Source organism: Nicotiana tomentosiformis, chromosome 11 (genome assembly GCF_000390325.3).
Source record: "Nicotiana tomentosiformis chromosome 11, ASM39032v3, whole genome shotgun sequence".
Classification (NCBI taxonomy): Eukaryota; Viridiplantae; Streptophyta; class Magnoliopsida; order Solanales; family Solanaceae; genus Nicotiana; species Nicotiana tomentosiformis.
In genome coordinates, this window is record NC_090822.1 from 109,781,698 (window position 1) to 109,925,876 (window position 144,179).

General features: G+C 36.8%; 9 protein-coding genes and 1 pseudogene across 13 annotated transcripts; 7 read left to right on the plus strand and 3 right to left on the minus strand.

Moving 5' to 3' along the window:
- Nucleotides 1–19,053: 19,053 nt before the first annotated feature.
- On the plus strand, nucleotides 19,054–27,191 carry LOC104089036 (zinc finger CCCH domain-containing protein 24). Of its 2 annotated transcripts, XM_009593848.4 has the most exons (14): nucleotides 19,055–19,656; nucleotides 21,272–21,364; nucleotides 21,454–21,768; nucleotides 21,902–21,974; nucleotides 22,162–22,294; nucleotides 22,380–22,533; nucleotides 22,714–22,797; nucleotides 22,973–23,095; nucleotides 23,495–23,668; nucleotides 23,827–23,961; nucleotides 25,009–25,104; nucleotides 25,792–26,181; nucleotides 26,448–26,491; nucleotides 26,608–27,191. In XM_009593848.4, the coding sequence occupies exons 1-14, from the start codon at nucleotides 19,150–19,152 to the stop codon at nucleotides 26,852–26,854; spliced, it is 2,568 nt and encodes an 855-aa protein (XP_009592143.1). In that variant the 5' UTR covers nucleotides 19,055–19,149; the 3' UTR covers nucleotides 26,855–27,191. The 2 variants fall into 2 exon arrangements, with proteins under 2 accessions (XP_018623943.1, XP_009592143.1); XM_018768427.3 differs by lacking the exon at nucleotides 21,272–21,364 and having other exon boundaries at nucleotides 19,054–19,656.
- Nucleotides 27,192–37,149: 9,958 nt separating this feature from the next.
- Nucleotides 37,150–42,481, plus strand: LOC104089035 (uncharacterized). Its single transcript, XM_009593846.4, has 8 exons — nucleotides 37,150–37,425; nucleotides 38,568–39,053; nucleotides 39,434–39,605; nucleotides 39,842–40,136; nucleotides 40,687–40,759; nucleotides 40,855–40,945; nucleotides 41,719–41,798; nucleotides 41,892–42,481. The coding sequence occupies exons 1-8, from the start codon at nucleotides 37,372–37,374 to the stop codon at nucleotides 42,156–42,158; spliced, it is 1,518 nt and encodes a 505-aa protein (XP_009592141.1). The 5' UTR covers nucleotides 37,150–37,371; the 3' UTR covers nucleotides 42,159–42,481.
- A 1,556-nt stretch (nucleotides 42,482–44,037) lies between these two features.
- On the plus strand, nucleotides 44,038–48,707 carry LOC104089034 (uncharacterized). Of its 2 annotated transcripts, none has more exons than XM_009593845.4 (5): nucleotides 44,038–44,196; nucleotides 44,319–44,556; nucleotides 47,003–47,178; nucleotides 47,445–47,736; nucleotides 48,323–48,707. In XM_009593845.4, the coding sequence occupies exons 1-5, from the start codon at nucleotides 44,124–44,126 to the stop codon at nucleotides 48,387–48,389; spliced, it is 846 nt and encodes a 281-aa protein (XP_009592140.1). In that variant the 5' UTR covers nucleotides 44,038–44,123; the 3' UTR covers nucleotides 48,390–48,707. The 2 variants fall into 2 exon arrangements, with proteins under 2 accessions (XP_009592140.1, XP_070044778.1); XM_070188677.1 differs by having other exon boundaries at nucleotides 44,073–44,219.
- On the plus strand, nucleotides 45,211–46,105 carry LOC138900980 (diaminopimelate decarboxylase 1, chloroplastic-like; annotated as a pseudogene).
- Nucleotides 48,708–54,202: 5,495 nt separating the features above from the next.
- On the plus strand, nucleotides 54,203–59,017 carry LOC104089032 (ruvB-like protein 1). Its single transcript, XM_009593843.4, has 12 exons — nucleotides 54,203–54,362; nucleotides 54,900–55,088; nucleotides 55,489–55,620; nucleotides 55,748–55,897; nucleotides 56,172–56,327; nucleotides 56,969–57,103; nucleotides 57,277–57,342; nucleotides 57,437–57,543; nucleotides 58,002–58,101; nucleotides 58,216–58,307; nucleotides 58,394–58,463; nucleotides 58,547–59,017. Exons 1-12 carry the CDS (start codon nucleotides 54,282–54,284, stop codon nucleotides 58,634–58,636), a joined length of 1,368 nt encoding a protein of 455 aa, XP_009592138.1. The 5' UTR covers nucleotides 54,203–54,281; the 3' UTR covers nucleotides 58,637–59,017.
- A 6,568-nt stretch (nucleotides 59,018–65,585) lies between these two features.
- Nucleotides 65,586–72,990, plus strand: LOC104089031 (4-hydroxy-3-methylbut-2-en-1-yl diphosphate synthase (ferredoxin), chloroplastic). 2 transcript variants are annotated; one of them, XM_070188595.1, is made up of 20 exons: nucleotides 65,586–65,781; nucleotides 66,643–66,869; nucleotides 67,287–67,444; nucleotides 67,925–68,031; nucleotides 68,116–68,216; nucleotides 68,300–68,376; nucleotides 68,873–68,992; nucleotides 69,088–69,318; nucleotides 69,776–69,892; nucleotides 69,983–70,057; nucleotides 70,138–70,215; nucleotides 70,366–70,425; nucleotides 70,523–70,585; nucleotides 70,757–70,901; nucleotides 70,991–71,129; nucleotides 71,359–71,436; nucleotides 71,522–71,681; nucleotides 71,761–71,859; nucleotides 71,958–72,062; nucleotides 72,616–72,990. In XM_070188595.1, the coding sequence occupies exons 2-20, from the start codon at nucleotides 66,662–66,664 to the stop codon at nucleotides 72,715–72,717; spliced, it is 2,223 nt and encodes a 740-aa protein (XP_070044696.1). In that variant the 5' UTR covers nucleotides 65,586–65,781; nucleotides 66,643–66,661; the 3' UTR covers nucleotides 72,718–72,990. The 2 variants fall into 2 exon arrangements, with proteins under 2 accessions (XP_070044696.1, XP_070044697.1); XM_070188596.1 differs by having other exon boundaries at nucleotides 65,776–65,850.
- A 1,873-nt stretch (nucleotides 72,991–74,863) lies between these two features.
- On the minus strand, nucleotides 74,864–76,066 carry LOC104089030 (arabinogalactan protein 1). 2 transcript variants are annotated; one of them, XM_009593840.4, is made up of 2 exons: nucleotides 75,911–76,066; nucleotides 74,864–75,665 (listed from the first exon to the last, which is right to left on the minus strand). In XM_009593840.4, exon 2 carries the CDS (start codon nucleotides 75,617–75,619, stop codon nucleotides 75,083–75,085), a length of 537 nt encoding a protein of 178 aa, XP_009592135.1. In that variant the 5' UTR covers nucleotides 75,620–75,665; nucleotides 75,911–76,066; the 3' UTR covers nucleotides 74,864–75,082. The 2 variants fall into 2 exon arrangements, with proteins under 2 accessions (XP_009592135.1, XP_009592134.1); XM_009593839.4 differs by having other exon boundaries at nucleotides 75,844–75,941.
- A 17,306-nt stretch (nucleotides 76,067–93,372) lies between these two features.
- Nucleotides 93,373–99,747, minus strand: LOC104089029 (protein disulfide isomerase-like 1-4). Its single transcript, XM_009593838.4, has 12 exons — nucleotides 99,057–99,747; nucleotides 97,788–97,917; nucleotides 97,003–97,168; nucleotides 96,272–96,390; nucleotides 96,087–96,167; nucleotides 94,798–94,884; nucleotides 94,634–94,708; nucleotides 94,470–94,538; nucleotides 94,303–94,383; nucleotides 94,055–94,189; nucleotides 93,805–93,861; nucleotides 93,373–93,730 (listed from the first exon to the last, which is right to left on the minus strand). The coding sequence occupies exons 1-12, from the start codon at nucleotides 99,644–99,646 to the stop codon at nucleotides 93,563–93,565; spliced, it is 1,758 nt and encodes a 585-aa protein (XP_009592133.1). The 5' UTR covers nucleotides 99,647–99,747; the 3' UTR covers nucleotides 93,373–93,562.
- A 16,530-nt stretch (nucleotides 99,748–116,277) lies between these two features.
- Nucleotides 116,278–119,513, plus strand: LOC104097745 (uncharacterized). The gene is made up of 3 exons (XM_009604361.4): nucleotides 116,278–116,636; nucleotides 116,755–116,874; nucleotides 119,248–119,513. Exons 1-3 carry the CDS (start codon nucleotides 116,616–116,618, stop codon nucleotides 119,362–119,364), a joined length of 258 nt encoding a protein of 85 aa, XP_009602656.1. The 5' UTR covers nucleotides 116,278–116,615; the 3' UTR covers nucleotides 119,365–119,513.
- A 1,842-nt stretch (nucleotides 119,514–121,355) lies between these two features.
- LOC104097746 (uncharacterized) lies at nucleotides 121,356–121,781 on the minus strand. Its single transcript, XM_009604362.4, has one exon. The coding sequence runs from the start codon at nucleotides 121,779–121,781 to the stop codon at nucleotides 121,356–121,358; it is 426 nt and encodes a 141-aa protein (XP_009602657.1).
- Between the last annotated feature and the right edge of the window lie 22,398 nt (nucleotides 121,782–144,179).

Below are 144,179 nucleotides of genomic sequence, written 5' to 3' on the forward strand. Positions count from 1 at the left end.
TACGGGGGCCTGCCCCTACTATTTCTTGATCGGGTTATAATGATTTTGTGATTTTTTTGGATTCTTTCTCTCGTCTTACTAGTGTTTATCAACAAATATATAAGGATAAGGTTAGTTTTATCCTTCCTTTGTATCAAAAGACTGTTAAAACTCCATACAATGCTTTTATAAAAAGACTTAAGTCAGATAATGGTAAAAAGTATATATCCCAGAAACTGCTGCAGGGGTATTTGAAAAAGCAAGGTATTGAGTCTCAAATGGCATGCCCATATACCCCACAGCAAAATGGAGTTACAGAATAAAAAAAGAGACATTTATTGGAAGTTATTAGGGCACCTTCTTTTGAGATGAATCTTCAAACGTCTTTATGGTCTGAAGTAGTGTTAACCTAGGTTTACCTGATTAATAGGGATATTTTCTGTGGTATTGAAAGGGACATGTACAAGTGTGAAGTCCTAATGCTAAAAATTTTATTCTTCGTTGGCAGAAACGATCCATTCCATTCGGGGCTTAGGAGAACCCAAAAAACGAAGTCTTTTGACTTGAGAATCAATGATAGATAGACACGAGATAGATAAATGATATATTTATATTTCTCACAAAAAAATTGTAAGATAAAGAGCAAATGGATCATATCCCCTATATCGAACACTCATTCATATCTATTGATAGAAAGATCTTCGTCAAATACCGGACTTTGCCTTTTTTTAGGAATTACTCATATCCAAAGCAGCTTTTCACAAGCACCCCACCCCATACAACTAGTTTGGGGGGATGTTCGCCTTTTGAATCAAACAAAGTAAGTAGTAGGGGCTTCATAGAAACTTTCCTTCTAAAGGAAAGTGAAGAATCAACCTTTAGTCAATAGGAGCCCTACTTCCCTCTTTCCGACCTCATCACTTAAATTCAAGGGCAAACCCATTTTCTAGTCATCGGGCTGAGCACACCTTTGGTACTTCAATAGGGTGAGATGTTTGATAGTGACTTCTTTTGTTTGATAGGGCGACGAAAGGCTACTTCAATGATGGAAATGTCACGACCCAAACCGATGGGCCGCGGCGGGTACCCGGTACCTTACTCAACCGAGTACCAACTATCATACTACCATAGGTAAATAAGCCGGAAAGCTGTCGTGAGATAAGTAGAATACAACATGTGATACCAACTTATACATAAGGCATACGGGCCTGCACGACCAAAATAATCACTCATACAATGAACATAGGTCGACAAGGCCATACCATCTTTTACGTACATGACATCTGTCTACGGACCTCTAAGAATACATAATTTTCATAAAGGTCGGGACAGAGTCCCGCCATACCAAACAAAATACGTCTAAATCGTACTAACCAAACAAGCAACTCTGAAGCAAATGGAGCGCACCAACATCTTCCGCTGAGCTGATAGCCTACTTGGAGGGCTCTCGACCTGTCTATCGGGACCTGCGGGCATAAAACGCAGCGTCCCCAAGTAAAAGGGACGTCAGTACAAATAATGTACTGAGTATGTAAGGAATGAAAATCAGTAAATAATAGACATGAGAGAAACATGGAGTAAAAGACTCGACATGTACGTTTGCACAACTATGTGAGTCACTTAATATTATAATGTCATGCATATGCGTATAAATGCCATACCATGCATGGGTATATGCGTTCATAACATCATCAATCCTCTAAGGGCATCCTATCATATCATCTCGGCCACTTTGAGCAAAATCATCAACGTATACCAGATGATCAGGTGGTGGTGCGTATATAACGCCATAACCTTTTACCATATCCCATATACATATAAATACTTATATATACACGTATATAACGCCATCTGGTCATGGTTCAATGTACATGTATAAATGAATGCAATGCATGAGAAGTACATCATTAAAATCTCTCGGAATGTCATAAGGCCATTATGCCTTTGAATAATATCATGAAGTAAACTTTTTCAAGGTTACGTATTTTCTAAGACCCATGAACATATGATAGAATAATAAGATACATGGGAATTCAAGAACATAGGCACTTCTAATACTTCTATGAATAGAGTCATTTATAGAAGTTGTGCATTTGCTCGTTTCGTGTCGTATAGATCATGCCAAAATGAAATAAGGGATAGCCTTAACGTACCTGAGTTGATTCTCTTGACAATCCCTATAACACATATCAATTGCTACAACACGTAACGGCAAGATCAGAGTAGGAAAAAATCTGTATGATGTTCTTAGAAAAGGTTGCACCGTACTCCTTTAGAACCGCAAAATTATACGTTACTATGATTTTAAAAATTCTTGTTGGATTCCTGGTTAGAATCTGATTTGGAGTGTTTGAAAATGAGAATTTAAAAATTTGTAGGAATTGATAAAAATGGCTAACGTTCTGATCTATTCACAACTTATAAAAATTGCTAATGAAATGTGTCTTTTCTTTATTTAATGAGTATGACTCATGCTCTTTAAGTCTTTCTACATAATCATTGTGACTTATGAGTCACAATCCTTAGATGGTTTTTCTGCCACGTTATGGATTTTGTCCAATAATTAACCACCAATTATCTTAATCAACTTGTTAATCTCCCATTAACCAAGTACTCACATAATTAAGAATTATCTCAAATTACTTAAAATACTACTCATGTTAACACACCTTATACATCATGCCATCGTGGTCATGTGGTACCTTGTATGGCACTAGTCCATAAATACTGAGTTTTTTAGCTCGGGCCATATTTTATCCCACATGTCAAACTTGGACGAAAAATTATTTTCTTTGACTTGCTTCCCCTCTCACCTTTACGAATTTACTTATCCCTTGTTTGAAATAGCATAATACTTGTAACCTCAAAATAATCTCATTCCCGAGCTTGCATCAATTTACTTATGGCGTACTTTCACGTATGAAAATATGGGGTGTAACAAGAAACAACTGAAAACTCGAGAGGGTCGCCTTTGGAGAAGCGTTTGCCGGTAACCAAAGCCTCACTCTGATTATGTCGTGAGGCTAATTGAATCTAAATTCATAAACCCGAAAATGAAAGGTTGTTCGTTCCCTTTCATCAAGTAGGCATACGAACCACTTTGCCTTAGACTCTATTGGAACAAGGCAAAGAAGGAGGCGGAATGGAGAAAGGAAAGGGACAGGTGCGGTCTTGCTTGGCGCGAAGGCTGCTGGTTCGGGGGTAGAGTACAGTACTAAAGGTCCTCGGACTTCCAGACGGCTTTTCTTTTGGGCAGGTGTTCACTGTTGGATCTCGCCAATACAACCCCTTATAGTTTTCGTTACCGAGATATCTTTTTTTTTCATTGTTCCCAGGGATTTCTTTAGGGGATTCTGCTCCCATACTGCAAACACTCAAATCTGAACTGAACCCTGTCGCTCTTCTTTCTTTCCTCTCGAGCAGGAAGCACACCAGCAACGTGCGTTGTGTGATTCTAATGTGTTTTTTGCACTTGACTGGGTGGATAGTTGACCGGAAGATAACTTCGATTCGCCCGGCCAGCAGGCGGGCGGCGTTCCCGATTCACGCCAATCCATTTCAATATTGGATTTAACTTATACGTCCTTTAAGCACTTTACAATTTCAATTCCAAATTGGTAAGAATAAATTAATATTAAATATACAATTTTTATATATTAATATTAATTATGCGTACTAAATATATACTACTATCACACATATATTTCAATTAAGAGATATAATTTAATTTTTTATTCCAAATAAAAAACTTTAATTTGTTAACAATATTAATTATATCCTCTGTGCTAGCAAAGAATATAATAATATTCCGTTTGGACTAATAATTTAATTTATTTGACGAATTAAATTCTTTAATTTAATCATCAAACAATAAAATAATTAATCCTTTAGCATAGATCGGAACACTCGTTAGTGTGCGACCCCATAGGTTCAATACTAAGCCGACAGTAAATTGATCACATCAATATACTAATCAAAGGTGGAATCTAGCAACACTCCTTAATGACCGGATAGAATGAAGTATACAATTTACTCTCAAGAACCAGTAGAAGAATAATATAGTAATTCCTTTTGTCCTTATAGCTCTGGATCACCCTAGGATATGGTTCAATGTCAAATCCTAATAGGCAACCAACTATCTGTTTATGTCAAATATAATCGACCATTGAATGACCTAAGAAACTCTTTTCTTCTTTCATTCAATTGTCCTAGCCAAGGTCTTAATTTGGTCGTTTATAATTCATGACAACATGGAGCTTAAACTCATTACCAAGAGTTGACAAATTCCATCTTGACTCATCACTAATTCTACAAGTATTTAATCGTACCCAATATCCTTTCAACTATCGCCCTAGGGCCATAGGTGTCTAGTATCAAAGCACAATAAATAACTTGTCAATTACTATGACGATCTCAGGTTAAAGGAAACTCTTACATCACATTTTTCAAGAGAATATCCTATTGGTAGTTTATGGTAATTCTAACCATTAAAAATTATCCAATGAGTCGGTTCAATGATCATATCTCTATATGCATCATTTTTCTATGTGATTTAGTTAATAAAACCAACTAATCTTTATCTAATAAAGACAATCACATAAATATTGATCTAACTAGATTACTAATGTTCAAATTAATAATCTTACGATCAAGAACAAATTTAGATTAAATTGTAAGAAACTTTACTCTCATTATCATGATCTTCATCACGATGACAAGTCTCAAAATTTAATCAAGGACCTTATCAAATTAATCAAGCAATTAATAATAACGATAAAAGAATATCAAATTCCATATATATTTTATATGAAATAACATTCACAAAAATATGTTCAAATCATCAAATATGAGATTGGATTTATGACATATCTACTATATCCCTAACAGTTACAACCATAAGTATTGAAATAGTGAAAGTTATGGAGATAATAATGGATAAAAGTAGTGGGTGTTATTAATTTAGGAGCTATGCACATCCACTGTAATCTAATGTTTTCATAACATTATCGTGATTAATGGTTTATTTATTGAGGAAATATCGTGAGATTGAACTCTCCCGTGGTAGATGTTTACTGTTGGTTGTATTTATTCACTTGGCTATATTCGTTTATATTATATTCCCGCATAGAATGAAGATTCCACCAATTATCTAATTCTTTTTGAAATTTGAACTCCAGTATGACTGCTCGTAAAGAGAACAATGATTTTTTTCTTCATTATTGAAATGCACCACTCGCAATGTGGTGCTCTATAAAAAATTAAAAACTCAATCCTTATGGATCAAATGAGTGAATCAGGAATTCCATCTATCCGTTTGATCCTTGCTTATTAAATGGCTGCACCTTCGAATATACTTTAATTTTACTAATTTTATATGAGAATATATACTAATCAATCATATTTGAACGGTAAAATTGTATGTAAACGTACATGTTATGAATTTTACTGGTTGAAGCAAGTACCGATTATAAATTTTACTGGTTGACTAGTGAGGATGCCTTCTTTTTTTCCATTTACCCTTCCCTACTAAAAATGGGTTATCTCCATCATTTATCTCTGGTTTGTCTGGTCAATATAAACAAAAAATGTTTGTGCTTTACCTCCTAGTTCCTACGACGAACTTTAATACATCCAACCGTGGACTAATAATTGAAAAGTAGCATTTGCAAAGTCATTGAAAAATAGTTATTATTTTATGCGGAGATAAAATGTGAACAAAAATACCCTAAATGAAACACGAAAAGTTCTAACATAATATGCTGAATCATGGAACTCTTGTGTGTAAACTTACAACATATATTAGAGCTCCGACACATTATAAAATTCTAGCACATTATGCTGAAATTTCATATGTAAAAAATTCAAACTCCAACATACTATGCTAGAATTTTTCCGGATTTTTAAGAATATTTTTGTTCAGATTTTATTTTTACATGAAAAAATGGCTAAATTATAATTACTTATGAAATTATAACTAATTTTCACTTAACATTTGTAAATTAGGTTATTTTTTATTTTTATATGGTGCTCACCAGATGGGCTTTCACGACTAACGCTAACCTACATAAACAACTCAATTTAGCGGCCTAGCCATGCGATGAAGTCTTCTTCCATTATCTTTACATCCTAGTTCTTATATGCATACATGCACTGAAGAGTATACAGTGGGTCACATTTAGGGATGGCAAATGGGACAAGCAAGGCGGGGCGGGGCAAATCTTTAATGGGGCAAGGCAGGATGGGACGGGTCAAAACACATTTTCAAAAAATAGTTAATGGGGCAGGGCAGGGCAGGGCAGGGCAGGGCAGGGATAGGGCAGAATATTAGCTGCAAAGTCAACAAACAACCTTGAATTTTCTCTCACTTGCATGTGCCTACTTCAGTAGCAATTAACTGGCCCATAATAACTATAAACTTAAAATAAACCTCTTTAATTTTTATAACTCGTTTTAACCGTTGTCCACATATGTATTACTGTTTTAGCCAATTACATAATTAGGCAGAATTGTAGGGATTTATTTTTAATTCCCTAATTTAAGAAATTGTAGGAGATACGTATCCCCCATTCTCTATGTCGTATATAGAGTAGTAATACTTATACAACAATTCTACAAAGTTAAACACACATTAGACATACAAATAAAAATTTTGGTTTTAGAAATAATTCTTTTACATAGCAGTACAGTAGTCGTATTTATACACATTAGGCAAATTGTTTGTTGTTGGCCATCAAACGTGTGGAACATTAATATAAGGGGAATTTAGTCTTTGATTAATTATACTCCATAACATTGATAAAAATTATATTTTATTCAATCAATATACATAAACACCTAAACAATATTTTAAATATTTCAATAGAAAATTGAAAAGGTAAAAGAAATGAAAAGCATACTGCAAAATAAAAAATAAAAAGAAAAAAAGAAAAAATAATTTAAATGGGGCAAGGCGAGGCAGGTCTTAATAGGGTGGGGCGGGACAGAGCAAAATTTTGACAAAAGACTAAATGGAGCAGGGCAGAACGGGTCAAAATTTTAGCGGGCAAGGCTTCCCCTGCCCTGACGTATTTACCTCTTTAGTCATATAGATATCACATTACATGAACAAAGAGCATGTTGGTGCATAAGTCATACATACCTCACAAAGAATTGCAAGTCTGACCACTTAACAATCTTCATTTAAATTGAGGATTATCTCTAGTATGCACATACCCTTTATGCAAAGAGCTTTAGAGAATTGAAGCATTTTTTCTTCTATATAAAATTTTTATACCATGAATAACCCTGCAAATTTTAAAATTAATTTATCTTTGTTGGTATAATTTCGTCTTACTTAAACTACATTGTTACAAAATGATTGCACTTCTTATAAAGAAAATAAGATTTCTTTTTTAACAAACATGGTATTATTCTTTGATTAAGTAATAACTAACACAAAGTACTTGCATAAAAACTAGTAGGACTCGAATCACTACTCTTGAGAATTAAAAGGAGCTTCGAAAAAAAGAAGAAGAGAGAATTAAGAGGGGCATTACGCAAATCCTTAGTAGTGGTGGAGTTATTTGTCATACGTAGTACTCGCTCGAACACCAAACATAAACCTCAGTTAAATCGACGGCAACTGTATAGATTTGAAACAAAAATGTTTCACATCAGGTTTAAAGCCTTTGGCCATCTAGGTAAAAAACAATTACTTCTATCATTGTGTTTTTATCTATTAGATCAATTAATTTACTTTTTTTTAAGGTTATGAAATAGCCTTATAACAATTGATAATAACCTGTTTTCGTCGATTATCTATATTTTATGGTATAAAAATGTTTAACTGTCAATTATAGTAGTTAAATTATTTGTTTGAAGTATTTTCGTGATAAAGGAATAATAAGAGAACAATGAAAAGTAGTACTAGTAATATATAACTGTTGTACATTCAAGTGTCATTTGGTGGGGAAATAAATTATCACAATATTAATTATTTCGGGATTAGTTAATTCGAGATTGTTATCTCACTCTCCCATAGAGATAAAAATAACACTACAATCTCGGGATAATTAATTCTAGAATTAGCTATACTACAATTTTATCTCAACCAAACATGAGATGACTCGTCTCAAATTTAATCCGCGATTAATTATTGTTTATCTCTTGTACCAAACTTGCCTGCAAAGTGTGAAGTAAATTTATGTCATCATTCACTTCAAAAGTAATTAGACATTTGAGTGTCGTAATTAGTGAAATTAGTTCTACATTATTTTAGACGATCACGAAAATATATGAAGCAATAATTGAACGGAGCATGTCAACGAAAAAAAATAAAATTGAAGGGAGCATGTGACAATGAAAGAATTTGGGACATTTCATTTATTTAATCATGGTACATCACAATATGACTACCACGTGGTGCATTTATTCTCAGAGTATTACTCAAGCATCACACTATATTATTTTTTAATTCTAGAAATTTGTGAAAGTTTATATATGTAAAGTAAAAGTGTTTTGAAAGTTAAAAATTTATCAGCATTCGATGTTTATAATAATTAATAAATAAAATATATTTATCTTTGAATCGTAAATCTATCACTTAATTATGATTAATTGATATGTATATTTACTTTCATCTCAACTACTAAAATGAAGTATTTGATTTTGGAGTAAATATGGGATGTGGATAAGTATTCAGGGGATAATTTCGTTTCCAAAGAATACAACATATTTTTATTTACAATTTTTAGAAGAAAAATTTCATAAACAAACGCCACAAATATTATATTTTGATCGAATTTTTGCTTTCCTTTTAATACTCAAGCACAAAAGAATTTCCACAAGAAGGTTCACACAACCCCTTATGACGGTTAGAGTTACTACCGCTATTTATCGAGGATCTCATTCAAAGTTTGTAACACTTCTCATTTCAATCTTTCAGCACTAGGCATGTGTCACACTCTATGTATCATGTTCCCACTTAGCAAATGCATGTATTCTTAATAAATAGTCAATATCTTTCAAATTGCATAGAGTTTTGTTCTTGGAGACGTAGAATATGAAAAAGTAAATAAAAACCTTTAAAAATGATTTTTTTTTTGTTGTCATACCAAATATAGACATCAACTTTAGTTACAACCAACATATAAATTTTCTTTTGACCTAATTTTAGCGTTTGGTCTTGAGTGTTTTTCTCATGAATCATTTAATTGGAGGAAAATGAGTTCATTAGGAAATTATTTTTCAAAATATTTAAGCTAACAAAACATGAAAAATTTAAAAAATATTTTTTAAAAAATATTTTTCTTCGTACCAAACGCACCCTAAGTCTTGAGTGTTTTTCTAATGAATCACTTAATTGTAGTGCAAATTACTCGCTTTTGTGAAGTGGGAGAAGAAACCTAAGTTTTTTTTAATTTCCTTTTTGTACTTAATCGTATCATTTCATACTTGAATTTCTAGGTGAATACTTTTATTAATTGAGGAAAAAAAGATAAAAGGGTGAAGGAACATGCATTTAATATGCAAAAATTAGTAGGAGAAAATTAAATGAAATATTGAAGAATTTTCTACGAATCATTATAAGCCCACATGTTTGTGAAGGAATTCCGACCAATTGCATGTTGTACAACTCTTTACAAGATAATAGCAAAAGTCCTTACTACTAGACTCAAACTAGTTGTGGACTGCTTGGTTGGATCATCACATTCTGCTTTCATAGCAGGGAGGAATATCTTAGATAATGTCATAGTGGCACATGAACTTGTCAAATGATATTCCCAGAAAGGTTTGTCTCCAAGATGTCCGGTGAAAGTGGATATAAGGAAAGCATATGATTCTATTGAATAGGGTTTTTAAAAGCAATTCTGGTGGAGTTTGGTCTTCCAGGAAAGTTTATCAACTTAATCATGGAGTGTGTTTCCACAGTGAACTAAACTATTATGATCAATAGGGGCCTTACTCCTAAATTCAAGGCAAAAAAAGGATTAAGACAAGGGGACCCAATATCCCCCTACATGTTTATGCTGGCAATGGAATATCTAAATAGACCTTTGAAGCAATCGAGGCATAATCCTGACTTTAATTACCACCCTAGATGTGATAAGCTAAAGTGAGTGCACATTTATTTTGTGGATGATCTGTTAATGTGTTGTAGGGCAGATGAAATTTCTATAAGATTGATGCTTCAAGCATTCAATCACTTCTCTGACGCCTCGGGTCTTAAAGCCAATCAAAAAGATAGTTCCTTGTATATAACTGGAGTCTCACAAGCACTGAAGGAGCAAATTTTATCCGAGACGCAATTCTCATTAGGGTAGACCCCATTCAAATACCTTGGAGTACCTCTATCCTCTCGGAATATCAACATACATCAATGTCTTCCACTGGTAGAGCTGATGACAGCCAGAGTCAGGTATTGGTCAACAAAAATCTTATCATACAGTGGTAGAGTGCAGTTAATCAAGAGTGTGCTATTTGAAATGCAAACTTACTGGGCTCATATTTTCCTACTGCCCAAAAAAGTGCTACAACTATTCACTAGTGTTTGTAGAACCTTCTTGTGGAATGGGAATGCTCAAGCATCTAAAAGGGCATTAGTGGCTTGGGAAAAACTATATATGCTAAAATCTGTCGGGGGTCTAAACATAATTAATTTCTTCATATGGAATAGGGCAGCTATATGTAAACTGCTTTGGGCAGTATCATTAAAAAAAGACACTCTTTGGGTTAAGTGGATCCACAACTTCTCTATAAAAAATAAAGAACTGAGTAGTATAAAGACTCAACAACGAGCATGTTGGATTGTAAGGAAGATAATTGATACTAGACAGTGGTTGTTAGGTTGTGACCCTCAACATGAATTGCAGAAATTTGTCCAAGGAGGAAAGTTTAGTATCAATAAGGTATACCAATCCCTCACCCCTAACACCAGAAAGTAGAATGAAAATGTCTGATCATGAAGCTAATGTTACCATGACATCAATTCATTATTTGGCTTGCAATACAACAAATATTAGCTACAACTGATCGATTTAAAAGATGGAAGATACATGTCCCTTAAGGAATGTGTACTATGTAACACTAGTACAGAGGAAAACTTAGCTCACATCTTCTCTGCCTGTACATTCCCTGCTACTATCTGGAATGTGCTACTGAAATGGATGGGGAGAGCACATACAATTGGGAACATGGACGGAGGAAGTTAAGTGGATAACGAGAAAAGTGAACAACAATAGAGTGCGAGCGGAAGTGTTGAGTTGGCTATTTGCTGCAATAATTTATCACATTTGGGGGAAACGCAATGCTCGAAGATTCCAACAGAAGCAACAACACACCAAGCAGATCATTAGGGAGATTGTACTCCAGCTACACATTAGAGGACAACAACAAAGTAGACGGAGGAAGATACTAAATAGTTTAGATAGCTTTCCTTGCTAGCCATAGCGGATAGATATAGAGTTTAATTCTGTCTATGTGATAGGTAAAATATAAAATAAAGGCTTTGTTCTTATAGTCCAAAAAGAACAAGCGTTTGTAAATATATTCTTGGTTAAATAATTTTTTTAATGTTTGACCAAAAAAATAAATTAAAGAGAACGACATCTATAATAGAGAGAGAAAAATGAACAAAAAAGAAAATACATACATAAAAAGCTACTATAGTAATGATTTTGGGAAGGAGAAGAAATTTAGAGATGTTAGTGGGGCAGGGAGGTTGTCGTGCGGGTTCAATCTTAACTTGCGAAAATTTCAACCCGCCCCGCACCGCACCGAATAATAAAAATTTTAATTTTTAACCCGCCCCGCCTCGGCCCGCATAAACCCACACTGCCCCTCCCGTATAACAAAAATTTTCTGTTTTTTTAATTTTAATGAGTAATTTTTACCCTATTATTATATTATGTCTAAAGCTTCCCGTTCTTATTTACATACATAAAATTATGAGAAAGAAAAAATAATAGTTTGATTTGATCTATGGGACATATTCAATTAAAAATTATCAAAAAATTAATGCAATCCATTACGTGATTTATACTATCTAAGAATTTTTAGTGAATTGCAGAGTTCTTTTTATACAAAAAAAAGAGATTTTTGTGTATTTTGTTTGGAGCAGCTGAACAAAAATAAGATTTTGTATTCATGAAATTATATTAATCATCTTTTGGATTTTTAAGTCTTTCTTGTCAAATTAACATTTTCAGTATTAAAAAACAGTCAATTTTATATGACTGATAACCAATGGAAGAACAATAATTTTTTTAGAAAAGCAACAAATTCACGATGGTATTAGTCAAAAGTACCTCAGCCGCAACCACCCCACAACCCTATCAAGTTTTAAAAAATGTTTGCACCCGCATAAGCCTAAACCCACCCCGCATAAGTTTATACCTTCTCCGCCCCGCCCATTCCCATTCCCAGAGGAGAAATAGATGAATTATAAAAAAGGGATCTAATAGTAGATAAAAGCTAGTACACTAAAAGGTCGTTTGGTATGATGTATTAGGGGAAAAAAATATATGTATTAGCTTTGGCCTTATTTGGTAGTATTTTTTAACTTATACATAGCTAATACTTGTATTAGGTATACAACAAATTCAGTACTATTCTTATACATAGCAAACCATGACATTGGTAATATTATGATTTTTAATACATGAATAAACATGTATAAAGGCAGAACTACCCTTTAATACAACAAACCAAACAATCGATACGAAATAATCTTAGCATACTAATCTCAGCATAACTAATTTAAGCATTAGTAATCCCATCATTACAATACATTTTTATTTAGGCAAAACGGCCTTCGGGCCACTTAAACTAGTACTCAATTGTCAATCCGGTACAGAAACTTTGTGTTTTCCCATTTGAACACCCCATCTCAACTATTCGCACATCAATAAATACCTTTGATCATTGACTATGTTTATGTGGCAATATCATATGTGATATGGCAATGCTGTGTGTAATTTACGCAAATTAGACGTGTGAGTTCAGTTTTTTGATGTAAAAAAAATTACTAAAACATAAATAGAATTAAAAATAAAAAAATAAGACAAAAAGTAAAAGAAAGAAAAAGAAAAAACACGTGAGTTCCAATGTCCCCTTCTCCCTTCCTTGTTCTTCCCATCCCTCACCTCCCCTTCCCATGTTTATTCTTGTTTTCCATAATTCTCGTCCCCTTTTTTCCCCTTCCCTTTTATTTTCCTCTCCCTAATTAATTCTCTTCAAACTTTCCAGTTCTTTCCCCCATTACTCTCTCCCTTCTTTTCTCCTCAATAAGTCAAGCATTGAGATTGTTTTTTCATTAAATACAATGCAAATAACTAATTAAGTTATTCCTAGATCACCTTCTAATTTTAAGAAAAAATACATGTACCAACAATCTAAGTATAGATATGAGCGTCACAATTCTTTTTTGGTCAAAAATATTTTCTGGTGAATTAACCCGGTCAAATCGACTCATTTTTTCTGATTTACAAATGACTAGATTTGAAGATGAGATTTGGGTTTTAAAATTTTATTAAGCTTTTTTTCTTTCTTCTTCATGTTTTTCGTTTCTGTATTTTAGTTTTGATGTTTATAAAATGGATTGTAGGTTTCCCATAGGAAAGATGGTGGCAGTGTTAGCGACGGCATTGCTGTTGGTACGCCGGATCGGAGTTCTGAAAAAAAATAAGAAGAGAAGCGAGAAGAGGTGGTGTTTCAATGGAGATGGTAGAACCCATTGAGGATGGGGTATTTTGAGAAGCATTTGGTAAGTTGATTTTTAAAAAAATTAGGACTCACAAATTACACATGTCAAACTATAAAAGGCTAATTAAGTGACGTGTCAATTATGTCATCACGACTGAGAAACACGCTCAACTGAGTGTGCCTATTGATGTGCGAATAATTGAGTTGGGGTGTTCAAATGGAAAAATACAGTTTCTATACCGGGTTGATAATTGAGTATAAGTTTAAGTGGCCCGGATGCTATTTTGCCTTTTATTTAGTACTATTTTCATACACCCTGACCCTACCAAACGACAACCCCTTATATCTCTAACCAATAGTGAAGAGTATCTAGTTTACAATTAATTTTCTTCTTGTTTTATTCCCAATGAATTTACAACTACAAATCAAAGAGGTTAGGGATGGTTATTCAAAGTACAATCACATGTAGAGTTTTGTTTAAAAAATAAAAGTATTATAAATATAATTGTATTTAAGGTGAATGTCTATATTTTAGAGAGATTTTAGGGATTTTACTTGGTGGCTAAGTTACTCTTTCCCTATAAATAAAGTTGTCCTATTCCATTGTAATTGTCCCAAATCAATAAGAATTCTCTCTCTGTACTTTTCTTTGTAATGCTCTTCTTCTTCTTTTATTATTTTATAACACGTTATCAGCACGAGACTCTAACCAATTGAGTAAAAGCTTTGGGATTGAGCATAATGATTGCCAATTATTCCATGAACTTCGTTCATGATTAAATTCTGGATTTAAAGTAAGTATTTTATTTTATTTTTCTCTTTTGAATTCTTAAAATTATATAATTTGATTTTAAATACAAGCAAAGACAATAAATTTTGATGCTAACTCTAATAGAGTTTGTAAGAAATTATAACCACCAAAAGTGGTAAAATTTCTATGTCTTGCCATGACCAAATTCATGTATGATTGTGAGAACAAGAAGTAGAAACCCGTCCCATTGAATTTGTTTCATTCTCATTATCTTAAGAGAATGTGGTAGCAGTATGTGATACGTCTGAAAGAAGACAAAATTATTATTATGAATGTATCAATGGATGTGGACGTGGCAATAGATAAAATTAGAATCGTCATCATTGTGGTAATGAGAACAATAAGTATTCTCAAAATAATCCTTCACTGCGTGAAAGTAAAATTTGTCATCGATTTGACATGAGATTTTGTAAAGTACATATATATGATTATGATCCATTCATGATGTGAATGTGACAACATGTGATTTATGAATACATATTCATTCTTGGAAGAATATGAACGTGCTAGTGGTAATAAATATACCACACTCACCTCTAGAAGGAGGTTTGAGATGAACTAAGAAAATATTTTATTTATTATGGCATGAATGGTCATTGGTCACGTACCTATTATAGAGTCAAAATATTTTGGTAATGTGATTATTAAAGGACAACAGTAATGCAATAAACAGATCTTGCATATAATTTTGACCATGACCATAATGTTATAACTTTCTCCTTAAAAGAGGTATTCACCATATGAATGTTAATAAATAAATGGCAGTACAAAATTAATTGAGAGCTCTAGAAGAGCCAATTATACTATTTTGTGTCGTAGTAAGTCTCAAAGAAACTTATTGAGTTTCTAAAGTATTCGCGAAAACGGTTGGATATATTGACACTATAAATAATGAAGATTTAATATCTTTATATTACTACGACTGTAGTGCGGGAATATGTATATATGAATACTACCCGCTTTATTGCCTGATTTGTATTACACAAATAAAAAATATGGCAAAATTACATGACACAGTAAATTGGATGTTTATTGATATAAAATCCATGTCGCAGTAAACTGAAAGTTTAATTAACAATTGCGCATGTCATAATGTAAACCTGAAATTTACTAATACATATAATTTTATCAAGCATGGCTTATTGAGCAATCTTGATTTAGATGCGCAAAATAAATGAGAATTATCATGGGTAAGTATTGAGGAAGATTATTTATGAATTCTCTTGTGTTGCTTGTTCTCGCGATTATTATACCAAATAAAATTGGGATTGAATTCCTTGAATTCTGAAATTTATCAAATATGAATATGGGCTTATTCACCTGCTATGTATACCACGCAAGATGCATACATGAGATGGTTACATGTGCGATTATTATTAACCCACAACATGATGTTTGTGAGGTAACTTGCTAAATAATTTAATTTAGAGCATAATTTCCAGATTTTCTATTCAAGACATTTCATCTTGATAAGTTGGTTTACATCACAGCTGGTTTAGCAAAATGATTTATTGAGTGCCTCCACTTAATAGTTAAACTATTGCTTACGAGAATAAAGTTATCTATATTAGTTTGACATACGTTATACACGAAAGTATATTACATCATCCCCTCATAAGTGATTCAGGGTCAGGATGTGCGGTGTATATTTTGATTAACACCATAATGCACAAAGATGAGTTCCCAAAGTTGAGGAAGCAAGTTAGTTTTTCCATGAGGGGTAGACAGGATAAACAGTTGAGAAAAAGTTATGTAGAATGAATTATCATTTTTACATCTAGATCCTCGAATAAGATAATATAAACTTGAAGTTCATAAAAAGATAATTCATCTACAATATATTGCAAAGCATGCAAGACGCATTTGCTGACTCAAAGAAAGTAACTATATTCTCACTGAAAATGCTCCTATTAAGTCCTAGAAGGACAAAGTCTATGGTACGGTTAAAACATATAGACAAATCAGTTTCAAATAAAATTCTTGATAAAGAAGATGAGCAAATGATCATAGTAAGGAGGCAAGTGATCTAGAAGATCACATGACATAATACTTCATAAAATCTCAGGAGAGGTTTAGGTACCAGAAATGAATAAAAAGATCTCTATGTTATGTCTCTATAAAAAATATATTGGAACCGATATATAATGTTCGTCGACGACATATATGATAACGCTAAATATATAAGAGGATCTTAAGTCTGGAGAAATAATAGATTGGTTTCATATGAAAGACATGTAATTTTGGACATGTAGTTCAAACACTTGAAAGTATAAAGTCAATGGTGTGTGCAATCACTTTTAACTATTTTATATGTCTAGCATGATACGAAAACTTGATATGCATCTGAAGTCTATTTATATGGCTTATTTGACTATACTTATATGATAATCCCCGAAGGATTTCAATTGCTTGAAGCATATACAATTCTTGATCTTGAAGTACCATGTCCTTAGTGCAATTTATGCACAAATGTATCTTGCTATAACTGTAAGGATGATAATGTGATAGCGAATTTTTTTTTTACCTCCACAGAGATATTGAAAAGGCCATTCCACAGCAGTTTATGAAGACATTATATATTTATCAAGAATGATGTTCATTCAAGTTAATATGATTGATTTGTGTATCAAATCTCTACCAACGATATTTTGAAGATGGTGCACAAGATTGGAATGCGAAGGCTCAAGGATGTGAATTGATGCTCTCATCATGGGGAGTTAATACGCGTTGTACTCCTTTTCCCTTACAAGGTTTTATCCCACTGGGTTTTCCTTGCAAGGTTTTTAACGAGGCAACCAAAAGGCGTATTTCTAAATATGTGTACTCTTTTTCCTTTTCTAGAATTTTTTCCCACTGAGTTTTATTTTAGTTAAGGTTTTAACGAGTCACATTATCTGTTGAATAGACATTCAAGGGGGAGTGTTATAAATAGAATTGTATTTAAGGTGAATATCTATATTTTAGAGAGATTTTAGAAATTTTACTTGGTGGCTAAGTCACTCTTTTCCTATAAATAAAGATATCCTATTCCATTATAATTTATCTTAAATCAATAAGAATTATCTATCTACATTTCTCTGTAATGCTCTTTTTCTTTTTTATTGTTTTATAACAAAAAGAAAGATATTGTGCCTGATTCCTGTGTCGGTTCAATGTATCCCCTGTAATTCGTTAATAATGATATCCTTTGTTTGGCAAACAATTTTGCTTTTGGAGGACCTCACTTACACCTAAGAATTAGACAAATAATAATTTATCGTGATTAATAGTTTATTTATTGAGGAAAACGACGGAGATTGAACTCTCACGTGGTAGAATTTTACAGTTCACGCAGTAAAATTATATGTAAGCGCACATGATATGAATTTTACGGGTTGAAACTTGAAACCAACACCAATTATGTGGATGTCTTTTTTTCTATTTACCCTTCCCTACGAAAAATGGGTTATCTCCATCATTTACATTCTCTTTTGTTTTTCGTTTTTAAACTTTCATAATTAATACGCTGGTCTGTCTGATCAATGAAAGTAATAAAATTTGTGCTTTACCTCCTAGTTCCTATGACGAACTTTAATACACCCAATTGTGGACTGCCTTTTCTAGCTCAGTTGAAAATGAACAAAAATAGCGTCCGCTGGTCATTTCTTGGCCATGCCTTTGATAAATAGCTACTATCCTGGAGTACACAAGTGAAACTCCCATGATGGCTATTTTTCTCAGTTATTGGGACTGAAAAGTAGCTATTGTTGAAATTTTACCCAAGAAAGCCCATATATGCTGCTCAGCAGATGGGCTTTTACGACTAACCCACGTAAACAATTCAATTTAGCGGCCTAGCCATCTTCTTCCATTATCTTTATGATTTTTTTCACTTTTAGCCCATACCAAAAACTATTTATATTTGGTAGCCAAAAAAGGATATACAATTTGTATAAATTTTATATATAACATGCATAATATATATATAGTTTCGGCTATTATTTTAATAACGGCAATATAATGTCGTTTTCTCTTTTATCTCTTTACATCCTAGTTCTTATGTGGGTACATGCACTGAAGAGTATACAGTGGGGCACATAGATAGCACATTACATACAACAAAGAGCATTCTTTGCTGGTGCAGATGTCATACATACCTCACAAAGAATTGCAAGTATGACCACTTTACTATCTCTATTTAAATTGAGGAGTATCTCTAGTATGCATATACCCTTTATGCAAACATCTTTAAAGAAATGGAGCATTTTTTCTTCTGTATAATTTTTTTAAACATGAATAACGCTGTAAATTTCAAAATTTATTTATCTTTTGTCTGTATAATTTAGTCTTACTTAAACTTGATTATTACAAAATGATTGCACTTTTTATAAAGAAAATAAGATTTCTTTTTAAAAAATATGGTTATATATCTTTTACATTTTTTGAGTAAGTAATAATTAATACAAAGTACTTGCAAAAAAACTATTAGGACTCGAATCACTACACTTGAGAATTAAGAGGAGCTTCGAAAACAAAAAAGGAGAATTAAGAGGGGCGTTACGCAAATCCTTACAATGGGAACAGTAGTGGTGGAGTTATTTGTCAAACGTAGGACTCGCACGAACAACAAACATAAACCTTAGTTAAATCGACGGCTACTACTGAACCAAACTCCTAAAACCTCACCGCCGTCTTCCCCAATGTCGACAGAAACCCTAAACCCCAAAATCAACGGCGAGGATTTAACAGAGCAACTCCATTCCCCGGAAACCTCCACCAATCCAACGGTTGAAATTGCACCAACGGAAAAGCGAAAGCGAGAAGAAACAGAAACAGAAACGGAGCAACAACAGCAACAGCCAAACCCGTTATGGAAAACGAGTCTTTGCTCTTACTTCCGAAGAAACGATAACTCATGCAGCCACGGTGATACCTGCCGTTATGCCCATGGTGAGTCGGAGCTCCGTCCCCGACCCGATAATACATGGGACCCGACTTCTGAGCGGGCGAAAAAGATAGCTAAGAAGGATGATGGTGGCGATAAGGCAGAGAATAAAGAAGAAGAGAAGTGTCATGACGTCATGATGACGGAAGCGGTAGACGATGAGGAGGAATGTAGTTCGTCGGGTACTGGGTTGTCAAAGTGCCTGGTTAATCTTCCTATGAAGTGGAGTTCGGATAATTTAAGGTGTTTCCTTAAGCAGCATGTAAGATTCTTGCTCTTTTCAATATTTCTAGATATTAAAGTTGAAAGCTTTTGCGCCCCCCCTACTTTGGTCCAGTGGTAAGAGAACACCAGCTGATATGGTTGGGCTCATTATCTACCGAGTTTCAAACAGTACTGGCTCTCCGGGGATTTTATAATTAAAAAATGAAATCTTGGTTTTGCATTTATTTTCTAAACATTTTTCTAATTCCCAGTTTTAAGTAGTGGAGAACCTAAGACAGAGTTAATTAAGCTATTTCGAAGCATGGGATATATGTTGTTCTTCTAAGCGTCTACCACTCGGTCATTCAATTAAGGAGCTTGTATATATTTGAAGTTTTAGTTCTCACTAATCAAGAATGGGTAGCTATCTTCACATTGGGTGTGAACTTTGTCAGTTTGAGTTGGTTTTGTGAACTAGACATCTTTATAGATTTCACTGCATTTGTTCTATGGTCAATAGGATACAAAGTCCATCAATCAAAAGATTACTTGTTGGAAAAATGGAAACTATGAATACTTTGGAAGCACTATGCTGGAAGTGCAATTTCCTCTCTTTGTGACCAAAGGAGCATTATTTAGTTTCTGCAAACTTTTCTTCTCTGGGGAACGCTAATGCCAAATGCAACTTTCAACATTTTCATCTTTTTCCAGACCAAAGAAGCTAATGGAGAACACTTTTAACTTTCTACGGGCTTTTCTTCTTGTTGTATGACTTTTTTCAAAAATGTGTTCTAACTCCTAGTATCTGTGTTGTGCTGAAAGTTAAATACTACACATATGGTTAAGAGTTGTGTCCATTATGATGTGTGAAGAGGAACTGGCAACTGAGTCGACTGGTCCTCAGGGAGTTTTAGAAAACCAAACACTATCTTGAAAGAGCTAGTAGATTTTATTTTGTGTGTGCGTGCGGGGGGTGGGGGGTGGGGGGGGGGTTTCTAGGTGCCTTTCCCTTGATTTTATGTTGAACATTGGTAATATAAGAACATTGTCAGCGCAATACAGAAACTGGCAGGTCTATGTTTTCTCCTTTCATGTATTCGTCTTTGAATCATCCACCGCATGAGGTGATCAGGTGATGCAATGGATAATTCATTTCCAATGGTTCTCCGTAGATTCTTCGGAAACATACATTACTTTCTAAAGCAAATTAGCACATAGATCAGTCCTTTATGTTGGTTATGTTCCTGGGACCCTATATTATCCTTTTTCTTTTTCTAGTAAAGTGAATGCAAGTGAAAATGGCTACATGTATGTTGAACATACCCTTTAACATAAGTTTCTTTTGTTCATCCTTGCATCCATGACACCGCTAGAATTCATCATTGCCTTAAAGAGCGGCTGTAGTTTTGTAGACCACTGGCAGTACCATCGTTAGCATCTGTAGAAGTACTGATGTTTGCTCTATGGTTGGACAAGTCTGCTCTCCTGGAAATCATGATTCGGCTTCCTAAAGAAAATAATCCCTACTCTTTACCTTTTTTTTATTTATTGTTCTGTTCTTTGTGGATTTACCCCAATAGTGGGATTTTACTGGGTTGTTGTTGTTGTTGTCCTTTGTGGATTCTTTTTATAAGGGGATGAGTGTTAGTTGGAATTGACTCCTTAAATTTCAGGATGTTACTTTTAAATCAGCAAAAAAGAAGAAAGGCATGGTTGTAGGATTTGTTACTTTTGAAAATGCAGAACAAGTGAAGAGTGCTCTGAAGGTATTCCAATTGTTATCTAAATTTGATTAGAGTGACATGCAGTTCTGCAATTATCAGAAACATTTATTTTTCAAACTCGAACTTGGCAGGAGTTGAATGGAAAGCTTGTTGGAAACAAGAATTTGAAGGTTGGAGATGTCATTCCGCGGCCATTTGAGAGAAAAGGTAATTCGGCAATATCTTCATCTCCGGCCAGTCAACAAGGTGAAAAGCAAACCCCAACTGGGGACAGTTTGGATTCGAATAAAATATCAGATGAAACTGAGGCTGAGGACCCACTGTTCAGTGATTCAGTTTTGAAGGGTAGGAGTGTTCGTGATGTGGTGACTCCTCTTGCTAATATACCATACGCTGATCAGCTGGAGCAGAAGAAGAGCTCTTTGATGCAAACTCTCAAAAAACTTGTTAGGATATCGTATCCCTCTATTCCATATTGTTATAAAACCGCTCAAAACTTTTGACTTCCTGAATTACCACTTTCTCAAGGTTTGTGAAAATAGACTTTTGACCACTTTTTCTGTTTTTTCATATGGACAGACTCGAAATGCACGTAAAGCCTGTCCAAATGGTGTTTCACTTCCAGAATGGATTCTCAAATCTAGGGACATAGGTACACTTAAATCATTTCTTTGAATTGCATCGACTGCATTGTTGCTCTATGACTATATCTGTATAGTTAATAGACAACTGATTCACTTCTGTTCACTGAAATCATGTGGAATTAGGATGCTATTATTCTTTTATAGCATTTGATAAAGAAATGATATAACCTTTGATCCGATCATTTCTTTGAGCAGGTGGTCAACCATGCAAACTGGAGGGCATAATTGACTCGCCACTTATTGAGGGATATCGTAACAAGTGTGAGTTTTCTGTTGGATACTCTGTACTAGGGAAGCCAACTGTGGGGTTTCTGCTTGGAAATTTCAGGTAGATAGAAGTGATTGCAGTTTTTCAACATCTAGTTTTTTTTTCCTTGTCATTGTCCATTTAACAGGAATTACCCTTGTACCAGGGAGGGTGTGACAGCTGTTGAGGAACCTGTGAACTGCCCAAATGTTTCTAGAATTTCTTGTAAATATGCTGCTATCTTTCAAGAATTTTTACAAAAGTCAACCCTACCTATTTGGAATAGATTGAATAATACTGGATTCTGGAGGCAACTTACTGTATGTCCAACTTCTTTCTATGACCAATTAGTTTGTTCAGCCTCTCCTATCATGCAGAGATGATTCAGTGTGCATGTTGGAGAGGCTGGACAGTCTTTTCTTGCTTTTATTGGAAATGGGGGGATGCGGGTTTGTGATGCTTGGCCAACTGACTGGTTCTTTTGGGATATCTACATCCAGGTTCGAGAAGGTCGCATGCCTGGTAATAATGTAGAGGTTGAAAATCCCGATGCAAGTATTTCAGAGGTTATGCTCATTGTTCAGGTTTATGTCTTGTTAACTTTGTCCTTATTTTGTTCTTTCTTATATATCATTTTCAGAAAAATGAACAGCTCCTTCTCAAAAAGACAAATGAGCAGTTGATTTTAGTTTGTGCTTAGGACTTGCTCCTTTCCTTCTGTTTTTTTTTTTTCATTTTCTTTACTCCTGGATTGCTTAGGTTTGCACTCTGGCGCTGGATGATGCAGTAGTTAATGATGAATTCCAAAGTATGGCCAAAGCATTTGCTATTGGAGCTTCTAGTGCATCACCAACATTACCTCTTACTGTCCTGGTAGTTCAGGTAGTTATCATACATCAATTCTTGAAGGCATTTCTCAATCTATGGTGACAGTTTTGGGGGGGGGGGGGGAGGTTGAAGGTTTGGGTTAACTCTAAAATCTGGCACTTGTTTCTCACTAATATATAACAAACCAACTTGTTCAGAAAAAGGAAATAAGCTAGGGATGCTGAGAGTTAAAACCCTATTTGTCTTTGTACCTTATTATCCCTTTGTCTTAAATTTTGGTTTATGCCTATATCCTTGCTTCAAACTAGTGATCCTTTATTTACACCTTAAATCCTTCAGATGTCTTGTTTTTTACCTTTTCAAGATTCTAGTTTTTTTCATAATAGTGAAATATGTACTTGATCTGCCAGTGGTGGCTTTACGCAACCTTGATGTTGCTACTTCTAAGTGCAGGATCACACTGGTATATCTAATGTAGCGCCGGCAGATGCTTCTCTGCGCGTCCTTCCGTTTCCCAAAGGGGAAAGATATTCTGAACTGCAAGCAGATAATACAGTTGCTGAAGCAAAAATTCACGATTTTATAAATGGACTTAAGTTTTGTATTTCACCCACAGCCTTCTTTCAGGTGAGATTATTGCTTATTTCTTTCTGTCCTAAGCCGATCTTATTCTTTTCTCCCCCCCAATAACCCTCCTCCCCCTCTCTCTCTCTCTCTCTCTCTCTCTCTCTCTCTCTCTCTCTCTCTCAGAAGTTGCAAGTCTTTAAGTTCTTTAATTGGCACAGGTGAACACCCTTGCTGCAGAGAAATTGTACTCCCTGGCGGGGGACTGGGCGAGCTTGGGTCCTGATACCTTGCTTTTCGACGTTTGTTGTGGAACTGGAACAATTGGTCTGACTCTGGCTAATCGAGTTGGTATGGTAATGTTCACCACTCCATTAAATTCTAAATTTTGCTTTTTTGAAATTCTTTTGCTTCATGGTGTTAAATATTTGCCCGAATAACTCACTATATCTACCTTTACCTCTATTTTAAAAATGTCCTACTTTGATTACTCCAGGAGTTAGTAGCAATACTTCCAAGTAAACTATTATGTGGAGTTAGGCAAATAAGTGTTTTCATCTGTTATCCCCAATTGAATGTCTTAGTTTTACTTTATACATAATACTTTTTTTAAGTATGGTACATATATTAAGATAAAATTCGATAGCTTAAATGCGTAATATTTGTGGTGGTACATATGGATGGGCTAATTGTGTTTACTTTTTCATTCTGGAAATAAAATAGAGAAAAATTTGTGTTAAACACTGTGAAGGTTTCATCAGAGAAAATAAATCTTCTTAATACGAATTGAGTCGAATTTTGGGATGTTACTGAAAGCTAGATATCCAATTTGGGATGGAGTATAGTTTGAAACGAAATATGTTTGGTTAACTATGAATATGTCAGTTCAAATTCAAGATAATATAAGTTAGTATCAGTTTATAACAACAACAACAACCCAGTGTAATCCCACAAGTGGCGTCTGGGGAGGGTAGTGTGTATGCAGACCTTACACCTACCTTGTGAAGAGTAGAGGCTGTTTCCGAAAGACCCTCGGATAAGTTAGTATCAGTTTTTATTGTTTGAATTCCCCATTTGGGGACATCCAATAAAATTGGGTGGATATAGATTTGTTTAATTGTTGGAGGGAGAAAATTTCCTGTTTAAATAAGAGGTGGACCATTTGACTTACTAGGAGAGTAAGTTAAGCAGTTCGGACACGGAGAGAACTTTTGAGGGGATCATAAAATAAATAAAATATCTATAATGCTACTCTCATTTTTCTGTTAGCTTAGTATTTAGTTCTTGTTTAAGAGAAGTGCCTCTTACTTACATTTTGTAACAGGAAGTAAAATCTATATGCACATTGAATATGTTTGAATGTCTTGAGATGATAAGAAGTTTTTTCTGATCAATTTTTTCAGGTTGTTGGCATTGAAATGAATGCCTCTGCGGTCTCTGATGCTCAAAGAAATGCAGAAATCAATGGGATAAAAAACTGTAGATTTATTTGTGGAAAGGTCAGATTGGACTACATCTTTACTGGGTTTCTCATTCTTTCTTCACCCTTCCCTTCCGTATTATAGGTCTGCCCGCTGGCTGGTCATACTTGGTCTATAAAATAAGTCACTACCAATAGATTTTGTTCATATTTTTAATTTATTTCCTTTTGGTCATGGCCGCTAAATTATACAGTGTTGATTTACTGGTAGTAATTTATACTTTTTTTTTAGTCAGGTTGTGTAATTCATGTTGTTACTAAATTTAAAGTTCCATTTATAGCTTAAAACAGCAGGAGATTACTCCCCCCCCCCCCCCCACCCCCCCACACACACACACGAGGAGATTATAACAATCTTAACTTTTAGTCCCGTTTTAAGTTTTAACTTCATTAAAGATTTGCAAAGGCTTTTTAGTCAAGGAAAAAGATATATCAGGCATATTAAGTTGAACTATGTGTAAAAGCCTGATGGGTCTGGCGCACATTCTGAAGTCTATCTGGATTTGGTTTGAGAGCTAGCTTACTTTTAAGTTTTAAGAACAACCTGAATTTCAATGAGCTTTTGTTCGGTAGCTATAGCATAGATTTCTTTTGAAACAATGACTATGCTTATCTGTCCTTCCCTCTTTCTGTAGGATAGCTTATCTTTTGTATTAAAAACTATGTTACACATGTTAATTCCAGAATTTGCACCATGCGATTGCAGGCCGAGAATGTCATGGGATCTGTACTGAGAGAGTACCTTACTTCACCTCCAAAAGTAGATGGAATTCCAGATATACAAGAAAATACAACTTCCACAGAGAAGACTGATTCTATAGTTAATGCATCGGAAACAGATGAGGGATCAGGTATTGGGTCTGCAGCTGCACCTATTGGGAATACTGATTCTACGGATAACACAATGGAACCTGAGGGAAAAGCAGGCCTTGAGCGTACCAATGGTACAAGCTTGTCAGAATCTTCAGCAGATGGCATTACAGAATCAGAATCCCAACTTGGGAAGAGTTCATCAGATAATTTGACCACTTCAGTGCGACATTTCAAGAATGTTGTTGCAATTGTGGATCCTCCACGTGTTGGACTGCATCCCACTGTAAGTGATTTCTCTGCGTTCATCCTTGGTATCTGGACAAGTACTTAGAGCATAAATATACTTCTTTATGATGTTGGTCACCAGTTTTTAAGCTAATATGCTTCTGCATCTCATATAATGGATGAAGAGTTCATCTGGTTTTTGATCTAATTCAGTTTTATGTGACCACCCGTGATTGATACTACTATATGTTTCCTCCGTTATTATATGCGGGGCTTGAAATGAGCTGCTTACTTTGAGCTAATTTTTGTTCTCAATGCTTGTAGGTTATCAAACTTTTGAGGACTAATTCACGTCTAAGGAGGCTCGTGTAAGCTCCTTTGATGCATCAACTTGTCCCTTCTCCATTTTCTTATGTTATTGTTCAGACCTTTTCCAGCATTATTTCTAGTCTAATCCTCGTTTTTGTTAATCTGCTCTTTTCAGTTACATTTCCTGTAACCCTGAGAGCTTGGTCGCAAATGCTATTGAGCTATGCACACCTTCTCCAGATGAAACTGAGAAGGGTAATAACAAAAACAACAGATGGAGAAATATGAGCAGTGCTAGTCTTGCACGACATAGGACCAAATCTATGCCCAGTTCAGAGCCTTTTCAACCTGTCAAAGCAATGGCGGTTGATCTCTTTCCTCATACTCCTCATTGTGAACTGGTGATGCTTCTGGAGAGGTAAATTTATCTATTGCCTTAAAAAATAATCTTAAGTTGCCAAGTTTATGAAAGGAGATAGAAATGCTCCCTTAGATTTGTTTTCTCGATGTGGAAAACAATGAGCGAGCTTTCGGCAAACAAATACTACATATCGTTTATTAATCTTCTATTCTTGAGGTTTCCATAATATTGTGTTGTAATTGGCTCCTTATTGCTGCCATTTCCTCTTCAAGAAGAATACCTCAAATGTAATTGATACGACCTCACATAATTTGTGATGCTATAAGGATTTCCAAGTGATGCTCCGTAGTTTTGTCCCAAATGAAGTTTGATGTGTTGAATAAATTATGTTCATGGTCTTTCCATTGCAGAATTCAGATCTATATTTAGTAGATACAGAATCCTGTATTGTTCATATTTGTGGTTATGTTGTCGCTGGTTGAAGGAAGTCAATATATTGAGTCAAACTAAAAAGAAACTTGTTTACTTGAATTGGGATAGCAAATATTTATATTCATATCGCTATCTGCTCCTTCTTCTCCCTATCAGTGTATTATTCTTATTCTTAAATTTTGTTACTAATGTTGTTTCTTTTGCTTTAGTTATCTTTACTATTTTTGCTGTCAATACTTTTCGTTTCGTTAGTATTTTTATCATAGCTTTTTACTCTTATATTTTTTTAACCTGTTTTGAAAACGCTTTTCTTGAGCCGAAGGTCTATTGGAAACACTCTCTCTACCTTATACAAGGTAGGGGTAAGGTCTGCGTGCCCATGCTCTCCAGACTCCACTTGTGGGATCACACTGAGTATGTTGTTGTTGACAACAATTTTCAAACATCCAAGTTGTGGAAAGAAAATAGGCCAAATACATCGGCAATCCCTTAAAGTTGTCCTCACTTTTCACTTAAACACTCTATTTGAAGTCTGTTTCATTTGAACACTTCAATCATATCTCAAATGTGCCATTTAAACACAAAATTCATAAGTAGCCAACCATATATGACGTGTGTAATTCACTTGACAAAGTGACGAATAAAAAGGGGACATTTGGATTTAACTTGACAAATTTTTTTTTTAAAAAAGAAGCTTTTTAACAAGAACCCTACGCCACCCTTAGTCATCTTTCCCTCCTCTTCCTTCCGTCTTCATTTGCCAAAAGGAAAAAACACAGGTACCGGCATGTCCTCTTTCTTTCTCCTAATCTCCACACCCAATGAACACACCTACCACCATTTTCTTTCTCCTAATATCCACACCGAATGAACATTATTGACTGAAATTGCTGTCATGCTCTTAATGCTGCTGACTTTCACAGCAACAGCCACAGTAACGATGACCTTTAAATCAAGTGTTTTGAAGATGAAACGAAAAGCAACAGAGGAATAGTAAACTACCACCATTAATATTCCTCCACCCAAAAGTACCGATTTTGGATTTTCAGATCTGGGGAAGGGAGAAATTTATGTTAATTTTTTTTCTTTTTTTGGGTTGAAAATCCCTTCTTTTAGCTAACTGGAGAAGAAAGAATCTGAGTTGAGAAAAAAGGGAAGAAACAAAAAAGAATAAAATATTTGGGATTTTTCCGGCGATCTCCATTAATTCCGACAATAAAATTTAAGACAACAAGGTGATGGTGGTGAACTGGCGGAGGGAGAAAGAGAGGAAGGGAGTGACGTGGACGATAATGTGCCAAAGAATAGGAGGAAAAAGAAAGTTAAAAAAAATGAAAAATAGAAATACTGATCTCTCATGCTCAGAAGATATGGTTGGAGTGTTCAAATGAAACAGACTTAAAATAGAGTGTTTAAGTGAAAAGTGATGATAATTTTAAGAGATTGCCGATGTATTAATCTCTCTTGGTAGAGAGAGTAATTTGGATATGACTATTACTTGCGGATTCACATGGTATTGATTTCACTATATTTTATACTAAATACCGGTGATTTTTTTTCATCTGACCCCACCCTTACGAAAAGAAAGGAAAATTAGTCCATGTTTTTGTAGCTTCTTTATACTTGGTGCACACTTACGTCTCTCTCTCTAGTATAACTCACGGTTGAGTCAATGACTTGTCAACTTGGTATTATGATGTTCCCTATCTTTTGTACGAATCTTGTTTACACCGGGCATGTGTATTCGTTTAAGGTTGCTTTCATTCTTTTGTCGTTGGAAAATCTTGTGCTCTTCAACAGAATTAGGCCCAAAATATAGAAGAAGCAAAGGAAGGTTGATTGAATTAAGGGAAATGACACCGTGTGACCGCTCTTAAAATATAAAATGTATATATAAATACAAAAAATATATACATGTTATATACTTTTACGGTTATCATATGTAAATAGTTTTGCCGCGGATTAAAAGTGATCTTTGCCCTTGAATTAAAGGGTAAAAGAGGCAAATAAAAAGTTTCAAAATATAAAATTGACAAATGAAGGTACTAAAATACACACAAAAAATAATAATAATTGCGCATTTGGTGTTAACACCAACCAATGAGTACCGTGACATTTTTTCTACATAAACTTTTCTTGGTGAATCTTGGATGAATAATTGAAAAATAAATCATGGATGAATAATATGAATTCTCTCAATTTATTATTTAATTATGATAAATTAATATATTTTGGTGTAAACCCTGAGTTCGGTGTCACTAGTAGTTTTTCTAAGAATACCACAGCATTAGACGTTTTAGGTGAAAAGGTTAAAAAAAGGAAAAGGAAGAGACTATTTCATTTCTCCTTTAAGAAATCACATAACTCAAGAAAAGAGAATCTAAAATAAGAATATAGAACTGTAAGAATATGTCCCCAAGAATCTCTGCAGATAGAGATGCTTTAGTTTGAAGGAAAAAGATTTTCAATGGAAAATATCTTTACCTTAGAAACATTTTTTTTTTAAAAGAGGAGGGTTGCGCTCTATAGAACGATGGTCAACATAAAAATACTCTAACTTTGATTAACCTTTTAAATACTGAAATAAACAGAATAAATACAAATTATTTATACAAATCTCAGTTAATTTGAGATTGAAGTGTAGTGGTCATGACTCATGATCGACGACGCAATAAAAATTTAATTTTTTTTTGGGTTTGACCGGGTATTACAGTAGATTCATGGAGGGGTTCTCCTCGTTGCCTTTTCATTGACTAAGTTGACTCAGAAAGTCAGTTGAATGAATGTGAGAAAAAAATTTAAGAGTAAAAGACCGAGTTGACCACGACATTACTGTTGTCTTCGAGAGTTACAGCGGCCAAACTTTTAGATGGAAAAAAGTGTTTTTGAGGAGAAGCAGAAGTAGTTTTTGAGAAATAGAAAAAAATAGTTTCTCTTCAAAAGTACTTTTTCGAGAAACAATTTTAAGAAAAATATACTTAGAAGCGGTTTTCAAAAGCTTGGCCAAACACTAATTACTGCTCAAAAGTGTTTTTCAAATTAATTAGCCGAACACAAACTGTTTCTCATCAAAAATATTTTTTTGAAAAATACTCACTTCTCAAAATAAACTGATTTTAAAAGCTTAGCCGAACAGGCTAATAGTTTTAATACAACATGGCAAAGTTAAATGATTGACCTTTCTCTTAGGCCTCCCCTCCACTTGGGGCATGGAAGGTGGGGAAGTGACATATTTTGATTTCATTTTTTCGACCTATATGTGTTTAACTTTATTGTTACACGTTGTTTTCTTGAATCTTTTCGATGCAAAAAATGAAATATCTTTGACCCCAATTTAACCTACTTGTAACTAAGATGGAATCAATTTCTTTAATAGAATAATGCAACAACTTTTAGGGTTGTTATTTCCATATCTAGACTTTGACTACCTGTAAATATCACAATTCATGTGTATACTTAGACCTAATCCTACTTTTTAAGCCTAATTATGTGAGTTAGGTAAACTTTTTGGGTAGAAGAAACTTCTTATATGAAAGAAGAAGCTACTTGCTTGTGGCTCTTATGTTACAATCTAACCTTCTTGTCTTAGCTTTTCTTTGCACTTATCTAACTTTTTCTTGCTTTTTTTGCTTTTTTTGCTTTCTCTTCTTTTTCTATCACTGGCAGGTAAGGAAGGAAAAAGTTAAAGATAAAGAAAAGGTCAAAATCATACTTTACCTAGCACATTATTTCATTTATCTTTATGGAAATTATGGATATCTCTACTTTATGAAATTGGTGTCATTTGAGTTGTGATTGAAATTAAAAAGTAGGGGCTGCTTTCCTTTCATTCTTGATATATTATGGTAGTATTAAAACTACTTCATATCTATACGAGGTTTAATTTAAGGATATTTTAATTAGTTTTTAATTCTGGAGTATTTCTATTAATATTTAAATGATGTTATAACCTTTCCTGTCTACTCTCAATCACAAATATTATCGCCCAAAAAATACTCGTTCAGTTGCGTGTTAATAGTTTTTTCAGAGATAATTCAGCTGTCTAGAGGATACAATTCGAATCATAGTGTCACGAGTTTGAATCTCAATTAAAAAAAAATTGTTCTTAATACATAACTTATCAAACAATATAATGAAAAGTTAAAAGGATCGATGATCCTTTTTTATAATATGTTTCACTAAAAGAATCACTAAGTCTCTGCAAATGCAAGAACAATTCTGCTTTCAAAGATCTGTTTGGATGTACAAATTGTTACATTAGTTAGTTTTGATGGATAATCTTTTTAGAGTAGGAAACTTGTCCATTGGAACAATAAAGAAAGGAAGAAGTATTTATAAGCACTTTTTTGTCTTATATAATTTGATTATTTTGAAAGCTATTTTGGAGGGATGTAAGAATTTGGCTATATTATTAATAGCCAAGGGCTAGTCCGAAATTAATATTTTTAGTCACCTATTATTTTTTATTTAATAAAAATATTTTTTATTCATCAAAATGTTTTTAACAACTTATTTAAATTGAAAAGGTGACTACTGGTTTTAAAAAGGTGTCTGTATACGGTCAAAACCGATTAGTCCGTCGTACGGACAGGTCGGTATGATAATACTTTGATCGAAGGGCGGCTTCGTAATACCAGGTCGAGGTCCGAAGTAAGGTTATCAAGTTTCGAGTTCTAGGACCAATCAATGACAAGCTCGGTATCATTATCGAGCTCGTATCCAAATCGAACTACGGGGCGAGGCGAAATTATCGAGCCTAAGATGCATAAACCGACCGACACCGACCCCGAATCAATACCAGACTCCGAGTCAGAATCGAGCTCGAGTCAAGATCGAGAGCTCGAGTCAATATCGAGCTCACAGACAAGAGCCATTTGTAACCACGCTAGGAGAGAGAATCCTGGCACGAATTAGGGAAAAACTAGTTCTTCATGGGTTCCCCACTATGTATTTTTTATTATATCTAAAGTAGGATCCCTCCACTATAAAGGGGATGATTGTTGTTTCTGTGAAGGGACATTTAGACATGGTAACAAAAGATTATTCCTTATATCGAAAGATCAATCCTTTGAGCTCTCTTACTTCATCTTATCTGATCCATTTATTTCCTCTTTTCAACAGTTTTTATCTTTCGTTCTTATAGTCAAGATTGAATATTTCTATTTCTCTTTACGATTTGTATCAAGCTATACCACATACCCTTAGAACTACATACAAATTCAACTCTATCTGATTTTTCGGATAAACGGTGTCTGTTTGCAAGGATTGAGTCTTTGATTCTATCAGACACCTAAAGGATTTATAAATACTTTAAAACGAATTCCATCACTAAAAGAAACAAATTTCCATCTTCTTCTTTTACTGCTATCTACAATTCACAGAGTTCCTTCTCGTGAAAATTCGAGTTAATTACTGGTACTTGAATTTTATAGACTTTGTACAATCCTGAAGTAATTCTACATAATCCCTGCAACTACAAAAACAGGAGGCTTAAATTCCTTAAGGACAATGACTACACTATTAAGGCATGATTATTTCGTCCCTATATTCTACAATCCTTTCTAACACAAATGCTACAACTTGGTTATGAAAAAAGGGAAAGGAAATAAAGGCAAATTGAGTAATGTAAAAGAGAAAGGAAAACAAAGGGTACAATGAAAAGAAAATTGATGTTGAAGTTCACAAGAGAAGACTAGGAATAGAAGAGAGTGCAGTTTGATGCAAAATTTCTTCAAAGCGCCACTGGTTTTAGAATTAGATGCTTTCCAAACAGGGAATTAACCTCTTTAACAAACACTAGATTGTGTCTTTTGGAAGGAAGAAAAAAAAAGAGCAAAAGCAGAGGTTCTTATTAATTCTTGAGATAGCAACATTTGAATTTTGAATTAACTTTGTGTTTGGATCATTCCCACTGCGGAAATTTTCGAAATTCTTCAACCATCTATTTAACTCAAGTGCTTTTATCTTGTCTGGCCTTTTAGACGAATAGGTGGACAAAAAGGACCGATGCTCGTATCTTTTTTCCCTTTTAGAAAGTTAAATAAGAAAAGAGAAATGATTTGAGTTTAGATAAGATTAGCCGTGATCTGAAGATAATGAATTTAAATTCCAAAAGAGTAACAAAAGTGGAGCATACAACGATGTTGCCCGATTTCATTTTCTGAAAGTCCTCGGCAGAGAAAATGTTAACCTTTTGCTATTAATAAGAACTCTTCTAGTTTGACCTAACGAGCTTTCATTACATTAACTTATTTAACCCGTCGAACCGAATTATGAATTATATTGTCCTTTTGGATTGCCCTTTGGAGACTGCTCTTCTAAACTAGTACTTTTTTTTGAGGGGATATAAAAACTACCTATAAGAACTAACATACAAAATTCTTTGTCGATTAGTTGTGATTTATTAAATCTAAACTCATGACATTTCGAATCAAATTGTGCTCTTGAGTTGTTTTTTAGAGATAACACTTTTAATAAGTAAGTTACCTATAAGAAATGACATTTAATTCTTTTTCCTACTATTTGGTTTTGGTTGTATATCATTTGGAGCTTATATTCTAGCATGAATTTCACGATCAAGAAAACAATAATAAAATATGATATTTCAAGGAGTTTAATAATTACATAGATTATCTTGATACATCTATCTCAAAAGCTTGCGTTTTGCACAGATTTTTAGACCAAAAATAGAGCATGAAAACTGGCCTTTGAAAATGATAAAGAAGCCATTAATACAAATATATAATTTTTTGTAAATTTTAGAGTATAATGTAGCAGATGAAAAATTAGAGGGGCAACTCACATTACCTAAAAAGAAAGGTACTCGGCACATAATTAAAAGAGATGAGTTGAGTTCTTGAATAGATAATTGCCTCTGAAGTAGTTCAAAGTTTTTCATATCTTATCTTTTGACCCACTTTTCTTTTCCATTCTCGAGATGGAAAGTCAAAATTTAGGACCCTACTCACCAATAAAGGTAATATTGATTTGCAATTGCCACCAAATATATGTGGTAGGCATATCAAATGTAGTATTAAAGTCATTTTCTTAGGTTAAGGTGGTCTACTCTATGTCCAAAATATTATTATTCCCAAATGATAAATGGATGTGCTCTTTTTTGTTCCATCATCATATTTGCTTTCTTCCTACTTAGGGTGTTATTTACCACTAAGAATTACAACAACAATAACAATAATAATAACATACTTGATCTAATTTCACAAGTGAAATATCAGAAAGGTAATGTATACACAAACCTTATTTCTATCTTGTGTAGTTAGAGACGTTATTTTCGATAGACCATTAAGAATTACAACCACAACAACAATAACATACCCAGTGTAATTCCACACGTGGGGTTTGGGGAGGGCAGTGTGTACTCAGACCTTACTCCTACCTTGTGCAAGTAGAGAGGTTGTTTCTGATAGACTACTAAGAATTACAACAACAACAATAACACACCCAGTGTAATTCCACAAGTAGGGTCTGGGGAGAGTAGTGTATACGCAGACCTTACTCCTACCTTGTGTAGGTAGAGAGGTTGTTTCGGATAAACCACTAAGAATTGCAACAACAACAACAATAACATAACGAGTGTAATCCCACAAGTGGAGTTTGGGGAGGATAGTATATATGCAGACCTTATTCCTACCTTGTACAGGCAAAAAAATTATTTCCGATAAACCACTAAAAATTACTTTATAATTTCAATTCTATGTTATGTGATTTCTCACATAATTAAGTAAAACTTTAAAACCATCATAATCCCAAATTCAAACTCATACATATATATATTTATGCACCAACTTTTAAGTAAAGTTGCACTCGAACATAACCAAAGTTGTCACTCGTGCTAAACTGTGTGTTACATGCATAATTAAAAGAAGAAAAAGAAACAGATGGCACAATTTAATCATCTTCCAACGTCTCTGTTTCTTTTTAAAGTAAGACTAACATGACACTAACCAATCTAAAACAAATTATTTGCTTTTTATAATGCATTACACGTATGATAATGATCATATCAAGTGACTAATCTTAAACGAAAAGAAGTGTTTTAATTTGACACACGGGATATGAGGATCCATATACTTTCTTTAAATGGACTTCTTTCAATTCATTTCCCTTAATTAAGGAATAGTTTATTAGGCACTGCAAATTAACTTTTGTTGAAACTACTGCATTTGTTGTTACACAAATTATTTCAATATCTGCACCATAAAAAGTCACGAGAAAGAAAATTCTATTTTAAGAGCTTATTCGTAATATTTTATTTTGTAATCAAACAATTTTTCTTTGACTATAATTATATACTATGTAGTTTTAATGGGAGCAAATTAATGAATCAATATTCGAATAAGATTGAATTAACATTAAATAGTTATTTGAATTTTTTTATTCTTTTTGAAATAGAGTTTGAGCATTAGACAAGCACCCTTGTAAACATTCGATAGCAAAGGTAAGATTAAGATTGTCACTTCAACTTGGACTTTTGTGAGTGGTTTTATGCAGAATTTATGCGTGGAATAAAGCTAGTGAACAGAGTTTATGTTGGTATAATATACTAACAGCTACTCCCTCCATCTTAAATTAACTACTATAGTGTAAAATAATAATTAGGAGGTATTTTTTATTATTTTATCATTATTTATATTTTATTGGTATTTGAACAATCATAATATTACCATGTAATTGAGGTGTTTGTAGTCTTTAAAAATAATGACTACTAAGGTAAAATAGGGGGAAAAAATAAAGTGTCTTGAATTTCTAAAATGACAAAGAATTTGAGATAACTATTTTTAAAAATTATGACATATAATTTGAGACGGAGGGAGTAATAGTTTTTAACTATTCAGTGCAATTTCAACATGTTGTAGCAAGTTGTCTGCATGTTTGTCAGATAACTAATTTCATTTATTATAAACAATTATCTGCCGTTATATTATATATAACCTAATTACCAATTAAAATAAAGATTTAAGTTATATATAATGATAGTGTAAAGAATTTTTTATACTATCATTAAATTTTAACCGTAATAACAGTTGGTTACCATTTTTACCATTATCAATTGATGTTATGATGGGATTTACGCGTAATTACTTAATAAGTGATTTGATTATGTCATATTTTTTAGAGCGCGTAGAACTTAATAGAGGTACATGATAATGGTAAATGAAATTTGCTCGAAGGCCAGAGGCTGACCTACCCTTTGGGTAGGGGTCATCGTCCCCAGTAACTTAATCAATATATATATATATATATATATATATATATATATATATATATATATATATATATATATATGACACTCTGAGATGCATGCAGTTGCATTAGTTGATTTGGAAGGCATAATTTGACTTTTATGAGTTGTTTGGCCAAGTTTTTAGACGAAAAAATGTGTTTTTAAGTAAAAGCAGAAGCAGTTTTTGAGAAGCAGAAAAAAATAATTTATCTTCGAAAGCACTTTTCTAAAAGCACTTTTAAGAAAAATACACTTACCAGCAGTTTTCAAAAGCTTGACCAAACACTAATTACTGCTCAAAAATACTTTTTAAATTAATTAGCCAAATACAAACTTGTTCTTACCGAATAATACTTTTTTAAAAAGTACTTTTGAGAAAAAACTACTATTAATACACTCCCTATTTCAACTCCAACATTTGCTCAAATTTTTATGCGAGAGTGGCACCATGTCAATTTCAAATCTTGGGTCCTCCTATGCAGAAGATGGCAGAATTTAATTAGTTGCATGACATTGGCCCATGCTACAGTATGCAGCAGCAAAAAAGATAGTGGTGCAGTGAAGTGAGCCCGCACTTTGGGGAGTGGGCAAACCTGAAGAGTATAAGTAGTAGGCCAGTCTTGTGTAGAGAGCCCCCTCTTTACTCTACCTTTGCCCATTGATTGTGAAAGAGATAACATAATTTAGTTTAGCCAAATATTTATTGCAAGTGCTTCTATCTACTAGCTAACAACATTCTGATTCTGTATTAACAACAATCCCATTACCTTTTGCTTTTATTCCTGTCACCCTTTTCAAGAATTTCAATTCTAAACCAAGTGTAGTAATAGTAGTAGTAGTAGATTGTTGAATTGGGGTTGGTTTGTTTTTAGACTGTGAGTGAAGAACAGAAGGAGAAATCCATGGCTGATGAGGGTCATGTTTGTGAAAGAGAAGTTGTCATTCCAATTCCTAAGGTGATGTAACAAAGACTCTGCTTTCTACTTTTGTGCTTTTCTGTTCTGTTTTTCTTTATATCTTCTTTATTCCATAGTCTTTTGTTTTCTTCTTCTTATGGTTTGAAAAAGAGGAGAGAAATTAAGGAGAAATGGAAGGAAAGTTTCTGAGCTTATTGTTTTTTATGTACTTCTCTGGAACTGTTATTTTATCTTGGTTGTTTCTTTTGTTATAGTTTGATTTGTCTGTTTGTAACTTGGTGTTGTACTTTTTTGTTTGTTTCTACTGTACTTGTTTAAAATCCTTTCCCTCTAATCCAGCCCCTTCTTTATATTACTCCTTTTTCCTTTTGCTTTCTGTAACTTTCCATCAATTGGAGTTTCGCCACAAAAATTGATTCCCAGCCTGCAAAGAGTTTAGGCATTTACTAGCAATTATATTTGAGATTAAGAGTGTAAAGTCATGTTTATTGTAAATCCACCTTTGTAAATTTGTGAGACGTCTTACTATGTTTTTTTATACATTGAAACTTCAAATCAAATGACTAAGAGAGAGTTCTGGCAAGTTAAGAAAGGCACCTACATGAATTACTTAAATCAAAACATTGAGACATTCAAATGAGGAAAAAGAGTGAAACATTTTTTTCTTTTAAATTTGATAATCTCAATCAAGGGCAGCCTTTTAGTTGCAGAACCAATATGCTGTAACCAGAGGTGGAGCTAGGAGAAGTTTATGTGCTTAGAATTCTAGTCCTTTTAAATTATTGTGTTCTAGATTAATAATTTATATATATTCAATGAATTTCTTAAGACAAATTCAGGATTTGGACCGAAGTTACTGACTTCGGCCGAACCCGTAACCAAAGCACTAGCTCCGCCCCTTGCTGTAAGCAAACGCTGACAAAGCTGCTTTGGATCCTACTAAGTTGAGGAATAGATAGTTGTTCTATTGAATGATGTTTTTTTTTCTTTACTTTCTGTGAAGAGTTCTTCCCTGATGGCACTTTTTTCTAAAATGTGTTTAGGAGTGTTATGGAGTTGAATTAATTGGAGATGTCGATCGAAATCTCGAAGCGAATTATTTCATGTTTCACAGATTTAGGACTCCAAGTTCCTTGATCACCAGCTTACTAAACAACTTATTATTCTGCTTCCTTGTACAGATGGAGAGTTCCTCAGCGATCAATGAAGAAAGAACACATGCTAAACATTGGAGGAAACCAAATCTATCTTTGGAGATACCTTCAAGAACATTGGACGCCTCTCGGCAAGAGTTAGTTCAGATTAAAATGCCATCAACGCCTACCCCAACACCGAAGAGGGTGAATTTCCTTTTGACTCCTAGTACTGCTGATTCAAGAATAACTTCATCTCCTGGTCCCTCCCCGTCTCGTGGAAAATTAGCAATTAGGAATCTTTTCCCTAAGCTGAACTTAAAATCGCGTATGATTTTGGATGAGAAGATAACCATCCCAGATTCAGGTCCTGCAGTTGTGCCACAAGAGAAGGTATCCATTTCAAGGTCATGGTCACTTACTAAAATGTTTACGCCGCGCATTAAGAGGACGTCATCTTTGCCCGTTACACCAATTGCACATTCAAATCCAGAGTCTATTAGTGGGAGCATCAGCGGCTCTCTAACACTTGGTGTAAGTTCTCTAGACATTGGCTTGATTGATTTCATAATAGTTGAATTCTTGGTATTTTTAGGTTCGGTTATCCTAATTGATGGAAAAATAACACTTAATTTATACCACCTAAGACTACTGAAGGTAATCTGCAAAATGTTTATAACAATACTGACCTTGTGACTGGTTGCTTTTTTCGGAGACTGAGATGTCCCTTCCTTGACTCAATTTGAAGAAAAGGAGAGGCATCAATCAACATATCGTATCCTTCTTAACATTCTAAATGAGCACCATACTTGGTCACTAGAAAGGAACTCTTAAATGCAAAAGCAGTGAAGTAATTTATATATGCGCTTATTTTTTGGTGCATTCATTTGAAATAGGATATGTTGTAATTGCAGACAAAGGAAACACATGTATGCATTTCACGATCAATGTCTCTACCAGTCATTAACAAAGAAAAGGACAGAAGCGATAGGAGAGTAGAATTTTTCTTTCGAGTTATTCCTTCAACACCTCAAGTGAAGGATGTGGATTCCACAGTTCCAGCTACAAGTCCAACAAAAGTATCTGGTAAACAATTGCCTAAAATGTGGTCTTTGTTTATTTTGTTATTTTAAGCATTCATAGGCTTTGGAATATACACTTTTCTTTCGAACACCAAAGACATAAAAAGCGAGGATGAAGCTTCTGGTGTCCTTATTGTTTAAAAGGAGCCTTTGGCAAATTATGTTATGCTTATATGAGCATTATATATATTACTAAAGACGCCCACTGTCCCGATCTCACATTTGTATTTTTGTTCTCAGAGGATAATGAGCCAGATGGTGAAGATATACCGGAAGAGGAGGCTGTTTGTCGAATTTGCCTGGTTGAGTTGTGTGAAGGTGGAGAGACACTCAAGATGGAGTGCAGCTGCAAAGGCGAACTTGCTTTAGCTCACCAAGAATGTGCTTTAAAATGGTTTAGTATCAAAGGGAACAAGACATGTGAAGTGTGCAAGCAAGAGGTCCGGAATCTGCCCGTCACACTTATGCGCATGCAAAGTGTTCGAAATGCTGCAGGATCCAATAGGTTCCGGCATCTGGAAATAAATGGATACAGGTAAATATTTTATTGCCTAAGAAAACTAAAGTATCTCATATTGCCTGCTTAACAACTACCTGTCCGGTTCACCATTGACAATCAGGGTTGTTCATATATCAGAAAGTCTCCATGTTAAGAGTATTATCTTTGTGCTGGTTTACCCCAATAATATGCTTTCCCTCCTACGATATTTCAACTCTTTGTAGTGATATGCACCCTTATATTTTTCTGGAAACAATAGCAGCTAAGCAACCAAATTGGCTGGAAAAAAGAATCGACCTTTGATGTGTCACTTTATTATACTGAAATTGATGTAGATTTATAAACTAAATCTACTGATGACTTGCAGCATGAAATTGCATACATATATTTGAATGAAAGTCATGTTCTTTTAGTAGGCAAAGTTAGACCACAAAAAATTACTCTTTCTTCTATTTCCTCATTTCTCTACTTATCTCACCTTTCTTTGGAATAGAACTGATTAATACTAAAATTGATCAGATTAGGGTGTTATATATTAGCGATAACTCAACTAAATCGGGTTTCTGACTTTTGCTATACTGCACAGGGTTTGGCAGGAAGTACCAATTCTTGTCATTGTCAGCATGCTAGCCTACTTTTGTTTTCTTGAGCAGCTGCTGGTAAGTTTAGTAGGTCATAATCAATAATCTCAAGTAGAAACAGCCATCTAATTAATCTATCTTTTAGCATTAAATTAAACTTTTCTGGTCTGCAGGTTGGGAAAATGGGAACTGGTGCAATTGCTATTTCACTTCCCTTTTCTTGTGTGCTAGGCCTGCTAGCGTCGATGACATCTTCAACCATGGGTATGTCATTTATCACTAGCGGTAACATTTAAGAAGCTTTGATCTATCAAAAACATTAGTTGTGACAAAAGCTTATACACACACCAATTCAGTGAAAATCTGATTGATATTGCAAGGAACAGCTGACCAGCACTTGATGTTATTTATACTATCTTGAATGAAAAATCAACAACAAAAAACTCAGCATAGTCCCATATGTGGGGTCTGGGGAGGGTAGTGTATACTCAGAACTTACCCCTACCTTGAAAAGATAGAGAGGTTGTTTCCGATAGACCCTCGGCTCCGGAAAGATAAGAAGAAACGAGTAACAACAAGTAGTAACACCAACAGGCCAATCAGAAAATCGAAGTGAACGAAACAATAAATGATAACAGAAATATAAGAATAACAAAATACAAGACTAACACTACGTAGCACACTAATACCACTGGTATGAACAAGAAAAACAGAAAACAGTCGGCCACCTAAACTTCTACCCGGATTCTCGACCTCCACACCTTCCTATCGAGGGTCATGTCCTCGGTAAGCTGGAGCATCGCCATGTCTTGCCTAATCACTTCATCCCAATACTTTTTCCCTTAAATGAGAAATCAATTAACGTAGGAACATCGCCATTTAGTAAGAGTTTGGAAAACATATCTGAGGTATATGAATGGATTAAAAAGAAGAAAAGCATGAGCTTGACGTGTTATTTCTCGGAAAATGCTTGTCAAATATCTTATGTGCATTGTGTCTTTTTTGTATTTTAACTATAGCTGTTATCTTCTGTGCAGTGAAGCGAAGATTTGTTTGGGTTTATGCATCGGTCCAGTTTGCGCTAGTAGTACTATTTGCACATATCTTCTACTCCTTGGTAAGATATATCTAATTATGTTGGTGGAAGTTGTCATACTGAGCTTACTATATATACTGAACTGCTTAAATTTGCCATCTGTATAATATTTAGGTTCGAGTGCAAGCAGTTCTTTCGATTCTTCTGTCTACATTTGCTGGTTTTGGAGTTGCAATGAGTGGAAGTTCGTTACTTGTCGAGTTCTTTAGATGGAGAAGGCGTCGACAAGCCTTGTTAGAGCAGCAACAGAATTCACAGATGATTTTGCCTCCAGGGGGATGGCCACAGATGAATCAACCTCCAACATCATCTCGTGTTAGTGTAGGTCCTCAAAATTATCAACACGATATTGAAAATCCCGAGACATTTAGTTGGACTTAGATTGTGTTTTATTATGTTACCATAATTGGTGGCCTATAAAGCCAATAGAGAGAGTGAGGTTTGTCCATACACAGTTGTGAGACTGATGTTTTGTACATTTTAGAAACTTAATTCTACAGGAAAAAGAGAAATAGTAGTTGTTGTATTGCTGAAAGAACTGTAAAAAGTGAAATGCTTATAAGCAGAAGAGAGTGTAGAAATCAGAAAGAATTTTCTTTTCTTTTGAAGAAGCAAAGAAGCTATTCTCTGAGTTCAAACTTCTAATTACTCGGTGAAATAATATTCTGGCATTTAATTCAAACATCTAAAAGATTCTTCTACAATTACTTACTTCACTCACTACACATATTTATGCACTTCCCTTATTTTTATTTTCTTGTATTTTGACAACCTTTAGTTTTGGAATGCACCACTTTCTTTTGCTATATTACATTTTCGCAAAGACTTCTTAGGGACTGGATCAATGAGATCAGTTCCCTGTTGTATAATAACTCTCTTTAAATTCTATCTTAAATAAAAGTTCTTCTTTTCAGCAAAAAATACAAAAAAGGACTTTTATATATAAAACATGAAAAACTAATTAGTAGTGTCAATATTTACAAAAGCTCGTTGTGATTAGATGCGATATGCTTTTATCATTGTTGAATATAACTCAGCTATGCCAATGCATCAATTCTCCATTGAAATTATATGCTCCACAAGTTCTAGGTTCTTTTTTCAAAAATTTGCTACTAGTTGTAAACACCCCGAATTCCCATTTGATTCTTAATTAATAAGAAAGAAAAAAAAAAGAAATAAATAGAGTACTCAAAAAACAAAAAAAAAGTACCCGGTGGCCTTAAGTTAACTGGCGGCTGAATATCACACTTATAGCTTGTTTGGATTACTGCTGTTCTTTGGATCGGATATTCGAAAATCCGAACCGATTCGTTCAATTTCGGATTTCGGATCAGATTCAGATTGGTATAATTTTAATACGATCCGATCCGATCCGATCCGAAATCCGAAATTATTAGGACATGTATAAATTCTAAACTTTAATTCGGATAATTAGTACTTCCTTTACATTTTCGTCCAAGTTATTACCTATACAATTGATTGATTTAGCTCTATTGGCACCATAGTACTCTCATAATTGTATAAACATAAATTTTTCTTACTGTACTGTCTCTTTTACAAAGAAAATATACATATGAGTTTGCAACTTTGAGGCATAATAATCCGATCCGAAATATGAAAATCCAATCCGATCCAAACTTTAAAATCCGATCCGATATTAATTTCGGATCGGATTCGAATTGCATTTTCTAGAATCCGAAATCCGAAAATCCGATCTGAAATGTGCTAAATCCGATCTGATCCATGCACAGTCCTAGTTTGGATGATTGTTATATATCGTTTCATAATGTATCGTATTGTATCGTATCGTATCGTTTTGATATATACAATGTTTGGATAGATTGTATTGTTTGTCGTAGTTTCATAATGTCATGCAACAACAATATGAGGAATAAATTTGTAATATTATAAAGAAAAGTAAGGTACGCGGTAGAATTATTTTATAAAAAAGGTAGAGTAAAAGATAAAATAGGATTATTTAATAATAAGGAAGGACAAAATGAGAGAAAAAATAAGAAAATTGTGCGATTGCACCAAATCGGTCGTCATAAAGTACACTTTTCGTCGTTACGTAAGGACAGATTTAACGATACGATCAGTGCGGAGCCACATGCAACCAAAAGGTGTCAACCGACACCCTTCGTCGAAAATTACACTGTTTAGCTCGGAAAATTATGTATTGGCCACCGAATACCATATAATAAAATTTAACTAACAAGATAACAAACATACAAACAAGCTGTTAGGTGTCCAACCAAATAGGGCATATGTATACTGCATTTTCTTTGAGATAAATAAAACGCAGCAGAATTCGAACAGAGCAAAGTTGCAGGGGAGAGAAGACTGATGAACGCCACCACACCCACAAAAATAGCCCAAACTCTCCCTCTCTTCAACTCTCTCTTTCATCCTTCTCGAGGTGCTCTTTAATATACACTCATCGTTAGTCTTCTCTCCTTTTCTTCTTATAAGTTCTGTTTCCATTTTCTCTTAGACATAAGAAAGATTAAACTTTTTGGTTTCTTGTTCCTTTTTGGGCAGGGGTGGAAAATATTGGATTTTTGAACTTGTGGGCAAGGAGGAGGAGGGGTTTTAGTGCAGTAAGTGTGAAGAAAATGGCTTGGAGTTTGGAGAAAGGTGAAGGGAATGTGGAGACTAAGGTAGTTTCTGTGAGTCCTGCAACAGAAGATTATGCTGAAGAGGCAATTGAATCTATCAAAGCTGGGAAAGTAATAGCTGTGCCCACTGATACACTATATGGTTTTGCTTGTAATGCTTGGTATGCCCCTAATTTGCTCTTTTCATTTGATGACATGTTGAACTCAAAATAAAATAAAATAATTCATATCAGATACTATGTAGTTATGTTATTTTAAGCATGCTTTGTACAAATAAACTGTTAGTGCTCTTGGGTTTTGGTTTATTTTGTATTGGAGAGGAAAGGGTAGACTTGAATTAAAGATTTAGGCTTGGACAGTAAGCTCCTGAATTGTGTTGCAAAGTATTCTAAAGTATCTTGTTTATATTTTTGCATTAGATTCAATGTAATTTTAAATTCTAACAATATAATGGAGCAAATTTTAAGCTTTGCTAATGCTTAGACATCTGAATAATCTTTATTTCCTTAGCTTGAAAGGACTGGTTTTTGGTTCCAGAGGCCCTCCAAAGAGTGGAGGAGAAAGGAGAATGTAGAGCAAATAGAAAGGTTATTTGATAACATTGGCGACTATACGCCTAGTCTTGCACTCTCTATCACTTCCCAAGTTATTCAATACCCTTCTAACCCAACAGTAAAACTCTCCTTTTTTCAAACACATTTTTCATTGAAGCTCATTTCGAGAAATCTAAGCATAAGAGGAGTTGTATCAACTTCTGAACCACAAACTCAGAAGTTCTAGCGTTGTTTTGAAAAAAAACTGAAGATGGGATTTTGTACTGTGAGGGTGTTAAGGTTCAAGATGACATGAAACTATGGAAAGAATGCCTTTTATCTGTATAATAAGCCCCAAATTACTAGACTGTTGAGGCTTATAAGGCGGCTTTAGAAGGTTTTAATTCAATTGTTGTTTATGCCGTTAAGGCCAACAATGATCTCAAGATCTTGGAACATTTGTTTAACTATCACCAAGGTAGATATTTTTCAAGATGCAGCTGTCGTAATGGTGAACTACATTGACCAAATTCGATTCTAGGGATTTGAAATTAGTTGCCTGTAGTATTATTACCTTATTAAAAAAAATGGTTACCTGAGCATTGGAGGTGGTTTAGCGATTGATTACTATCAATTTGGAGCTTTCCTTTGTTCACATAGAGATCATATGGATAGCAAACTCGTTATTGAACCTAGAAGATCACTATTTGAAACAAATGCAACTTGGTTAACAGAGTTACTAGAGTTAAAACCAATGGGACCAAAAACTTTATGGTGACTGATTGTAGCATGGCAGAGTTCATACATCCAAGTCTTTATGATGCTTATAAGTACATAGAGCTTGTTTCCACTCCACCACCAGAAACTGCGATTTCTAGATTTTTTTTTTTTTTTTGATTTCTAGATTGTCCTGTATGTGGATCTGCAGATTTTCTGGGAAAGGACAGGGAACCCCCCCCCCCCCCTTCCCCTTCTAGGGACATTGGTTTGGTATTCACGATGCAGGTGCTTACTGCATGACTATTGTGCTCTGAAGGGTTTGTCTCTTACTGTGTGTGGGTAAATTGTTAGACATTTCATGATCAGATTCTCTCTGGTTATTTGACATCGTTTTGTTAATTTCTTGAGTTGCACATTTTGCATTAAGCAGTAGGGAATAGTAAGTTTCCTGCTTCAATTATTTTCCATCACTCTTAGGCCCCGGTGGCCACTTGTTTTGATGCTTTATCACTAATCGCTCCACTGGAATTGATAAAATATTTTATTGATATGTCAACATCATTTCTTTCATTCACCAATATGGTGCTAAAATATATCGACGACGTGTGTATGTGGGCTGCAGTTATTGATCAGAAAAAGATTAAAATGTGGGCTATTGCTGATCTTGTATCAACCCTACCCAACTATCTATACAAACAGGTTATCTTTCATTCATGAAAAGTATAAAAAAAAATAGAAGAGCTCGTTATCCTTTGAGATCTCATTGCCTTGATTTTAACATCTTCTTGTCAATTGGATTCCAAATTGTCCAGAGAAGGCATAGCAAGCACCCTTTCTGATGCTTTCAACTGATTAGAGGCTTCCTTACCCTCCAGCTTTCAAATGCCTCTTAACACTGTCTTTGAGAGTACCCAATTCATGTGCTATAAAAAAAATGCACTGCCAAAACTGTGAAGCTATTCTTGTTAGAACTAATGATCTACATATGCCCCGCATTCTTTGAATTTGCAATACCAACTTACAACAATCAGTTCCCTCTTTTTATGATTATTTACCGATGGATTGCATACCCTTAAGCTACTTTCTTGGTATTCGATATCTCCTTCCTCCCCACCTTTCCTATGAAATGATATAATTTAACTGGAAGAAAGAAATAATGGATTTGAATTTTAAACCCTATGTTTTATAGGTATTGCATTAACAACTTGACTGAGCAGAAATTTTCAAAAATTATGTTGTTTCATTGTTCACTTATTTACCTAGCAATTCATCAAGAGTCAAATCCATTTGTTATATTTACCTAAGTCATCTTTATAGAAGGTCTTATTTAATTTTATACGGTGCATTGCTGTAGTTCTGCTGAGGCAGTGAATCGTATTTATGAGATCAAAGGACGTAAGCATACAAGTCCTCTGGCTATCTGTGTTGGCGATGTTCATGACATACAACGTTACGCTGTGACAGATCATCTGCCTCATGGTTTGCTTGACTGCCTGCTTCCTGGACCTGTGACTGTGGTCTTAAGGCGAGGTTAGTAGCTTATTATATGTTATGTCCACCAAAATGTGGCAGCATGGGTATTCTTATTCAAGCCAATTTATGGTTAAATATTCTTATTCAAGCTAATTTAGGGTTAAATATCTCAACTTCTTAAGTAAGACACTTGAGTAAGGAGTTAAGGACCTAGAAGAGTCACTCGCCTAGGCAAATACTGGCCCGTATTCAGTAGTTTTGGAAGCTTTTATCTTTCTCTTATAAATCTTCTGTACTAGAGGCTGAATTCAGATATTTTGCAGGTGAGTCAAGTATCCTTGAGAAGTCATTAAACCCTGGATTAGAAAGCATAGGGGTTCGAGTTCCTGACTATAACTTCATCAGGGCAATTGCCCGTGGTTCTAGAAGTGCCCTTGCACTTACTAGTGCAAACCTCAGTGGACAACCCAGTAGCATAAACATCAAAGATTTTGAGAACCTTTGGGAGCACTGTGCATATGTCTATGATGGCGGAGTTCTTCCAGCTGGGCGAGCAGGATCAACAGTGGTGGATCTTACCAAGTTGGGAAAGTACAAGATTCTAAGACCTGGGAGGTAAGCTTCCAATATCTAGGGTGGGAACTATTGTCGAGTTGAACTGATCATAACCTTCTGAGAAGGCTTCAAAGGAGTTTGACTTTTAAATTAATGAAATTTACCAGAAAATACTTAATGAGTAAGAAGGTGCATAATAATTTTCATATTGTTTGCTAAATTTGTCATAGTCAATTCCCTTTCCCCAATAAATACAATAAGATTAAGAAATACAATATTTCTCATGCCTCCATCTTTTTTAAATGCGTTCTAGTTCTTGTTTTGTTGATTGTAGCCATGACTTTGTCCCTTTTTTATTCTATTTGCAAATCATTTCTTGTTAGAGGGACAATAATATTTTATCCTTTTTTAGCACAGAGTCTTCACATGGAATATAAGTTATTGGATTTTTTTTTTGCCTTCTAGATTTCTATCTGGGGTAATGCTCTAAATAATGTCCATGACGGCATGACTTGATCATGTATATATTCTGTGTGTACAACTACGACTGTATTGTCGAAACTTTTCTTGGTGTTTAACCATTGGGACGAGAAAGTCATAAGACTGTTGTGCGTAATTTGATGAATTAGCTATAATCTTATGACAGTGCCAAGGAAGAGACTGTTGCTATCCTTGAAAGACACTCCGTACTGGAAGATGGAACTGGAGATTAGGAAGCTATTGTCAAGTTGAAGCTGTTCACCAGAAGAGGACTTGTGCCTGAGTTTTTAAGCATGCTTCCTAAAAACATGACGCGGTTGTGCTCCCGTTGCTGTCTTCAGAAAGCTTTCTTGCTTCTATTTGAAGTGCAAATCACTTGAGAAGCACTCATTTGTTCACGTGTATATTTATTTGATTTTATCTCTGCTATGGAAGTTGCAATCACTTACTAAATAGGATCCGAAATGTGTGTACTGTTTTCTATTTGGTAGCTTAATGTAATGAATCATCTAATCGACGAAAACATCATATTTGGAACTTCTTGACTTTGAGATTCATAGTGTCTTGCATCTGACTAATGATGGCAAAAGTTTTAGATACACCTTAATGTATAGTATTATCTTTTCTTTTCATATATCAACAGGTATAGTGTCACATCTCGTAGTATCAGTTGCTTTTACTTACAGAATTTGGAAAAAGAAGAAGAATGTGCGTGTGGAGGGAAGGGGGAAAGATAATGGAGGTTTTGCGGTGATATATTTCTGCAAAAACAAGAAGCATAAACTTCTAATTTAATATCTGTTTTCAACTTCAAATTATTCAACATATATACTATGTTTCTTCAACTTCTACAAAGTTTTATCCAACAAATAAACATTTAAGGCAGAGTTTTTTCTTTTCAATGAAGCATAGTTTAGGGTGATTCATATACTTTTACCCTTTGGTGTAATTATGGGTGTTTAACGGGCGGGCTGGGACGGGTTGGACACAAAAAAAATAACCCGTCCGTTTAACGTTCTGGGCTGTTAGCGGGCTGTACTTTTTCGGGGTTTTTTTTTGTCCGTCCGGGTTCGGGCTTAGCGGGCTGGACTGGGCCATGCAATTTTATTTTTATTTTTTTTTAAGTAAATTTTATTTTTCTTATTCAATATTATTGATACTTAAGTGTTTGCAAACTTTTAAAGCTTAGAATTAAACGTTGAAGTTTAAACTTTTAAATTTGAAATTTGAATTTTATAATTTTAAAATTGAAATTTGAAAGTAAGTGGCTACAAAAAATTATTTAATAAGACCAATAGGCAATATGTAAGAATCAAGCTCCGAAAACTTTCATTTGATATTTTTATTGAATAATATATAATACTTCAAATTAAGTTGCAAGTTCTTTTTGATTTTGTTATTTTTGAACTTGCAAATTAAAAGTTTACAACAATTATAAAAAATTTAAAAAAATAGTACATCACATGTTTTGCATCATTTTTGTAAGTTCATCCATGTCAACATGAGGTTCTTGGTTTCCGGCATTGGTTGAATCAGAACCATAAACCATTATATCTCCAATTTCTTGGTCTTCCGCTTCATCTACCTCGTCACGCCCTTGATTTCGTCGTTCTGATCTTATCCAATCTCTGAAGCACACTAGAATTTCCAAAGCGTTGCTGCCCAATGAATGACGGGTATCTCCTAGTTGCTGCCTTGTTTGGCTAAATGCGCTCTCTGATGCGACTGTTGAAATCGGCACATTTAGCATGTCTCGAGCCATGGCCGAAAGAACAGGAAATTGATTTGAGTTGCTCCTCCACCAACCCAGTGGTAGAAATTCCTTTGTGCGGGGCTCTGCTGACTTTTGCGAGTAAAATTGAAGTTCATCAATATTCATGCTACTAGTTTGTTGATGTTCCCCTAGTGTAGACCAAATCAAATAATCTTCAACACCATCATTATCATCCAAAGCACTGATCCCAGATGTTGAAACTGAACTTGAAGGAATATTTGCATCTACAGCAGAAGAAGAAGCATCAACAATGTTAGCATAATAATTATATAATGTTTCTAAATGTTTGTGTAGATCAGAAATACAAGTGTCAATATCAGGAGTTTCAGTTGGTCCAATATCCATATAAGAATATAAAACAGTGATTAATTGGCGATAAGTGGTCATTTTGATAGAAGGGTTTAAAATAGCATCAATTAGGTAAATAGGAGAAATTGGGTAGAAATATTTTTTAAACTTATCTAGCATAGATTCAACAACATAAGTATATCCTTCTTTCTTCTTCAAATTATGTAGTAAAAGAGAAATTTCAGCAATATGAACTAAACCATTTGCAATAGTAGGATAATAAGCTCCAGAAAACTCAAGTGTAGCCACATAAAAGTTTTGTAAAAACTTTACTACATCTTCAATGACATCCCAAGTTCTAGATGTTAACAAACGGCTAGGATCGGTACAATGAGAATTAACAACTTCAGTTATAGGTATTCTATATTTATAATAACATTTTAAAAATAAATAAGTATAATTCCACCTAGTAACTATTTCTTCAGGCATGAGTCTTGGTTTTAGTCCATAGTGTACATATTTTTCTTTAAATGCATTTAATCTAGCACTTCTATTATTTTCTTGAATTACACCAACAGCTCTTCTAACTAAAGTGAGATCATCTCTAAATAATTCAAGGCCAATATTCATAATCAAATTATAAATATGACATGCACATCTAACATGAAATATTTCAGAAAGTGGTGGGTGTAGATGCAATTTTAATATTGTAATAGCAGCATTGTTGTTAGAAGCATTATCAAATGACACACACAAAACTTTTTCTGCAAGATTATAAAATATAGCAACTTCATGGATAGTATTACTTATAAATGCACCAGTATGACTTTGATGTTCATCATATTTAAAAGCAATAATACGTTTTTGCATACAAAAATTATCATCTATCCAATGGCATGTAAACAGTCAAATAATCATTACCATTTACAGCACGACCAATATCAGAAGTAAGAGAAATTCTACAAGAAAGACTGGCGAACAAATAACGTATATACGTCTGATATTGTCCAAAAAGCCTGAAGATATCAGCTCTACAAGTACTTCTAGGAATACCTTTAAACAAAGGGTTATAAATTCTTTGAATATAAGTAATAAGTTATGGTGAAACAGCAAAACTAAAAGGTAAACAACCTAAAACAATCATTTTAGCTAATTTTTCCCGATCTTTCTTAATAGCGTATTTACCCATTAACCCTCCAATACCCGGGTTAAGTTTTTGTTGCCCATCTTCCTCATCTACTCCCCAATCAAGAGGGTGGTTGTCTACCATGTGCCTACGAAGTTTACCCGTTCCCCTTCCCTTACCGGTCTCATGTTTATAAATATCCTTACAAATTATACATCTTACATAATTTTTATCTTCTTCTAGTCTGTCAAAAAAATTCCAACACTTATTTCTTAATCTTTGATTCTTCTTAATAGGGAGGGGAGGCCTACTTGTATTACCACGACTTCCACTCCTAATATTTTGAGTTTGACTAGCATTACCAGGTGTAGCTGGTGGTGTTTCAAGATTATCAGGTGATGGAATATCATCTAAATTATCATCTAAATCATCATCTATACCATAATTTTCTTGAAGTCGCTCATGATCTATATTTAAATTTTCAGGTGAACTTTTAGAAATATGTGTAAAGCTATTAGAAGAACAAGCATCACCTCTTGATCTTTTGGAAGTTTTCTTACTACCACATCTACTAGTGCACGCTTTTTTGGCTGCTCTAAATATATTCATTATGTAAATTAAATTAATAATTCTAAATAATAAAATAAGTGTACACCAAAGAAGAGAAAGATATGGAACGAGTGTATCGGGATTCCGAATATCGCACTAAATTTGATATAAAAAATCAAACTTCAATTGATAGATCGATACTTGATAGTTGATACTACACTTCACTTGAATACTTGATATTTGATAATAATAATTTTGTAATGGCTAAACTAAATATTTGATGAAACTTGAAATAATAAGTAATTGAGAATTTAAGAACAATAATCAATAATATCAAGAGAGAATTGAGAGAGAATTAGAGCAGTAAGAGAGTGAATTGTGAGGAAAAAATGAAGAAGAAGGAGGGCTATTTTATAGTTTTTAAAAGGTTAAAATTATAATTTATTAAATATTAGGGGTGTGAGGGCTATTTTCTTAAGGGGTAGGCTGAAATGGCCATTTCTGCAAAAAAAAGGTTGTAGGCCAACGGTCATATTTGAATTTGACCGTTGGCAACGGTCCAAAAATAAAAAATAAATAAATAAAAAAACCCCGTTAAAAACCGGGCTGTAGCCCGTTAAAAATCGGGCTGAACCGGACTGTAGCCTGTTAAAAATCCGTTAACGGGATTAGCGGGGTCCGGTACCGATATAAAAAAACTGTTCGTTTGAAACCCACTCCCCGCTCAACCCGTCCCAGCCCGCCCTCCACGCTATAATACCGAGCTGACTCGGGCTGAATCGGATTGTAAACGGGTCCGCCCGACCCGATTAACACCCATAGGTGTAATGGAGAGAGAATAAAAAGAAAGAAAGAGAGACACAAATCAGATAAAATTGTGGAAAACTGTGTACGACTTTGTCAATTGAAGGTCATATTAGGCAAAATACTACGTACTCTTTTGTCTCATTTTGGGTAATATCATTATTTTAGGTGATTGACACAAAAAGGACTTTTGGGTGGGGGGGGGGGGGGTGTCTTAGCAGGATGTTCCCAAAATTGTGATATTTAAAAAATGACCCTGGACTCGCACAAGCTCTTCAGTTTTTTTTTACCGGATTAAAGTGTTAATTGAAGTCTAACGGATTGTTATACTTTTGCTCTTCATGATTTCTCTATCAGTCCGGTAGAGTTAATGCTATTATTACTTTACTTATCTGTTAAATTATTATTTGAAGTCTCTCGAATTGTCATAATTCTGCTCTTTAAGAATTTCTCTATTGGGTCAGTAGAGTTGATGCTATATTTTGTTTACCTATATGTTAAGTTATTCTCGAACTCTACCGGATAGTTCTTTGAAATTGCAACTTCAATTTCGATTAAATTACCCCAAATCTACTCCAAATGATCTCAAATCTGAAATAAAGCTTCCAAAATACCAACACTAATAATCCTCAATCACCAATTTAGTCGAATAACACCAAATCAAAAAGACGCATTGTGTCTTTTTCAACACTTTCTAAGGTCCAACAATGCAGTTTTGAGATTTTTCATCATCATACGAGAATTTTAAGTTTTAAAAATTAAAGAAATATGGTGTTCACAGTAAAAAAAAAGGGGGGGGGGGGGGGGGAGGGATATTTTGCTAAGACCATAAAATATGGGGGCATTGACTATCGCCTTTGGAGGTCATGCCGTGCTAGTTTCTGATTCTAGAAACCAAAATTCGGTGGACATTTTGCTAAGACCATAAAAATGGGGACATTCCGCCAAGACTATCGCATTTACTTGTTATTGATTTACATACACTGTCATTATATTTTTCTATCGAGTCTCCGCTATACACAATCACACACGATAAAGGTCACGTCGTGCTAATTTATGATTTTAAAAGTCAAAATTCTTTTTCTAGCTAGAATTTTCTTCAAACATTTTCCATATCTTTAATTATAAAAAAAATATGTTTAACTCTTCTTGTGCTTTTCTTGTAGTTCTTGAATAGGTGAATCTTAATCCAAAGAGAAGGCTAGACATTCGATTTCACAATGTCAATTAGATGTTTTGATCCTCATACTTAAAGTTGAAATGCTTTATATTATTGAGAGAGCGAGGATGAGAATTCTCTTTTGTCTTAACGAGAAAGTACTATTGGCCTTAAGGTAAAAAAGGAAAAAAGAAAGAAAGAAAGAAAGAAAGACAATAATGAAGGAGCCAAAAAGGACTTAAGTGGCACTGTTTTAAAATGTTGAGGGTTTATTTCAAATAATGTGCACATGCCGGGGTTTATGGCGCATTAAAATTTTACCTCTTCAAAAACCCCACCATCGCCTCCATTAGAGTAGCTACTCTTAAACCCCAAACAAAGAAGAAGAAAAAGAAGGCTAAAGAGATACATTAAAGAAGAAAAATATGAAGATAGAAGAGGTACAATCGACCACTAAGAAGCAGAGAATCGCCACTCATACTCACATTAAAGGCCTTGGCCTTGAGGTAACTTCGTCTATTTACACCAACCTCCTCTCGTCTTTGTACACTGTTTATACCCTTTTTTACCATTTAAGCAATTTTTTTGAGTTAATTATTTGTCTGTGTTTTTTTGGATTTTAACTTTTGGTGTTTAATTTGTGTAAAGCTTCAACCTTGTGCTGGTTCTAACCGACCCCCTCTTTGTTTTACCGTTTAAGCAAACTTTTGGGTTAATGTGTTTTTTTGGGTTTTAGACCTTTGGTATTAAATTTGTGTAAAGCTTCAATCTTTTGCTGGGTCTAACCAATCCCCTGTTTGTGTACTCTTTGTACCCTTTTTATCTTTTAGACGAATTTTTGGGTTAATGTTTTTTTTTTAGGTTTTGGGTTTTAGGGTTTTTGGCCTTTGGTATTACTTTTTTTTTGTAGAGCTGGTATGTTTATGCTGGTTCTTTAGTTACCAAGAGGTTTCTTACATTTGATGTTTAATTCTTATGTATGTTTTTACTGAAATTGCTAACATATAGTTGCTTGAATGTGACTACGATGTGTTATATTGTAGCCCAATGGGACCCCGATACCATTGGCAGCTGGATTTGTGGGTCAGGCAGCAGCCAGAGAAGCTGCAGGGCTTGTGGTTGATATGATACGCCAAAAGAAGATGGCGGGTCGGGCTTTACTGCTTGCTGGTCCGCCTGGTACAGGGAAGACAGCTCTTGCTCTTGGTATATCACAAGAACTTGGAAGCAAGGTGCATTCTTTTTACTCTTTTTGGTTCTGGATTTAGTGCTTCTCTTTTATGATATTTATAATGTTTTGAGCTTTATTTACCAATATTGGAATAAAATGGGCTTGAATAAGGTTGAATTCATATAAAGGATTCAATGATTCAAATAGCCGAGCCCAACTAGTTTAGGGTTGAGATGCTGTTGATTGAATGAATATTGATAACAACTCGAAATTGGGTTTATTTCTCTTATTGAATTGATCCCACCAGAACGAAGTTCACTTGATTGATACATGATGTTTGAGCTGATTGGGCATTGTAAATGTTCCTTGTTTGTTGTTATGAAATTTACTTACTTTTATGGGTTAGCAATCCAAAATATAGCTTTTAGGATAATTGGTGGCATTGGCTTCAACTGTTGCAGGTTCCTTTTTGTCCGATGGTTGGATCTGAAGTGTATTCATCAGAAGTGAAGAAAACTGAGGTTTTAATGGAAAATTTCCGACGAGCTATTGGTCTCCGTATAAAGGAAAATAAGGAAGTTTATGAAGGAGAGGCAAGTCTATAGTCTATCCCGTTTCTCGTTTCATTTATGTCTGGTCTTTGACACAGAGTAATTCTGCGATGATTAGTTTTGATGTGTTGTGACGATGATCTTCATTTTTAATCAATTCTTGATGTAGGTGACTGAACTATCTCCAGAAGAGAGTGAGAGCGTGACAGGTGGATATGGTAAAAGCATTAGCCATGTTATAATTGGGCTGAAAACTGTCAAAGGTACCAAACAATTGAAGCTTGACCCCACAATATATGATGCCTTAATTAAAGAGAAGGTAAGCCAGTGAAGCATCAATTTGTTAATACGTTCAATAAATAGGATAATGAGGAAATATATTTGAACATCCGACATTTGAAATCTAGATTGAAGCATTTTTCTCTGGAGTAAGTTCATTAACTTTCATGTCATTCTTATTAAATCATGTTCTCAGAAGGCATTGGGGGAATTGCATTTAGTTTTTACATTAACTTCTGTTCAGTATATGCTTATTCTGAAAGGGAACCTAATCTTCTCTGTTGATATCTCCTGTCTCCACGATATATGTGCAGGTAGCTGTTGGTGATGTCATTTACATTGAATCAAACAGTGGAGCGGTTAAAAGAGTGGGTAGAAGTGATGCTTTTGCCACAGAATTTGATCTTGAGGCAGAGGAGTATGTTCCACTTCCTAAAGGAGAGGTTCACAAAAAGAAGGAGATAGTCCAGGTTCGTCTCATTTTCCTTGCAGTCGCATTTCTTATTTTGCTATGGCGCAAATAGAAGATTACCCTGGCATTGTATACATGTGGCTGATTTCTGTGATTCTTTTCTACATAGTCAATTTTTTCTATAGCTTTGCTAAGAAATACCAAAGATCATAGTTTGTCTTAACAAACTCAGTTGAACATTTGAAGGGTGTGAAAATTCTGTATATCATTTGGAGGAGTGAGGAAACAGATTCCTTAGATAGATACTGGAATGACCAGGAAATCAGGCTCCTGGATTTTAAGGATGTAATTGGAAGAGATATCGTGGTCCATGGCATTAACAAGTTAATATAGTGGTAAAGTTTACAAGCAGGCAAGTACCTGCTTTTCACAAGATTTTTTAGGAGGAAATCAGCTGTCTCCTAATTAAAATAATTATTTAGTCAGTTTTTTGCATCAGATCTTTTCTTGATGCCTACATGCCATGATTGCTGGCTTGTGGGGTTTTTGATCAAACTAATATGCTATTCCAAGTATCTGTATTTTTTGGGGTCAAATGATATCACTACTTTGATGGCCATTTATGAGGGAAATCGATTGCAAGGAACATAAAAACAAAGATTTCTGTACTTAATTTCACGCTGTATTGTTTTCTGCCAGGATGTTACATTACATGATCTTGATGCTGCAAATGCACGGCCACAAGGAGGACAAGATATATTGTCTCTTATGGGTCAAATGATGAAACCTAGGAAAACCGAGATTACTGACAAGTTGCGGCAAGAGATAAACAAGGTACTTTTGATTTATTAGTGCTAGAGTACTCTGGATGCATAAGTACAGATTATGCTGCTTCATGCATGTTGATTACTGTCCAATTGGCTACTCATGGATATTTTCATGAATTGTGTATGAGACTGAATTTCGTATTTAGCTTAATGGGTTATAATGGGCTTATTTCACTGTAGGTTGTCAATCGTTATGTTGACGAAGGTGTTGCAGAGCTTGTTCCTGGTGTCTTATTTATTGATGAGGTTTCTTTCTCATTCATACAACATCGTGCTTGATAATCCATTTAATACTAACCCCCACCTCCGGTTAATTAATTGGAAAAAACGTCTTTGGCAGGTTCATATGCTTGATATGGAATGCTTTTCATACTTGAATCGTGCACTGGAGAGTTCACTGTCTCCAATTGTGATTTTTGCCACTAACAGAGGCATTTGTACTGTCAGGTATGGCTGTTCAAAACCAAGCCTGAAAAATTCATCAAGTTCCATTATATTGATTTCTTTATTCTAGGTTTTCTGAAATTTGTAAATTAAAATTTGCTTTGTTGCTTGTCTTTCATCATACACCAAACAGTTGCGCGTTGATTGAAGTTCTTATTAAATATTCCATGCTGCTTATTATGTTTGGTAAACTTATTTTGTACCTGTGGAAGCATAAAGGAAATACAGGACAAAATTGTCATTTTTCTATATCAAATATGCTGCATGTAATTGTAGCTTTTAAACTGCAATATTACGATAAATATGAAACTCTGAACGTAATTACTTGTTAGATTCAGTTACTAACTTCATGCTTTTGGCTTTGTAGACACCTTAGATGTATGTACAGCAGTACATATATATGTGATGTCTGAGATAACTCAGTTGTCACTAACAAATTAACCACATGTATTTCCTTGCAGAGGAACAGATATGACTAGTCCACATGGCATTCCAGTTGACTTGTTAGATCGGTTGGTGATTGTCAGAACCGAAACTTATGGTCCAGCTGAAATGATACAGGTTCCCGCCAGTTCGTTCAACTTTTCTTGTATACGCCTTACTAGCTTCAACCTGAACACGTGTAATGTCATTGCACTTTCCTGACGGATGTTTTTTTATGGAATGCCTGGCCAGATATTAGCTATACGTGCACAAGTGGAGGAACTAGAAATAGATGAAGAGAGCCTTGCTTACTTGGGCGAGATTGGACAGCAAGCTTCCTTAAGGTTGGGTTCAGCTTATTTGATTTTTAACCCCAGATGTCTATTTGTTTAATTAGAAGTAACCGGTGTTCAATTCTTTCCTTTGTCAGGCATGCTGTGCAGCTACTTTCACCAGCCAGTGTAGTTGCCAAAATGAACGGTCGTGACAAAATCTGCAAGGTACTTGCCCAATCATGTTCTTTATCATTTTTATCCTTGTTGAAGCTAGTTGAAGATATTTACTGAGCCTTTAAATTTTACAGATGGATCTAGAAGAAGTAAATACATTGTATCTTGATGCGAAGTCATCTGCCCGACTTCTTCAAGAGCAACAGGATCGATACATCTCATGAGAAACTGTAACTGTAATATCCTGTTCATTCTTAAATCTGGTCGCTATAGCTTTGTTCGTTGAGGTTCTCGTATCCAAATCATTTAAGGATGTGGTTGTCTTCTGTAACTGATGGCAATGTAGTCCGCCCGTTATATTGCTCAAGATGGTATTTATGCTAATTTTAAGCTCCCTCTTTTTAACGTTAGCGTACATTCTAGTCCATTGCGTATCTTTTCCATCTTTGACATGATTCCTGTGTATTTGATCCTCTTGCTAGAAATGCGTATGGTGCAGTAATTTTTTCAGTAATGGCTGTTTGTTGCAAGATATTTACCCTAAACCTGTTAGATAATGATCTGTTTTTTCAACATATTTTGATGATGAATGTATTTTCTTCTCCGATTTAAGTTATTTTGGTGAAGCTTTGTTTTCACTCATTTTTTTTTATATTATAATTACTACCGCCGTTATGATTAAGTAGAATTAAATTTGTTAGGCAACTTAAATTTAATAAATATTCAGATAAGCCCATAAATCAATAGGGGTTGGCTACGCCGTGCTAGATTGGAGGGGCTAGTGAATATATCCCATGATGGCCATAAGTGTAGGCATGTTTTTAAATAGTGTGAGGTATTTAGAAAAAATCATGCAAACTGACTCAATTTATACGATCGAACAACAACAAATCCGGGGCGAAGTTATATTATACTGTATATATAGCTAAAATATTAGATTTTAATAGTATATAACATATATTGACCATTCTTTATCGAAGATTTTTTTTACTTATTTTAAATTTGAACACTCTAAATGAAATTTCTGGTTTCGCCACTGAACAAACTCAGTATATTTTTACAAGTAGAATTTAGAGAGAATAATACGTACGCAGACTTTACCCTAACTCGTAAAGATAGATTATTTTTTCGACAGACTCTCGGCACGAAATCGAACAAGTATTGATCATACTTTTGCTAGTAAAACTAGATGAGCTGAAATGATTCTTGTTGAACAAAAAGTCTGTCATATGAATAAATATTTTATTACTGTACTTATTTTCACGTTTAAAAGGTGTTCGTATTGTTTTGAACAATTTACCCAATAAGAAGACAACACGTGGCGACGCTTCTGTGTCCTTTTACTTTTTCCACACTGCGGTCTTTTTGTCTAAAATGTCCAAACGACAAGTAATTTTGTTATTTCTCGTTTCACGTGTTGAACAATTTAGTTATTTCTTGCTACTAAGGAATATCGCGGAGTGGATTCCCTCTAATTTTGCATCTCAGTCCTTGCACTTTTGACCAATTTAATTACCGTCCACAACTTTCTTTTATTAGTCATGCTTGCCGGTTTTCTTTACTTTTTTGCTCCTACATCTTCTCCGTTTTCATTTATTGAGGAAAAAAGAAAAAGAAATAAAAGCAAGAGGATTACCCCCTGTGATAAAATTTAGCAATACTTTTGATACTTTTTTATGGGTACTCATTAGACTTTACGTGCTACAATATCTAGTTGCTCTTACAATCAAAATGCACAATTGCTTCCTCATTTTACATCTTAAAAGTGGCATTTGCTAATGAGAGATTTATGTACTAATTTTAAAACATTTTGCACCATCTCATACTATTTTATTTCTTACATTTAATATTTTTCATTCTCTCTTTTTAAAAAAAAATCTAGTTTGGCTTGGAATAAGGAGGGAGTATTTCATTTAATTTTTTTGGTATAGGACAATTATTATATCAACAGAAAAATAACAAATTTGATTCCTATCTGCTAAATGTTTCAAGCTTTCAAACGTCAATTGTAGTTTCTCCCGTTTCATTTTCAACTAATAGGTATTTGTTATTATTAATTTGTTTCGCTATTATAACGGTCAAAGTAGATGAAAAATGATTTTTTTACATGGGTAATTGAAGTTTCAAACTTTCAAAATCAATTAAAGTTTTTCCCTATTAATTGTGTATTTCATGAAGTAATACGTTAGTAATATCCTTTAAGTTGGTTGCTACCATCTTTTATTTAGAACTTGAGGTAGGAGCATAAAACAACTTAAACCCTCCATTCTTCTTTCCTTTTTTGCATGTACTATTTAGGGTTTTATCCCACAATAATCATGGAGTCTTTCGCATTTAATTTTCCACTTATTAGTACAAATATACAACAAATATAAGAAAAGAATAATATTTAAGCTTGAACAATGCAGAATACACCATAGTCGAAAATTAAATTATCATTTCTCAGCAAAAATAGTACTAGTGCTTTAGTCAAACGATTTAGATACTTATAGTTATTCAATCTGTTCGCTTTTGAGGCATTTCAACTTATTCTATCTAGAGCATTTTCAATTATTCAATTTATTGAACATCTTTAATATCTTTTATTTATTTATCAAAACAGTTGTTTTTCAGGAAAAAAAAAATTCGGCGAAACAAGATTCTGTTCTGAAAAATACCTTAACTTTTAGAAAAAAGAAAAAATCCATAACCTGTTATAAGAAATATCAAATTATGATGGATGCCTACTCTTCCTCCATGATCTTCATCTCAAATGCTTAATGACATATTTTCTATGTTTAATGACATATTTAATGACATATTTTCTTCACTTTTCATGCCTATATAAAGGCCTTGTAATAGATAGAAAAATACACACAATTGAAGAAGAAATATGAATCTCTTCTCTCTTTCTCCATATATCTCTTAGCTTGTTTTTCCTTGTTTCATATTGTTACTTTGAATTATATTTTATAACACGTTATCAACATGAGACTCTACCGTCTCACGAAGCTCTTTGAGAAGACTAAGCAAATATGGATATCTCTCAAAGCAAACTTGGATCAAATTTCAATTGTAAAAATATTTGCTTAATTGATTCATGTATGACACATACAATATTTAAAGAGAAGAAATATTTCTCTCATTTAGGTATGTGTAAGGCAGATGTTACTATAATTTTTGGTAGTAGTAATCTAATTGAAGGCTCTGGAAAAGCCACTATAACTCTGTCTAATGGAACAATACTTATCATAGAGAATGCAATGTTCTCCTCCAAGTCCAAGAGGAACTTGTTGAGTTTTAAAGATATCCGTCGAAATGAATTTCATATTAAGATAATAGATGAGAATAATATCGAATATCTCATCGTTATGAAGAATGTCTCTGGCCAGAAAAGGGTTATTGAGAAGTTTTCATCTTTATCTTGTGGCATGTATTGGACAAGAATTAGTGCAATTGAGGCACATTCTATCGTAAACCAAAAGGTTACTGATTCCAATACTTTTGTACTTTGGCATGATCGATTGGGACATCCTGGATCAATTATGATGAGACGAATTATAGAAAACTCAAATGGGCATCCATTAAAGAATTTAAAGATTCTTTTAAATAGTAAATTTTCTTGCACTCCTTGTTATCACGACAAGTTAATTATTAGACCATCACCAACAAAGGTTGGGATTGAGTCCCTTGTATTTTTGAAACATATACAAGGAGATATTTGTGGACCTATTCACCTACCTAGTGGATCGTTTAGGTATTTTATGGTCTTAATAGACGCATCTTCTAGATGGTCTCACGTGTGCCTATTGTCATCACGCAACCTGACGTTTGCAAAATTAATGGCACAAATAATTCGATTACGGGCACAGTTTCCCGATAATCTAATTAAGTCTATTCGACTTTATAATGCTGCTGAGTTTTTTATCCCAAACATTTAATGATTATTGCTTATCAATTGGGATAAAAGTGGAACATCATGTAGCTCATGTTCATACTCAAAATGGCCTTGCAGAGTCTTTAATTAAACGTCTGTAATTGATAGCAAGATTATTACTCATGAAAATAAAATTACCCACCTCTGTTTGGGATCATGCCATTTTGCATGCAGCAATGCTAATTCATCTCAGACCGATAAATTATCATAAATATTCCCCGCTGCAATTAGTTTTGGGTCATGAATCTAATATATCCCATCTAAGAATTTTTGGATGCGCTGTATGTGTGCCTGTAGCATCGTCCTATCGCATCAAGATGGGTCTCCAAAGAAGGTTAGGAATATATGTTGGGTTTGAATCGCCCTCCATTATTCGCTACCTTAAAATATTAACGGGAGGTTTGTTCACTGTTCGATTTGCAGATTGTCGATTCGATGAGGCATTTTTTTCAAAATTAGGGGGAAAAATTGGTGAAACCAAACGTGAAATTTTGTGAAAAAAATATATCATTGTCTTATCTTGATCCACGTGCCTCTATTTATGAAAAAGAGGTACAAAAGATTATCCATTTGCAGAAAATAGCAAATCAAATGCCAGATGCATTTACGGATCTGAAAAGGATAACAAAATTACATATCCCTGCAGAGAATGTTTCAATCCGTATTGATGTCCTTGTTGGACAATATTCTAGTGTCATACCTAATGAGTCAAAAGCACGCCTAAAACGTGGGAGACCGTTGGGTTCTAAGGATCGAAATTCTAGAAAAAGGAAAATAAATGATCAAGATGACACTACGAATGAGTCTCATAAAGAAACCCATGATTTAACCAATCCTGAAATTCATGAGGAAATCAATGAGCCTGAGACTCAAGAAAATAAGGAACTATCAATAAACCCAATCGATATTGAGACAGATTTGAATCAATTGAATATAGTTGTGGATTATGTCTTTGCATATAATGTTACATCTAGTATTATGCAAGGTAATTGGATCTTGAACCTCAATCCATTGGAGAATGTCGACAAAGACGTGATTGGCAAAAATGGCAATAAGTAATCCAATCTGAGTTAGATCCACTTGCGAAACGTAAAGTTTTTGGGTCTGTAGTCCAAACACCTAATGGTATTAAACCTGTTGGCTATAAATGGGTCTTTGTACGTAAAAGGAATGAGAAAAATGAGGTACAAAGATAAAAGGCATGCCTTGTTGCACAAGGATTTTCACAAAGGCCTGGTGTCGATTATGAAGAGACGTATTTTCCTGTTATGGATGCTATACCGTTCCGTTATCTCATTAGTATTGCTGTCTATGAAAAGCTTGACATGCATTTAATGGATATGGTTACAGCCCACCTTTACGACTCACTTGATAATAAGATATACATAAATTTTTTTGAGGGATTTAAAATGCCCGACGTACATAATTCAAAGTCCAGAGAAATATTTTCAATTAAATTGCAAAGATTTTTGTATGGTCTTAAAGCAATCAGGAAGAATGTGGTATAACCGCCTTAGTAAATATTTATTAAAGGAAGGTTATATAAATGATTCCATTTGTCCATGTGTTTTTATAAAGAAAACAACATCGGAGTTTGTTGTACTTGTCGCATATGTTGATGACATAAACCTTATTGGAACTCCTACAAAACTCCAAAAGGTAATTGATTATTTGAAGAAGGAATTCGAGATGAAAGATCTCGGAAAGACAAAATTATGTCTCGGTTTGCAAATTAAACATTTGGCAAACGAGATTTTTGTTCATCAATCTGCCTACATAGAAAAGGTATTGAAACGGTTTTACATGGATGGAGCACATCCATTAAGTACTCTGATGGTTGTTCGATCATTTGATGTGAATAAGGACCTATTCCGACCTTAAGAAAAGAATGAAGAGCTTCTTGGTCCTGAAGTACTATATCTTAGTGCAATTGGTGCACTAATGTATCTTGCTAACATTACAAGGCCTGACATAACTTTTCAGTTAATGTCTTAGCAAGATATAGCTCTGCTCCTACAAGGAGACATTGGAATGGAATCAAATATATATTGCGGATCTAAAAGGGACTACTGATATGGGCTTATTTTATGGCAATGATTGCAGTCCCGATCTTGTTGGTTATGCTGATGCTGGGTATTTATCTGACCCACACAAGGCTCGATCTCAAACAGGCTATGTGTTTACATGTGGAGGCACTGCAATATCTTGGCGATTGACTAAGTAATCAATCGTGACTACTTCATCTAATCATGCTGAGATAACTGCTATTCATGAAGCAAGTCGAGAATGTGTATGGTTGAGGTCTGTAATATACCTTATTCGAGACAAATGTGGTTTGAAGTGTGACAAACTACCCACAATTTTGTATGAAGACAATGCATCATGCATAGCTCAATTGAAGGGAGGATTCATAAAAGGAGATAGAACAAAGCACATTTCACCCAAATTATTTTTCACACATGATTTTCAAAAGAATGGTGATATCAGTGTGCAACAGATCCGTTCAAGTAATAATATGGCTGATTTGTTCACCAAATCTCTACCGACGTCAACCTTCAAGAAACTAGTGTACAAGATTGGGATGCGAATGCTCAAGAATGTGAATTGATGCTCTCATCTGGAGGAGTTAATACACAGTGTACTCTTTTTCCCTTACAAGGTTTTGTCCCACTGGGTTTTCCTTGCAAGATTTTTAATGAGGCAACCAAAAAGCGTATTCCTAAACATGTGTACTCTTTTTCCTTCACTAGGATTTTTTTAATAAGGTTTTAACGAGGCACATTATCTATGGACATCTAAGGGGGAGTGTTATAAGAAATATCAAATTATGGTGGATGTCTACTCTTACTCCATGATCTTTATCTCAAATGTTTAATGACATATTCAATGACATATTTTCTATGTTTAATGACATATTCAATGACATATTTTTTTCACTTTTCTTACCTATATAAAGGCCTTGTAATAGATAGAAAAATACACACAATTGAAGAAGAAATAAGAATCTATTCTATCTTTCTCCATATATTTCTTAGCTTATTTTTTCTTATTTCATATTGTTACTTTGAATTATATTTTATAACAGAACCAAACTAATTTTGGCGGAGAAAAACTAATACTATAAGCTAAATAGAGGGGGGCAATTATAAAGACATTTACCGGTCCATTACCACTATTTGCAAATTTTAAGTAATTTAATATGGCCACTAAATTTTCATTTAAATGTATATGCCTATGGCCACAAATAAAATAGCAGTACAAAAGATGCTGGACAAGTGTTTCTTGTCTTCATTCACAATTCACTAGCTGTTGCCTAATCTTCTGGACTACTAGTACATTTATATGTTCAATCTTTTCTGAAACCCATTTCATTATAAGTCCTTCTCAATTTCCACCTACCACCAATTCTTTGGCTTCATATTAGTCTAGTCTTGGTTTTTTGACTCTGATTTGGTAAGTAGTACTACCATTCTTGAAAAAAGTTTCAACCTTTTGTAAATTAGTTAGCTGATTATTTTCTTAGTAAGTGTTTGTAGTTTGTATTTTCAGCTGAATATGTTTGAATTGGGTAATTCATATCTTGGTTTGTTTCTTTTTCTATTACACTTTTCTGTTGATTGTGGTTTGGAATTTGGTTAAATAGTTTAAATACTTCAGTTTTATCATAACAGTGATAGATATCAACTGGGTTCAAAAGGGCATAGAAAAAGATTCTTTCTTTGTGGTATATTAGTCTAGTTTTGATTTTGACTGTGACTTGGTGAGTGGTATTATCCTTTAGTCCAGCTATTTTTCTGTTAAACACTGATTTTTTGGAGGAAATTCTTGAAAAAGATTTCAACTTTTTGTAAATTAATTAGGCAGTCCGCAGTCATATTCCTAGTAAGTGTTTATAGTTTGTATTTTCAGCTGATTTTGTTTGAATTAGGCAATTCAATTCTTCTTTTGTTTCTTTTTCTATTACAGTTTTATGTAGATTGTGTTTTGGAATTTTGGTTAAATTGTTTAAAAACTTCAGTTTTATCTCAACAGTGAAAGATATCAACTGGGCTCAGAAGGGTATAGAAAAAGATCATTTCTTTGGGGAATTTTTTTTTTTTGTGTGGTGGTGGTGGTGGTTTGGGGGGGGGGGGGGATGGAGGATGGAGGGAGGTGTGAGTCTTTTCTGCTGGCTAACTGAATTTTAATGAATATTGAGGTGTTATATAGCCAACTCCAACTAGTTTGGAATAGAGGCATAGTAGTGGTAGTTATGGTTTGTTTTGTGTGGCATTTGATGCAAGTTAGATGAGTATTGCTTGTCTTATGTTTCAGGAGTGCGAAGAATTATAAAATGGCGGCAGGAGCTGTTCCAACTTCATTTACAGGCCTGAAGAGCAGGGAAAATGGTGTGGGGTTTGCTAAAAGTTTGGACTTTGTAAGAGTTTCTGACTTACAGAGGGTTAAGTTTCGACGAACCAAGGTTTCTGTGATAAGAAATGCAAATCCTGGTCCAGAAACCATTGAACTTCAGCCTGCGTCCGAAGGGAGTCCACTACTAGGTATTTTTATAAGGCACTAGAAAGCTTCTAGTTGCTTTGTTCTTAAACAGTTTGGAACTTTATAATAAATTTTAGCTTTCAAGGATTTGAATGTTTTATGAAGCTGCAAAACTACTCGAAGGAAAAACAAAGGAGAGATTATTTTATATTGTACAAATCGTTGAGGGTTGGAACGTGTCATAAAAACTGATTTGGAATAAGTTTGTAGCAACTTCTCTTAGATGTTCGACGAGTGAATCATACTGTGCCAATAATGTATCATGGATGCTACTTGTAGGGATTTTAGATTTGGAAATTTGATATCTTTTTTCTTTTTATTTTGTCATCCTACAAAAAACTTCATTTTATATTATGAGTGAAGTAACACATTTGTTGTATTCACTCTCTGATGACTGATGTATCACCCCTTGATAAAAGTTCCCAGGCAAAAGTACTGTGAATCCATACACAAAACTGTCAGAAGAAAGACGTGCACGGTGATGGTTGGGAACGTGGCCATTGGTAGCGAACATCCAATCAGAATTCAGACAATGACTACAACTGATACTAAAGATGTTGCTGCAACAGTAGAACAGGTTCTCCTTCTACTTCACGATTTAAGCGAGTTAGAAGTGGCATCTACTCGTAACTGTGTTTGCTGTGGTATTTATGTTAATCCTTGTTGAATCTGAGTTTCCTTCTTTGTGTATCATAAGGTAATAATGTTTCTGTGCAATAGTAAGTTAATGGTCTAGGTTTGATTTGAATCAATCATTCGAATAGTGTTTTACTCTTGCCATCTAATTCTGAGGAGCTTTTCAAGAGTCCGGTAATATATAGAACCTCATTAAATTTTCGAGAGTCTGCTCTGAAAATTCTCCCGCATCCGAGTTTGGAATTTATTATCAAGCTTTCTACTTGAATCAACCGAACCATTTCCCAGTCCATGAGGCAATTTTTTGGTTTTGAATTGAATAATAATATTCATGTTGTATCTGAACAGGATACCTCTTCAATGCACATGAAAATTTTAAGCCAAGAAAGTTTAGCGCTGATGCTAACTCCTGTTTACACAGGTGATGAAAATAGCTGATGCAGGAGCTGACATAGTTCGAATTACAGTCCAAGGGAAGAAAGAAGCTGATGCATGTTTCGAGATTAAAAATTCTCTGGTGCAAAAGAAGTAGGTCTTAATTTTTATCGATATATCTCAAGATTTGATGGACTTGATGACATATCTTATTTCATCTGTGTTCTGCATATGCAGTTATAACATCCCTCTGGTGGCTGACATTCATTTTGCTCCTCCTATTGCACTTCGAGTTGCGGAGTGCTTTGAAAAAATACGTGTCAATCCTGGAAACTTTGGTATTTCTTCCTCTGTCTACGTGATGGTCTTTTTTGGCAGAGCCAGGAGAATAGCTATGATCTAATCGGTTAATTTCTTTCAGCTGACAGGCGAGCCCAGTTTGAGCAATTAGAGTACACAGAAGAAGACTACCAGAAAGAACTTGAGCATATTGAGGAGGTCAGACTATGCCATACTAGTATAAGAACTACTATATTTTTTGATTTCTAATACATGTAAAGATAATTATTAACCTTTCTATCAATAGTATTTGATAAGCAGCAACATGGTATGAAGTGCTCGTCCTGCAAGTTAGGATGTCTTTTATTTATGTAGTAGTTATTTTCAGTTGATTTTCCCCTTTTTTTCTCCTATAAGGTATGAATCTTATTGATTTAACTATAAGATCCTTTTTATGCACTGTTGAGCAAAAAATAAATATGTGTTCAATATGCTAGCACGGATAACTTTAAACAAGAATTGCTTCTCAAGCTGACGCTGGGTCTATAATAATCCTATATTGGATAATCTGCCTGCTCATTATTCTCGTTTAGCAAGGAATTTTCCCTTTTATTACGGGAGCATATTCTTGGACAAAATTTAGTCCTCCATTATGAAGCCCAGCCAGTCTATCTCTTTGCTGAGTCTAATCCATTTTTGCTTTGAAATGGTTCAGGTTTTTACACCATTGGTGGAAAAATGTAAAAAGTATGGACGTGCAATACGTATTGGAACTAACCACGGGAGCCTTTCAGATCGAATTATGAGCTATTATGGGGACTCACCTAGGGGAATGGTGAGCAGTAACTGAATTACTTATCTAGAATATTCTGTTCTAGTCATTGTTGTTGTATTCTTTAATTACTTTGTATCATCTAAATGTGTTAACAGGTTGAATCAGCATTTGAGTTTGCAAGAATTTGTCGAAAGTTGGACTTCCACAATTTCGTCTTCTCAATGAAAGCTAGCAATCCAGTAGTCATGGTTCAGGCGTATCGTCTTCTTGTAGCTGAGATGTATGTTCAGGGATGGGATTATCCTTTACACTTGGGAGTTACTGAAGCTGGTGAAGGTGAGGATGGAAGGATGAAGTCTGCAATCGGTATTGGCACACTTCTTCAGGTACACTTTTGGAATTCCGGATGAGTAACAGTAAAAGCTGAGCATCTTGTTGAAAGTAACATCTTTATTCTTTTGGTTCCAGCTTCATTTAGACAAGTTTTCTAGGTACACCAGATATTTTTGTACTCACTGATACATATTCATTGATTCAAGCAATAAGGTATTTACTGTCAAAAGGAAATAAAGCAAGAATATATTTGTTATATTATGCTAATCAGAAGACGTAATTAAGCTAGAAGCTAGAATCTGCTCAATTAGAGCGGCTTCAAAAATATGTACTTGTGATTTATCACATTGGAATTTTAAAAGCTAAAGTGTGTTCATGCGAGCAAATTACTACGATAAGGTAATCTAGTCTCATACAAGCATCCTCATTTTCTTGAAATGCTTGCTGTGGCTTTATCATCATAAATGTATTGCTCGACTCTCTAAAGAAGAAAAGTTTCTATTCATGCAGGATGGTCTGGGTGATACAATAAGGGTTTCCCTAACTGAACCTCCAGAGGAGGAGATAGATCCCTGTCGACGATTGGCAAACCTTGGAAAGAGAGCAGCTGAGCTTCAACAAGGAGTGGTAGTGTTTTCATCACACATTATTGCTTATGAGTGTGCTTTAAGACCTTAAGTTTTGACAATGTAGTAAAATTTCTACTTCCTTTATCAGGCCCCTTTTGAAGAAAAGAACAGACGTTATTTTGACTTTCAACGTCGGTCAGGGGAATTGCCAGCTCAAAAGGAGGTCAGTTTTAAAACCTGAGCGGATTTGCTATATGAGGCTGCATTTTGTGAAGCAAACAAATGTTTTGATTTTTATAACAGGGTGATGAAGTAGACTACAGAGGGGTGTTGCATCGAGATGGTTCTGTTCTCATGTCTGTTTCTTTGGATCAATTGAAGGTCTTATCTAGCACTTCTCTAAGAATAACTTGTAATATATGATTCTACTAATCGATTTTATTACATGCTAATTTTTGTGAATTTTCTAGCCACAATTGTTTTCTTTATTTTATCTTCCCTGAAAAATAGCCTCATACTTTGGTTTTGCAGACCCCTGAACTTCTGTACAGATCATTAGCGGCAAAGCTTGTCGTTGGCATGCCATTTAAGGTCTAATTCTACTGTTTTCATTGCACTGTGTACTAGAACCAATTCTTCTCTAGATGTGCACTGTCTTTGTGCTAAATTATAATCAGCGTCAATTCAGGATCTGGCAACTGTGGACTCAATCCTGTTGAGGGAACTTCCACCAGTAGATGATAAAGATTCTGTAAGGACCCTTATGTGTTCTATGTAGTAATTTAAGTATCTAAGTTATTTTTGATGATGCTCGGACTAATATGTGAAATTTAGCATTTCTACTGCAGATTATTTTGCTCGATCCCTTTTGTTTATTGAAACTGTGAGAATGACTTGATTGTGTTTATTGCACCATGAACAGCGCCTAGCTCTCAAAAGATTGGTTGACATAAGCATGGGAGTCATTACTCCTCTGTCGGAGCAATTGACAAAGCCGTTATCTAATGCCATGGTATTGGTTACTCTGAAGGAGTTATTTGGTGGTGCTCAAAAGCTTCTTCCAGAAGGTGTGAGGATCATAATAGTTTTTTAAGTTCTTTGAATTAATCATATTCCAAAAGTTTAGTAATCAGGCTAGACTGGGAACCTTCTTCAGGTACAAGATTGGTTGTGTATGTGCGTGGTGATGAATCAAAAGATGAGTTGGAAATCCTAAAGAGCACTGATGTTACTATGATTCTTCATAATCTCCCATATACAGAAGAAAAAATTGGCAGAGTTCATGCAGCCAGGAGGTATGTTGCATTTGTATCGAAAATAATCAAGTTCTCTTTTGGTAAAGTGGTTACCACTTACCAGTTATCCTTGATGGGGCCTAATCAATATGACATACATGTACTTACGTATCTTACTTGTATAAGCTTTCTTAAAGGCAGACATTACGAGAGGAAACATACTTAGCCGCTGCATTTTCATGTCTCTAATTTTTTGACTCTGATAACCTGAAAATATCTGCTGTTGCAGGCTTTTTGAGTATCTCTCTGAAAATTCATTGAACTTTCCCGTAATTCATCACATACACTTTCCCAGTGATACCCACAGGTATGGTAAATCAGACATTACTTACCTACAATCAGATATGTGGAGGTTATTTAGAATTTAGCTTATGAAAATTTCAACATGACAGGGATGATTTAGTGATTGGTGCCGGGGCAAATGCAGGAGCTCTTCTAGTAGATGGGCTCGGAGATGGTATTCTCTTGGAAGCTCCAGATCAGGATTTTGATTTTCTCAGAAATACATCTTTCAATTTGCTTCAAGGTTGCAGAATGCGGAACACTAAAACGGTAATGGGAAGTGAAAATATAAAGCAACAATCTGAACCAATTTATAGTAACATGATTTATTTCCATATTACCCTTTCAGGAGTACGTATCATGCCCATCGTGTGGCAGAACTTTATTTGATCTTCAAGAGATAAGTGCTCAAATAAGGGAGAAGACGTCACACTTGCCCGGTGTTTCAGTAATTACGCGACCCTAATGCTTACTGTCATTGGATTTCTTAAGTTTCTTAGTATATTAATGAAATGGCTTGTGTTGTGTCGTCACTTTCCTTTTCAGATTGCCATCATGGGTTGCATTGTGAATGGACCTGGGGAGATGGCTGATGCTGACTTTGGATATGTTGGTGGTGCTCCTGGGAAGATTGACCTTTACGTCGGCAAGGTACCAAGCTTTGATTTCCCTTATTTTATTAATGCTCTTCACAACTAAGAACTTCATTGCGAGTAACCTAGTAAGATGCATCTGGCTTGCACTATTCATATAATGTTAGAACAGAAAGAAAATTTAAGACAAAAATGTCTTGAAGTACAAAAAGTGCGAGGGGACAATGCCTCTTCAGCCAACATACTGGCCTAAAAGATAATCAAAACTAGATGCACATAGTCTACAAGGTTGTTATTATCCCCCAACTGAAAATACCTACATAGCAATTAGTCTCCTATAATCCATGTTGCTCGGACTCTCCGAGAATGTGTCGGATCCTACAAAAGTAGTGTATTTTGGAGAGTCCGGGCAACATAGCCTATGATTCCTTAAATGCATTGGTAGTATCACCACTAGCAAGAAGCAAAACAAATCTATGAGCCACTGTGCATGGTCAGATTATTAATGAAATACAATATAAAGAAAACCAAAACAAAATTTGCTAGCTTTCAAATTTTGTACTACTTGTGACTAATATGTTTCAATAACTGGTAAACTAAATTTCTACCAGACGGTTGTAAAACGCGGTATTCAAATGGAGCATGCAACAGATGCCTTGATCCAGCTAATTAAAGATAACGGTCGTTGGGTGGATCCTCCTAAGGAGGAGTAAGATCAACTGGAAGAGTTTGACAGATGGAACTGGGAGGGAGGGAGGGAGGTCAAGATACAGTTGCATTGTAAATGCAGATTCTAGCACCTGATAATAATACAGCATTAGCCAACTCCAGAGAGCTGCCATTTCCAAGCAGCTGAGATGTAGCTTTTATGTTGTAGAATCTAGTACATGCATGCAAATGCAGAATATGATTATTCATGTATTGATCAATTCTAGTTACCAGTCCCCTTCTTGGGAATCTAGTAATAGGCTATATCATCGTTCATTGTTGACCAATCTACATAGTGAGGGCAGCACGGTGCACGAAGCATCCCGCATGGTCAAGGGAAGGGCCGCACCCTAAGGGGTGTGCTGTAGACAGTCTACCCTAATACAAGCATTAGTGACTGTTTCCACGGTTCGAACCCGTGACCTATAGGTTACACGGAGATAACTTTTACTGTTACTCTAACGCTCCTCTCCAACCAATCTGCATAGTATGGATAACAAATGAGTTTTAAGTTTTATTCGCAAGAATCTATATACAAAATCAGCTAGAGTGAGTGTCTATGCCAATCATGGTAGCTTGAACAATATGGTAGTTAACATGTTATAATTGGTCAGTTACATTAATATGCAAATATCTTATATGGTCAGCGGATAAACTTACATTTATATATAAAAAAATTATCATCTGTTGTCTTTTAGTCTTAGTTTTCATTTTCTAAAAGCAAATTTTCCGGTGGGTTGCACAGTATAAATATTATATCTTGTAAACACAAGTCAATTAATTTTTCACACATTTTTTGTAAAAGTTAATTAATTTAAATCATTTACTATGGTAAGCAAATAAAATATTCAACGATATCTAAAAATGATCTGCTAAACAAAAATGATAAACTTCAACGAAAACAGATTATGGGAATTAGCTAATTGGGGCAATCCCTTTGTGTAAGATATACTACTTATTATGTGCACACTTCTCTCTTTCTTTTTGATTAAGCATTAGAAAGATATTGCATATTAAGTAAAGATCAACATCCTCTAATTAGTGTATACGTACATTATATGAGATTTAAACATTAAGAAATCTACTTTTAACTGCACGACTCTTCCTTCAGATCTGAGTTGGCTCAAACAAAAAATTCAGTATAGACAAAACTGTGATGCCTATTCGATTCCACATGCTTATTAATTGTACTTTGGCCCATGTTAATTACATATATATAATGATCTGTCAAGTGGCGAAGCTAGAAAATATTTTAAGGGTGTTCAAACTTGTACAAGAAAAATAAAAATTGTGGAGAGTGAAGCTCGAACCCGCGCCCATGAGGCCCTCTTGACCACCCTTTGCCACTGAGTTATGAATCTTCATTGTTGCAAGGGTATTCAATATGTATTAAATGTATGTAAATCCAAAATTTTACCTTTTTACATGGTGTTAATTTTCGACGAAGGGTGGTCTAACACTGTAGCTTCGCACTCATCTGCATGCTTGGCAAATGGCAACTGTCAATAAGGCACTTGGTAATTTGGTATTTACCCTGGAACAAATCTGTACGAGAAACTTCTTTCTGAATCTATATCAGGTTTAGGCAAGTTAGAGGGATTATAAAATACTTAAAAATGAAGATTTTAGAAAACTGTATATTTGCATTAAAACATTCATTAAATATGAACAAATATGAAATTTAGAACCTAATTAACTTGTGATCTTAAACATATCATAAGATTGTTTTTAAATATACCATAATATTATGTATAGAAGTTTTTTCATTAAAGATAAAATAAAAATTTAAAGTAAATTATTTACACATAATAGGAAATGAGGTCATGGATTGGAACATAAACAAAATCGGGGGGAGTATATAAAGAGAGTCAATATTTGCTCAAAGAAGTCAAAGAATTAAAGTTCAAATTTTCAACTTTCCCCAACAAACGCCTTCAATGAACAGATTCCAGAAGAATACGTTAAAAGTTTATACGGAGCTAAATGCAACGCTTCCTTTATTCTAGAGTATTAGTGTTTGTCTCCTTTTAAATATACCATTGTATTAAACAGGGATTAGAAAAACAAAAATTTATGATTCATGATTCAAAAATAGTAAAATTGAATTGTATGTAACAGCAACAGCAGAAAGCGCAAATAATCAAACTAAAATTTCCCAACAATTAGTCGATAACCAATAATCGAGAATCAAAATTTCTAAAAAATAAAGAAACTCAAAAAGGTCTCTTATTCAGTGAATAAAGAATCAAAAAAATATAGTAATACTAATGAAATTCTCCTCCAAACTCCCGAATGCTACAAATCTATTCATGAATATAAACACAATATTACGTATAGCAATGTGATATATACTATGAAGGATGCAATTACTCAAAGAAAGTCTGATCTCCTGGCAGCGTAACCGAACTGTGCTCGTCGGATATTCTGCCTACGCTTCTTGTAAACCAATGCACCCAGACCTACAACACACGCCGCCGCGATCACTCCGATTGCTACTCCTGCCTTCTTCCCGCCGTTCATTCCATCGCCAGACGACGACTCATTCGCCTCCGCAGTACTCTCGTGGCTTATATCACTCGCAACTACGTCACTCGGTGCCGGAGCAGGAGAAGGAGACGGAGATTCATTCGACGTAGCATCGTCGTCGGCTTCGCCTGGGGATGGCGCCGGAGCAGAATCAGGAGAGCGATCTGTTGGCGGAGGCGATGGAGGAGAACTGATCACATCTGCTAAAGGTGACGGTGCTGGACTTTCAGGAGCCGCAGAGGTTGGCGGTGGAGAAACTACATCTCCGCCGGCTTCCGGTGCCGGACTCGGCGAACTTTCTGGCGTATCTGCACAAATACAGTGTTGTATAGACAAAACCGCAAAGAGAAGCGTGACAGAGAGTACGCGAAGCGTCGCCATTGCCAATAATTAAAATCGTCGTCCTTTTTCACACTTTTCGAAAGATCTGCAATATCAAAAGTTTGGATAATCAAAGCACAAGTGATTAACAATTTAATGATGCAATAGAAAAATGCAGATCAGGAGATAAATAGAGGCAGTTAGTGTGAAATTGAAGTTGTAAGGCTGCGAACTGCGAAGAGTAAAATGAAGTTAAAGGCGGTTGACAAAAGCATGTTACTTACTTGCTTTCGTGGCCGCGTAGAGAGAGAAAGAGAAAAAGGAAGAGAGAGAGAGAGAGTGTGTGTGTACCTATAGAAGCGTGAAGAGAACGTGAATGAGATTGACGAAGACGGCGGATCCGGTATAACTTATATTAATGACTAAATTAAGGGAAGGTTCTGGACTTTGTTGGTTGCGTGAATATGAATGAGAGAGAAGTGGAGATGACCTTCGTTCCTTTGTTTGTTTGTTCAGAAAGCGTTTGCTTAAAATAGGACGTTCTACTTTATAATAATTGAGAAAAAACCACAGATGTTGAATTTAATTTGTCTAGTACTTTAAACTAAAAGTCCAACTTAATGAGATGGAAAAGATGAAAGTTAATCCTCTAAATATTGAGATGACTCATGCATGATACAACTAACTTCAACTAGCTTGACATAAAAGTATAATTAACTGTCATTGGACATAATTAAATAATTCTGCTTCGGTATTTTTAAATACTGAATTTGAATGTTTTGCATGCACTTGTTCGGTCGTGAGTATATTAAAAATTCAGTATTTAAATTTCTATTAAAATATTGATGTTGATTTGAAGGTGCATTGTGAAATGTTTATTTTCACTATGTTTACCCGTAATACGGTACAATGAATTTATATGTGCTTTCTATACAAGTGAACTAATTTGATTCTGAAATAATGCAATAATTGAAGAAATATACAATACTTAGCCTTAAAATGTAGATGAAACAGCAGGGATGACAGTTCCGGGAATAAGGTTTTCGGGCACAACAATGATGAGATAAAAAAGGGAAAAAGTAAGATTGTATTAAGCTTTGTATAGAATGTAGTGTAAGTTTAACCAGAAAATTCGTATCCTTTACAATGATAACTGGGCTCATTATTTATAGTTGTATCTACGGAAGGAGGTCCTAGGATCATGCCCTCCTTTAATGTCAATTATGAGGGTCATTGATGAACATGTAACGGTGAACATAAATGCCAAATTCTCTATAACGGGCCGTCGCTCTTAATGCTGCAGAATATTCCTTATTAAAAGCTACCGGGCGCATAGCATTTAATACACCTTTATGAACGTAATCCCTTCCGGCGATAAGCGAAATGGCTGCGTTCGGTTTTCGGCCATCCTCGTCTTGGGTTCCACGTGTCTTTCCCTTAGATGACCACGTGTCATATCATATTTCACCATATATAAATAGTCCCCCTGCTTTTCGGTGACATAACTTTGTGTTACCGGAAAGTTGGTAGAAATATTTTTTTGGCGGGAATTACTATAACTCCCTCTGAAGGCTTCTGATGGTTGATTAGACGCACGTCTCTCTGCATTTAATGCCCCGAACATGCGTCATCCCACGATTCAGCACAGCTTTTGCCGATTATCGAGGTAATCATGGCCATGAATTTAGCCACCAAAATTTACTTATACGCATCATTCTTTTCCTTTGCACTTCATAATTTCTTGAGCTTCTGATTTGCATCTTTGTTCCCCATCCTTTCTCTAATTCTCTTCAAACAAAAACATTTTCCTTCTTCTTATTCAATGGCTTCTTTCTCCAAGTGTGCCAGTTCTTCAAAGAACAAGAATAAAGCCGAGGACTCTGCTCCTCCAACGTTGGGTTCCATCATCCCAAGAAGACTCAGTACCACAAATGACTTTGAAGAGAAATTCCCTACTGCTAACCCTCGTACATGGGCTGTTAGTAGGTACCCTTCTTTTATTTGTCCTTCTAGTATTCTTGCTGTGAAGGAAGACTACCGCTGCCATGAGTTGGATATCATTTCTCCTTATCTATTGGAGGGAGTGACCCTTCCCAAGGAAGGTTTTACATACTTTTACACGTATCCTTTTACTTTGGATGCGTTTTCTTTGAGTGGGGACCAAAATTTTCTGTGGGGGTATGATAAACCTCTGCAAACATGGTCACCATGATTTGTTAACTAGCATGGATAATGATAATGACTGTGGGTGGACAGAACGATTTGTTGCAGTTGCTACTAATAATATCATTCCGATAATGGTTTCATCCTTTCCTACCGCTTGGAACCGCACTCGTAAGATCTTTATTTAATATATTTTCTTTCACCAAATATTCTTCTATGGCCGTATCGACTCTTCACACTTCACATGTTTCAGCAACTCGATGGATCTCACCGGTGGTGGAAGGCTTGGACCGGTGGGTTCAGAAGATCTTGGACGTCACGATGCCCGAAACTCGTTTGTGGAAAGAACTGGCCCTTAAATATGGGTGGAAGGCCAAATATTATAATAATTTTAACTTACCTTGCTTCCATTATTTTTTGTATATGGAGAACTTGGTCGAACCCTTCTGACTTGTTCATGAAATTAGGTCTACATGCGGGTTCTGTTGTTGTCCCTGAGGAGGATGTCTTGGCTGATCCTGCTGATGCAATGAGGCTGCTTCAGGAGGAGCTTACTCGAACAGGTGGCTCCGGGCCTGCTTTAAGAACAGATGCTTCTTTATGAAGTCCCCGGATGGAGGACAAACAACCAAAGAGAAGACGTTCCTCTGCAGCCGGGGAAAAGAATAAGAGAGCGAGGACCGATACCCCCGATCATCTCCGGTAGCGATGATGATTGGCCCTCCTTCCGGGCCGGTCATAGACACTGTATCGATTGACGATGACGAAGAAGCTAGTGATGATGGAGCTTCTTTACATAGAAGACAATGATCCTCACCATCTCAACAGGATGCTCGACCTGTTGAGAGAGTTACACCAACCGAGGACGATGCCTCGATACTTTGGGAAGAGTTTGATTTGGTAGATAATGTCAACTCCCATTTTCGGGCCCTAATTATTGTGTCCGGTATTGTGGGGCTGAGTACCGGATCCCTGCCATTGTTGGTTGGCGTGCATCCATCCACCAACACTGCATTTGATGCAATTGTTTCTCACCATTCGACTCCATCAACTTTATCTCCGCCTTCACAACACCAGCAACTGCTACATCATTTTCACCTTCATCCACTCTTCCACCAGCAACTGCTACATCATCTCCGCCGGTCGCACCTGACCATGGAGAGGGTGTTCCTCTTCCCAGTCCCCGGTTTATGGGAATTTGGGGAAAAATTATGCTGCCCCTTCTGAAGATCCATAAAGGAGGAGGAACGTTACTCTTTCGGTCTTTACCAGATGCAACTTGCTATCCCGGCCGGTGCAGCTTGCTAATTATCTGAAGCCAAAAAGACTGTAAAAAGATTCAACCACTCTCGGGGGAGTGTTTGTTGAACAATGCCATGCACAATGCCACATCGATGTGTTGCTTTCTTCCTTTGTTATTTCTTCTACTTTTGTATGATTGTATTCTAAGTTTTACTTCTTCTTGTTTTGTAGGCCAACTTTCTTGCTTCTGAGGGCCTTCAGAGGTTGATTCGTGAGAAGGAGGAACTTACTTCTGAACGGAATCAGCTTTTGGTGGAATGGGACCAAACTATTCTCCGCCTGTCGGAACTGAAAACCAAAGCTACTGAGGTCATTGTTTTGGAGACTCGTTTGCAGTAAAGCGAGCAAGAAGTGGTAACCCTTAGCCAAAAAATTAGCCCTCTGAGGGTTAGATTTGATGAAGCCAATGCCAAATGGGCTGAAGTCCAGAATGCCGTTCTTGCTGCAACCGAGTGCGAGGCTGCTACTGCCGAAAAAGTGACTAACTTAGAAGCAGCCTTGAACTCCAAAATCGAAGAGCTTGCTGCTGTGAGGGCGAAACATGCCTAGTTAGAAGATAAGTACAGGAAAACAATCGAGCATAATAGGTTCTTTAGTTCAACTGTCCGCGACATTGATGCCAGCCTCAAATCTGTTAGGTCCGCCTGGGAAAACCTTTGTGCCGAGATAATCCAACTCAAACAAGAACTCAAGCACTGGGAGGCTTTCCTCGTTGTTGAAAAAACTTACGCCATGTACAACATGAGGAGAAAAATTCTTGGAAGAGGTCAAAGCTGATGTCATTGATTTTGATGCCAAAATTGCTAAGGCACGCGAGCTTGAGTTAGCTGCTAAAAGTGGACTCTCATCGAGGTCTGATGTACCTGGACCTTCTGGTTCTGGTTCCGAGTTTTCGGGAACTGAAGAAGAATCAGAATATGATGATGCTGAAGGCCAAACTGATGAAAATGTTGAGCCATAGGTGGACCCACCTACTTCTCCCGAGGATGCAGACACTTCTCTTCCACCTGGTTCCGGAGACACTGCAGTTTAGCTTTTCTTTTTCCCCATTTTTTACTTCTACCATTTTGGCATGTTCTTTTAAATAAAGACACATTTCTGCTCAAGTATTATTTGAGTCTTACTTTCTTTTGAAAGTCTATGCAAGTCTTTAACCTTTGCATTTGCTTAATAATTTTGTGCACGTTTTTCTGTTCGCATTTTACTATGTGTAGTCTTGGATGCATTTTTCTCGAAGCACTTTGGTTTCTAGTATTATCCCTTTTACGTGAGGATTTCTATAAATATTTGCGCAAGTTTACTTTTTGCGTCCTTTCGTTTATGTCTTCGGGTGTATTTTTCCTCGAAGGAATTTTGATTCCGGGCACAAATTCTTCCGAAACCAACCTTTTAACGCGAGAGTTTTCATAAGAGAGGGCCCTCTTATGTTTACAGTGCTCTAGAAGAGGACGTCTTTTGTTCATTACAACACTAACATTTGAAGTACTTGTTTAACTTTCAAATGACAAAGTTAGCTCATCAATTAAACAAGAGACAAGTTAAAAATAAAAGGATTTAATTTCATATAATTCCTTCTATTTTCAAAAATACACAAGCATTTATTATGCTAAGAAATTGCCATTACTTGTGGCTAGCATTTATTATGCTAAAAAGAAATTGCCATTACTTGTGGCTATCTTGTACAACTTGTTTCTACGAGGCTGACTGCGCAGTCCCCGATCTCGATGATGCATTTGGTTTCCGGATTTTCATTTTTCGGTTGACGTGGCAGTCAATGTTGTCGTATTCTCATATCATTCCCCTTTTCACCTAATGTTCGAATGCGAAGAAAGTGAATTGGAACATTGGAAGTCTTGTGTCTTCAAAGATTCCACCAATGAATTGCTAGATAATCCTTAACTCGGCAACATACCTTACTTCTCCTTAAGAATCCATGCTATCGAGCGAAAGAATATCTAACAATCCTCTAGTGGTTTGTGCTCGTGAACGGTCTCTGTTCGGTAGCAAACTTAACTTTATAGTGGGAATTTGCTACAGAACCAAAGATTATATAACCGTCCCCGAGTGGAAACTTGTTTGTTTGCCTTGCTATCAAAGGTCTTATTATTGTTATCTTCGTAGTATGCTTTCTATCGCTACCTCATTAAAAGCCTTGCCAGAAAAATCCAATTAGGACAAAACTAAATGAAGGGAAAAAGAGTGCAACATATACTTTCCGCTTGAATAATGTTCATTAACAATAATATCTTTTGAGGTGTGCCACGTTCCAGTTGCTAGGCAACTTGTCTCCATTCTAGTTCTCCAACTTGTATGAACCTTTCCCGGTGATAGCTGAAATCTAGTAGGGACCTTCCCACGCTGGACCTAGCTTCCCCGCGTTGAGCTCCCAGATATTTTGGGTTACTTTCCTCATAACCAAATCTCCTAGTTTGAAATAACGGAGGTTGGCTCTTCAATTATAATATCACTCTATTCTCTTCTTTTGAGCTGGCATTCTTACACGCGCCAAGTCCCTGCGTTCATCGAGCAGTTCCAAGTTGATTAATATTGCTTCGTTGTTCGATTCTTCATATGCCCGATAACGAGAACAAACTGTTCTCCACCTGTCGGAACTGGAAACCAAAGCTATTGAGATCGTTGTTTTGGAGGCTCGTGTGCAGCAAAGTGAGCAAGAAGTGGTAATCCTTAGCTAAGAAATTGGCCCGCTGAGGGTTAGGTTTGATGAAGCCAAGGCCAAATGGGTTGAAGTTTAGGATGTCGTTCTTGCTGCAACCGAGCACGAGGCTGCTACTGCCGAAAAAGTGACTGACTTAGAAGCAGCCTTGAACTACAAAATCAAAGAGCTTGCTGTTGTGAGGGCGAAACATGCCTAGTTAGAAGAGAAGTACAGGAAAACTATCGTGCATAATAGGCTCTTTAGTTCAACTGTCCGCGACCTTGATGTCAGCCTCAAATCTGTTAGGTCCGCCTGGGAAAACATTTCTGCCAAGATAATCCAACTCAAAGAAGAACTCAAGCGCCGAGAGGCTTCCCTCGTTGTTGAAAAAACTTACGCCATGTACAACATAAGGAGAAAAATCTTGGAAGAGGTCAAAGCTGATGTCATCGATTTTGATGCCGAAATTGCTAAGGCACGCGAGCTTGAGTTAGCTGCTAAAAGTGGACTCCCATCGAGGTCTGATGTACCTGGACCTTCTGGTTCTGGTTTCGAGTTTTTGGGAACTGAAGAAGAATCAGAAGATGATGATGCAGAAGGACAAACTGATGAAAATGTTGAGCCATCGGTGGACCCACCTACTTCTCCCGGGGATGCGTACAATTCTCTTCCTCCTGGTTCCGGAGACACTGCAGTTTAGCTTTCTTTTTTCCCATTTTGTACTTATACCGTTTTGGCACGTTCTTGTAAATAAGGACATATATTTGCTCAAGTATTGTTTGAGTCTTTCTTTCGTTTGAATATCCATGCAAGTCATTAACCTTTGTATTTGCTTAAGAATTCTGCACACGTTTTTCTGTTCGCGCTTTACTATGTGTAGTCTCGGATGCATTTTCCTCGAAGCACTTTGGTTCTGAGCGTTATCCCTTTTTGTAAGGGTTTCTATAAGTATTTGCGCAAGTTTACATTTTGCGTCCTTTCGTGTATGTCTTCGAGTGTATTTTTCCTCGAAGGCATTTTATTTCCAGGCACAAATTCTTCTGAAACCAACCCTTTAACGTGAGAGTTTTCATAAGAGAGGGCTCTCTTATGTTTACGGTGCTCTTGAAGAGGACTTATCATGTTCATTACGACACTAACATTTGAAGTACTTGTTTAACTTTCAAATAACAAAGTTAGTTCATCGTTCAAACGAGAGACAAGATAAAAATAAAAGGATTTCATTTCATATAATTCCTTCTATTTTCAAAAATACACAAGAATTTATTATGCTAAGAAATTGCCATTACTTGTGGCTAGCATTTATTATGCTAAAAAGAAATTGCCATTACTTGTGGCTATCTTGTACAACTTGTTTCTACGGGGCTGGCTGCGTAGTCCCCGGTCTCGATGATGCATTTGGTTTCCGGATTTTCATTTTTCGGTTGACGTGGCAGTCAATGTTGTCGTATTCTCATATCATTCCCCTCTCCACCTAATGTTCGAATGAGAAGTATGTGAATTGGAACATTGGAAGTCTTGTGTCTTCAAAGATTCCACCAATGAATTGCTAGATAATCCTTAACTCGGCAACATACCTTACTTCCCCTTAGGAATCCATGCTATCGAGCGAAAGAATATCTAATAATCCTCTAGTGGTTTGTGCTCGTGAACGGTCGGGTAACCTCTGTTCGGTAGCATACTTAACTTCCTAGTGGGAATTTGCTACAGAAGCAAAGATTATATAATTGTCCCCGAGTGAAAGCTTGTTTGTTTGCCTTTCTATCAAAGGTCTCATTATTGCTATCTTCGTAGTACGCTTTCTATCGCTGCCTCATTAAAAGCCTTGCCAAAAAAATCCAATTAGGACAAAAACTAAACGAAGGAAAAAAGAGTGCAACATATACTTTCCGCTTGAATAATGTTCATCAGCAATAATATCTTTTGAGGTGTGCCACGTTCCAGTTGCTAGGCAACTTGTCTCCATTCTGGTTCTCCAACTCGTATGAACCTTTCCTTGTGATAGCTGAAATCCTGTAGGGACCTTCCCATGTTGGACCTAGCTTCCCCGCGTTGAGCTCCCGGGTATTTTTGGTTACTTTCATCATAACCAAATCTCCTACTTTGAAATAACGGAGGTTGGCTCTTCGATTATAATATCGCTCGATTCTTTGCTTTTGAGCTGCCATTCTTACACGCACCAAGTCCATGCGTTTCTCGAGCAGTTCCAAGTTGATTAACATTGCTTGTTGTTCGATTCTTCATCTGCCCGATAACGGGAACAAACTGTTCTCTGCCTGTCGGAACTGGAAACCAAAGCTATTGAGATCGTTGTTTTGGAGGCTCGTGTGCAGCAAAGCGAGCAAGAAGTGGTAATCCTTAGCTAAGAAATTGACCCGCTGAGGGTTAGATTTGATGAAGCCAAGGCCAAATGGGTTGAAGTTTAGGATGTCGTTCTTGCTTCAATCGAGCGCGAGGCTGCTACTGCCAAAAAATTGACTGACTTAGAAGCAGCCTTGAACTACAAAATCAAAGAGCTTGCTGCTGTGAGGGCGAAACATGCCTAGTTAGAAGAGAAGTACAGGAAAACTATCGTGCATAATAGGCTCTTTAGTTCAACTGTCCGCGACCTTGATGTCAGCCTCAAATCTGTTAGGTCCGTCTGGGAAAGCATTTCTGCTGAGATAATCCAACTCAAAGAAGAACTCAAGCGCTGAGAGGCTTCCCTCGTTGTTGAAACAACCTACGCCGTGTACAACATAAGGAGAAAAATTTTGGAAGAGGTCAAAGCTGATGTCATTGATTTTGATGCCGAAATTGCTAAGGAACACGAGCTTGAGTTAGCTGCTAAAAGTGGACTCCCATCGAGGTCTGATGTACCTGGCCCTTCTGGTTCTGGTTGCGAGTTTTTGGAAACTGAAGAAGAATCAGAAGATGATGATGCAGAAGGTCAAACTGATGAAAATGTTGAGCCATCGGTGGACCCACCTACTTCTCCCGGGGATGCGTACACTTCTCTTCCTCCTGGTTCCGGAGACATTGCAGTTTAGCTTTCTTTTTTCCCATTTTGTACTTTTACCGTTTTGGCACGTTCTTGAAAATAAAGACATATATTTGCTCAAGTATTGTTTGAGTCTTACTTTCGTTTGATTATCCATGCAAGTCATTAACCTTTGTATTTGCTTAAGAATTCTGCGCACGTTTTTCTGTTCGCGCTTTACTATATGTAGTCTCGGATGCATTTTCCTCGAAGCACTTTGGTTCTGAGCGTTATCCCTTTTTGTGAGGGTTTCTATAAGTATTTGTGCAAGTTTACGTTTTGTGTCCTTTCGTGTATGTCTTCGAGTGTATTTTTCCTCAAAGGCATTTTGATTCCGGGCACAAATTCTTCCGAAACCAACCCTTTAACGTGAGAGTTTTCATAAGAGAGGGCCCTCTTATGTTTACGGTGCTCTTGAAGAGGACTTCTCATGTTCATTACGACACTAACATTTGAAGTACTTGTTTAACTTTCAAATAACAAAGTTAGTTCATCGTTCAAATGAGAGACAAGATAAAAATAAAAGGATTTCATTTCATATAATTCCTTCTATTTTCAAAAATACACAAGCATTTATTATGCTAAGAAATTGCCATTACTTGTGGCTAGCATTTATTATGCTAAAAAGAAATTGCCATTACTTGTGGCTATCTTGTACAACTTATTTCTACGGGGCTGGCTGTGCAGCCCCTGGTCTCGATGATGCATTTGGTTTCCGGATTTTCATTTTTCGGTTGACGTGGCAGTCAATGTTGTCGTATCCTCATATCATTCCCCTCTCCCCCTAATGTTCGAATGCGAAGAATGTGAATTGGAACATTGGAAGTCTTGTGTCTTCAAAGATTCCACCAATGAATTGCTAGATAATCCTTAACTCGGCAACATACCTTACTTCCCCTTAGGAATCCATGCTATCGAGCGAAAGAATATCTAACAATCCTCTAGTGGTTTGTGCTCGTGAACGGTCGGGTAACCTCTGTTCGGTAGCATACTTAACTTCCTAGTGGGAATTTGCTACAGAAGCAAAGATTATATAATTGTCCCCGAGTGAAAGCTTGTTTGTTTGTATTGCTATCAAAGGTCTTATTATTGCTATCTTCGTAGTACGCTTTCTATCGCTGCCTCATTAAAAGCCTTGCCAGAAAAATTCAATTAGGACAAAAACTAAACGAAGGGAAAAAGAGTGCAACATATACTTTCCGCTTGAATAATCTTCACCAGCAATAATATCTTTTGAGGTGTGCCACGTTCCAGTTGCTAGGAAACTTGTCTCCATTCTGGTTCTCCAACTCGTATGAACCTTTCACAGTGATAGCTGAAATCCTGTAGGGACCTTCCCACGTTGGACCTAGCTTCCCCGCGTTGAGCTCCCGGGTATTTTTGGTTACTTTCATAATAACCAAATCTCCTACTTTGAAATAACGGAGGTTGGCTCTTCGATTATAATATCGCTCTATTCTCTGCTTTTGAGCTGCCATTCTTACACGCGCCAAGTCCCTGCGTTTCTCGAGCAGTTCCAAGTTGATTAACATTGCTTCATTGTTCGGTTCTTCATCTGCCCGATAATATATCAAATTGGGTTCACCCACTTCCACCGAGATTAGGGATTCAGCATTGTACACAAGGGAAAAAGAAGTTTCTCCTGTGCTCAATTTGGCCGTTGTTCGATAGGCCCATAGAACTCCGGGCAATTCTTCGGGCCATTTTCCTTTTGCTGCTTCCAACCTTTTCTTGAGGTTTTGAATAATCACTTTGTTTGTTGACTCCGCTTGACCATTTGCGCTCGGATGATAAGGAGAAGATGTGATCCTCTTTATCTTCAAATCTTCGAGGAACTTTGTAACTTTTGCACCTATAAACTGTAGCCTATTGTCGCATGCTAATTATTTTGGTATTCCGAACCTGCAAATTATATTTTCCCACAGGAAATTGACCACTTCGCGTTCTCTAATATTTTGATAAGGACCTGTTTTCACCTATTTAGAAAAATAGTCAGTCAGAATTAAAAGAAACCTTACCTTTTCGGGAGGCGGTGGCAGCAGTCTGGCGATGTCCATCCCTCATTTCATGAATGACCATGAGGACATAACCGAATGTAAGGGTTCTGCCGGTTGGTGTACTAGTGGTGCGTAACGTTGGCACTTATCACATTGTCGTACGAAGTCTTTGACGTCTTGTTCCATGCGAGGCCAGTAATATCCTGCCCGTACCAACTTTAGCACCAAAGACCGAGTGATTGTCGTATATCCCTTCGTGGACTTCTCTCATGACATAATTAGCTTCTGACGCTCCTAAGCACCGGGCTAGCGGGCCTTGGAAGGATTTTCTATACAATTGGCCTCTCTTTAAGCTATAATGTGCAGCTTTGGCGTGTAACGCCCATGATGCTTTGGGGTCTTCAGGCAACCTCCCGTGCTCGAGATAGTCGATTATTTCATTTCTCCAGTCCCAGACTAGACTAGTTGAATTTACCTCATAGTAACCATCTGTATCCAAGACTGAGTTCATCAGTTGCACTACCGTCCCGGACTCTGATCCTTTTATTTCCATTGATGATCCTAAATTTGCTAATTCATCCGCTTCTGCGTTATCCTCCCTCGGGATATGAGTAATTGACCACTCTCGGAATCGTGCCCAAAGAGTTTGGACCTTTACCATGTATTGTTGCATACGTTCTTCTTTGGTATCAAAGATCCCGTAGACCTAATTTACCACCAGCTACGAGTCACATTTGATTTAGATAACCTCGGAATCAAGTCCCTGGGCCAATTCGATCCCTGCAATCAAAGCTTCATATTCTGCTTCATTGTTAGTTAAAGGGATCGTTCTGATGGCTTGCCTTAAGGTTTCCCCCGAAGGCGTGATTAAGACTATGCCTAGTCCGGGCCCTTTTACGTTGGAAGATCCGTCCATAAATTAGGTCCAAACCCCCGATGTCGATTCTGACACCATTACTGCCTCCTTGGTCGCCAAAGGTAGTATTCCCGAACTGAAATCAGCCACGGAGTCAGCCAAGACTTGCGATTTAATTGCAGTCCTTGGTTTATATTCTATGTCAAACTCACTCATTTCGACGACTCATTTAGCCAATCTTCCCGAGAGCTCGGGTTTATAGAGGATGTTTCGTAAAGGAAAAGTAGTCACCACAGCTATCGGGTGGCATTGGAAGTAGGGCCTCAGCTTCCGAGCGGCGACTATGAGAGCTAAGGCCAGTTTTTCCAAATGTGGGTAGCGAGTTTATGCTCCCCTTAAAATTTTGCTAACGTAATAAATTGAAAATTGCGTGCCTTTGTCCTCGCGGACTAAAACAACACTTATCGCAACTTCTGAAACCACGAGGTAGACTAGCAATATTTCGCTTTCTTTTGATTTTGAGAGCAATGAAGGGCTCGATAAGTACTTCTTTGGGTCCTTCATAGCCTACTGGTACTCCGGTGTCCATTCAAAATTATTTTTCTTTTTGAGCAGTGTGAAGAAGCGATGACATTTTTCCAACGACCGGAAAATGAACCTGCTCAAAGCTGCTAATCTTTATGTGAGCCTTTGGACTTCCTTTACGTTCGAAAATTGATCCGGGATATCCTCTATGGCCTTGACTTTGTCGGGGTTTACCTCAATTCCCCTTTGTGAGACTAGAAATCCCAGAAACTTACCAGAACTAACAATGAGCGCGCACTTCTTGGTATTAAGTTTCATGTTATGCTTCCTCAGGATGTCGAATGTTTCTTGCAAATATTTAAGGTGGTCACCTACATTCAAAGACTTAACAAGCATATCGTCTATATAAACTTCCATAGTCTTTCCTATTTGCTTTTCAAACATCTTATTTACAAGCCGTTGATAAGTGGCTCCGGCATTTTTCAACCCGAACGGCATCACATTGTAACAATATGTACCGAAATTCGTTATAAACAAAGTCTTTTCCTGATCTTCCAGATTCATCTTGATTTGGTTGTACCCGGAATAAGCATCGAGGAAACTCATTAACTCGTGCCCGGTCGTGGCATCAATCATTTGATCGATACTTGGTAGTGGGAATGAGTCTTTCGGGCACGCCTTATTAAGGTCTTTATAGTCTACACACATGCAAAATTTATTGTTCTTCTTCGGAACTACTACTACATTGGCTAGCCAGTCCGGATATCTTACCTCTCAGATCGAACCAATATTAAGCAGGCGGGTTACCTCTTCTTTGACGAATTTATTCCTGGCCTCGACAATCGGGCATTTCTTTTGTCTTACCGGAGGTACATTGGGATCCAAACTCAGCTAGTGCATGGCTACTTCCGTCGGGATACCTGTCATATCCTTGTGCGACCATGCAAAACAATTGGCATTAAATTTAAGGAATTCAATAAAAACATACCTGAGCTCCGGGTGTAGTCCTGTCCCCAAATGGAATTTTCTTTCTAGGAATTCTTCGAATAATGCAACTTGCTCCAGTTCCTCCGCCGTGGACTTCGTTGTGTCCATCTCTTCTGGAACTTGGAAATACCTCGACACCTGATAATGTTCAATGACTCTGCTCCTGGGCTAACTTCTTCTAGATCGGGAGTAGGTGTCGGTTCCTGTAATTGCTATGTCGTGTTCTCATTCCCTTTACTACTGGAAACCGAAATTGCATTCATCTCTCTTGCTGCCGGTTGATCACCTATTATCTGCTTGATTTCTTCGGGCGTTGGAAACTTCAGCAATTGATGATGTGTTGAGGGTACAACTTTCATCTCGTGTAACCATGGACTTCCCAGGATGATATTGTATCCCATGTCACCATATACTACTTAAAAGAGAGTTGCTTTCATTACTTCCTCGGCATTCGTGAGCAGTAAAATCTCTCCCCGAGTCGTCATGCTTGCAAGGTTGAATCCTGCGAGGAACTTTATTGCCGGAATAATGCTTCCGGTGAGTTTAGCTTACTCCAATACTCTTCATTGTATAATATTAACCGAACTACCTAGATCCACTAGAACACGTTTAAAGAAATTACCAGTGCATCGTTGTGTGGTAACAGCAATCCGTCTGCGTCCTCCTCTGTGAAAGTGATATCGTCTTCCCCGAGTCTTTTACTATGAGTTATTGATACTTTCGTCTTCTTCGCTGCCGAAAATGTGAACCCTTTAATCTCATTCACTCCGAAGATCATATTGATCGTTTGGCGTGGGGGTTCTTCTCCTGCTTTCGAAGGTTCCGCATTGTCTCTGTTGGGACCATAATTGTTCTTAGCTCAGTCACTCAAGAATTCTCTAAGGTGACCATTCTCCAATAGTGTTACCATCTCTTCCCGGAGGTGTCGGCAGTCCCCTGTTAGGTAGCCGTTCGTCCCATGGTATTCACACCATAAGTTGGATCCCTCTAGCTGGAATCGGATCCCATAGGTCTCGGAAATCGTTCTTTTTAATGTTTCTCATGGCTGACACCAACTCTATTATACTGACGTTGAAGTTATATTCCGATAACTTGGGTAAGAAGGATCCCGAGACCCCGACGTCTCTTTATCCTTAAGTGATCTATTATTTTGACCAAGATCGGCCCCTCTGTCAACGGTGAACTTGTTTGCTGCCCGAAAGTTTCTGCCACGGCCTTCGATCCGCTCGTAAGGCAAAAATCGGCCCCTCGAAATCCGTCTGTCCGCGTCGTAGTCATCATTTGATTTTTCTATGCTCCTCTCTCGTCCTTTGGCCGATGATGTAGAACTGACTTGGTCATTTTCGATCCTTATCTTTGACTCATACCGGTTGTGGATACCTGCCCAAGTTGTTGCCTGAAATTCAAGCAGGCTCTCATTCAGCTTTTGGGAAGCGTCTGAGCTTTTCGGATTCAATCCTTTGGTGAATGCTTTAGCTGCCCATTCATCTGGGACAACCGGGAGCAACATTCTTTCTTAATTGAATCGAGTAACGAACTCTCGTAATAATTCAGATTCTCCATGTGCGGTCCTGAATATGTCATCCTTCCGGGCTTGTACTTTTCTGGCCTCGGCATGAGCCTTGATGAAAGATTCCGCGAGCATCTCGAAGGAATCTATGGAATGCTCGGGTAATAATGAATACCATGACAGAGCTCCCCTCGTGAGAGTTTCTCCAAATTTATTTAGCAACACATATTCAATTTCGTGAGGAGCTAAATCATTCCCTTTTACCGACATTGTGTAGGTGGTAATATGCTCATGTGGGTCTGAAGTCCCGTCATACTTTGGCACTTCAGGCATTTTGAACCGATTCGGGATTAGTTCTGGTGCCGCACTCGGCTTGTATAATAATTGAGTATACTTTTTCGAGTTTGGGATTTTCAATACTGGTGGCGCGCCCGAGATTTGGTCCATGTAGGCGTTTACTTCCCTCATAAACCGTAAAAGTTCATTCCTGAATAGGTCATTCTCGTTGTTGAGATCGGATCCGCTTCCCCCAGCCCCGTCGGAGCCAACTTCACCCCTAGGAGTATTGTTGTTGACTCTCTGCGTTGTTTGGTTTGCGGGAACACCGGGAGGAATTGAATCTCGTCTGTTTGCATTATTCAAAACCCCCGATAGTGCTTGCTTCAACTTCGTCATAACTTTAACCTGCCGCGTGAGATGGCCTAGAATGATCGCATGTTGCTCTTGCAGGACCCCACCGCATCCACGACATGCTCTTCATCGGCATCATCGGGAGTTGTCTCCTGAATCTGTCGAGGGTACTGCCTGCCATGCACCGGCGTGGCGTCATTCCCCTCATTGCAGGAGTCACCGATTGAATCCTCGAAATGAGGTTGATCCCCTCGAATTTCAGGGTTGTGCGTGTTGTTAACAGTGTTATCTGCCATTTTTGTGATTTTTTCTAAGACAAAATAATCAAATCACATTAGTAAAAAAGGCAATGATCAATTTAATTACACGGATGTCTAGGCCCCACGGTGGCGCCAAACTGTTTACCCGTAAAATGGTACAGTTGAATTTATACATGGTTTCTAGACAAGTGAACTAATTTGATCCTGAAATAATGCAATAATTGAAGAAATATACAATACTTAGCCTTAAAATGTAGATGAAACAGTAGAGATGACAGTTCCGGGAACAAGTTTTCCGGGTACAGCAATGATGAGATCAAAAAGCGAAAAAGTAATATTGTATTAAGCTTTGTATAGAATGTAGTATAAGTTTAGCCAGAAAATTCATGTCCTTTACAATGATAACTTGGCTCACTATTTATAGTTGTGTCTAGGGAAAGAAGTCTTAGGATCGTGCCCTCCTTTAATGTCAATTATGAGGGTCATTGATGAAGATGTAACGGTGAACATAAATGCCAAATTCTCTGTAACAGGTCGTCGCTCTTAATGCTACAGAATATTCCTTATTGAATGCTACCGGGCGCAGAGCATTTAATACACCTTTATGAACGTTATCCCTTCCGGTGACAAGCGGAATGGCTGCATTCGGTCTTCGGTCATCTCCGTCTTGGGTTCCACGTGTCTTTCCCTTAGATGACCATGTTTCATATCATATTTCACCCTATACACACTCACAAGTTTTTTTCCAAGTGAAGTTCATGTCACACACAACATTCTCACAAATTGTTTGTCAACTTCAAATATAAGTTTTTTATTCATCATATTGTTCCTCTAAAATATGGCATTCTATTGTCAAAATAGTACGGGCTAGCCAGTTTTCGAACTGATAATTGAAAAATAGTCAGTGTTTGAAAGTCATTGAAAAATAGCCATTATTTTGCTGCAACACGGAAAATTCCAGCATAATATACTGTGAAGCACCTGTGTATGAACTTCCAACATATTATGTTGGAACTCAAGCACACGGAAAGTTCCAGCATAATTTACTGGAGATTGGAGCACATGTGTATGAACTTTCAGCATATTATGTTGGAACTCCAGCACACGAAAAGTTCCAGCATAATATACTGGAGATTGGAGCGCCTGTGTATGAACTTCTAGCATATTATGTTGGAACTCCAGTACATTATGGAGTTCCAGCATATACTGAAGATTGGAGCACATGTGTATGGATTTCCAGTATATTATGTTGGAACTCCAGCACATTATGGAATTCCAGCATGTTATGCTGGAAGTTCACATGTAAAAAATTCGAACTCCAGCATATTATGCTGGAATATTTCCGGATTTTGAACAGTATTTTTGTTCAAATTTATCTTTTACATGAAAAGTGACTAAATTTCGATTACTTTTGAAACTGTGGCTATTTTTCAATTACCACTTGTAAATCTGGCAATTTTTAAAATTTCTCCCCATTCTATTGGTAAGGTGAAAACGGTCTATTATGATTTGAATAATCGGTTATGCAGAGGATTTTTAAACCTGAGTAACTCCTGTCTGTATTACTGTGTCAATGTTTCTTGAGATTTGCAAGTATGTTATGTTATAGTCAAGGTATACACAAACTGACCTAAACAGTATAATAATAAAAGAAATAATTGCAACGGAATCAGCATAACCGCTAAAGCTGTGTTCTTGGGGAATTTGGAAAAATTTGAAATTCTAACCAAAAATCTTGAATTTGACGTCAAGAATCAAATTACTAGGCTTGGAATGACAAGATCCGCTGTGGCTTTCTTATCTAGTGAATTGTTGTGTTCACATTTTTTACATCTTCCAATAATTCATTTGTCAAGTCTCAGCATCGTGTGTCCCTAGTTATACTTAATTATGTTTTTTGAGTACATCTTATCCAAGAACAGCTTCTATTGATTAAAACAATATCATTGATAGAGGGACAGAAAACTTTAAACTCAAATTAAGAAATAAAAGGAAGAAAAGAAAAATGCTCCGTGGTTATCTATCTAGCCGGTTTATCTAGTCCTACTAAGAGAAGCTAGGAGAATAATAACCAAGAAAAAGCAACAGAGCTATGATTTCATAGTTCATCTTTTCCATGGCTAGACTCGACCTTGGCATCCTCTTTGGCTTCGAAACTCTCTGATGTAGTTGAAGAAGCTGGTTTTGGAAGCTTGAAAGGAATAGATGCATGTTTCTTGATAAACTTGTATAACGCCACCACAGTTCGGTCAGCCTCAACTGGAATCTATAGAATCATCAAAATTAGCTAATTTGCTTATTTTAGAGAGGCGAAAAACAAACAAAATAACCATCACTTACAGAATTGATGCTCTTATTCCCTGCTGGGAAAAAGAGGAGCGTGGGAAATCCTTCAGCCTGCAAAGGAGTGGATATGATCTTCCATTCAACAATTGCATCCAACAAATGACTTGAAAGAAACTCAGGCAGCAAATATAAATGAACAACGAAAACCGTTAAATTACTGTAGCAAATGCAAGTAGGAAAAGCAGCAGTTCATGACCAAACTATACAATCTTGTTCTGATCAACACTAAAAACAATCGAACTACCTTTGCCTGAGGGTGCTCATTTGTGGTACCATCCATTTTGGCTATAACAAGAGACTCAATGTCACGTAAGTGCTTTGCGAGCTTGTTATATGTTGGTTCTAGAGCTTGGCAATGACCACACCATGGTGCATATACCTAAACAAAAACAGAAAAGTAAAAAATGAATACTACAAATAAAATTCTGAGTAATGAAAAGGAAACCGGAAAAAGATAATTCATTGTACAGCCTTTAGTAGCTTGTCTAATACCTCCAGAAGAACATCTTTTGACTCATCTAGAACAATGTCATCAAAATTGTTCCCCACTACTATTTTCACATCCCCCTCATTCTGTAATAATCAAGAGATGAAACAGAGAGCTGAATCAGCACAACTACGTCGCAAATCAAAGGCCGGGAAGTGAAATCACACCTTACATTCTCAGGAATAGGGTCTGATTTATAGAAAGCTCTAAGCTTGCCTCCTAGAAAGTCCTCTCCAAACGCCTGATAGATAAAAAGATGAGAAAAATGCAGTTCCACAGTTCCTGACTGAAATAGTTAATAAGAATGTCACGAACAAACAAAAGGAGGCATTCTACCTTAAGCTTCTCAACAGTGACCTCCCCATTAAAAATATATTTCCTGGGATCCTCATTGCCAGTATATCCAATAACCTACAGGAAATAAACAAAATAGATGACAAACATTGCAACATTGGTTCCAAAAAGTCCCCACTTGCCCATTACAATCTGTTGATTGTTACCTTTGGAGAATCTCCAGTGGCTCCAAAATAATCAGATACTGGTTTTCCAACTTCTTCATCATCCATATTGACAAAAACAAAGATAAGCTGCAATTATCCAGGAAAAGAATACACGGTTTTAGTCAATTGATAGTTTCTTCATCATCATGCAGATCAGCAGCACAACTACATTTCCATCTCAGACAGCAAGCTTTACAGCCAAGGGGGTCAAAGTTTTGAATTTTCGCTGCAAACTTTGTGGAAGATATGTAGTAATCTGCATAATCACTGTTCCCAATACTTTATTTACTTTATGATTATTGCATTACTTTATTACTATTGCATGCAATGAATGGAGAAAATAGCTGAAAATTTTAACAGCATTTTGGAACTTTACAACTTCAGCTTTGAAGGGAAACTTATCTCCTACCGAACTTTTCAGCTAATGTGGAACTACAAACATTCAAATTACATTCTTCTTTTTAGAAAAGGTAAGTATTATTATACACTTCAGCACTAAGATGGTATTGACAATGCTGTACAGAGGGAAGCAAAAAACCAGAAGTATATCCCTCTTATATTCATGGAGGGATTTTATGAGATCTAAAAAACTACACCAAAAATATGCAGTTGTTCAACTTACATTCTTCTTCTCCTATTCTACCTTTTTTTGGTGTTTGGGGGGGGGGGGGGGGTTGTTATAGTGAATCATGACTTCCCATCCGACCACAGAAAGGCACTCAGCTCAATCTTGTCATGATCATTATGGCACCACCACTCATCACATCTCACTCCTCTAACCCACATAAACACTGTCAACTTCAGACCCACAATTTGCATTAACCCCGATGAGATAACTTGAATAGCACACAAAAAAATTAAGTATACAAGAGTATATGCGGGTATCTGATGCGTATTTTAGTTGAAGTTGGTATTATCGATGTCTAAGTTATTAGAGAGATGCGTGAAGGATATTGACAGATGGAAATTTCCTCCGAAACATAAAAAACCTTCTTTCTGGCAAAGAAGTTATAAATTCTAAATTTTGCTTAATGTTTTACTCAACAAGATCATAAAAAAATTTCCTATGAATATCTCTCATGGTTGTCAAAGTGCTGTGTGTATATCGATTTCACTCCTCTTCATCCTCTTAATGTCCACAACTAAGGTGCAAGCAGGGTGATTTAATGTAAGAAACAATCTTCTACTAACATAAAGCAATTCTAAGTGATGATTCAACACAATTAGCCTTCTGTAAGAAACCAAACACCTGTATAGTTGACATCAAATGCTAAATGAAGCTTAATTACCTTTCCCTTGAAAAGTTTTGCAGCTTCTTGAAATGTTGGGAATATTCTATCCGTATCATTTGTTGTGGCAAAAAGCAAAACCTGAGTAAAAGCATTAACCACAAATTTTTAAAAGAGAAAGATACACTTCCCCAGTTCCATTACACAAAAGTCACAGCTATTATGCAACATCACATCTAAATTACCTGCTTCTTAATTGGACTCTCGAAAATTGAAGGCCCACTTTCTCTAGTAAAAGTTGTCACCAGAGGAAGCTTGTTAGCAGATACGAACTCAGCTATTGCAGACTTGGTGAATTGACCATCTGAAGCCAAAATTAAAGAGAAAAAGAATGAGGCATATCTTCTTTGTCGTACTTTTATTTCTTCTCAAACTTCAAAAGATGATCTAGTAAGAAAGAAAGCAGCTAGGTTGGATACTAGAAATTAGTCCCACTTAAAACATCCTCCATGACCGTGAAACTAACCCACAAAATATCATTTCGTTTAGCTTAAATCTGACCCAATTGAGACCAAAAACAATGGCATTGAAAAATGATTTGGAGGGTAAAAATATCTATAAGCAGAAAAATCTTATGTTAGCTACCCGAGATTCACTAAAAAAACTTGGATATTGGCAAAGTACTGCGTTCCATTTAAATTTGTTGATTTGATGTGGGCATAAAATTCCATTCTGCACATAAAGCATGTAGGTTTCCAATCTCAATATATATATATATATATATATATATATCCAATTACACTAATATGAAAACTAGATGTACTTAAAATGCTTGCAACAATCAAGTTGCCCATATACATGAGAGCAGAAATCAAATCGAGTAAGTGGGGTTTCTCTTTCTTCAGATACGTTGTCCAAAAGAGAAGCTACAATTTCAGTACAAAAAAGTAGTAAAAGGATAAAGTGACCAACTAACCAAAATGCACCACTTTCTCCGCTTCTTTCTTAAGAAAGACCAAAGCAGGGCGTTTAGCAATGTCTTCAATGTCGAATAGCTTAGCCACGTTAGGATTTGTCGTCTGGTAAAAGTTAACGCCATCCTCAAGTTTTGAAGCAGCTGCAAGCTGCTCAGTTTCAGGACCCTGTAATTGTTTGGACAATCACAACATGAGGAATCAAATGATAAGAGCCCATTGACAGGTTAAAAGGTTTAGTCGCAGACAGTGCATATGATGCTATCAAGAACTCAAAAAGAAAAAGATATAGGTTCAAAGTTAAAATCCATAACAATGTAATTAAAGCAACCAGTTGGGTTGGAAAAAACACCCAAAGGAATAGAAGGGAACATTACGTTCCCAAGAAATGAAGCTCATAGCATAGAGTAATGGACAAATAGTAAGTCATTTAGGTGCCACAAAAATGTCCACAATGATTTTCAAATAAAAATTTGTGAGCCGTTGAAAATTCACCACCCAAAAAATGAAGAGAAAAAGTTATGCCCATAACCAGGAGAAACCTCACCAAGCTGAAGCGAGCAGTATATCAATAAGAACTGAAATATGCAATAACAAACTATGTTGCTCGGATCCTTCAAAAATGTCGACAGTGTGTGTTGGATCCTCCAAAAGTTATTCATTTTTTGGAGGATACAATACAGGTGCAACGATATTTTTGGCAGACTCAAGCAACACAGGTAACAACCCAGTAGAAGTAACCATTAAGAATGTGTAAAAGTAGCATGCTAGAATAAGCAACACATACCACCAAGGACTCAAGGAACCCCAAAACAACTTTGTTCTCAGAGGTTAGTATACGCTCTGCATCCTCTGTTGTTGTTATGTTGTAAATGCCAGGTCCTATCTTCTTCTTGATCCAAGTCACAATTGCATCTCTATAAGTAAAACATTCTAATCAACTTAAGACTAGTGCAAATGTATTAGATAATCCAAAAGCCGGAAAGAAAGAAAGGAGAAGGGGAATATATCTTTTCTTTTATACAAGTAAAAGTTTATTGTATAAAACTCATACAGAGACCAAATAAGCAGCCTACTACACTTTCCTTCCTAACAAATCCAAAAAATCCATGTACTGAAAGGGGAATATATCAGCTTCAAACAATCACCTTTCAATCATAATTCACAACAAAAACTATTTAAAGGAGCGAGCCGAGGTCCTCAACTTAGGCCCTTCTATGGCTGTTTAACTTGAGTATGCTAATCTATGAGAAGGATTTGCAAAGGAAGCAAGGAAATTGCCACTGTTATGATTTGTAAAACTTTTCCACTTGACATTACGAAACTAAAGATCCCCTTTTTGCAAACTGGCTGCTGCTTATTTTGACCCTTATATGAAAACAAATGTCACAAGACACTTATCGAACTTAAACCTAAGGACTCAATAATTTTCTAGGACATGAAGGAAGATTGCCAACACCACCAGTGCTGCCGTAACATCTTAAATATGTATGCAATTACAAGCTGGCGCAATTTATTACAAATCATTGTAGAAGGCGAGAAACATAATAGGAAACTAGAAGCTCATTATTGAATCGCCTTCATCGAAATATTATACTCTGTAAATAGAGGAAAAGAAATGAATCTTTTTTGTTTATTATATATGAACTGTTGAATCCCTTTAAAAATTGCTTTCGATCGCAGGTTGAAATACTAGGTATGACATTGTAGTTTTATTTTTTTGAATCACCTTGTATAAATTTATGGCCCCGCCCTCATAATTAAATTAGCTAAAGCCTCAAACCTATATGCAAAAATCGAAGATTTTTCATCATTTAATCTTTTTCCATTTATGAAACACCATAATCGCCAAAATAAACTCTTGAAGTACTAATTTTTTGGCTTATACTCCCTCCGTTTCAAAATGAGTCACATATATTTTGCGTGGCTATAAATTATTGAATAAAAGGTAAATTATTTTTAAATAGGTAAAGTGGTCATTCTTTTTTAGCACCGACTAAAAGGTAAACAGATTCACATAAATTGGAAGTAGGGGTATTAAAGAAAGGAGACTCACTTGGTTCTTTGGCCATTATAAGGTTTGTGTTCACCATCAACAAAAAAATAAATACTAGGAAATCCTTGAACTTCATAATTCTCTGCCAGCTCATTTTCCAGCGTGGCGTCGACTTTGGCCAACAGCACATTCTCCGACTTCAGCTCCGTCGCCGCCGCGGCGTACTCCGGAGCGAGTTCCTTGCAGTGCCCACACCACGGCGCGTAGAACTCCACCATCACATACTTATTGTCCTCCACGAAGTCAGTAAAGTTTCTATCCGCCAAAACGGCGACGTCTTTATCGTCGAACTTAGGACCTTCATCTTCTTCCTCCGCCTCGTTATCGAACGCCGACGGGACTTCAAAATCGTCATAATTCTCGAAGTCGTCGTCGTCGAAGTCTTCGCTGTCGGAGAAGGTCTCGGTTGGGAAAGAGTTGTGCGTCGGTGCGGCGGCGTCGGTTTCGTCTTCGGCTTCGAGGAAGCTGAGATCTTCGTCGTCGTCGGCGGCGGCGGCGGAGGTAGGAGGTTTGGCTAGTGAGGGGGTGAGTAAGAGAGAGAAGAAAAGAAGTGAAGAGAGAAAAAGGAGGCGGATGAGTCGACTCGGCATTTTGAGTCAGTAGCGAGTTGACTCAGATCGATGTGAGAATGTAATATCGACTGTGAGATCCGACAGAGACTAGCTTAGACTTCAGAGCGAGAAGAGGTGGAGTTCAGTGTGCAACTGTTCAACTTTTAAAAAATGTGCAATTGACCCATACGTTTTCCTTAAATTACATTAGCTCCTCTGGACTCTTGAAGAATGTAAACTTTCGCACTCCGTATTCATTTTCTTGAATATTTCATCACTATTTTATAAGGCATTAGGATTCCTTGAAGTAAATATTTCAGTTTGAGAAACGTACATCTCTTGTTTTGCTAAAGTCACAACTCACAAAGATGAGGGCACACATCACCAGAGTGAACACTTTTGATTTCGTCAAATATTTATGTATACGGGTAAAAATCGAGCTCATGATACACTTCGGTCTCCAATAAGGTAAAACGAGCTCGAGATATGGTTGCGAAGGATCGGAATCGAAGCAAAGGTCTAATCGAGTCAGAATTCGGGGACGAAAATATCGGGGTCATGATTCGAGATCGATCCAAATCCTGAAAGACTTCGGAGAACATTGTCGGGTAATCAAGCACGACCAACAGAAGGTCGTAATATTCGCTACCGGTTGGATATCACAGCGTGGATCTCGACACGTATCGATAAAGAACCGGCAATCTAAAAACAGAAGACTTTTTACCTTTTATGGAGTTGTACTTAGAGTAGGATTCCCCTACTATATAAAGGGGGTATGAAAATTTATTAGATATATTGTAACACGCATTCCAAAGCAATATACTACTATTTTCACTCCTATTGTAAGCTTTTTCTCTCGTTCATCAATATTGTCTACTGTGAGCCCGAATCGAGGGTGAATGTTTCAATAAGGCTTGAATCCTCCTCCTCGCGTAGTTTGAATTTATTGTATCTTTACTTGTCTATTCTGACTCAATTTATCGTTTTGTATCAAATTAATCCGCATATCCTTAAAATCACTTACAAATTTAATTGTTATTCGATTTTGAGGGTAAATAGTTTGGCGCCCACCATGGGGCTAAGGATAATAGTGACAATTTAATACAAATTTCCATAACACACTGTACTTCACACCTGTTCTTTGAAGTGTCTTTGATTTCAGGTCAAAGTCCAAAATGTTGAACTCTCAATCTATCCCTCTAAACAGAAGGTCGTGGACCCGATCGACGCCAACTCACATGTGGCCATTAACAAGAATTTGCCTACCGATCCTGAGAACAGCGTCCGCGGGGGAGTCCGATCGGTATCCCAAAATACTCGACGGTGAAGGAAATGAGATCAACTTACGGGTGATCTTCGAAATGATGTAGGCTCAGCAGGCAGCGATAGCTCAACTGCAAAACCAAAGTTGTGCTCCTATTAGAGTTGAGTCCGAATCATCCCGCGAAAACACTCGCATAAATGAACCAGCTACAGATAGACCAAATGAAGCTAAACCCGGGACCAACCCTGAGATAATAAAGATGCTCGAGGAATTGATAAAACGGGTAAAAACGGGAGAAAATAAAATCGAAGTCAACGACAAGAAGGTGGAGACATACAACTCCAGGGTCGACTAAATCCCCGGAGCATCACCGATACTGAAAGGCCTAGACTTCAAAAAGTTTGTTCAAAAACCTTTTCCTCCTAGCGCAGCTCCGAAGCCGATCCTAAAGAAGTTCTGTATGCCATAAATTCCTGAGTACAACGGAACAATTGATCTAAATGAATATGTGACCTCGTACACGTGTGCCATCAAGGGGAACGACTTGGAGGATGATGAGAACGAATCTATCATGCTGAAAAAGTTCAGAGAGTCCTTGTCAAAAGGAGCTATGATATGGTATCATAACTTACCCCCCAACCCCCAATTCTATTGACTCATTTGCTATACTTGCAGATGCTTTTGTTAAAGTGCACGCCAGAGCTATCAAGGTCGAGACCAGGAAGTCGGACCTTTTCAAGGTAAAGCAAAGAGATAACGAGATGCTCAGGGAGTTCGTGTCAAGGTTTCAAATGGAACGGATGGACCTGTCACCGGTGGCAGACGATTGGGCCTTTTAGGCCATCACCCAAGGACTCAATACTCGAAGCTCATTGGCTTCGCAGCAGTTGAAACAAAATCCGGTAGAGTATCCGACATTGACTTGGGCCAACGTACATAACCGATATCAAAAATTATGGTCGAAGATAATCAGCTTGGGGCCCCTTCTGGGTCTGCTTATCCCGTCCGAGCTAGTGATAAATCCAAAAGAGACATTGATCGTGAACCAAGGTCAAGTATAGATCGATATCAACCGTACAACGGTGATCGTAGGGGTAACGGGTCTGGACGAAACCCTGTGAGAAATAAAAAGAGAAGCGATCAAGGTCAAAATAACCGGGGACTCATGAGCAAAAACGGTTTCGACATGCCCATCTGGCCTAAAAAAGCGTTAAGGTTATCAGAGTACAACTTCAACGTCAATGTTGCTGCTATCATATCTGCCATCAAAGACACCAAGTGGCCTCGACTTCTACAGTCTGATCCAGCCCAAAGATATCCCAACTTAATATGTAAATAGCATGGCACTCACAGCTACAAAATAGAAGATTGCCGGCAATTGAGAGAGGAAGTAGCCTGGTTATTCAACAACAGACATCTCCGGGAGTTCCTGAGCGATCGAGCCAAAAACCATTTCAGGAATAGAGATTCTAGTAAGCAGATCGAGCAGGGGGAACCTCAACACGTCATTAATATGATCATCGGTGGGGTCGACATTCCCCAGGGGCCGATGTTAAAGTGCACCAAAGTATCCATCACGAGGGAAAAATGGACTCGAGATTATGTACTAGAAGTAACCTTGTCTTTCAACGACGAGGACGCTGAATGTTATGACCCAAACCGATGGGCCACGACGGACACTCGGTACCTTACTCAACCGAGTACCAACGTAACGTATCTCTCATATCATACTATCATAGGTAAATGAGCCGGAGAGGTTGTCGTGAGATAAGTAGAATAAAATATGAAATACCAACTTGGGCTTATAAGACTAAAATGATCACTCGTACACTAAACATAGGCTGACAAGGCCATACAATCTTTTACGTACATGAAATATGTCTACAAGCCTCTAAGAGTATATAAATAATATAAAGGTTGGGACAGGGGCCCGCCATATTAAACAATATACATCTAAATCATACTGACCAAATAAGCAACTTCGGAGCAAATAGAGCGCACCGATATCTTCCGCTGAGCTGATAGCCTACTTGGGTAACTCTCAACCTGTCTATCGGGACTTGCGGGCATTAAACGCAGTGTCCCCAGGCAAAAGGGACGTCAGTACAAATAAAGTACCGAGTATGTAAGGCATGACAGTAGTATATAAAAGACATGAAAGAAACATGAAGTAAAGAACTCAACCTGTAATTCTGAATAGCTCTATGAATCATGAAAATTTATAATGCCATGCATGTGTGTATAAATGTCATATCATGCATATGTATATGCGTACATAATATCATCAAGTCTCTGAGGGCATCCCATCATATCATCTCAGCTACTGTGGGCAAAATCACCAACGTATACCAGCTGATCAGGTGGTGGTGTGTATATAATGTTGTACCATTTTCCCATATCCCATATACATATAATATACGCATATATAACGCCTTCTGGTCATGGGTCAATGTACATGTATAAATGCATGAAATGCATAAGAAATACGTTAATAAGATTTCTCGAATATCATAAAATCAATATGCCTTTCGGACAAACTTTATCAAATACGTATTTTTCTGAAACCCATGAATAGAGGATATAATAATAATTCACATGGGGAATCAAGAATATAGACACCCCTAGTATTTCTATGAATAGAGTCATTTATGAAAGTTGCGTATTTTGCTTGTTTCGTTTGTATTATTTGGATCATGCCAAAAAGAAGGAAGGGATAGCCTTAACATACCTTAACTCCATTGAGTCCTTAATACCTTCCAAGCAATTCTTCAAACAACTCAACTCAATCTACCATAGCATAAGGAGATTTAAAATCAATATTGAGTAAAGGCTAAGTCTGCAACTTAAACTAGTAGCTCGTTTACGTAAATTTGGGCAGCATCTCCCCTGTAACTAGGCCCTCCTCCAATACCATATACCAACAACAACAAGAGCACAACAAAAACAACATGTAAGCATCATTTTCCAACCTTATCTCCATCACAATATACCACAAAATAGCCCACACACCCTAATCACTTCATACATAAAACGACAACCAAAGTAGTGTCAAACAACTTAAACAATGTAACGACGAATGACCAGCCCACCATTCCGTTATTATGTGGTGTTTCTCCACACAATTTATCCTCTAAAACTCCATTAAACAGTAAAAAAATATACATCCCAAAGGCAACACGAAACAACCCACAAAACAGTTCATTACAAGTCAAATAACTCGAACTCACGACTTCTGATCACCGTCCCGTGAGTTCTAACTATTAGGAAACGAATTTATCAAAATTCCTTGATATTTAAATACATAAATTAGGAATTTTGTTAACTATTAAATACATTCCAAAACTCAAACTACAAAGAATAAGAGAGGCGATATAGCGATACTTATGTCGTAGGGATCGTTTTAATGTTATCGCTTCTTGATTCTGTGCCCGGGAGGATACTATTCTTTGAAACACTATTAGAGAGCTCAAGGACTGTTTTTATGGTGTTCTCTGGTCAGGCTCTATGTAGAAATGAAGAGAGAGACGAGTTAAGACATATATATCAACTTTTGAAAAGTCAAAAGGTGCTAGCTTGGCACCCTCTCATTCCCCCATCTTCCGACACTTATATCTTTTTATCCGGACGTCGTATGAATGAAAGCTTAAGAGCATTGTAAACTACATTTCAAGACCTTCAATTTGGTATATAATATTTCTCAAAAAGCTCTGTTACAGGGTAAATCCTTAGTTGGTTTTTCCGCAACTTTAATTCGATTTTTTTCAAACTTTATATGTTTTATCCAAACATCATATATAGTCATATTATGATTTTAAACTCATTTAAATCATAATTAACAAGTCTCATATTTATTATACGTCACCTTGGGACGCACATGGTGTAACAATGAAGGCATCGTGCAGCCTCACAATAATGCACTGGTAATATTTATACTCAGAAATAAATCTTGATTTAAGCATGTGTTAATTAATCCAGGTAGCTCGGCCAATATTATTAGATCGAGGGTCGTGGAACAACTAGGCCTACAAGACCGAATTATACCTACAGTCAGGGTCCTAAACGGATTCAACATGGCATGTAAGACCACTAAAGGGGAAATAACATTACCGGTGAACACTGCCGAAACCATTCAGGAAATAAAGTTTTGCATGATCGAAGGAGACATGAGGTACAATGCTCTGTTCGGGAGACCATGGATTCACAACATGAGGGAAGTACCCTCGACGTTGCACCAGGTATTGAAATTCCCGACGCCATGTGGGATTAAAATAGTTTACGGAGAACAACCGGCCATAAAGGAGATATTCACGGTTGACGAGGTGATCCCGATATCCGCACTTTCGACATCGAAGTGTCTAAGTCCGGTGGCCAAAGACGAAACCAAATAGCAGTTATCGATACCTGCCTCGATCGAACCGGAGAAGCAGGGGATAGATGAGGATGACGACTACGAATTTCCCAGGCCTTTCATAGTCCCCAATAATTCTGACGCCACCAAATCAACAGTCGAAGAACTGGAGCAAGTCATATTGATCGAACACCTGCCTGATCGTAAGGTACACCTGGGCACGAGGTTAAGTCCGGAGCTCAGGAAAAAACTCATTCAATTCCTTATAGCTAACATAAATTATTTCGCTTGGTCTCACCTCGATATGACATGGATTTTGCCAGAGATAACTACTCGCAAGCTAATCCTGGATCCAGTCAAGCATGCATTCATCAAGGACGAGGTATCTAAACTCCTTAAAATAGGGTCCATCCGGGAGGTTAAGTACCCGGATTGGTTAGCAAACGTAATAGTAGTCCCTAAAAAGGGGAATAAATTAAGATTGTATGTAAACTATAAATACTTAAACAAGGCATGCCCCAAGGACTCTTTCCCTCTTCCAAACATCAATCACATGATCGATGTAACGACCAGCCACGAGATCCTCAGTTTTCTCGACGCCTACTCCGGGTACAACCAAATTCGGATGGACTCGGACGACCAAGAAAACACGTCTATCATCACTAAATACGGTACCTACTGTTATAAAGTAATGTCATTCGGACTAAAAAATATCGGTGCCACTTACCAATGCCTAGTGAATTGGATATTCTAAGAGCAAATAGGAAAATCAATGGAGGTTTACATTGACGATATGTTGGTTGAGTACCTGGGAGCAGAGGACCATTTGAAACATTTACAGGAAACCTTCAATATATTGAAGAAATACAATATGAAGTTGAACCCAGAGAAATACGCATTCGGAGTCGGGTCCGGAAAATTCCTCGGATTCATGGTGTCCAATCGGGTAATCGAGCTTAATCCCGATAAAATCAAGGCCATCGAGAACATCACCGTTGTGGATAATGTCAAGGCCATCAGTTCTTCTCACTGTTGAACAAGAAGAATAACCTCTCATGGACCCCGGAGTGCCAACAAGCCTTGGAGGAACTCAAGCGGTACCTCTTGAGCCCATCTTTGCTTCATACTCCGAAGGCAGATGAACAGTTTTACCTGTACTTAGCAGTATCCGAGGTAGCGGTAAGTGGAGTCCTGGTTCGGAAAGAGGAAGGTACGCAATTTCCTATCTATTATGTTAGTAGAACTCTAGGCGAGGCCGAAACTAGGTATCCTCACCTAGAAAAATTGGTGCTCGCTTTGCTAAGCGCATCTAGGAAGCTAAAACCGTATTTTTAATGCCATTCCATATGTGTTGTGACTACTTATCCATTGAGAAACATAATGCATAAGCCCGATCTCTCGGGACGATTGGCCAAATGGGCCGTGGAGATCAGCGGGTACGATATCGAATATCGACCCCGAACATCCATCAAATCTCAAATTTTGGCGGACTTCGTGGCCGACTTCATGCCGGCCCTAATTCCTGAGGTCGAGAAGGAGTTGTTATTGAACTCAGGGACCTCTTCCGGAATCTGGACTGTGATGACCGAAAAGGTCATCTTATATTTTAGAACTTGAATATGCACTCTTAAGCCTTAAAAGTCTCATTTTTACCCTTCTCGATTTGCGTGCGTAGTCCGGGCAGGTTTCCGGAAAACTTTTATGTTGAAAACTAATGAAAATAAGAATTTTTGCTTTAAAAGTTGATTTTAATTGACTTTGGTCAATATTTTTTATAAACGGGCCCGGATCCGTGCTTTGACGATCCCGATAGGTCCGTATCAAATTATGGGACCTAGGCGTATGCCCAGAATCGAATTTGGAGGTCCCTAGCTTGAGTTATGAATTTTTTATGAAAATTTTAAAGTTTGGAAATTATTTATTTTTAAGAATTGATTGATATTTGGCATTGTTAGTATCGGGTCCGTATTTTGGTTCCAGAGCCCGGTACAGGTTCATTATGATATTTAAGACATGTCTGTGAAATTTGGTGAGAAATAGAGTTGATTTGACGTGATTCGAACGTCCAGTTGAGAAATTAGAAGTTTTAAAGTGTTCTTGAAAATTTCATTTGAATTGGTACTAAATTTAGAGTTCTAGGTGTTATTTTGGCGATTTGATCGCGCGAGCAGGTGCGTATGATATTTTTAGACTTGTGTGCATGTTTGGTTTGGATCCCCGAGGGCTCGGGTGAGTTTCGGATAGGCCACGGGATATTTTGGACTTTGGAAATCTGATTTTTCTGCAGAATCTGTGTTCTGGCATGTCCTTCTTCGCGTTCGCGAAAGTACTCTCACGAACGCGAAGAGTAAACTAGGTAGCTGAGGATTTCTTCTTCGTGAACGCGAAGCGATGGGGGCATTACCCTTCGCGAACGCGTAGCGTTAGGCACTGGGGAGGGGGAGTCAGCCTTTTCTTCATCGTGAACGCGAAGACTATGGAAGAGTAGCCTACGTGAACACGAAGGCTTGGCAGGCCATACACGCGAATGCGACAGTGCTCTCGCGAACCCGATGAACACTGTCGCCCAGCACTTAACAAAATCCAAAACGGAATTTTTGCCAAAAAACTCATTTTTCTCAAAAATCAAACGGTGAGGGGAGATTTTTCAAGAGTCATTCCTTTCCCAAATTGTTGGTAAGTGATTCTAAACCATTTTCTTTCAATTACCCATACATTTCTTGAATTTTCAACCTAAAGTCTAGAGTTTTCATGGTAGAATTATGGGTTAGGGTAGAAAATAGGAATTTCGGAAATTTGGGGATTTAGACCTCAATTTGAGGTCGAATTCTAAAACTAATTACATATTCGGGCTCGGGTGTGAATGGGTAAAAGGATTTTGGTTTGAACCTGGGGTTTTGACCAATCGGGTCCGGGGTCGACTTTTCGACTTTTTGGAGAAAAATTTGAGAAATTTAATTTATGCAATATAATTGATTCCTTTAGTAATATTTGATATTATTGAGTCATTTTTGAATAGATACGAGTGGTTTGGAGATGAATTCCAAAGGAAAACCTGTGATTGAGAATTAAGTGGCATTCAGAGCGAGGTAAGTGTTGTGTCTAATCCTGACTTGAGGAATTAGGAACCTTAGATTATTTTCTAAGTGAAATTCATGTGAGCAGCGTATATGTGAGGTGATGAGTACTTATGCGCCGCAAATTTACTTGTTTTCCATGTTTCTCTGTTTTTCTTATATTGTCTTATTCCTATGCCAAATTGCTACGTGTTATACTGGTGCTATTTAAATTATCGTTCTTATCATGTTTACAGAATTTTCTGGTGATAATTGAATTTTTATTTCAAAGTTGAGATTGATATTATGGAACCAAATGTTGAAGTAAGGTTTGTACTTGTTATTCTATCTCCCTGTTGTTATTCATACATTGCATTATGGTAAGGGAGAGTGTTAATGCACGAAGGGTGATGCCGTACCATATTGTGAGTGTTAATGCACGAAGGATGATGCCGTGCCATATTGTGAGTGTTAATGCATGAAGGGTGATGTCGTGCCATATTGTGAGTGTTAATGCACGAAGAGTGATGCCGTACCATATTGAGAGTGTTAATACACGAAGAGTGATGACGTGCCATGATATGAGAGTAAAAGCACGAAGGGTGATGCCGTACTGTTTCTATTAATTTTATGGTGAGATTGAGAGTAAAAGCACGAAGGGTGATGCCGTGTATTTTTCTTTATTGTATTCATTATTCCTGTTGATTCATGGTATATTGACTGCTCCGGTGATCATTATATTGTAGTTCTTTATCTGTATTCCCCTTAGTATGTCTCCCCTCCCGACATTTTCTGTTTAGTTCTTCATTCCTGTTATTTGCGTATACACTGTTAAATTGTACAGGTTGATTGTAGGTGCCTTGCCTTAGCCTCGTCACTACTTTGTCGAGGTTAGGCTTGACAATTACCAGTACATGGGGTCGGTTGTACTGATGCTGCACTCTGCACTTTCTGTGCAAATTTTGATATCGACTCAGGTTGATCGAGATTTGCTATTGGTCCGCTGTCCGGAGACTCAAGGTAGATCTGTCGGCGTTCACAGACCTTGAAGTCCCCGTCTATCTTTTTATGTCATATTGTTTTCTTTCATTCAGACAATTGTATTTCTTTCAGACTATTACTTGTAATAAATTCTAGAATGCCCGGGTGGTAGTAATTAATACAGTTTTATGATATTCCGCACTTATTATATTTTATTTTAGTTAATTATTGTTATTTACTAAATGGAAATAAGGAATTGGTTTAATGATTCTCTAACGTTGGCTTGCCTGGCAAGTGAAATGTTAGGCTCCATCACAGTCCCGTCGGTGGAAAATTTCGGGTCGTGACATGGACCATCTTTATAGACTGTGCCTTAAATACAAAGGGGTCTGGGCTTGTCATCGTATTAAAGCCACCGATGGGTAATGTCGTTAGACAATTTATTAGAACTGTAAAATTGACTAACAACGAGGCCGAGTATGAGGCCATGATTGCATATCTTGAGCTGGCTGAAAGCCTAAGGGCCGAGGTGGTCGAAGGTAAGTGTGATTCCCACCTCTTTGTGAACCAAGTCAATGGAATGTTCGAAGTCAAAGAGGAACGAATGCGAAGATACCTGGATAAGCTACAGGTAACGTTACATCGGTTTTAGGGAATGGACTTTACAACATGTACCTCGGGATCAAAACAGCGAGGCCGATGCTCTTGCTAACTTGGGATCGTAGGTCGACGATGATGAATTCAACTCGGAAAAAGTCGTACAACTCATGAAATCGGTAGTGGAGGAAGGCCATGCCGAGATAAACTCGACAAGCTTAAACTAGGACTGGAGAAACAGATACATAGATTACCTAAAAAGCGGAAAACTTCCCTCAGATCCTAAAGAATCGAGAGCTATGCGTACGAAGGCAGTCCGATTCAGCTTGTCCGAAGACTGTATCCTATTCATAAGAACATTCGATGGCATACCTAACATATGTCTAGGACCTGGAGACACCGAGTATGTTTTGAGGGAAGTCCACGAGGGCACCTGAGGGAACTATTTGGGCACCGAGTCGTTGGTTAGGAAAATAATCAGAGCTGGCTACTACTGGATCGACATAGAAAAAGACGCAAGGGATTTTGTGTGAAAATGTGACGAATGTCAGAGGCATGCTCCGATGATCTATCAGCCCAGGGAATCATTTCATTCGGTCTTGTCACCCAGGTCGTTCATAAAATGGGGAATGAACATTGTTGTTCCCCTGCCCTGGGCGCCCGGTAAGGCTCAATTTATCTTATTTATGACTAATTATTTTTCTAAGTGGGTGGAAGCTCAAACATTTGAGAAAGCCAGGGAGAAGGAGGTTATTCATTTCATATGAGACCACATAATATGTCGATTCGAAATGCCGGCCGAGATCGTGTGCGACAATGGGAAGCAATTCATCGGCAGCAAAGTGAGCAAGTTTTTCGAGGACCATAAGATCAAAAGGACCCTATCGACGCCCTATCACCCTAGTGCAAACGGAAAAGCAGAGTCCACGAATAAAACCATACTCCAAAACCTCAAAAAGAGGTTGACCGACGCCAAAGAGAAATGGAAGGAAATCTTGCCCGAAGTCCTATGGGCATATCGTACGACCTCAAATCCAGTACCGGGGCCACCCCGTTCTCGTTGGTCTATGGTGCCGAAGCTCTTATACCGGTCGAAGTAGGAGAACTGAGTCTCAGGTTTTGATATGTGACCGAAGAGTCAAACGACGAGGTCATGAGTACGAACCTAGAACTGTTAGACTAAAGGCGTGAGGCTGCCCTCGTCCGGGTAGCCGCCCAAAAGCAATAGATCGAAAGATATTACAATCGGAGAGCCAACCTTCGATACTTCAATATCGGGGACTTGGTGTTAAGAAAGGTGACACTGAGCATACGGAACCCGAACGAAGGGAAGCTGCAACTGAATTGGGAAGGTCCATATCGAATTATCGAGATCACCGGTAAATGATCGTACAAACTCGAAACGGTGAATGGTGAGCGGCTACCGAACAACTGGAGCATAACCCACTTAAAATGATATTATTGCTAAGGTACGACCTCATTCATTACTTTTCTTTAAATATATTACGGATTGGACTAACATTTGTCAGTAACTACCAAGAAATGATACAACTATTAGGCCTGAAAGCACGAGTTGCACTCTTTTTCCCTTGAACCGGTTTTGTCCCAAATGGGTTTCCGGCAAGGTTTTTAACGAGGTAAATATGGATCATGCTAACTTAGAATTAAAGACTGACTATGAACCAACCTCTCTAAGATCGGCCTCAAATACTGGGGGCCATCACCCTCGGGTAATGATTTTAGCAAGGAAGGAAACTTCATGCTCGAACAAGTCTAGACTTGGTGGATAGGATTTGTTGTAAGGGCCAAATGGTTAAATGAACCGTGCCTACATAGACCACTTAATCCATAACATGAAGCTCGTACACATTTGCAATCTTGTATGTTGCACAGAAATAAAATAAAGTTTCTACCATGCAGATACATATCGTGCTCTTTAAAACTACTGTATTTTGTTCCTTAAGGAGACCGGGTCCAAGGGCCACCTCTGTCTGAATCCAAGAGATCACCCCCACTTGGGGATTATCGTCATGGGCAAGCCCGGAAAGCTCGGGCTATGAAGTCCGAGGGCAAAAAACCTATTAGGCAGTGCCCAAACTTTAAAGGTTACGATCATCCATCGGAAACTATTGTCCCGGGCAAGCCCGGATGGCTCGGGGTAATAAGTCCATTGGGCAACACCCGAACTTAAAAATCTACGACCGTCTTAGGCCAAACTACCTCAATAAAATGCAAAAGTACAAAAGAGAAGAAAAATCTACAAGGCGCCTAAGAAGTCTGATCTTCACCGGAGCCCGCCCCGTCACCAGGGCCATCATGGTCTTCCCCATCTTTGGATCTGCCTTCGAAATCTTCCTTATCCTCGAGGTACGCCAACTTCTTGGCCTCATCCTCGAGCCTCTTAACATTTTCAAGCTCGGCCGATAAATTGAACCCCCGGGCATGAATTTCCTCGAGAGCCTCCCTTCGGAACTGCCACCTCACATATTTGACAATGGCCTTCAGGCGTTCTTGAGTTGCCTCACCATCAGCTTTGTATTGGGCCACCATCTCCTCAGTGTCGACCTTGGTTATTTCCGCTGCTGACTTGGTTGCTCAAGCTCCTTGGCAAGGGTATCCCGTACGGAAACAGCCGAGCCCAGTTGAGACTGGAGATCTTTGATTTTTTGGGACCATGTCTCAGCTTTCTCCTTTACCAATCGAAGTTGGGCCTCCACTGAGGCCAGCTTCTCCCAGGCAGTCTTCTTTTTCGAAACCAATTGGTCCATCTTGCCCTTCTACTCTTTGGCCATGGCCTTGACTTCGTCCATCTTAGCCCGGAGTTAGTCGACCCGATCAACCTTCTGCTGGACCTGCGGATTCAGACCGTTAGACACCGTGTCTAGTTCATCATCACTAACTTCAAAGATTTTTACCTGTTCCAATAGGTCAGCGTGTTCTTTCTGAGCCGCATCCAACTCGGATAAGAGGCTCTTGACTTCTCCTTCACACTTCTCACTGAGAAGCTTATACATGCCTCTCTTCTCAGCAAGCTCTTTGACTTCAGCCTCGAGTTGGCTCAGCTCATCCTGATACCGGAGGAATGTTTCATGGTGGAGCACCAAGGCATGCAAATACGAGAAGAGATATTAGAATTATCAAGAATTAATTCTAATATTAGAAGAGATATTAGAATTATCAAGAATTAACCGGTTCAATACCTGTTGTGCTTTGTTGAACAGACACGGAACATCTACCTCGTTCATTTTTACTTGGTCTTCTTCGGTTACCAGGCACCGGAGGTAACTAGCTATCCATACGGGGCGGAAAGAATCTGAGCATCATCCGGAATGGTGATAATGACAGTCCTCTTCCGACTAGGATCCGTGCTCGGAGCGGGGAACCGATTGATCAATCTCGGACTCAAGCTCGACCCGCCAACCTCCGAGGGTGGATTTTCCTTTGCACCTCTAAGTCACCCAATCCAGTGAAATACTCCGGGGCAGATGAGTCTACACCGTCAAAAAAGCCTCCAAGGGGATCATCCGCTCCATGGACCCCTTCATGGGATCGCTCCTTCATCGTTCGGGCTTCATCAAACATTGATTCTGTGAATGAAGGTGGCCCCAAAATATCTATAATGCCGGGCGGGGCAGAGCTGACGTCTCGCGAGTTCTCGGCCCTCACTTCAGTATCAGCCTCGCGAACTTGAGGGGGATTAGCTTCTGTCGTTTCCCCCTCGATTGCCACCCGTTCCTCGGGGACAGACGGCTCATGGGCCACAAAGATTTCATCCTCCTCAGGCTCGTCTCTGAGCCAGATGAGTGATTCCGAGTCAAGCACTCGGGAGCTGGAGGTTTTCTTTAGCTTATGAACCAACCTCCTTCTCATTTTCTTTTTATCCGAGCTCGGGGAAATCGGGGGCCTTTTCCTTTTCTTCTCCCCTGATGTGGCTTCGGGCTGTCCTGAAGTGGAAAAATTGGCAGGTAAGTCCTCGTCCCCAACCGGGGGCCTAAGCTCGACGGTCTCAGGCAAACCTACAAAATAGAAGTAAGGAAAAAAATAATAAGAATACGATGCTAGAAGAAGAAGCCTAGCGCAACCTATTCGGGAAAGAGATCTTACCATGGAAACGGGACTCCCAACGACCCTTCGAGCGCCACGAGCTCTCGAAATAGGGCATCTGTGAGACAATTCTTTCGATCCATTCCTTTAACCGAGGAGCGACATTCGAGACTCGAGCAACAGTTGCGCCACCACAAACACCAATGAGGAAAAAGGGAGATGAGCATGAAATCAAAATTCAAAGAGAAGTTGTACTTACGTGACGTAATCCACTTCTCGGGGAATGGCCTATATTCAGCCGGAATCAAGTCCGATGTCCTCAATTGGACAAAATGTCCCTACTAACCTCGATCCTGGTCTTCATCGATGTTTGGGAATGGGGCCTTACTAGCCCAGCGCACGAGCTTTATCAGTCCCCCTCGGAAGATTCGGGGACTGTACAAACGGAGCAGATGATATACGATGAACTGACAGGAGTCGATCTTGTTCACAGAAAATCTAAGGAGGATTACGATCCTCCATAACGATGGGTGGATCTGGCCGAAACATACCTCGTACCTCTTATAGAAATCTATGATCATCGGATCCACCAGGCCCAGCGTAAGGGGATAAGTGTAGACACTTAGGTATCACTCAACGTGTATAGTAATGGCCTCCTCAGAGTCGGGGACCACTATGTCATTTTCGGCCCAGTTGTAGTCCTTTCGGACTAAAGGGGATCATTTTTAGTGATCGAGCAAATATATCTCGATGCCTCCTCACACCGACCATGCACCAAAGAGGGCTTCTCGACCTTGAAGTCGTCAGCGACCGAACAACCCCCTCGAATGAACATCTTCAAGGGAGGTTTAGGAGCCGGTTCATCGGTAACCACGTTAGCAGCGAATCTCCCGAGGTTGACCACATCAGAAGTGGTTTCGTTGGTTCCGGCAGTCGTTTGGGAAGTAGAAGTGACCTTTTGAGGAGCAGATTTTGTGGTTTTTGCCCTTGTTATGTGGGAAAGCTTGAAGGAAATAGAGAAAGGTTGAAAGCTGGAGGCTTAGATGTGTTGACTTGAGTGGATGATGAGTAAAACATTTGCAAAGGAATCTCGAGTAACAGAGGTAAAAAAAACTAGAATGTGAAAAAGAGTAATGAAATCTTGAGGGTACGAGGGTAGACGATTTGATGTAAAGTAAAAAATGAACAAAAAAGGGGTTAATTATAGGGGTTCCGCAATGTTTCGCCTCCAGGGATAGCCAACCGGCGACTGACGTGCATTTAAGGCCATTATGACATGACTGACGAGGCATTTCAGGCTTTTTGTCATTTATGTCGCGACATATTGAAGAAGGAATCGGGGTGCTCATGTCGTTTCTCATCATCTTGCTCTCCGAGAAACGAGGGGACTATTTGTATACGGGTAAAAACTGAGCTTCTGATACACTCTAGTCTCCAATAGGGTAAAACGAGCTCGAGATATGATTGCGAAGGATCGGAATCGAAATAAAGGTCTCATCGAGTCAGAATCCGAGGGCACGTTGTCTGCCCTCGAGAATATCGGGATCATGATTCGAGATCGATTTAAATCCTGAAAGACTTCGGAGAACATTGTCGGGCAATAAAGCACGACCAACAAAAGGCCGTAATATCCGCCACCAATAGGATATCATGGCGTGGATCTCGGTACGTATCGATGAAGAACCGACAATCAGTTAAACAGAAGACTTTTTACCTTTTATAGAGTTGTACTTAGAGTAGGATTCTCCTACTATTTAAGGGGGATCTGATAATTCATTAGACACATTGTAACACACATTCCAAAGTAATATACTATTATTTTCACTACTATTGTAAGCTTTTTCTCTCGTTCATCAATATTGTCCACTGTGAGCCAGGATCGAGGGTGAATGTTTCAATAAAGCTGGAATCCTCCTCCTCACGTGGGTTAATTTACTGTATCTTTACTTGTCTATTCTAACTCAATTTATCGTTTGTATCAAATTAATCCGCATATCCTTAAAACCACTTACAAATTTAATTGTTATCCGCATATCTTTACCGTTATTATTTGATTGGTTATGGTAAATTACTTTTCTTATTTACAGGCTATCGATTAATTCTTATTGTTAATAATTACTTGTAATTAATTTTCGGTATCTTGATAGCTTAACATTATCTATGCATATAAGTTAAATTCCAAGAAATTCAAAATAAACCGACTATATAAGTTAAATTTTTTTTAAAATCAAAATAAAATGAGGACAAATAAAGTGGATATGAGTCTCTCTCTCTAGGTTGAACTTGTATTGCAATTTGAAATCTAAATCATGGGCCTCCAAATGTTTCTGCTTTGACCAACGTGTAATATATTAGGTTGCCCATGATGCATTTCCTTCGCGGAGAAGTACATAAATAGTCATTCTTAGGACGCTAATTTAAGGATGATTAGTATTTATTTTATTTAAAAATTTAAACCAAAAAACTTAATTTTAGGATAATTCAAGATAATTTTTGTCCTAAAAAATTACACAAGAAAACTGAAATTCAAGACTCTAGCTAATTCCTAAATACCAAGTGGCTACCTGGTGTCATCTCTGCTCCTTCAGGCCCATTAAGCCCATGTTTCATGGACGGGTCTGTTCTTTTCGGTAAGAGAACAAAGCCAATCTTTCAACAAATCGGAGAGAGGCGTCTCAAAATTCAAAGCTTGGTCTGCGCGGAAATTCAATTGCAAGGATGATCAGCATCCTTACTCAGGTGATTATTGCCTTTCTACTTTACATTTTGATTGTTCAGTATCAAATTAAATCGTTTGATTCTTCAACGCGTATGTTTGTAAATGAACGTCTGGAATTTTGATTATGCAAACTTGCAGGAGCGTCTTCTGGGCGCTGCTTTAGGTGGCATGTTGACAGGTGTTGTGGTTTTGGAACAACGTAAAAGAATCTATAAGAGCATCTCCGAGAATCAATCCCGATTTTTCCCTCAATCTAAGGTAGGTTTCAATCGCTTTGACCTCTCCTCCCTGTCTCAACTCTCAATTCTGATTGAAGAGATTTTTCCTTTGCCCAAGCGCTTTATTCGCCCCTTGAATTTTGTGATTTTCACTTTGTTCTATCATCTATGAGTTTTTTCCGATAGCTAGGCCTGATGTTGATTTCCGAATTAGATGTTACCAGCTCATATTAAATTTCTATGTGTGTGTGTATTGAAATATATTAACATATGTGTGTGCATGTGCTTGTGCGTTTATGTTTAGTAATAGGATTTAAGTTATATACTTGGACATTGTTTAATTTTTGTACACCATTAATAAATTTTAACTTGTGATAACATGTTAATTACTCTTTATATCAGATATTCAACTTACTAATAATACTTATCAAGAGAGACCTGATTGTGTAAATATTTTTTACATAGTGAGTGCATATAATTACACTCTTTTAGTAATATAGAACGAGTAAATTGTCCTTTAGTTGGCACTCAACGGACTGCCTAATGATCACATTTAAGACATTTCCATAGCACCAAGAAGCATGTTATTAACTTCTTCACATGACCTTTATTTTGTTGGGAAAGAATTAGCTACTAACTGCATATACTTTATATAGGGTTGAGAAAATGGTACGAAAATTTGAGAGCAGTTATTCAAATTTGATACTATCATTTTCTGAAATTTTGAAATTTGTTATGTATTCTTTGGCCAAGTGTGTATGTTTGTGCAAGCAGTCTATGGTTCAAAGATATACCAGCAGTATGAGCTACAAAGTATAAGATATGCATATATTACCCATGCATGACAAACCATACTTAAGCAATAACTCTCCTTTAAGGGATCCAAATTAACAAATTGTTCGAACGTCACGCTCAAGTGCACCCATATACCTACATGTATGTAAAATCCTTACATCAAAAGTTGCTTTTTGTGCTACAAATTTATCGTTTCCATTTGTTCTCCATCTTATATTTATAGATGAGTAAGTAGTTCTCGACATATGCATTGATGCAGCTGTGGAAAAACAATGGCAGTTATTTTTGGGTTCATGCGTGATGTTGATTTCACATGAATCAATCACATTGTGACTACGGATGAAAAAACCACATTATGATTAAATGCTTATTTGTGTAGCGAGTATGAATCCCTATAACTAGTATAATACATAGAATACTATTCCATATAAAGAATGTTAAGCCCTTCCAAACAGTAAGTACAGATTTTGGGATTGCTCCAGACTTATCTGCTAGTAAACATTATAGGCCTGAAATTTCATAATTGTAAGGATTTTCAATGGCAATCGCTTGGCTATGTTAGAAGCTTTTGCCTGTGGTGTTCAATTGTCCATACCCTTTTGTGAAGAAGAAAGATATTAATGCTCATGAAGATGGTTGTTATTGTGTTTTGCTAGTTCTTCTTAGAACCGTGGCGCCAAAGGTACCTAATAGAAAAACAAAGTGATTAGTCACGGTCACATGTACAATCATCGGCCGGTTCGGGCTGGGGCTAAGGGAAGTATAACTTACTGCAAGTATGTCTAAAAGTCTCGTGTATTGACGTATAATTAGGTCATAGAATCGAGAGAAAGAACTTGCTTTGCTTTGTGACCTTTATTGAGTATAAAATTACTAGTGGAGTAAATTACGAAAATTGTGTGTCGGTATTTGTGAAGAACCATAAAGTGGAACTAAAAGACCTTCTTAGGGAAGTCATAAAGCAGCTTTAAGTTGATTTCAACTAAATATGCCTATTTTATCAATAATAAAAAAATGAAATATTCTGTCAAGCAACGTGGGCTTATCTAGCCAATTATTGCTGGGAGTTTCTGCGTAGTTTAACCAATTTGCTGAAAATATTCCCTGCTGGTGGTTTGATGTTCATTGGTACGTAGATAAGTGAATTTCTGATCGTGAATCTACATAAATAATTAATAGAACAGTCTCAATAAATGCCTCCAGACTAGCCACTCAAAGAAAAAGCAAACCCTGAAATATTCTATATTTTTCTTATCTTCTTATTCAAGTCATAAGTTTGACCATGTATTGTGTTTCAATGTGATGGTCATTTTCACCACCTGTCAGTACTCTTGATATTTTTCTTTATTTTCACAGTGCCATTTATTAGATGTAAAGCTGGTGACGGACAAGATGTTATTGTTCGCAGTGTATGTTTTGCTTAATGAGAATATGCTATTTATATAATATTTTTAAATAGCCTTGTCCTTTGATTATCATGACCGCAACTGTGATATACATGTACAATACATATGAAATTTCAAAGCAAGATTTGAGGTTTTCATTTAATGATAAACAAAATCAACTCATCATTCTGTCTCTTTCTAACCATATTTTTAATCTATTTGAATATTTTCAGACAATAGAGCACATCCCGAAACAGAAGTCTGGTATAGAGTTTGCACACCTATGGAACAAAGCTGTGGATCAGGCATTAGGACCTGTCATCAAGTCTCTTGGCTCACGTGGGTGGTAAAATGTGTGTGATTTCAGCAGATCTTGAAATTGTATCTTTTTTATTTGTAAGATTCGTAGAAGCACACATGCCGGTGCATCTTCCATTGTATCTTTTTGCTTTGACTCGTTGAAAAGGGGAGTTGGTACCAATTGCAGTTCTTGCACTTACATACTATCATGTTGCTGATGTTTCTTTCCTGATTTTGGTCTGTGATGAATACTGTGTTGTAAAAACTTAGGTGTTCCGCAGTTGCTAACTTTATCCATGCTTTTAATTTGACTGCTATTGTTCCAGAATATATGGATCGAAGGTCACAAAAGAATGTACATTCTGTTTCTGTGATGTTGGTTGATCCAGAATTGGTGGAACAAACTTTATCGACAGTTTACCCTGGTCGATGTTGTAAGATGGTATCATACAATAAGGTTCAGCATCATGTTATCACACTTCCCGAACTCCCCATCCTTGACCCTGGTTTTTTCTCCTCATTTTCCATCTACCAACTTTTAACTGAGAATGTTTGAGGGGCAGGAAGTACCTATTTTAAGTCAGAAGTTGAATTATATCCTTGTTTCAATTTCATCAAATCAGGTCATAAGACTACAGGGCCTGCTGCTTTTATTAAGCAGTTGAAGGGAGGAATGTTGATGATGGGAGGAAAAGCATGACACATTTGGTCGATTTCTTCTGTGAGATTGACCATTACATTATTCAGACAGGTGCTATATTTCCTTTAGGACACATAAAGCAGTATGCCCTGTGGCAAGGGCAATTAATTAGGTTGGATTTTGTTGTAAGCAAGGCATGGGACTTAACTGTATACAATTAGCTATAATTGGAGATTCTTCTAGTGGTTCAACTAATTATGAACGTGTTGTTAAATAGTAGATTCACTGGTTTAGGTGAGTGCTTTAAACTTGTAAAGGGCTAGCTAGAGTCTGCAATTTTTTATTTTTATTTTTTTTAAGTAAAAGTAAATGCGATAGACAAGCAGGAGTCACGACTATTCCGAAATGTTTGTTGGTTTGAATGAGATAGAAAAGGCTATTAAATTGGTGTTCCAGTAAAGTTGGGGTTCAAGCACATGGTAGAAACTAGTCACAATATTTCAACAGGTGCAGTAGTGTGTAAGGAAACCTTAAGTTAGACAACCTTAATGTTGCCTATGCAACAAAAATATACGAAACGCCTGAGTATTGGTAGTACAATATACGAATAATGAAATACCTTACAACAAGATTTTACTTGCTAAACATCAAGGGTTTGTAATGAGATGAATATGATTCTTCCACCCTTAATCAAAGTCTCTAGTTCGAGCCTTGGGAATGGAAAAAATCCTTGTAGGGGGGAGCGCTCCTCCTTTAATGGGCCTTACGCGGCATGAATTCGGATTGGTCCAAGTCTTAAAGCAGCGTTGGACATTGGGTGGGAAACCCCCCCCCCCCAAAAAAAAGGATTTTACTTGCTCAAAATGTGTCTCACTGCCCAATGATAGGATCCACATAAACTACAGATGGCTTTGGTTTTTTTAAGCATCCCTCTGTTGGTAATCATTCACACATATGTAGGAAACATTTTTTATTTATTTGATTGACTCTGGACCTAAATAGTATGTGGTTTTGTTTTCTCGTGTGTTGGTCAATAAAATATCCATAATTTCTTCTGTGTCTGTAACTGTTTCTTCTTCTTATTACCAGGAATCCTAAAATATCAGTGTTGGAATCACTAAATGTTTTCTCTCTGCTGTTGCTGTGATAATAGCAACCCTTTATAAATGAGAATGGTAACCCTTCATAAATGTGATACATTAGTTACATTCATATATGAAAAATCGAGACATGGTATAATATAACACAAGGGCTTCCTAATCACTAAATAATTGTACGATTATATCACTAACTACTCATTCAGCAATAGTTACATCTCACATCCCAAATCATATAAATAGGAAAGATAACAAAAACCAAAAATGTAAAATGAGATGCAACAGTAGGAGATGGATGAGTATATCAGACATTAATTAGCTGAACAGGATTAGCTTTGCTCGAGTTGCTTTTTCGTGTAATCACAACATAATAAACCCCAAATGCTAAAACAATAGTAGCAAACACAAAGCCAAGAAGGATTCCAACAATCCCACCAGCTCCTATTCGCCTTTCGCCATCCTCGGGTGGTGATAAACTTTGATGTGCTAAATTAGACTGCACACTTGATGCTGTAGGTAATTCTGAACAACCTGATTCTGATGTATTATTATCACATAAACTTTCAGTAGTACTGTTTTTCTTTTGTTGAGTTTCAGGGTGGAAAAATGAGTATGCATCTGGTGACAATGCTACAGGACTTTCATATGCAAGCCCATGTGGAGCTCTTTCTTGAGCTTTAACAATTAATGGTAGGCATAAAACAGCAAAAAAGAAGAGACAAGAAGCCATTGGTATATGTTAAATATTTGTTTGCTTTGTTTCTTGGTTTTATATGTAGAAATCTTGATATGGTAATGGAGCAGTTTTTGGTTTGAGTGAGGGAATGTTTGCACTTGGTAGGGGATTTTATAAGTAGAAATAAATGAATGAAGTGGAGGTTGCTTAGAATTGAATATATTGTAGAAAAGAGGGAACCAAATGATAGGAATACTATCAATGGCTACAACTCCATTAAAGTAATTGCCATCACTCCCATGGGATTATTAGTCATCAAATACATCTTATGCATATTAATTAGTTCATAGATAAAGAAGATGATTATAAGTATGTACAAAGGCACTTCTGCAATAAAGTAAAGGTCTTGCTTAAGCACTTGGTTACACGAACTTCAAATTCACCTCTTCTTAATTAGCTAGTAATAATAATCTTTCGAATAGTTATTCAAAGTGTTTTACTCCATTTGTCTATTGGTTGATTCTTCTTATTTTTTAATCAACGTAATTAGTGTTATAAGTTGTATGCTGCGTTCGGGAAGGATGAATCGCTCCCGAAAAGGAATCTATTGATTCTCTCCCAATTGGTTGTACCGTAGGTGCGATGATTTACTTCACGGGCGGGGTCTTTGGTTCAAGTCCCCAGCTGCGCCAGGGAAAAGAATAGAACAAGCAGCTGACTACTTCATGCATGCTCCACTTGGCACTTCATTATGGCTACTTGGCAGGATAATAGTAAAAGAAAAAAATAAGATCATTATATAAATTTTAACATGATTGTACCTCATAGTTGGACTGTATCTTCCTTAGGTGTTAAATATAATGTTGTATCTGGTCGTTTAAATCGGACCTTTATTTCGATAGAACAAGGACTTGAATATTTATCATGTAGTCTCCCTGTATTAATTAGCTCATTATGCATATTCTGCTCCACGTATTGAGAATTATGCTCCCTCCTTGTTACTCAAGTGCCTATTTAAATGTAAAATGTCTAAACACTTACTCACTTTCGGCATTTAATTACACTAAAAGTAATAGTTAAGTAAATGTTTTGCATTCATTTTACTTGGTGTAATTATTGGGTACGCATGAAATAATTTCATAATATATGTGTAACATGTGTATAACTACGTATAATTTATATATACCGGCTAGGAAAAGTAAACTGACCAGATATTTATGAAAAAAAACCCTAAGTTTTATTGCTTGACTTGTCTTTCCTACTTCTGCTCACAAAAAGAAAAAGAAAAAAGGAATGAAATGATGAAGAAACGTAATTAGCCGTTAATTGGCATTTGGAATTGAGTACGCAAACGTATGAAGTATAAAATATTGAGGACAATGATTTAAAAACTACAATAACATACTAATTGTAGATTCAATTGCGTAATGAGATACATGTAGAGACGCTTTCATGATTTAGTGCTCTCAAATTTTGTTGCATGAGAAATGAATTTAAAGCTAAGTTTGAGGTTTTGCTTAGCTTAATGGACCAGCAAAGTGCATTAGGCATGCACTAACGTCGACACTTTGATGAGAGTAATGATGAGAATGACTAGTCTTTTTACACACTGTGTACAAATTTTTTATTGCAAAAGTGGCCAGAAAAGGCATGCTAAAGCAGAAATCAATTCATTCTTAGTACCCCATAACCCTCCCTCCCCTCCCCCTACCCAGCTGCGAGGCCATATTATGATCGTCAATTGAATTTCTTTTGTCAAAAAATTCTTCTCTATATATATATTGTTGAATATATATATATATATATATATATATATATATATATATATATATAAATTGTTGAATTCGCCCCGCTTCTGTTGTTATTATTGTTGTTGTTGAATTCCGTTAACGCAAGAAAGCCTCTTGTATAGTAGCAAGTAGGTTTCAATGGGGGGAAGTACACAAATAGCTAACCATTTTTAGGACTGTTATTTAGGAATAAGTCGGTACTTATTTTATCCTGAAAATTTAAATTAAAAATACTTTAGGACTTTGTGTCCTGAAAAATTGAATTGAAAAACTGAAATACAGGATAAAGTGGCTAATTTCTAAATAACAACCCTCTAAAATGACTACCGAGTATCATTTTTATTTTTGTTTTATAAGGTTAGCTATACCTATGACATTTTACCATTTCTTATAATTCCTTTGTCTCTAATCTTGTTTTCAACCCAATTCTCTTATTGAAAATCGATATTATTACAATCATGCCTCTCACTATGTTGTCTGCAAAGTAGAAAACTGCCTTATCTGCTTTCAATTCTGTGCCAACATTTTTTCTAATGTATGAATAAGAACATAAATTCCTTTTGGCAAGGAATAGAATTAGTCTCTATTTTGTAGGGATATGTATACTGCATGCGTGCATGTGTGGTGTGTGTAAATATTAACTATTCATTGTTAAAGGGCACGCATTCATTATTTCACGAGTTTCACTTTTATATGTAACCTCTATATATGGTCTGGGGTCACAAGAATTGTCCCCTCCACAAATAGTTATTGCAAAATAGGAACCTCTAGTTTTCAGTGTCACAAGAAATGGTCCTGGGACAAAGAGAGGAAACTTCATTATCATTCACCTCTGAGCTATAGTACATTATATTGTAAAAAGTAACATTGCATTTATAATTAAAAATGCTAATATTACATAATGTTTTCTCGCTGATTAAAAGGGTACACCTTCCTTGAAGATGGCTTGTATTTTAGCATTGTTATATGTGATTCGTCAATGATAGCTTCTTTGATTTGCGAAAACTAATAAACCTATCACTAACTAAGGGTATATACATCTTCAATGTCCTTCATGGTGAAATTAGGGGCGGCTCAAGCACATATGTAGCTTAAACCCAAAGTTTAATGTGAGACCTAAATTTTTAAAAGACTGTTGAACACTTGAACTAATGAAATCTTAGAGAAAGAAGGTGGGTAATGAAATTTTGGATCGGAGAAAGACGGTGAATAAGAATATCAAAGAGAAAGACAGAAAAAATATAAAAGATTCTGAAATATAAAGAGTTTAGGGGAAAAAAATTAACTTGGACAAATTAAGGAAGAAAAATAAAATTGTACACGTTATCTAATAAAATAGTAACAAATTAAATTGTCAAATCAACATAAATTGAAACGTTGAAAAAATAATTCATCTACCTTTCAGTAAGTCAAATAGTTACTTTATTTATATAAAAAATTTATTTTCTTTATATGAAATTTTTTACTTTTTTGTATTAAAAGTACTAACTATAATTATTTTTTGGGAAACTTACAGAAATGTACCAAATAAGTCTCAACTTACCAACCTCTAGTCATTAGTCATATACTTACCAAAACTAGCCAAACACATGTAAAAATTAAAAAACCAAATAAATAATGTTCTTTCTCTCAAAGAATCACACGCAAAAATCTCCTTCCATATTTTTAAGCGTGATTAGCAACATTAGATGCAAGACGAAAAGGAAATTTCATGGTTGCGGTAGCAAATAAGGTGATGAAATACAAAAAAAAATATATACAATATTCTAAAAATCTAAGTAAAAAGGGACCTTTTTAAATGGGTATAGTTGAAATTTATTAAAAATATATAGATAAGTCAATATACAAAATTTGAGGAAGATTGGAAGTGATTTGGACTAGTTTGGAATCAAAATTCATAATTAAATCGAGTTCAAAAAATTCTTCTCCGACACATGTATCAAACATGTATCACGCATGTATCTCACACACAAATATACATGGATATACATGTGATACATAATTGATACAAATATGATACACATGTGACACATACATAGTGTGATACACATTATATTTTTTCATGTTCATTTTTTAGTTCGAATTTTCAATTCAAACCAGCTCAAAACTCTACCAAAATATCCCAAAACTGAGATTCAAGCTCCTTAAGATGTACCCAATCTATTCTAATAATACCCACTCAAAAGAAAGCAAAGATTTGACCTTATTATTTTGCTATAAATAGCTAATTGGCTAATATTAGTAATATTTTCTAAATTAGTCAATTTTGGTAATGAGCTACTTATAATTGGACATAGTTGGCAGTTTTTCTTATTTTTTAAATACCTATAAACCTATTATTTCGAAAAAAAAGTGGGCCCTCAAATTTGGGGGCCTAAGGTGCAGAGCCGGCCATGGGTGAAATTTTATCACAAGCCATTATTCGAGACTGGGTGGTTTAGTTTTGAAGAATTAACCCAAATAGTCACTCACCCAACCGCTTAAACTAAAAATAGTCAATGAAAGTATAATATATGTATAATTTATGTATTATATATGTATAATTATGTATAATCAATGTATAAACTATATATATGGCTGGAAAAAAGTAAATAATGAATATGATCGGCTATTTGTGTAAAGATCCCTTTAGTTTTTAGTGTTAGTAAAATTCACAAATAACCATTTTTCAGTCTGTAATTGAGAATAGCCTTTGTCGTAGATATTCAAATTTCTCACGTGAAACTCCATATAGAATTTGAAATTCCATTACATTGGCTATCTCTTAAAGACAGGGTCAAAAAGTGGCTAGGCCAGTGAGCGCTATTTCTACCATTTTGGTCAGCTGTAGGTTGCTGAGTTGGGCTAACAGGTTTGGATGGGTCTTGTTGGACTAGACTAGACTGAATGGTTGGCCCATAGCTTCTTGTTGGACTATCATTGTGACTAACATCCTTAATTAAGACTCATCATTCCAATTAGGAAAGGGATTTTTACTTACCTATACTATGTTAGAAACTTATTTACTTATGTTCTCTATGTTTTGCAGCTCCCGACAGGCGCATATCCTTTGCACCGGGCTGCCTTCTATGTTTTGCAGTTTTTAATAAGTATCTAATTTTTTCTTACGAATTGTATACATTGCTCCTTAAAAGGCTCACACCCCATTATTAATGCCTTCAATTAAGGGATTCAATAACACCCTTTCCTCTTTTTTTCCCTTCTCCTCCTCTTTTTTTTTTTACATCGAAATCCCTCAATCTAAGCCCAGAATCTCCATCTTCTTTTTTCTCACCATTACCGAGAGCTTTATATTATTAGAAGATATTCAGAAATTGTATGATAACCATATCATAATTGTATTTGAATTGTATCAGATACATTAATGCCTAAACATAATTGTATCATACTTGGATCATAATTATATCTAACTTGTATCTGGTACATTAATACCCAAAACAATATATGATACAATACTAATAAATTAATATACAATTATCAAACTTGTGATACAAATTGTGAAATTCGTCACGAACTCACAGCTGCTCGTAACAATATACAATGAAATTACAATTATCATATATTTGTAATATAATTCCTGCAACAATAATGATACATGTACAATTATAATACAATCGCGATACATTTCTGAAAAATTGTGATACAATTATGATCTTCATCCTCTTCAAGTTTCAATCACAACTCTACGTTAAAAATTTAATATAATCGTATTATAATTATATTAGTATTGTATCGAGTATTGTTTTGGGTCTTGATGTATCATATACAAGTCACATTCAATAAAGATTTTAGAAAGAAAGAGAACAAGATTCAAAACTTACCCACAACTTGATTCTAGAGCAATATTCTGAATTTTATCTGCATTGTATCAATAAGAAATAGAGTTTTTGGGCGATTAATAAGAAATAGATAAATTGGATTTTTTTTTGGGGGTGTGGGATATAAAATAAAAGAGATATTTTGGGTTATTATTAAGAAAGAGAGAAACATAAACAAAATTTTAAATGTATGGAGAGCTATTGGAATTGGGGGGGGGGGGGGGAGGGAGTAACTAACATGCTAAAATTAAGGGATATTGATTTTTTTCTTTTTAATGATTTTGTATATAACTTGTAAAATATAGATATACAAAGTAATTAATAAGGAACTTAAATAAAGGTGATAAATATATTCTATTATAGTATAGCTAGGTCAAAATCCCATTAGGAAAACTTGAAAGGCTTGAAAGGGAGCCTGAACCCAACAAGCTGGGCTAAAAGTGTATTGGGCTTATGCTAATGGGAATTGATACCGTATAACAATGCATTAATATACTTAGCATTTTTCGGCCTTAAATTCAGTTTGACAATAGAAGCCCAAAAACTTGGCATATAGCCAAATTTTAAAAAGCTACTTCCTATTTATTTTCTCTTTATACCCCCCTCCCCCAATTTCTATAACCTAAGTATCTTTTCTTTTTCCTCTCCCTTTCTCTCCTCCTATTTCTTGTTCTATCTATCAACTTTCTCTCTTATGATTTAGTGAAAATTATTGCAAAATACGCACACAAAAAAAAATAGTGGGATGAAAAGATAAGGTTGATCTCATATCAAAGAAATTCAAAAGCGAAAACTAAGAGAAGAAATAGGTAAAAGTAGAGTTCAACTTAGTTTTTCTTCTTTCTCTATTTTTTTTGTTGGATTGAACGAGTAGGTGTGGTTGAAATTAGTTGAAAATACCTAGACGAGGCTATATACAAAATTTGAGTAAGATTAAAAGTGATTTGGATTGGGTCAGGTAAAAAACCAAACCTAAAAATCTAACTGCATTAATGTATATCACGTTGTATATCGTGTCCATCAGTGTATATCACTTGTTTTTATGGACGTCTATGTATATCACTTTGTATATCGTGTATATAACACAAATTGTTTAGGGACCTCTGTCTATATTACATTAGTATATCGTGTATATAACACAGATTTTTATGGATATACACAAATACACATGATTTACATGAAATATCACTGATGCACATAGAGATATACACGAGATACAATGGGCGATGCATATGTGAAGTCGTCTTAAAACTTGAGTTTTCAATATGAAATATATTATACAAAAAAGAAAAAGAAAATTTTGATATACTTTTTGATAACACATTATTTTTATGTATATACAAATAATATAATTATTATTGTATTATATATATTTGGATATACAGATAAAAAAATTAAAAAGTAATTTAAATTTTTTTTGAAGATTTTTCGGATACTATTGAATGAAATGGAACCTAATTGGCATGTCTAATATCTATTGCATGTGGTGAATTCGACCCCTTTAACATCAAAACTTCCAAATCAGAGTCATCATTTACATGAAGATTTGACCACTATAGCTTTAGATTTTGATTTCTTAGAGGTTAAATTTTTACCCATCTTTCAAGTTGCAAAGAATGTTAATATGCTATGGAAAATTCTACAAAAGATTCTAGATGTAGAGAATTACCCAAGAAAAAGATTAAGAGGAAACGTAACAGAGTAATCATTCGAGTAAAAGATAGAGATTTGGGGATTGAAAAATGTGGAGTGAAATTTGGGAAAGAAAGAGAACAAGAGCAAAAGGAGAGAGAGAGAGAGAGAGAGAGAGAGAGAGAGAGAGAGAGAGAGAGAGAGAGAGAGAGAGGAGAGTGTTGTACGTTTCTTTTGATTTTGCATAAAAATAATTTTTGCTATAAAATACCAATTAAATATAACAAAAACTTCAATGTTAGGTTATAGGGTACCAATATCTAAAATTAGGGCTTTTTTATACTAATTCTCTTCATATATTGTTATATCATGCCATTTTCTCAATTATATGGGCCTCATTTACGATCTTCGAACAAAAAGTAGGCTCTGTTTCCACTCAATACATATAACAAAAGTTACACCTACGTAAATTATAACGAAGAAATGACATTAGGTAGACATTCTAAAAAGTTGTTATTCAAAAATTAGTTAATGTGTCTTGAATTTCAGTTTTTCAGTTTAATTTTTCAAAACACAAATATCATGGAATTAGTATTTTTAGTTCAAATTTTCAGGACAAAATAAGTAGTGTCTAATCCGAAGACGCAGTCCTTAGAATGAGTGTTAGTGCACTTCCCCCTAAACTAACCCGTTGATAGCTTTTTTGCTCGCATGTGCATCCACGCTATTTTTTCTTATTATTTTCTCACAACTATTTTTCTTTCAAATAACATATAAAACAAATAAATACAGATGGATATGTACAACCGGTAATTCAGTTGAAATTAAAGAGATAACTACGATATTATTGTTGGACTTTACTATCTCGTATCTATGCCTTTTCACTAGTACTTTTTTCTTGTAAAAATTGCATGTGGTGCCCTTTTTCGCCCCTTTTTAATTTATACCCGTTTTATTTTTTCGTTTGCATCCGTATCCATTTTTTGTTAAAAGCGCTCTGAAAAGACGATTTGCCCTTCTTTAATAAAAGACTATTGACAAAACTGTAGATTGCAGGACAAAATTTCAGCATGTTTTGGTATGAAGTTTTAGCAAATGAACTAAATAACTTCAGCATGCATTAGAAAAAACTCATTAGAAAATTACATACTGCAAGACAAAAATTTAAACATGTTTTGTCTGAAATTTTAGTAAATGAACTAAAAAACTTCAGCTTGTTTAGACTGAAGTTACGGATAAAACTCATGACAAAATTGTAGACTACAGGACAAAACTTTAACATATTTTAGTGTGAAGTTTTCACAAATGAACAAAATAGCTTTAGCATGCATTAGCAAAAGCTCATTAGAAAATTACATACTGCAAGACAAAAATTTAAGCATGTTTTGTCTGAAGTTTTAGCAAATAAACTAAAAAATTTCAGCTTGTTTAGACTGAAGTTTCGGATAAAACTCATGACAAAATTGTAGACTGCAGGACAAAATTTTATCATGTTTTAGTGTGAAATTTTTGTAAATGAACAAAATAACTTCAACACGCATTAGCAAAAACTCATTAAAAAATTATATACTGCAAGGCAAAAATTTAAGCATGTTTAGTCTGAAATTTTAGCAAATGAATGAAAAAACTTAAGTATGTTTAGTATGAAATTTTAGCAAATGAACTAAAAAACTCAAGCATGTTTCGTCTGAAGTTTTAGCAAATGAACTAAATAACTTCAGCATGTTTAGACTGAAGTTTCGGATAAAACTCATGACAAAACTGTAGACTGCAGGATAAATAACTTCAGCATGCATTAGCATGAAGTTTTATCTTCATTGTGAAACAACTTCATGCTATATTAGCATGGAGTTTTAGCTTCAACATGAAACAGCTTTATACTACATTAGCATGAAGTTTTAGCTGCAAGGTGAAACAACTTGATGCAAGTGTGATTCTGAAGATGAATCTGGATAAATTTCTGACTTTTTTATAAAGTTGCTGAGAGAAGAGGAGGAAATTATTTTATATCTTTTGTCAGGGGCGTAATTGTTATATTATTATTACGGATTTTTTGTCAGCTGACTACCAAATCAATAATTTTTAAAAATATGGTATAGGTTAAAAGGTGACAAAAATATAGGGTACGACTACAAATCCCCCTTTTTTTCTTCCTTTAGCATAGGGTTTTAACTTTTACTAATTTTCAATTTTCTTACACTAAAGACTGATTTTGTCAATATGTTTTATATTCTTGATCTTTACTGTAACTCTAAGCGCAACGTTTCTTAGCTTTGGGCTGCAAAAGAAGGAACTCCGGACCTACCACGTCGTCATGGTTTGAGCAATATAATATCAATAATTAATTAAATGATGGCTCCAAATCAATGCCTAACTTCATTAACTATTTTGGAATTCAGTATCAATTGCATTTTTATCTAATGGTAGGTTAATTACCGACATTATTTTTCAGATTACTAATTATACTTATTATGAATATTCTTTTCTACTGTCGATGTATATGTATTGGTGGTAAATAAATGATACACGTGGAATTATATTTAGCTGACATATCATAATACGTGGAACAATGAGGAAATGACAACTGACATATTTTATTTAAAAGATGTATGAAGCGCAAGAGGTACGAGGCAAACACCCACGAGATAATGGAGAACCAACGTTCGAACCTAAAACAATTGCTGAAGAGGCACGAGTAGAATGAATCAAGACTGAAAAGAGGGAAGATTCACGGACCTACAATTAATGAAGAAGGGGAATCAGAATCGTTACAAAATCTTCATAGACAATTACGATTACCAATCATAACAGACAATTAATACCATTAAAGCTCATAATAATTCCTCCATAAATAGGAGGAAATGATATATTTGTAAACTCCTATATGGGAGGAGAATCTCATCTGTAAAGACACGTTCTGAGTACTATCGAAATATATTGACTTTCTCTTGCTTATTCAGTGCAATCAATTATTCTTTCTTTTTAGTTACTTTTTGTCAACTTTATTTCCTTTTAAGTGAATTACTGAGGAAGTAAGGAATTATTTGGTTATCAGTAACCCGAGTTCTTCTAAAAATAGGCTTTGACTAAAGATCTTATTTTTTGGTTAAGCAATTTGGTTCCGTTACCGGAAATCTGAAAATCTTTTTACTTTCCAAATCCTTCTTTCTCACAACCAAGTCATGTCAACTGTCAACAAAAATAACCAACATGAGGGAAGATCTCCTCCAATTCCTTCACCACAGGATTCTCCATGTCATTCTCGAGAAGGAACACCTGATAGATCCACGTTTCACATAAATGAACAACATGGAGACGAGCAGACTGTCGAGCAAGATGCTTTAAAACAATTGATCGTTGAACATGTGAACAATGATCTCCAAACTTTTGTTAGGGGACTGCAAATTGCACCACCAACTCCTCCCCCAAATAATACGGCAACTATAGAAAATTCACGCTTGGGGCTTACCAATTCAGGAAGCGGAGGAACTTCCAATGATTCACGTGATGGGAGGTCAGGTACACCAAATAACTCTGATTTACAAAATTTGGTAATAACTTTGCAGAAACAGATGAAAGAGCAAAACGACCGCATAAAACAAATAGCTGGCGTACCACATGTGATTAAGGGAATGTATATCGATAAATATTCACAACAACCTTGGAAGCCGAGCGCGTCCCCACTGCCCATTCCTAAGAAGTTCAAAATACCTGACATCCCAAAATATGATGGAACAACTGACCCACGAGATTACGTAACTATATTCACAACAGGCGTAAAAGGCAATGATTTGACCAAACAAGAAATTGAGCCAATTTTGGGAGAAACACTCACGAAAGGGGAATTAACATGGTATTCTCTTTTACCTGAAAATTCTATTGATTCTTTTGCCGAGCTTGCAGATTTATTCATAAAAGTATATTCGGGAGCTCAAAAAGTTAAAAAAGGATGGAAGATATCTTTAAGGTAAAACAAGGAGATACTGAGTTACTCAGGAAATTTGTGGATAGATTTCAACGTGAAAGAATGATGCTTCCACGAGTACTTGATAATTGGACAGCCATGGCATTCGCAAGTAATTTGAATAAAAAGAGCTCAGAAGCCACGAGAAGACTCAAGAAAAGCTTACGAGAATTCCCTGCTACAACATGGAACGATGTATATAACAGGTACAACACCAAGCTGCGGATTGAAGAAGACATCGTCGCACAGTCAAGGGTTGATGAAAGAGTAAATTCAAGGCGGTCAGAGTCTGAAAAAAGGTTCGGTAAAAATAGGTACGAGCCTTATATGGGACCCGCAGGGCGGGACTCACGGTCCAAACCAGAAAATGTACGGTCTGACCCTAGATTGAGGAACAGAGATGCGGGATCATCATCCATATTTAGAAAAGAACGAGATGTACGTGATAGAGATACCAACACGAATGCAAGGATTGGTGATTACAGTTTCAATATTAGCACATTTGAGTTGGTAGCTGTTTTAAGGAGTATGGGAGATAAGGTGCGGTGGCCAAAGGAAATGAGATCAAACCTAGGCAGAAGGAATCCAGTTTTCTGGTGCGAGTTTCATAATGACCATGGCCATAAAACAACGGATTGCAGATTATTACAAGGTGAAGTAGAGCATTTGCTAAAGCAAGGTTATTTAACCGACTTGTTTAGCGAGAAAGACAAGCAATCTTATATGAAAATAGACAAGAACCTCCAAAACCCCCGTCTCCAAAAAGAACAGTTAACGTGATAAGCGGAGGGGAAGAAGTCAATAGTGTAACATACACAGTTGTGAAAAAGACGTCAAAATTCATTGTGACCCACGGGAAGTGAGTTCGCCAAGTTTTGGAAGAAGATAGTATAACATTTGATGATGGAGTTGCAGATGGCTTGATAATCCCTCACAATGATGCACTGGTAATTTCTTTACTTATACATGATGCCAATGTAAAATGAGTTTTGATTGATCCAGGTAGCTCCGTGAATATTATTCTTCTAAGAGTGGTGAATGAAATGCAAATGGGCGACAAGATAGTACCAAAAGCACGATCCTTATCTGGATTTGATAATTCAACCGTTATTACAAAAAGGGAGATAATGCTTACCACATTTGCAGAAGGAATTATCCAGGATACGAAATTCCAAGTAATAGACACGTACATGGCTTATAATGTGATTCTTGGGAGGCCATGGATTCATGACATAGATGTTGTACCATCTACGTTACATCAAATCATTAAGTTTCCTTCACAATGGGGAATTCGGCAAATCCGCGGAGATCAACAGGTTTCTAAAAATATCAATTCAATGGTAGATTCACGCACGATGAATGAAGATACGAACAAGAATCCCGTCGAAGATGTGGTAAATCCGATCTCAGCTGAGAGTGGCTCAAGGCAAACATATGTAGATTTCAGACCTGATGTTATTCAAGAACCAGAGGAGAATGAAAACATCAAAACAACAATTGAAGAACTCGAAGCTGTTGTACTATTCGAGCAATGGACAGACCGAAAAGTTTATATTGGAGCGAAGCTGATCCAAAAAATGAGAGGTAAGTTAGTTGAATTTTTAAAAGCTAACGCAGATTGTTTTGCCTGGTCACATTCAGATATGACAGGTATACCTCCGGAGGAGATGACCCACAAACTGAATGAAGATCCCTCGTACCAACCTGTCAAGCAAAAGAAGAGGTAGCAAGGCTCTTTAAAAAATCAAGTGATTCAGGTTGAGGTACAAAAACTTTTAAAAATCGGTTCAATACGGGAGGTAAAATGTCACGACCCAATTTCACCTATAGGTCGTGATGACGCCCAACACTACAGCTAGGCAAGCCAACTAGTGATTTAAACACATATTAAACTATTTAAAAATTTACCGAGTAATTAAACTTTTATAACTTGCAAGAATTATAACAATATAAAAAGATCTGGTAAATTAAAAAAAATATAGGAACAGAATTAAATCCAAAAATTCTACTAGTGTGTGACAAGACCTGGTGTCACAAGTGTATGAGCATCTAGTAGATTATACAAAAATTCTAAATACTGTCTGAAATGAAATAGACAGAAATTTTTTTCAAGAAGAGGCACTAGTTGCTGCAGAACGGCTAAGAAAGGCAGCTCACCACTAAGCCTCTAGATAACGTGGGTGCACGCTGATAGGTCCAACTATAGTACATGTCTCAGGTCCTGCACAAAAAGTGCAGCATGAGTACATAAACAACGTGTACCCAGTAAGTATCAAGCCTAATCACGAAGAGATAGTGACGAGAGGTCGACTTTGACACTCACTAAGGGTCAATAATAATAAATAAAATAAAAATAGTAATATTTAAATCAACATGATTTATAGAATTAACAATAATTTTCTTTAACCAACAGAAATAATTAAATTACTTCAACTACGACAATTCCCAATTTATTTAACTTCACAAGCTATAATTAAAATATCAAGGTATCGTGTAATTATTATAATTAGGCACGATTTCTGCCGAGGTCGTACGACCCGATCCAAAGTGTCGTGTACATTGCCGAGGGACGTGCGGCGCGATCCATATATGCATCTATACCGCCGAGGCATTCGGCCCGCTCCACAAGAAAGGAAGACATTTTCTTATGTACCTCCGGAATGAGGATATATATATTATAAGATTAATACAAGACGATGTACAATTTCTTTTAACAATTAATTAATTTATACAAAAATTCAAGTATATGAGATTTCAATCTTTTACTATCTTCCCTAGCAACTCACAATATAGTTTAAATACATTAATTAAATAAAGAATACAATTAACACACACAATTCATGATTTGAGTCCTAAACTACCCGGACTTTAGCATAAATAGTAGCTACGCACGGACTCTTGCCACCTCGTGCATACGTAGCCCCCCACAATTAGCAACAATTATTAATTTAAATAACCTATGGGGTAAATTTCCCCTTACAAGGTTAGACAAGAGACTTACCTCGACTTGCTCCAATTTAATCCACTTATAGGCCTTTTCCTCGATTATCCAACTCTAAATGGCTCGAATATAGCCAAAATAATTCGATACAGTCACCAAAAATTATAGGAATCAATTTCATAAGAAAATACTACATTTTTAAATAAAAACCCGAAATTAACTCAAAAATCGGCCGTGGGGCCCACATCTCGGAATCCGGCGAAAGTTACGAAATATGAACGCCCATTCAACCACGAGTCTACCCATACCAAAATTATTAAATTCCGATAATAATTCAGCCCTCAAATCATCAAATTTATCCATGAGGATTTTCAAACTTTTCCAACTTAATTCACTAATTAAATGATAAAAACAGTGATGGATTGGGGTAATTTAACCAATATTGAGTTAAGAACACTTACCCCGTTATTTTCTCTGAAAATCTCCCAAACATTGCCTCAATCCAAGCTCCAAATCGGTAAAAATGGAAAATGGGACGAAGTCCCATTTTCAGAACTTAAACTCTTTGCCTAGTCATTTGCTCTATGCGATCGCGATGAAAAATTCTCCCACTGCTTAAATTAACCCTACGCGATCGCGGACTTGTCCACACGATCGCGAAGCTCAAACTCACAGGCCTACATGATCGCGAACTCATCCACACGATCGCGAAGCATAAACGCGTGACCTCCACTTCTGCTCCGCTTACTCTACGCGATCGCGACCTTCTTCACGCGTTCGCGAATAACAAACTCCCATAGCTACGCGATCACGACTCTCTTCACGCGATCGCAAAGAACAAAATCATCACTACCTCAAACAAGCCTACGCGATTGCAAACCATCTCACGCGATCGCATAGAACAAAGTCACTTCTGACCTAAATTAGCTTACACGATCGCGAATGAACTTATGCGATCGCATATAAGGAAACCAGAAGAAAAATACCAGCAGCTATCAGCTATCTCCCAAAGGCCAAAAATGATCCGTTAGCCGTCCGAAACTCACCCGAGTCTCTAGAGATCTCAACCAAATACACCAACAAGTACTATAACATCATACGAACTTAGTCGAAATCTCAAATCACATCAAACAACGCTAAAATCACGAATCATATTCCAATTCAAGCTTAATGAAACTTAAAATTTCCAACTTGTACATTCGATGCCGAAACCTATCAAATCAAGTCCAATTAATCTCAAATTTTGCACACAAGTCATAAATGACATAACAGAGCTATGAAAAGTTTTGGAACTGGATTCCGACCCCGATATCAAAAAGTCAACTCCCCGGTCAAACTTTCAAACTTAAATTCCTGTTTTAGCCATTTCAAGCCTAATTTAACTACGGACTTCCAAATAAAATTTCGAACATGCTCCTAAGTTCAAAATCACTATACGGAGCTGTTGGAATCATCAAAATTCTATTCCGGGGTCGTTTACACATAGGTCGACATCCAGCCAACGTGTCAACTTAAGTTTTAAACTTTGGAACTAAGTGTTCCAATCCATTTTAAAAATCTCATCGGACCCGAACTAACCACCCCGGTCAATCATATAATAATTATAAAGCATAGATTGAGCAGTAAATGGGGGAACAAGATTCTAAAAGTCAAAATGACATGTTGGGTCATTACATTCTCCACCTCTTAAACAAACATTCGTCGTCGAACGGGTTTAAAATTGTACCTGGAGGTGCTAAATAAGTGTGGATATCTTCTCCGCATGTCTTCCTCGGCCTCCCAAATTGCTTCCTCGACTGGTTGGCCCCTCCACTGGACTTTTACCGCAGAAATCTTCTTGGCCCTCAATTGGCGAACCTGTCTATCAACAATGGCAACTGGCTCCTCTTCATAACCCAAGCTTTTATCTAGCTGAACTGTACTGAAGTCTAACACATGTGACATGTCGGCATGATACTTCCAGAGCATAGATACATGGAAAATCGGATGAACTCCTGGTAGACTGGGAGGCAAGGCAAGCTCATAAATAACCTCCCCAACCCGTCTCAACACCTCAAATGGTCCTATAAACCTTGGGCTCAACTTTCCCTTCTTCCCAAATCTCATTATTCCCTTCATTGGCGGAACCTTCAAGAGAACTTTTTCACCCACCATAAATGATAAATCACGCGCTTTCTGATCCGCGTAACTCTTCTGTTTGGATTGTGCTATACGAAGTCACTCCTTAATCAACTTTACCTTTTCCAAGGCATCCTTCACCAAATCAGTACCATATAACTTAGCCTCAGCGGGATCAAACTATCCGATGGGCGAACGACATCGCCGACCATATAAAGCCTCAAATGGATCCATCTCGATGCTGTATTGGTAACTGTTGTTATAAGCAAACTCGACTAATGGCAAGAAACAATTTCACTGACCTCCAAAGTCGATCACACATGCCCTAGGCATATCCTCCAAAATCTGAATTGTCCGCTCCGACTGACCGTCGGTCTGCGGATGAAAGGCTGTGCTGAGTTTTATGCGGGTCCCCAATTCACTCTGTACTGACCTCCAGAAATGTGAAGTAAGCCAAGGGCCTCTATATGATATGATGGAAACTGGCACACCGTGCAACCGAACTATCTCCTGAATATATATCTGGGCCAACCTCTCTAAAGTATACGTAGTCACAACCGGAATAAAGTGTGCCGACTTGGTCAACCTGTCGACAATGACCCAAACTGCATCAAACTTCTGCAAGGTCCGCGACAACCCAACTACAAAGTCCATAGTAATGTGTTTTCATTTACACTTCGGTGTAGTCATCTGCTGAAGTAGGCCACCTGGCCTCTGGTGCTCATATTTAACTTGTTGACAATTTAGACACCTAATTATATACTCAACTATGTCATTTTTCATTCGTCGCCACCAATAATGTTTCCTCAGGTCACGATACATCTTCGTAGCACCTGAATGAATAGAATACTGAGAACTGTGTGGCTCCTCTAGGATCCTTTTCCTCAGTCCATCCACATTAGGAATATCATCCGTGCCAATAGTAACTATCTTGGCACCACCCCGTAGTACCGTTTATCGAAGAACCATTAAGTGTGGATCATCAAACTGGCGAGCCTTGATCTGCTCAAATAGTGAATACTGGGCCACAACACACGCAAGAACCCGACTGGGCTCCGAAATATCCAGCCTCACAAGTCTGTTAGCCAAGGATTGAATATCCAAGGCTAATGGTCTCTCCTCTGCTGAAATGAAAGCCAGACTACCCATACTCTCCGCCTTTCTACTCAAGGCGTCGTCAACCACATTCGCTTTGCCCGGATGATACATGATAGTAATATCATAATCTTTTAGTAACTCAGGCCATCTGCGCTGCCTCAAATTTAGGTCCCTCTACTTGAACAAATGCTACAAACTACGATGATCAGTGTAAACTTCACAAGACACCCCATAAAGATAATGCCTCCAAATCTTAAGAGTGTGAACAATTGCAGCTAACTCCAAATCATGCACCGAGTAATTCTTCTCGTGGGGTTTCAGCTGACGTGAAGCATATGCAATAACTCAGCCCTCCTGCATTAATACACAACCCAAACCAACGCGTGAAGAGTCACAATACATTGTATACATCCCCGAACCGGAAGGCAACACTAACACTGGTGTTGTAGTCAATGCTGTCTTGAGCTTCTGAAATCTCACCTCACAATCATCAGACCATCGGAACGGAGCACCCTTTTGGGTTAATTTGGTCAAAGGTGCTGCAATAGATGAAAATACCTCCACGAACCGACGATAATAACCTGGTACACCTAGGAAACTCTTGATCTCAATCGCCGAAGTGGGATGATGCCAATTCTGAACTGCCTCGATCTTTTTAGGATCAACTTTAATGCCCTCGCCTGATATAATATGCCCCCAAAATGCTACAGAATCTAGCCAAAACTCACATTTAGATAACTTAACATAAAACTTTTTTTCCCGCAGTGTGTGAAGCACCACTCTGATATGCTACTCGTGCTCTTCCTTACTACACGAGTAAATCAAAATATCGTCAATGAAGAAAATGACAAACGAATCGATATATGGCCTGAATACCCTATTCATCAAATCCATAAATGCCTCCGGGGCGTTAGTCAAACCAAAAGACATCACCAGAAATTCATAATGACCATATCTAGTCCGAAAAGCAGTCTTCGGAACATCCGAATCCTGAATCTTCAACTGATGGTACCCCGACCTCAAGTCGATCTTAGAAAACACCCTAGCACCCTGCAACTGGTCAAATATATCATCAATACGCGGCCACGGGTACTTGTTCTTAATGGTGACTTTATTCAGTTGGCGATAGCCAATACACATTCGCATAGTTCCATCCTTTTTCTTCACAAATAATACCGGTGCACCCCAAGGTGATACACTTGGTCTGAAGAACCCTTTTGTTAATAACTCCTCAATCTGTTCTTTTAATTCCTTTAATTCTTTCGGAGCCATGCGATACAGTGGGATGAATATAGGTAGGGTATCTGGAGCCAAGTCAATACAAAAATAAATATCACGATCTGGTGGCATGCGTGGAAGATCTGAAGGAACTACATTGGAGAACTCCCGAACTACAGTCACTGAATCAATAGTCGGAGTCTCTACAGTACTATCCCGAACATAGGCTAGATAAGCCAAACAACCCTTTTCAACCATGTGTCGATCCTTTATAAACGAAATAACCTGATTAAATGCACTAACAGAGGAACCCTTCCACTCCAGCCTAGGTAATGCTGGAATAGCCAAGGTAACAGTCTTGGCATGACAATCTAGGATGGCATGATATGGAAATAACCACTTCATGCCCAGGATGATTTCAAAGTCGGTCATCTCAAGCAGTAGAAGATCTGCTCTAGTTTCATAACCACAGAATGTAATAATGCAGGACCAGTAGATCCGATCCACAACAATAAAATTGCCCACAGGAGTGGACACATAAACATGAGTACTCAAGGACTCACGAGAAACACCCAGAAAATGAGCAAATAGAGATGACACATAGGAATATGTAGACCCTGGATCAAATAATACGAAGGCATCTTTGCCGCAAACAGAAATAATACCTGTAATCACTGCATCTGAGGCCTTTGCATCTGGTCTGGCCGGAAAAGCATAGAACCGGGCTGGAGCGCCAATTGGCTGGCCTCCACCTCTAGGACGGCCCCTACCCACCTGTCCTCCACCTCTTGGTGGTCTGAAGGCTAATGGAGCAAATGGTGCGGTAATCATAGCCTAATTACCCTGCTGCACTGGTCTACCCCGAAGCCTGGGGCAGAATCTCCGCATGTGACTGGGATCCCCGCACTCATAACAACTTTTCGATGCGATGTGTTGCTGACTAAAAGTCTGATCCTGGTAACCTGAATACCCACCGGAAGAACCCCGAATAGTTGGAGGGCGATAAGAACTCTCTGGCATAACATTGATATAAGGTCGTACTGGAGCACCCTGAAGAGACGGTGGTGCTGGATATGGGGGCATGCTGGACTGCCCTCTCACAAACTGACCTCTAACCCCAAACGGAGCACCTCTGAACTCTCCAGAATATCTAAACTGCTGATCTCTCATAACCTGCTCTTGGCTTCGCTGACGCACACCCTCAATCATCCAGGTTATCTCCATGACTAGCTCATAAGAAGTAACCATTTCAACCTTTCGGGCCATAGTGGCATGATGCCAGTACGTAAACCCGCAATAAACCTCCGCACTATCTTCGCCTCAGCAGGGAGTATCATAAGTGCATGGCGAGATAACTCAGAGAACCTTGCCTCATAATCAGTCACTGACACCTGACCCTACTAGAGCTGCTCAAATTGAAACCGCAACTCTTCCTTCTGGGATTGTGGAATATACATGTCCAGGAAAATACGGGTGAATCTGTCCCAAGTCATGGGAGGAGAATCTGGTGGTCTACCAAGAAGATAAGACTTCCACCATCTACGGGCTTTGCCCTCTAGATGAAAAGTAGCAAAGTCTACCCCATGAGACTCCAATATCCTCATGTTGTACAATCTGTCCCTGCACCGATCAATGAAGTCTTGGGTATCCTCATGTCGCTCACCCCAAAGACAGGAGGATGTAGTCTAGTCCATGTGTCCAATAGTTTCTGCGGCTCGGCGGTCGCAACTGGTCTGGGCTCAGGTGTAGCTGCTACCACTGGCTGGGCTCCACCCACGGGTAGTGCACCCTGAGCCTGATATATAGCAATTGCCTGCCCATGAGCACGTGCGGTAGGGGTCTGTGCTCCCCCGCCCGCTTGAGATGTGGCTGGGTCTGTCAGAAATAAACCGGCCTGAGTCATAGTGTCCATGAACCGCAGCATACGTCCTATGACCTCCTAGAATCTCGGTGCAGATGTGAAATCCACTGGATATGGTTCTGCCACGGGCACCTCACCCTGTTCCTCAATAATGGGATCTTCTGTTGGACCCACTAGTGGCATAATTGGAACCATTCGGGGACGTTCTCGTCCTCTACCACGGGCTAGAGCCCTCCCTCGACCTCTTCCTCGGCCTCTAACAACAGGGGGAGTAGCTCTTCCCTGGTCTGGAACCTCATTAGAGCGCGTTCTCACCATCTGTGAGAGAATAAGAGAAAGATATTTAGTTCTACATCAATTGCACGATGGAAGATGAAGAAAGGTAGTTTCCTAACACCCTATAGCCTCTCGAAGATAAGTACAACGTCTCCGTACCGATCCGCAAAACACTATTAGGCCTGCTCATAACTTGTGAGACCTATGTGAACCTAGTGCTCTAATACAATATTGTCACGATCCAATTTCACATATAGGTCGTGATGGCGCCCAACACTACAGCTAAGCAAGCCAACTAGTGATTTAAACACATATTCAACTCTTTAAAAATTAACCGAGTAATTAAACTCTTATAACTTGCAAGGATTAAGACAATATAAAAAGATCTGGTAAATTAAAAAAAAATACAGGAACAGAATTAAATCCAAAAATTCTACTAGTGTGTGCCAAGACCTGGTGTCACAGGTGTATGAGCATCTAGTAGATTATACAAAAATTCTAAATACTGTCTGAAATGAAATAGACAGAATAAAATTTCGAGAAGAGGCACTAGTTGCTGTAGAACAGCTCAGAAAGGCAGCTCACTACTACGCCTCTGGATAACGTGGGTGCGCGCTGATAGGTCCAACTATAACACCTGTCTCAGGTCCTGCACAAAAAGTGCAGCAAGTGTAGCATGAGTACGTAAACAACGTGTACCCAGTAAGTATCAAGCATAATCTCGATGAGGTAGTGACGAGAGGTCGACTTTGACACTCACTAAGGGTCAATAATAATAATAATAATAATAAAATTTAAATCAACATGATTTATAGAATTAACAATAATTTTCTTTAACCAGCAGAAATAATTAAATTCCTTCAAATACGACAATTCCCAATTTATTTAACTTCACAGCTTACAATTAAAATATCAAGGTATTATGTAATTATTATTATTAGGCACGATTTCATCCGAGGTCATACAACCCGATCTAGAGTATCGTGTACACTGCCAAGGAACGTACAACGCGATTCATAGATGCATCTATACTGCCGAGGCATTCGGCCCGCTCCATAAGAAAGGAGGACATTTTCTTATATACCTCCTGAATGAGGATATATATATTATAAGATTAATACAAGATGATGTATAATTTCTTTTAATAATTAATTAATTTATACAAAAATTCAAGTATATGAGATTTTAATCTTTTACTATCTTCCCTAGCAATTCACAATATAGTTCAAATACATTAATTAAATAAAGAATACAATTAACACACACAATTCATGATTTGAGTCCTAAACTACCCGGACTTTAGCATAAATAGTAGCTACGCACGGACTCTCGCCACCTCGTGCATACGTAGCCCCCCACAATTAGCAACAATTATTAATTTAAATCACATAGGTGGTAAATTCCCCCTTACAAGGTTAGACAAGAGACTTACCTCGACTTGCTCCAATATAATCCACTAGTAGGCCTTTTCCTCGATTATCCAACTCTGAATGGCTCGAATCTAGCCAAAATAATTCGATATAGTCACCTAAAATTATAGGAATCAATTTCATAAGAAAATACTATATTTTTCAATAAAAATCCGAAATTAACTCAAAAATCGCCAGTGGGGTCCACGTCTCGGAATCTGGCAAAAGTTATGAAATATGAACGCCCATTCAACCACGAGTCTACCCATACCAAAATTACTAAATTTCGATAACAATTCGGTTCTCAAATCATCAAATTTATCCAAA

What these genes read in the sequence shown, in the direction of transcription:
- LOC104089030 (XM_009593840.4), bottom strand. Translation starts at nt 75,619, where the DNA reads ATGGCGACGCTTCGCGTACTCTCTGTCACGCTTCTCTTTGCGGTTTTG.
- LOC104097746 (XM_009604362.4), bottom strand. Translation starts at nt 121,781, where the DNA reads ATGGCTTCTTGTCTCTTCTTTTTTGCTGTTTTATGCCTACCATTAATT.
- LOC104089035 (XM_009593846.4), top strand. Translation starts at nt 37,372, where the DNA reads ATGGCTGATGAGGGTCATGTTTGTGAAAGAGAAGTTGTCATTCCAATT. An exon ending in GCGGCTCTCTAACACTTGGT is followed by an intron (nt 39,054 to 39,433) that starts GTAAGTTCTCTA and finishes TTGTAATTGCAG; the next exon opens with ACAAAGGAAACACATGTATG. An exon ending in GATGACATCTTCAACCATGG is followed by an intron (nt 40,946 to 41,718) that starts GTATGTCATTTA and finishes TCTTCTGTGCAG; the next exon opens with TGAAGCGAAGATTTGTTTGG.
- LOC104089034 (XM_009593845.4), top strand. Translation starts at nt 44,124, where the DNA reads ATGAACGCCACCACACCCACAAAAATAGCCCAAACTCTCCCTCTCTTC. An exon ending in GGTTTTGCTTGTAATGCTTG is followed by an intron (nt 44,557 to 47,002) that starts GTATGCCCCTAA and finishes GCATTGCTGTAG; the next exon opens with TTCTGCTGAGGCAGTGAATC. An exon ending in GACTGTGGTCTTAAGGCGAG is followed by an intron (nt 47,179 to 47,444) that starts GTTAGTAGCTTA and finishes GATATTTTGCAG; the next exon opens with GTGAGTCAAGTATCCTTGAG.
- LOC104089032 (XM_009593843.4), top strand. Translation starts at nt 54,282, where the DNA reads ATGAAGATAGAAGAGGTACAATCGACCACTAAGAAGCAGAGAATCGCC. An exon ending in CACAAGAACTTGGAAGCAAG is followed by an intron (nt 55,089 to 55,488) that starts GTGCATTCTTTT and finishes CAACTGTTGCAG; the next exon opens with GTTCCTTTTTGTCCGATGGT. An exon ending in GTCGTGACAAAATCTGCAAG is followed by an intron (nt 58,464 to 58,546) that starts GTACTTGCCCAA and finishes TAAATTTTACAG; the next exon opens with ATGGATCTAGAAGAAGTAAA.
- LOC104089031 (XM_070188595.1), top strand. Translation starts at nt 66,662, where the DNA reads ATGGCGGCAGGAGCTGTTCCAACTTCATTTACAGGCCTGAAGAGCAGG. An exon ending in TGTCAATCCTGGAAACTTTG is followed by an intron (nt 68,217 to 68,299) that starts GTATTTCTTCCT and finishes AATTTCTTTCAG; the next exon opens with CTGACAGGCGAGCCCAGTTT. An exon ending in GGGACTCACCTAGGGGAATG is followed by an intron (nt 68,993 to 69,087) that starts GTGAGCAGTAAC and finishes ATGTGTTAACAG; the next exon opens with GTTGAATCAGCATTTGAGTT.
- LOC104089036 (XM_009593848.4), top strand. Translation starts at nt 19,150, where the DNA reads ATGTCGACAGAAACCCTAAACCCCAAAATCAACGGCGAGGATTTAACA. An exon ending in TGGCTAATCGAGTTGGTATG is followed by an intron (nt 23,962 to 25,008) that starts GTAATGTTCACC and finishes CAATTTTTTCAG; the next exon opens with GTTGTTGGCATTGAAATGAA. An exon ending in GTAGATTTATTTGTGGAAAG is followed by an intron (nt 25,105 to 25,791) that starts GTCAGATTGGAC and finishes ATGCGATTGCAG; the next exon opens with GCCGAGAATGTCATGGGATC.
- LOC104089029 (XM_009593838.4), bottom strand. Translation starts at nt 99,646, where the DNA reads ATGCCGAGTCGACTCATCCGCCTCCTTTTTCTCTCTTCACTTCTTTTC. An exon ending in CCACTGGAGATTCTCCAAAG is followed by an intron (nt 94,709 to 94,797) that starts GTAACAATCAAC and finishes TATTTCCTGTAG; the next exon opens with GTTATTGGATATACTGGCAA. An exon ending in GGAATAAGAGCATCAATTCT is followed by an intron (nt 93,731 to 93,804) that starts GTAAGTGATGGT and finishes ATGATTCTATAG; the next exon opens with ATTCCAGTTGAGGCTGACCG.
- LOC104097745 (XM_009604361.4), top strand. Translation starts at nt 116,616, where the DNA reads ATGATCAGCATCCTTACTCAG. An exon ending in TGATCAGCATCCTTACTCAG is followed by an intron (nt 116,637 to 116,754) that starts GTGATTATTGCC and finishes GCAAACTTGCAG; the next exon opens with GAGCGTCTTCTGGGCGCTGC. An exon ending in GATTTTTCCCTCAATCTAAG is followed by an intron (nt 116,875 to 119,247) that starts GTAGGTTTCAAT and finishes GAATATTTTCAG; the next exon opens with ACAATAGAGCACATCCCGAA.